We start from the raw sequence: 144,179 nt of genomic DNA on the forward strand, positions 1-144,179 counted from the left end.
AGTAATCCTGAACCAGAAGAGAAGAAAGGTGCAAGGTGGGAAAGGGACTCCAAGGTGGTTAGATAGGATAGAGGCAAAAAAAAAAAAAAAAAAAAAAAAAAAAAAAAAAAAAAAAAAAAAGAAAAGAAAGAAAGAAAAAGAAAGATGGACAGGTGTTGAAGTACAACCATGGAGGAAAAGGAAACTTTGTCTTGTGCCCTCCCCTGCAACCAGTTTTACTGAGATATAATTCATACTCCATATAATTTACCCATCTAAAGTGTACAATTCAATGGTTTTTGATATATTAATTTTTAAAATTGTGGTAACAAAATTTTCCATTTTAACCATTTTAAGAGTACCATTATCTATTTTCAAAACTTTTTCATCACTCTAAATAGAAACTCTTTCTCTTTAAGCAATAACTCCTCATGGACTCCTCTTCCCAGCCCCTGGTAAATTCTAATCTACTTTCTGCCTCTATGAATTAACCTATCCTAGATATTCTATAGGTGGAACCATACAATATTTGTCCCTTTATATCTGTCTTATTTCACTTAGCATAATATTACAATAATATTGTAGCATGTATCAAAACTTAATGTATTTTTATGGGCTGAATAATATTCCATTATACATATGTGTGTGTGTGTATATATATATAGTATATGTGTATATATACACATACATATACACACTACATGTAGCTTATCTATTTATCTGTTCATGGACACTTGGATGGAAGCTTTGTTTTAATATAATTTTCAAATAACCAAAGTTACCAAAAAAGAAATAATAAATGACATCATGTAATTTGGTCAGGTTTCCTTTTTTTTTTCCTCCTTAGGAAGTTGGGAATGTAGTGCCCCACTTCCCTTCTCTCCAAGCTATTTGTATGCTACCACACTACTACAGAATAAAGTGAACAAGAAAATCTCACAAGGGCGCCTGCATGATCTGGACTCTGAAGACATCTCCAGCCTCTTTAATTTCACCAGATTAATCTTCTGGTTCTCATAATAGGTATTTGTTCTTTTGCGTCTTCTTTTTTTTCTTTTTTTCTTTTTTTAAACGTTTATTTTTGAGAGAGAGAGAGAGAGAGAGAGAGAGAGACAGAGCACAAGCCAGGGAGGGGTAGAGAGAGGGGGAAACACAGAATCCCAAGCAGCCTCCAGGCTCTGAGCTGCCAGCACAGAGCCCGAGGTGGGGCTTGAACTCGTGAACCGTGAGATCATGACCTGAGTTGAAGTCGGACACCTAACCGACTGAGCCATCCGGGCGCCCCTTTTGCGCCTTCTTTTTGCACATGCTGTTCCTTCTGCCTGGAATACCCCCACTGCTTTCCCCAGCTAAGCGAGGAGCTTTTGCTGGCTGCTTCTAGCTTTTTCCTCATAAAACATTTACTATTATGCTTGCCAATCCTGTTTCCCCACCAGTCTGTAGCTTCCTAAAGGAAGGGGCTGTCTTGGTCACCACTGTAACCTCAGCATCTATTATACTGCCCGCCTCTTAGTAGGTTATATAAATATTTAATGATTTCATTTCCCCGGATGGCTTGGTTCTGTAACCGACGGTGTGCCTAGTCATTACGCAAAAGATTGTTAGAATCATTGAGCGTGGGAGTAAAAGTGAATCTTGGGCTGAACCTTCGGGATTACCAGGGCATCCTGGTAACGCCTCCTCACCATCTCCTCATCAGAGGAGAGGAAACTGCTGATGCCATGGTAAGGTGTAGTTATAGCGAGGTTCTTGGGGGTGGGGTGGGCGTGGGGCGGCGTTTGTTGCTGCGTCGCTACAGCGGACTTTACGGTGACGGAGGTAGGGTGGTCCTACAGGCAGCAGCCGGGACAGCCCGGGAGCTGTTGCTGGAGTCTGATCATGTGACTTTCATCATGGCTACGGCCCTGGTTCATTCCAGGAAGGGGTGGAGCCTGATCTCAGAGCAGGTTCCAGTTCAGTTTAAAGTGCGGACTGTGCTTGCAGTCGCTGACAGCTTATCATGGAGGCTAACGGGTTGGGGTGAGTTTCCTGCACCACGAGGTGTGGCCAGTGTGGCTTCTGACCTGAGTCTTCCAACTCAGAAATCTGCCGCTATACCCCTCTTCCTCCGCCCTGGAGAGCTCCCAAACCGAACTCCAGTCGCTGGAATCCCGAATCCTCCACCCATGGATTCCCGAGACTTTCATTTAGGGGATGTCCCCAGGACTTTCTAATCCTCAATTAAGATCCGTATTTCGGCACCGTCTACTCTGATTTCTCCTTGACTGTCCCTCAGCCTGGGGATCTATAAGCTCCGGAACCAGCCCATAGGTACCCCAGTTCCTGAGATTTTTCTGGTCCAGAGACCCTAATCAATCCTTACTGGGCTTTCCTTCCCCCTCTCCCCAGTCTTTCTAGTGGCTTTGGCTTTGAGCTGGGGCAAGTTGGGACTGTGTAAAATAGAGGCCCCAGCGCGGGCCCTTCTAGTCTTGTGCGCCATCTGATAGGCAAAGAAGAGGCGGAATGGGTGGGGAGCCACAGCTTAGGAACTGGCCTGGAGAAGGCAGATAGTGGTGTTGGAATGAATTCGCCTTAAGAACCCAGGCCTTTCCCAACCTCCAATCTAGTTTACTGACACCTACCCCCACCCCCTCCTGATCTCCAGATCCCAGGGTTTTCCAGAGCTGAAGAATGACACGTTCCTGCGAGCAGCATGGGGAGAAGACACAGATTACACTCCCGTTTGGTGCATGCGGCAGGCAGGCCGCTACTTACCAGGTCAGGGTCAGAGCTTGGGAGTCTAGGTGAAACTCTGGAGGGTGAAGTTTTTTGAGGGGTAGGGGAGGGGTTCAGAGGTTCCTCAAGGTCGAGCCCTGCTTCCCTCTTCTGTTTGCAGAGTTTAGGGAAACTAGGGCTGCCCAGGACTTTTTCAGCACCTGTCGCTCCCCAGAGGCCTGCTGTGAATTGACTTTGCAGGTGAGACTTCCACAAGAAAGGGAGGAATTTATGCCCTCCGCTTGCCTCCTAGTAACCTGTCATCTATTTCCTACAGCCACTGCGTCGCTTCCCTTTGGATGCTGCCATCATCTTCTCTGACATCCTTGTTGTACCCCAGGTACCTGCTCAAACCTGATGAGTAAGAAAGGGTAAAGATAGGCAAGGCTCAAGATAAGCACTTATCTTCACCTAACGGAAAAATTTGGGCCGAAAGAGATGGAGTGTGGCTGAGTTTCATTCTCCTTTTCCTCCTTCTTGGCATGGGCTAAACAGCCTTTCCTTCTAGAGTTACAGGTTGGGAATCCAGATATTTTCTCCCCCTCCAGGCACTGGGCATGGAGGTGACTATGGTGCCTGGCAAAGGGCCTAGCTTCCCAGAGCCATTAAGAGAAGAGCGGGACTTAGAACGCCTCAGGGATCCAGCAACAGTGGCCTCTGAGCTGGGCTATGTGTTCCAGGCCATCACCCTCACTCGACAACGGCTAGCTGGGCGTGTGCCGCTGATTGGCTTTGCTGGTGCCCCGGTAATGTGGAACATGGCAGGGACTTGGGCATGGGAAAATCACTCTGGAGGGTCTAGTGTACACAAGGGAAGGAAGTATCAGTCTGGCTTTTACACCTGTGACATTCTCTTTGTATCCTTTTGCAGTGGACTTTGATGACATACATGGTTGAGGGTGGCAGCTCAAGCACCATGGCTCAGGCCAAGCGCTGGCTTTATCAGAGACCACAGGCTAGTCACCAGTTGCTTCGCATCCTCACTGATGCTCTGGTCCCATATCTGGTAGGACAAGTGGCTGCTGGTGCCCAGGTGGGTCCTGAGGGAGAGAAATAGGCTGGGGTCTAGAAGGAAAAGAAGCAGCAGAGTTTCCTACATCTGAGAGGATAAGTGTCTTAATGCCAGGCATGAAAGAAGCTTGGCCTGCAGTGATTTGGCTGGCGCAGCTAAGCCCACCTTGACGTTGATATTGGCAATGCTGTATGTGTTAAAAAACCAAAGTTAGCACTGGGATCTAAAGAAGGCAAAACTTTTTGAATGGATCTGGGTTTATAGGCTTAAGCAGTATGAGGGTTTGAAGTCACTAGGGAAAAATTGAGATACTTTCTGTGTGTGAGGCCTGAGATTCTTCCTCTTTGTGTGTTATATATTTCTCTTTACTACCTCCCAACTGTAGGCATTGCAGCTCTTTGAGTCCCATGCAGGGCATCTTGGCCCACAACTCTTCAATAAATTTGCACTGCCCTATATCCGTGATGTGGCTAAGCGTGTGAAGGCCAGGCTGCAGGAGTCAGGCCTGGCACCAGTGCCCATGGTAAGGATGGGGAAAGAGTAAGTGAAGGTGGGCCCGTGGAACTTTCAGGGTATTTCCTGCATGGACTGAAGTGACCACTAGAGGGCAGCAGAGGTGCAGCCAAGATAGGTTAGTGGGCATAGCAAGGTCCTTTTGTAGCCTCAGAGGTCTGCCCTTTTCCAGATCATCTTTGCTAAAGATGGACATTTTGCCCTGGAAGAGCTGGCCCAAGCTGGCTACGAGGTGGTTGGGCTTGACTGGACAGTGGCCCCAGAGAAAGCCCGGTGAGTGATGGGGGGTGAGGTGGAGAGGGTGCAGCTGCCATGTGTGCAATCACCAGAACGTGGCACTGACTCTGCTTTCAGGGAATGTGTGGGGAAGACGGTGACCTTGCAGGGCAACCTGGACCCCTGTGCCCTGTATGCATCTGAGGTATCAATCCGAGTTCCTGTGTATGTCTGTGAGTTTGTGTACTCCCATGGTTGTGGATATGGTTGTGTGTATTACTGTGTGTTTGTGTCTTTATTATATCTGTTTGTCCCTCTAAGTGAGCTCTAGTAGAGCAGGATTTTTTTTTTTTATAATTGTTCATTTGTGTTGTCTTAGGGCCTGGCCCATATTAAGCATCCAGTAAACTTTTTTGAGTGAATGATTGAATGAATAACACTTAGTAGAAGCATGTCTACATGTGTATGTGTCACTATTATGTATAGTGAGTGTAGGGTTTGCTGGCCCCCCTGTAGCCAGTGCCCTGTTGGTCCCCCAGGAGGAGATTGGACGGCTGGTGCAGCAGATGCTGAATGACTTCGGGCCACAGCGCTACATTGCCAACCTGGGCCATGGACTTTACCCTGACATGGACCCAGAACATGTGGGGGCCTTTGTGGATGCCGTGCACAGATACTCACGTCTGCTTCGACAGAACTGAGCATACATGTTTTCCCTCAACTGCCACTAACAAAGATGATTGATTGTTTCCAGGAGAATAAAAGTTCAGAGTTGGGAGTCTAGCGTATACTTTCATTTGTGAAAGATCTTTGCCCTTATCCTCAGTTCCTTCTTAGCCTCTGCTCCTTCCTGGATGCCCCTTTCTGCATCCTCTCCACAAGTCATAGGAACTTAGATGTCAGTGAACATGTACTGTAGGACTTAATGTCAGTGCTCTCACCACCATCGTGCTCTCAGCTCTCCAAGCATGAAAGCTAAACGGGGTTGGGTAAAGCTTCCTGGCAGCTGAAGCTGTGACATTTGCAGAGAAATGGGGTCCCACAGCATACACAGCCAGATTTATAGGGATTTGTGTCTGAAAGGGAGGGGAGTGTATATCAGAGAGGAGCATAAAATTGGCTAGAATATTTCAGAGAGGCCTGTTGAGGAAGATGGAATTTAGGTAAGCAGGTAGAAACTGAGAGACCTTCAGCTTTGACACCAAAATATGGGGGAGGACATAAAGACTCAAAACTAGGATGCTTAGGATTAAAGATTTAGACTTGCATCTTTAAGGTGAGAAGGTCTCTGAAGCCAAAAGGCCCTATGGTGCTCAGGGTTGCTCTGCATTCTTTTCTGAGCATACAATCTAATTTTCTCAGGACCTTGGTGTTTCTTTCTTTTTTTTTTTTAATTTTTTTTTTTAACGTTTATTTATTTTTGAGACAGAGAGAGACAGAGCATGAACGGGGGAGGGTCAGAGAGAGAGGGAGACACAGAATCTGAAACAGGCTCCAGGCTCTGAGTGGTCAGCACAGAGCCCGACGCGGGGCTCGAACTCATGGACGCGAGATCGTGACCTGAGCCGAAGTTGGACGCTTAACTGACTGAGCCACCCAGGCGCCCCAGGACCTTGGTGTTTCTACCCATCATGGTGGTACCTACCTCATGGGACAAGGTCTGAGGTACCTGTGGACACTGGAGAGGGGTGTGGTATGGCAGGAAACTCTTCATTTGTCATTCTCCCTCACCTTAAACTACTAGGAACCCACTGCACTATCAGCCCAACCACTATCAGCCCAACCAATTCCTTGTCCCAGCCTGGGGCAATGCAGAAGAGAGAAAAGGGCCCATTTATTGAGAGAACACAATTTATGATTTTAGAAAAATGATATTTTCTGTGATCCATGATTTATTCATAGAAAAGCACTGTGAGTTCACACACTTGCTAAAAAAATGGCAATCGTGATACGTGATACAGAAATGGGAGTGTCTTCTTTTTTGAAACCAACCTATTGGGGCTGAGAGGTTGTAGGGGCCCATGGCTGGACAGTAAGACTTAAGTAGCCACAAACAGTGAAAACAACTTACTGGTTAGTGTGGAGAAAAAAGAGACACAGTTTGTCAAAGAAGAACATAAAGCAGACAGGTCCTTAGTTCACATTCTACCTATACCACCCCTTTCCTATCATCCCCCCACCCCCTACTCGGGAACTAAAACGTGAAACAGTAAACACCAAGACACTGGCATCCAAATGACTCTTCTGAAAGCCCTTGCTACCTCCTATAACAATTCCAGGCTGAGCACAGGGGTCAGGAAGGTAGTAGGAACATGGTACACTGTGGACGTCAGCTAGGGCTAAGACAGGCATTGCCCACTAGGGGTAGAAACTACTCAGAAAGGGAAAGGCCAAATGCATTCCAGCCCCAGCCTCCAAAACAGTGACCAATGGGCAGGCAGAGGAAGCTTGAGGTAGAAAGGCAAGGGAAGAAAGCAAGTATAGGGCAAGAAGAGAACTGGAGCTAAAGGAGCCCCTCTTGGGGTAGAAGGAGACTAGTGCTTAGAAGCTTGTTTGGAGAGAGAATGGTGAGTAAGGGAGGCAAAGAGATGGGGAACGTGTTTAGCTGGTGGGAGAGATGACGAGGAATGGGGAAGAGAGATCTGGCAAAAAGAAAAGGAACACATTCATGCAGATCCTCCAACAAATTCACAGACATACTTGCATGTCAAAATACACATAGGTACACGTATAAAGACACACCAATGGAGAGCAAGCATACAAACATGTTTTTACACATGCATCTGTGTATGCACCCCCCACTAAACGTGCACTGACAAACATGAACACACAGGTATGTATTCTTACATGTTGACAAATGTGTATACCCTCACACAGAAACCTACAGTCCAGCACACAGATTATGTACTCACATGTACACACACAACTGACATACACATAAATATATATGCACAGACAGGTATGCACAGATCTATCTACGCACACAGATACATGTACTTAGCCATACAGAGACATACACACGCATACATAACTAGAGATAAAACCAGATACTCTCTAACACAAAGATGACCAGAGTAGATAAATATGAGTATGAGCTCAGTGGCCTCCCAGACCTTCACTCTCCCCTTGAACTTGTTTCTCAGGAGCTCAACAGGCTCCTAGAGAACCTGTGTGTAGCAGGAGCAAGAGCTTCACTGTTCTCATGGCTTCATGAGGCAAGAGTCTAAGTCCAGTCCTGGCCCTGCCCCTCTCCCACCACTGGGCTATAGATGACCCGTGTCTGCAGGCTGGGTTTCTGCATAGACTGGACCTGGGATTTATTATAACTGGCCGTTGTTCTCCCTGCCACCCCTACTCTTCCTCTGCAAACAGTATATACTCTGCAAGGGAAACCTGAGAAATGGTTGTGAGTCTCCTCAGAAAACAAGCCTATCTTCCCACCCACAGCTACTTCAAGTACCCATCAAATTAGAACCAGAATTATAAATAGTTACAACTTTACAATGTAATTGGCAACACATATACTATAGTATTTACAGTACCATAAATGCTTCTGTTTCTCTGGTTAAGCAATCCCTGAGACGGAACAGTGTTCTGTATTTGCCAAGGGAGAGTGGGCCAATGCCCAGGACACGCAGGATATAGGGGCGTGAGGTGGCATGTTGTGGGGTTTCTGATTGATCTGCAGGGCCCAGTTCCTTCAGGAACAGTGGGCTGTAGTGAGAACCTTGCCAAGGAAGGCATATTGGCTAGAGTTGGACTTTCCCATGCTTAGCCCTGTGGTCCTTTGGCTTCAGCCACAGGTGCTCAGAGTCCTCTCAGGGTGGACAAATGTTTTGGTGTCCTTGGCCTGACCTGTGGTACTTGGGAGCCCAGGCTGCCCTGGCAGTGAGCTGTCTGCTTTCTCAGCCAAAGCGCTCTCGTACCAGCAGCATCAGCTTCTTCTTGCCTTTGTAGATTTGTTTGAGGTTGTCGATGAATTGGGCAAACTGCAGGTGGCCATCCTGGGGCAGCAGGAAGGTCTCCCGAGCTTTGCTCAGAAACTCAATGAACTCTCCGTAGTGGCGAGGGCTGATGTGTGTCAGGCGTGAGTGTGTAGTGTTGATATAGGCATTGATGGTGGCGTCCAGCAGCTGGCGGAGTGGAGCTTTGTCAGTGGACATGAGCTTTCCAGAGCTGCGGCGGCCTGGGATACCAGCCAGGCCAGGTGCAGTCACTGTGCAACGCCGCAAGATGTCTGAAAGCACTGTGGCACAGTGCACACTCTTCACCACAAGGGGAATGAGGGCTGCCAGCTCATTCTTGCCCAGAGAGTGGCTGAGGGCACACGCCCAGAGCACATCATTGATGGCCGGATGGGTATCCTGGTTGTAGGCCAGGTTGAGATGGCTCATGGCCAGAGAGGCCAATTTGAAGGCACGTAGCGGGTAGCCACGGAGCTCCATGTAGCGGGCAATGGTGAATAGTTGTGAATGCGTCATGCCACCAGTGGCAGCATCAATGGCGATCTGGTAGGCTGCCTCAAAGGCGATGTGGTCTTTCTCACAGAGTGTAAGGGCTGACAGGGCACAGCTCTGTGGATCCTTCATGGCACACTGTAGAGCCAGCGTGCGAGCACAGCTAGCTAGCTCCTCCCGCTGTGGATAGTCAAGACTGAGGCGCAGGATAGTGGTGTGGGATACAGCTGTGGCAGCCACAATGCTAGTAGCCTCAGTGGGAGTGAAGAGTGTGTACCAGCTCTGCAAAATGCTCACCAAGGCCCGCACACCTGTCAGGGAGAGCCTGAGCTCAGCCGTGGCCATCCGGGTCTCCATCCAGGTCTGCCCAGATTACCATCTGGGGTCAGAACTTGGCCTGCAGAGATGAGTTCTCCCTTTTCCTCAGTAGCCTTGAGATGATCTGAGGCAAACTAGGGAGCATCCCAGATGGCCAGACCCTGTTTGGGGTCTCTTCCCATCCCTTCCTTCCCCAAGTCAGAGGGTTGAAGATTTCTGCAGGTGCTCTTAGTGCCTCACAAGGATGGAACAACAGAGCCTGTAGTCTACCTGCCCCAATGCAGGGGTTGCAGATCTGCCTGGGGGCTCTGGCTGCAGAGGGGCCTCTCAGGGTATAGTCTTATGCTGGGACATTGGGCTCTAAATGGGGGCCTGAGCCTCCAAGTTGCCTGAGGTTTTTCAGAGGCATAGACAGGGACTGGGACCAAACCACTGGGCCAACTACCGCCCAAGGGTGCACTTACATACTGGTGGCTGAAAATTCAATCTCTCATACATGTCTCTGATCAGAGGGTCAAAGTGCTGCTGACATCAGGGTATGTCTAAGCAGTGAGGGCAGAGCTTGGGCTAGCTAAACAAAGGCCATCTTTCCTACCACCAGTCCCATCAGTAATAGGAATATGAGAGCTCTAAGTATGTGCTGTCTTGTCCCAAGAGTAGGGCCTAGGAGCTCCTGTCCCCTGGGGGTAGAGGGAGGTGGGAGACTCACCCACTTCTGTAGCACATGTTACCAACCACCGCACCATCTCCCGGCGCCTCCAGTTAAGAGTTGATAAGGTCATCCTCATCACCTGGGCAAAAAAGAGGCATTTCCAGTGGGCTAAGCTTAACTGTTAGGCCCTCTACATCCCCACATCCCCTTGCCATTCATTTATGCAACAAGTATTTATTAGTGCTTTAAGCAGCCATCTCTCTCCTAATAAGTAGACAGGTTTAATTTCTGCCCCACCCCTCCCACCAATCAGATAGAAGTCTTCTCTGATGACCTATAACAAATAAAGTCCTTATTATCACACCTTGCTTGATTTGACTTGGAGGGATAAGGAGGGGGTGGGGAGAAGATGGGGACCCTATGGAGCCTAAAGCTACATTTCTTCTGGCCTCAACTTCAAAATGGAGCCCAATTTAGAGAGTCTTCACCTAGAGGTCTAGCCTAAAAGTTGTGCTCTGGGGACACAGAAAGAACCAGACTTGGCCCATGCCCAGTGCCTCTGGGATCTTATCTTTACCATTTATCACAAGGCCAGAAGCCTAAAGTGAGGATGACCCACTCCTCCTCCATACCTGTAACCCCAGCTCCAGAGCCACGTTGAGCAGGGTGCTGTCAGTACTACTGTCTGTGGGAGTAGCAATCTTGAATGCATCTTGGGCCAGTTTGAAGATGAGGGAGGAAGAATGGATGTGCTTCTGTATTGCTTCCAGAATTGTCCGGAGCCTCAGAGTGTCCCCTATAGGTGCCGAGAGATGGGACAGTGACAGGTCTTCTTTAAAGTCTCCCTGAGTCTACTGATCACATAGGTACTGGCTGAATTGGCTACTATCAATTCACTGAATGCTTCTGAATACTACCGTCTCTTTTGGGTAGACATGCTGTGTCTCCACTAAACCCACTGGAGACTGCTTCCTTCACCAGGCCCCTGCATGAATTCACTTCTCTCTACCTTTTCATCTGCCTCTATCCCTCACCTTTTCCCCTCAGTCTCCTTAGGTCCCAGAAATAATTTTTACGAACACCTGACTTTTGAGAGCTGCTTATATAGGAGATAGGAAGCCGCATTATTGTCAGAAAAGTATGCTAGTTCCATTGTTTGCTTCCCACTGCAGCTCCCTGGAGCAAAAAGGAGCCGGGCCACCACTTATTCAGCAGGCAAGGATTCTATACAAAGTACTAGTGCAGAGACTTAAGAAATATACCACAGGAAGGGCATGTATACCATATGAAGTGAAAGTCACTGAATGAAGGTAGTATAGTATATGAAAGATCGGTGTATCTTATGAAGGAGTAAAATGTGAAGTAAAGATAGAACAAAAAGTAGGTCTTATGTCTGACAAAGAGGTGTAGTGGTAAGAGCATATAGGCTTTGGAATGAAATACATTGGGAATTGAACCTAGTTCAGCCACTTACTAGCTCAGTTTCTTTATCCATAAAACAGAAATAATAACCTTTAGGGTTGTTGTGAGAATTATAAGCAACCTGCATATAGTTAATATTCTATGATCCTACTTTTGTAAAAAAAAAAAAGTAGTAGTAGTAGTAGTGTATGTGTGCGCATATATATGATTAGAAAATCTCCAGGAATATTTATACCAATGTCTTAGTAGTAGTTATCTTTCGATGTCAGAATTATGGGAGAGAGTACTTTTTTTCCTTCTGTCATCTTTAAAAGCGATTTTTAAAATTAATAGACTTCATGTTTAGGCAGTTTTAGGTTTGCAGAAAATTGAGCAGATAGTACAGTAAAGTACACTTCTTACATACTCCTATCCCCATTTCCCATTTCCCCTATTATTAATGTCTTACATTAGTGTGGTACATTTGATGAACCTACATTGACATATTGTTATCATTTGAAGACCATGGTTTATATTAGGCTTCACTGAGATATACAGTTCTCTGGGTTTTAACAAAGGCATGGCATCATGGGCCCATCATTACTGTACAGAATAGATTCATTGCTCTAAAAATCTCCTGTGCTCTACCTTTTCATCCCTCTCCTCATTCCCCCTAAGGATACTGATCTTTTTTTTTTAATTGTCTCTATAATTTAACTTTTTTCACAATGTCATATACTTGGAACCACAGTATGTAACCTTTGAGACTGGGTTCCACCAACCAACACACACTTAAGGTTCCTCCATTTCTTTTTGTGTCTTGATAGCTAACTTCTTTTTATTGGTAAATAATATTGCATTGTATGAGATGTAGGTTTATCCATTCACCTTTTGAAGGACATTTTGGTTGCTTCTAGTTTCTGGCAATTACAAATATAGCTGCTACAAACATTTGTATGCAAGTTTTTATGTGGACAGAAGTTTCCAATTCATTTGGTAAAATACCTAGGAGCATGATTGCTGGATCAGATGGCAAGACTATGTTTAGCTTTGTAAAAAACTGTCAAACTGTCTTCCACAGTGGCTGCACCTTTTGCATTCCCACAAGCAATGAGAGTTCCTGTTGCTCCACATCCTTACTAGTATTTGGTATTGTCAATGTTTTGGATTTTAGCCATTCTAATAGGTATGCAGTGGTATCTCCTTTTTGTTTTAATTTTCATTTTCCCAATGACATGTGATACTGAGCATCTTTGCATATGCTTGTCATCTCTGTATCTTCTTTCATGAGGCACCTGTTCAGGTCTTTAGCCCTTTTTTTTTTTTTAAAGTGTTTTTAATGTTTATTTTTGAGAGACAGAGAGACAGAGGACAAGCTGGGGAAGGACAGAGAGAGATGTAGACACAGAATCTGGAGTAGGCTTTAGGTTCCAAGCTGTCAGCACAGAGCCTGAGGCGGGGCTCCAACTCATGAGCCATGAGATCATGACCTGAGCTGAAGTTGGACACTTAACCAGCTGAGCCCGTCTTTTGCCCATTTTTAAATTCAGTTGTTTGTCTTCTTATTATTGAGTTTTAAGAGTTATGTATTTGGAATACGAGTTCTTTTTTTTTTTTTATGTTTATTTTGAGAAAGAAAGAGAGTTAGCAAGTGTGTGGAAGCTGGGGAGAGGCAAGAGAAAGGGAGAGAGATTCCCAAGCAGGCTCCATGTTCAGTGCTCAGCTCTCCACAGGGCTTGACCTCACGACCATGAGATCATCTTCTGAGCCTAAATCAAGAGTCGGACACTCAACCGACTGAGCCACCCAGGTGCCCCTGGGATACAAGTTCTTTATCGGATAAATGTTTTACAAATATTGTCTCCCAGTCTGTGACTTGTCTTTTCAGTTTCTTAACAGTGTTATTCACTCAGAAGTTCTTCCTTTTTTTTTATTAAAAATCTTTAATGGTTATTTTTGAGACACACACACACACACACACACACAGTGAGCGAGGGAAGGCCAGAGAGACAGGGAGACACAGAATCCGAAGCAGGCTCCAAGCTCTGAGCTGTCAGCCCTGAGCCGGACGTGGGGCTTGAACTCACAAACTGTGAAATCATAATCTCATCCAAAGTCACATGCTTAACCGACTGTCCTACAAGTTCTTCCTTTTAATGAAGTCCTACTTTTCAATTTTTTCTTTCATGCATTATATTTTTGGTATTGTATCTAAAAAGTCATTGCTAAACCCAAGGTCTCTAGATTTTCTATGTTATCCTAGGTTTATAGTTTTATGTATTACCTTTATGCCTTTGATCTATTTTAATTTTTATGAAAGGTGTAAGGTAAGGTCAGTGTCTATACATATTTTTTTTCTGCAGGTGGAGGCAGTTTTTCCAGTACCAGTTGTTGAAAGGACTATCTTTTACTTCTTTGTCAAAGATCAGTTTGCTATATTTGTGTCAGTTTATTTCTGAGCTCTCTATTCTGTTCCATTCATCTAGTTGTCTACTCTTTTGCCAATTCCATACTGCCTTGATTACTGTAGCTTTACAGCAAGTCTTGAGGTTGGGTAGTGTTAGTTCTCCAGTTTTGTTCTTCAATACTGTGTTGGCTATACTAGGTCTTTAGCTTTTAGAAAGAGTTTTTCAGTATCACAAAATAACTTTCTGGGATTTTGGTTGAGACTATATTGAATCTATAGATCAACCTAGGAAGAACTAACATAATAATGATTCTTCCGATCTATGGATACGGAATATCTATTTATTCAGATCTTTGATTTCTTTCATCAAAAATTTATAGTTTTCCTCATATAGATCTTACACATATTTTGTTAGATTCACTAAGTACTTTTGGGGGGGTGCTAATGTAAATATATTGTTTTTATTTTTATTCATTTATTTTTTTAAAAATGTTTATTTATTTATTTTTGGAGAGAGAGAAAGTGAGCAGATGAAGGGCAGAGAGAGAGGGAAAGAGAGAATCCCAAGAAGGCTCTGTGCTGTCAGTGCAGAGCCTGATGCAGGGCTCCATCTCACAACTGTGAGATCATGACCTGAGCCAAAATCAAGAGTTAGACACTTAGTGACTGAGCCACTCAGGTGCCCCAATATATATTTTTTCATTTCAAAAATATTTTATAAAATTAAGTTGATTCTCTTTAACTTTTAAATAATTTTAAAATCATTTTTTATTTTTTAATTAAAAAAATTTTAATGTTTATTTTTGAGAGAGAGAGAGAGAGACAGAGAGACAGAGCATAAGTAGGGGAAGGGTAGAGAGAGAGAGAGGGAGATACAGAATCTGTAGCAGGCTCCAGGCTCTGAGCTGAGGGCACAGAGCCTGTTGTGGGGCTTGAACTTGTAAACTGCGAAATCATGACCTGAGCTGAAGTTGGATGCGCTATCAACTGAGCCACCCAGGCACTCCAATTTTTAAAAATTTTTATTTTAAGTAGGCTCCATGCCCAACATGGGGCTTTAACTCACAACCCTGAGATCACGAGTTGCATGCTCTAGCAACTGAACCAGTGAGGCACCCCAAGTTGGTTCTCTTCTATTCCTGGTTTGCTGAGTTGTTGTTTTTTTATCATGAATAGGTGTTGGATTTGGTCAAATATTTTTCTTGCATCAATTGATATAATTCTATAATCTTCTTTAGTCTGTGGATGTGATAGGTTACATTAATTGACTTTCAAGTGCTGAACCAGCCTTGCATATCTGGGATAAATCCCACTTTGTAATGATATATAATTCTTTTTATACTTCATTGGATTCAATTTGCTAATACTTTGTTGAGGATTTTGGTACTTATATTCATGAGTAATACTGATCTGCAGTTTTCCTTTCTTGTATTGTCTTTATCTGGTTTTGGTATTAGAGGAGTAATGCTGTTCTCATAAGAAGAGTTAGGAGGTGTTCTCTCTGCTTCTATTTTCTAGAACAGATTTTAGAGAATTTGTATCATTTATTCCTTAATAACTCACAAGTGAAATCACCTGGGCCAAGTGCTGTCTGAAAGATTACTGATGCAATTTCTTTAATAGATACACGCTTATTCAGATTATTTATTTCTCCATATGTGAGTTTTGATAGATTGTGTTTTCCAAGGAATTGGTCCATTTCATCATTGAAGATAACAAATTTGTGGAAATATAATTTCATAATTTTTCTTTATCATCTTTTTAATATATAGGGGACTCCTGTTTCATTTATGATATTAGTAATATATATTCTCTCTCTCTTTTTTTGGTTAGCTTGGCTAGAAGTTGGATCAATTTTATTGATCTTTTTATTTTATTAAAAATTTTTAAAAATTTGGGGGGCACCTGGGTGGCTTAGTTGGTTAAGTGTCTGACTTCGGCTCAGGTCATGATCTCATGGTTCATGGGTTCGAGCCCCACGTCGGGCTCTGTACTGACATCTTGGAGCCTGGAGCCTGTTTCAGATTCTGTGTCTCCCTCTCTCTCTGCCCCTCTCCTGTTCACGCTCTGTCTCTGTCTCAAGAATAAATAAACATTAAAAAATTTTTTTTTAATTAAAAAAAATTTAATGTTTATTTTTGAGAGAGAAAGAGAGAGACAAAGAGAGAGAGAGAGAGAGTGTGAGCATGGAAGGGGTGAGAGAGAAGGAGACACAGAATTCAAAGCAGGCTCCAGGCTCTGAGCTATCAGCACAGAGCCTGACGCAGGGCTCAAACTCACAAACTGTGAGATCATGGCCCCCTGAGCCAAAGTCAGATGCTTTACCGACTGAGCCACCCAGGTGCCCCTTTTTTTTTTTTCTTTTTTTTTTTAACTTTTTAAAAAGTTTATTTATTTATTTTGAGAGATGGAGGGAGGGAGAGAAAGTGAGGGAGAGAGAGAGAGGCAGAGAGATAGGGAGAGAGAGAGAGAATTCTAAGCAGGTTCTGCACTGTCAGCACAGAGCCCTATGTGGGGCTCAGACTCATGAACCGTGAGATCATGACCTAAGCCGAAATCAAAAGTTAAACACTCAACTGACTGAGGCACTCAGGCGCCCCTTTTCTTTAAACTTTTATTAACAGTTTATTTTGAGAGCGAGCAATTTGATGGATCTATTCAAAGAAGTGCCTTTTGCTTTGAGTTTCCTCTATTTTTTTTATTTTCAATTTCAATGATTTTTTTCTGTAATTTTTATAATTTATTTTCTTCTGCTAGCTTTAAGTTAATGTTGCTCTTCTTTCTTTAGTTTGCTAAAGTGTAAGCTTAGATTATTGATTTTATTTTCCCTTCAGCTTGAGATATAATTGACATATAACTTTGTGTAAGTTTAAAGTATATAGTGTGATTTCATAAACATATTGCAAACGATTACCACGATTAGATTAATTAACACATTCATTATTGTGTGTGTGTGTGTGTGTGTGTGTGGTTAGAACATTTAAAACCTATACTCTTAGCAGATTTCAAGTATACAGCACAGTATTGTTAGTTATAGTCACCATACTGTATGTTAGATTCCAAGAACTTATTTAATTATAACAGAAAATCTGTACTCTTTGACCATGATCTTCCCATTTCTCCCACTCCTCAGGCCCTGGAAACCACCAATCTACTCTGTTTCTATGAATTTGGCACTTTTAGATTCCACATATAAGTGTAATCATACTGTATTTGTCTTTTTTTTGACATAACAACATGGGTGAACCTTGAGGGCATCCTGTTTAGTTTTCACTATATACAATGCCTTTCAGGTTCATTCATGTTGTTATAAGTGACTGGATTTTCTTCCTTTTTTATGGCTGAATAATATTCCTCTGTGTGTGTGTGTGTGTGTGTGTGTGTGTGTGTGTGTGTATTACTATACATTCTTTATCTATCTATTTATCCATTGGTGGACACTTAGGTTTTTTCCAAATCGTGGCTATTGTGAATAATGCTGCAATGCAGTAAATACAGGGGTGTACATAACTCTTTAAGAGTGATTCCATTTCCTTTGGATATATATACTTGGAAGTGGGACTGCTGGACCACATATGGTAGTTCTATTTTAAAATTAAAAAAAAATTTTAATGTTTATGATTTATGAGAGGCAGGGTGCAGGTGGGAGAGGGGCAGAGAGAGAGGGAGACATAGAATCTGAAGCAGGCTCAAGAATCTGAGCTGTCAGCACAGATCCCGACTCAGGGCCCAAACCCATGGACTGCAAGGTCATGACCTGAGCTGAAGTTGGATGCTTAACTGACTGAGCCAACTAGGTGCCCCTCTACTTTAAATTTTTGAGAAAGCTCCATACTGTCTTCCAAAGTAGCTGTACCAATCTGCATTTCTACCAATACTGCATGAGGGTACCTTTTTCTGCACATCCTTGCCAGTACTTGTTATCTCTTGTTTTCTGATAATAACCATTCTGAGAGGGTAAGGTCATAGATTATTGATTTTAAATTCTCTTTCTTTTCTGGGGTGCCTGGTGGCTCAGTTGTTTAGGCCACTAACTCTTGATTTTGGCTCAGGTCATGATCTCACAGTTCATGGGAACAAGCAGCACAAAGCCTGTTTGGGATTCTCTCTCTCTCCATCTCTGCCCCTCCCCTGCTTGTGCTTGTTCTCTCTCAAAATAAATAAACAAGCAAAAAAATTGGGCAAAGCCTTCAGTAGCTGTTGCCTTTAAATTTTTTTTCTTTTCTAACATATGCATTTTAATGCTATAAATTTCCCTCCAAGCACTGCTTTTGCTGCGTCTCACACATTTTGATCATTTGTATTTTAACTTTCATTTAGTTCAAAATATTAAAAAATTCCTCGACATTTTTTCTTTGACCTATGTGCAACTTAGAGGTGTGTTGTTTAATCTCTATGTATTCTGGGATTTTCCAGTAATCCTTCTGTTATTGATTTCTAGTTTAATTCCCCTGTTGTCTGAGAATATACTTTGTATGATTTCTTTTATTAAATTATTTAGGTGTGTTTTACAGTACAGAATGTGGTCTATCTTGGTGAATGTTCCATGTGAGCTTGAGAAGAATGTGCATTTTGTTGTTGTCTGATGAAGTATTCTATAAATGTTAATTGGATCCAGTTCATTGATATTGCTATTCAGTTCAAGTATATCCTTACTGATTTTCTGCCTACTGGATTTGTCAATTGCTGATAGAAATATGTTGAGTTCTCCAACTATAATAGTGGATTTGTTTATTTCTTCTCGTTCTATCAGTTTTTGCCTCACGTATTTTGATGTTCTGTTACTAAGTACATATATATTAAGGATTATTATGTCTTCTTGGAGAACTGGCCCCTTTTATAACTGTGGAATGCCTCTCTTTATCCCTGTAATTTTCATGTTTTGAAGCCTGTTTTGTCTAAAATTTATATAGGCACTCCAGCTTTCTTTTGATTTGTGTTAGCATAGTAGACCTTTCTCTGTATTTTGTTGTTGAAGAAATCTGTTTTTAAGAAATATTTTTATTTGTTTGTTTTAGAACTATTTTTAGTATTTCTACTATGTATGCTTTCCTGGAAGAGTACCTTTTCCAGACTCTTCCTGCTTTCAGTGCAACTAGTCTGGCAGTGAGGCTATAGGGTGTGGAAAGTGAGGGCCAGAGTGTTGACAACACCTCCTTGTTTTTTTGTTTTTGTTTTTGTTTTTTTTTGTTTTAAAGTCCTGGCCTCTGTTTTTAGTAGAAAATATTTGGAAAGGTAAAACATATAAACTCAGTCATAGAGAAGTTAAATGACTGCCTAAAGTCATTTAAGTACTGGGAAAAAAAATGAAGCCCAGTGCTGTTCAGTGTCTGTACTCAGGGTCTATTTGCTTGTTCTAGCACTGATTCTTTATCAGTTCATTCATCTATTTATCTATCTATCCTATGTATATATATACATATGTATATGTATATATATACATATACACATATATATGTATATATATGCTAATTACATTCAAAATGTTGTGTAAATATTATCAATACTTATAAACTTTTAAATCACCCCAAACAGAGGCTCTGTACCTGTTAAACAATAATTTACATTGCCTCTCCCCTCAGGTCCTGGTAGCCTTGAATTTACTTTCTGTCTTTATTAATTTGCCTATTATAGATATTTCATATAAATGTAATCATACAATATTTATCCTTTTGTATCTGGATTCTTTCACTTAGCATGTCTTCAAGGTTCCCCCAGGTTTTAGCATGTATCAGAATGTCATTTCTCTTTATGACTTAATGATATTCCATTCTATGTATATACCACATTTTGTTTGTTTATTCATATGTTGACAGACACTGGGTTGTTTCCAAGTTTTGGCTATTATGAATAATGCCGCAATGAACACTGATGTTCTGTATCTGAGTTCTTTTTTCCTTCCTTCCTTCCTTCCTTCCTTCCTTCCTTCCTTCCTTCCTTTCTTTCTTAATGTTTATTTTGAGAAAGAGAGAGTGAGCAGGGAGGGGCAGAGAGGCAGAGAGAGAATCCCAAACAGGCTCCACACTGTCAGCACAGAGCACAATGCAGGGTTTGATCCTACGAACTGAACTGTGAGATCATGACTTGAGCTGAAATCAAGAGTCAGATGCTTAACCAGCTGAGCCACCCAGGTGCCCTGTTCCTCTTTTCTATTCTTCTGGTTATATACCTAGGAGTGGAATAGCTGGGTTATATTGTACTTCTATTTAAAATTTTTAGGAACAGGGGTCATGGCCAGCTCATGGCATGTGACTCTTGATCTTGGGATTGTGAGTTTGGGCCCTACATTGGGTATAGAGCTTATATTAAAAAAAATAAAAAATAAAAATTTCAAGAACAAACTATTTTCCACAGCAGCTGTCCCATTTTACATTCCCACCAGCAATATACAACATTCCAATTTCTCCACATCCTTGCCAACTTTCTTTATTATTTTTTATAATAGCCATTCTAATGGGTGTGAGGTAGTATCTCATTGTGGTTTTGATTTGCATTTCCCTAATGACTAATAATTAATGATGTTGAGTATCTTTTCATGAGCTTATTATTTATATATGTTCTTTGGAGAAATGTCTTTTCAAGTCTTTTGCCCATTTTTAAATTGGATTGGTTGTTTTTTTCTTGTTGAGTTGTAGTTCTTTATATATTTGTATATTAAGCCCTTTCAGATATATGCTTTACAAATATTCCATCCTATAGGTTGTCTTTTTACTTTCTTAACAATATTCTTGGATGAACAAAAGCTTTTAAGTTAAAAAAATTTTTTTTTTAATGTTTATTCTTGAGAGAAAGAGAGAGAGACAGAGAGAGACAGAGAGAAAGCATGAACAGGGTAGGGACAGAGCGAGAGAGGGATACCAAGCAAGAGAAGGTCACAAAATCTGAAGCAGGCTCCAGGCTCTGAGTTGTCAACACAGAGCCCGATGCAGGACTTGAACTCACAAGCCGTGAGATCATGACCCAAGCCAAAGTCAGACACTTAACTGACTGAGCCACCCAGGTGCCCCAAAAGCTTTTAAGTTTTTAAAGAAGATTTTAGTTTTAAGTAATCTCTATACACAATATGGGGCTTGAACTTACAACCCCAAGATCAAGAGTAACATGCTCCACTGACCAAGCCGGCCAGGCACCCCCCAAAGTTTTTAATTTTGATAAGGTCCAATTTACTTTTTCTTTTGTTGTTCATGCTATTGGTGTCATATCTAAGAATCCATTGACAAGTCAAGGTCATAAAGATTTATCCCTACATTTTCTTCTATGAAGTTTATGGCTTTAGCTTTTATATTTAGGTCATTGGTGTATCCCTTTACTTTTACTCCATCTGTATCTTTATATTTAAACTGGGTTTCTTGTAGACCACATATAATTAGGCTTTGGTGTTTTTGTTTCAAATGTGCTCTGCCAGTCTCTGCCTTTTGATTGGCATATTTAGACCATTAACATTTAAAGTGATTACTGATATAGTTGGATTAACATCTACCATATTTGTAACTGTTTTCTCTTTATTACACTTGTTCTTTGTTTCTTTTTAAAAAAATCTTCCCCCTTTTTTGGCCATCTCTGGCTTACAGTGAGCATTATTTTATAATTTAATTTTCTTTTCTCTCTTGTTAATTATACTTCCTTTGAAAGTTATTTTAGTGTTTACCCTAGAGTTGCAGTATATGTTTACAATGAGTCTAAGTTCATTTTCAAATAACTATACCACTTCATAAGGTGCCTTATAACAGTATTCTCAATTTTTCCTTTCCTTCTGTAATTTCATTGCTGCCATTCATTTCACTTATCTTTAAGCTATAATCACCCAATATATTGCTACTATACATTGCTAGTATTATTTTAAAATTTTTAAAAATATTTTATTTTTAAATCTCTATATTCAATGTGGGGCTCGAACTTATAATCCTGAGATCAAGAGTTACATGTTCTACTACTGAGCCAGCCAGGCACCCCTGATATTATTTTAAACAAGCAGTTATCTATTAATTCATTTAAGAATTAAAAAAAAAAGGTTTTATTTCACCTTCAGTTATTCCTTCTCTAACACTCTTCCTTTCTTTATGTAGATCTGAGTTTCACATTTATGTATTTTTCCTTTTCTCTGAAGGACTTCTTGCAAAGCAGATCTATTGGCAGTAAATTCCCTCAGTTTGTCTAAGAAAGTATTTCTCCTGTACTATTGGAGGGTAATTTATTTGGATACCAAATTCTAGGTTGGTGATTATTCTTTCAACATTTTACATATTCACTTCACTCTCTCTTGCTTGCGTGGTTTGTGAAAGTGATGTAATTTTTATCCTTGTTTCTCAATAGGTAAGGTCTGGTTTTGTTGTATGGTTTCTTTAAAAATTTCTCTGTCTTTGGTATTCTGCAGTTTGAATATATGTTTAGGAGAAAATATTTTGGTGTTCATATTTCTTGGTCTTCTTTGAGCTTCCTGGAGCTGCATTCTAGTATCTGTCACTAATTTTGGAAAATTCTCAGCCATTATTACTTCAAATATTTGTTCTGCTCCTTTCTTCTCCTTCTGGTATTCCCATGATGTACATGTTAGATATCTTTTCTAATTGTCCCACAGTTCTCAGATATTCTGTTCTAGGTACCTCCCCACCATTAATTTTTTTCTCTCTGCATTTCAATTTAAGCAGTTTCAATTACATTTATAATTTAAAATTTTGGAAATATTCACATGGTTCAATATTGAAAAGATACAAAAAGGTTAATAATTAAAAGTTCTTTCTCTCCCTCACCCCTGACTCTCATTCACCCACTTCTAACCTATATGCAACCAATAGTATCAATTTTTGGATTACATAACAGGATATTCTATGGTTAATAAGGAAATACATTATGTAGTTCGTCTCCTTAAAAACAACAACAAGAAGAACAATGACAACAACAAAAACCTTAAAGAGTAGGCTAGTATATACATATTTGCATGTTATACCCCCCCCCCACATCAGCATATCTTGGAGATTCTTCCATATCAGTACATAAAGAGCTTCTTTTCCTTTAAATGGCTGCATAGTATTCCATTTATGGATGTACAGATCCACGACTCCTTATTCAAAATCCTTGGGTTTTGAATGTGTTTTGGAATTCAGATTTTTTTAAGTTACAGAGATACAATTTATGCATACATTATACATAATTTTTGCAGTGGGCTTGGAGCAAGATCACATAATTAAACACATTACTATTTGTGCAGGGAATGAATAAATATTCACACTAGTTGGGATGAAGAGCAAAATCAGTATTGTAATTTATCAATACAGAAATGAAATAGGGTGATATAGACCATAAATACTTGGTACTCTTTATTTCTAAGAAAACATTCAATAAACAAAAACCAAGCTAAATATCTCTACATACATATGCAGAGAATATTTGCTACATCTGGGTTCTTGAGGATATTGGATAAAAGGTTTCATCAGGTTTGCTATTAGAACTGAATATTTAATGATGGGGCAAGAATGGGATTCTTTAAAACTAAAATAGATGACCTTTAAAAATGTGTAGTTCTAGGGTAACATAACTCATTAATATGGTTTTCTAGATAAGCAGTGTCTTCAATTAAGCAAGAGCCATAACCTCTTCACTGATAAACACATGTTATTCAAGACCAATTAAGTGCTCATACATTTCCCCCATATTGTCTATGGAGATTTTTTCCATCTGTTATATTTCACCATAGCCATCAATACTAGTCTCATGCTTATTTGGGTTACACCATTTTAGCAATTTTTCTATCTTGCAAGGAATGTACAACAGGTACATAACATATTCAGTATTTTTTTTTATATGAGAGTGCTCTACTTCAGCGCTTTACAACCTTAGTGCACATAAAAGTCATCTTGAGAATTTGTTTAACATATAGATTCTTGGGCTACACCCAGAGATTCTGATTCAGTGGATCTGGGAATTTGTATTTTTAACAAGCTTCCAAGCAATGTTGATGCTACTTGTCCACTGACCACACTTTTTGAGTAGCAAGGCTCTGACTTATTTAGACTTTTAGTCAATAAAATTTTAGGGTAAGTAGTAAGACTATATATCTTTTCAGTAGTGACAAAATCCTTCAAAGTCTTTATCTACAGGTTTACTTTCAAACGTTATTGTAAGCCAAAGTGTCTGCCAAATATTTATCAATCATTCCAACCACCAGCAACTGTGTAAATGGCATCGTTAAGGTAGGCCTGATCAAGCTTCCACAATAACTTTTTAAGGAAGTATTAGACGTTAGCTGCTGCCAAGTATAGAGTATAAAAATTAAAAAATAAATATTACATTTGCTCTTCATTAGGAGTAAAATTTCTTGGTCACAAGAAGTTTAGGAGGGGTATGTGTGGAATGGTGTTCCAGGAATAGTATAATCAATATGGTTTTCTTCCATTCCTGTTTGTGTGCAATGAGTTCATATCATTGGTACAGATTATTAAGTCAGTTAGAAAATATCTCTTCGATTACTTACTCTTTTTTGTTTACACACTAACAATGAAATTGTGAACAACTTCTGAAACATCCTGGATGTTGGCTTTTTCTAACTTTACCTGTCCCCTGCATTGGCACATCCCAGAACTTTCAATCTGTGTTTAAAGTCCTTAAAATCTTGTTTGCTCATTAATCATTGCTATTTATTTATTTTTTAAAAAGAATATCAGCACTGCATACATGTTTAGGACTAAGATTTTCATTAAAAATGATCTTAACAAATTTGTCAATATAACTTTCATCTACTTCATGGTAAGTAGAAGCTTCTTCATCATAGATATTCAGATATTTTATACCATGATGCTTCTTAACTTTCTGCAATCAATTCTGGTATTTTATACTCACCTTAAATATGTTCAGTCCTTCATGGCATATTCTAGCTTGTTTCATGACCAAAAATCATTCAGTGGCATAGTCACACTGCTTCATTGTTGAAACTATTCAATCATGCTCATGTCAACATCTTCATTTTTTGCCCTCTGAAAAATATTCTATTCTTCATTAGTTCTGGTCATTGTTGTCTGGTAAAACTTCAATACTTTGTCTATTTTTTTTTTCAAGTCATGTCATGTTAATTGCCACACCCTATTCTTTAGTAAGATGCCTTACAGACATACCTGGATCAAGTTTCTACACTATCTCTATTTTCTGTGCTACTAAAAATGATAGATGCTTCCATTTTTTCTTATTCTCATCTTCAATTTTCTGGACATTTTTATAGGACAATTAAACTCAAACGGACAAAACAACAACAACATAAACAAAGAAGGCAACACAGTATTAGTGAACAGCAAAGATGTATATGACTAAGAGTGATGAGACCAATGCCTAATGTCAGTTGGGGTCAGGTTTTGCTGTGGAACTTAACAAAAAAAGTTTGGATTTACAAAGCTTTTCAGATTTTGGAATTCCACATAAGAGATTTTGGATATATTTAATCAGTCTCCTATTGATGAATACTTAGAATGTTTTGAATATTTTGCAATCACAAACAATGTTGGACTGAAAAACCTAGTACAAACATCATTTCACATTTGTACAAATATATTTGTAAGATAAAATCTTGGAAATGAAATTGCTGGGTCAAAGGATATGTGCACTATAATTTTCATAGATATGCCAAATTGCCCTTCACAAAGGGTTACCAATCTATACTCCCACTCCACATCTTTGCAAACACAATGTTTTATCAAAATGTTTTCTTTTATTTTGAAATAATTTCAAAATTACAGAAATGTTCCAAGAATAGTACAGAGAAATCTTTTCTTACCCTTGAAGCATTCAAAAGTATGTGACTTGACAGCCCATCACTCCTGAACACTGTAGTCTATACTTCTGGCAAAGAAGGACAATTTTCTACATACCCACAATACAACCGTCAAAATAAGGAAATTAATATTGATATATTACTACCATCTGCCAGATCCTATTCAAGTTTCACCAATTGTTTCAATTAAGTACTTTATAACAAACAGATTTCATACAAGATCATATTTGTCATGTCTCTTTAGTCTTCATCATTTTGGGAAAACTCCTCAATCTTCCCTTGACATTTATGATCTTGACACTTTGTAGATTAGACCAGTTATTTTGTTAAGTATGTCCTTCTTTCTGGGTATGCCTGATGTTTCCTCAAGTTCTTATAGCTTCCTAACAGGTGATATATATAAATATGATTTGACCCATTTCTGATGGTATTAACTGTGATCATTTGATTAAAGTGATGTCTGCCAAATTTCTCTAATGTAAAGTTACACATTTTCCCTTTGTGATTGACAAGTATTTTATGGAAAGATAATTTGAGACTATGTAAATATCCCTTATCAAATGTTCACCCACAGTTTTATTATCCATTGATGTTTCTAGGCTGAACTAAGTATTATATGGTTGCCAAATGGTATATTCTTTTTTTCCCAAATGTTATATTCTCATTTCATCATTCCTTTCACAATCACCAGTTGGCATTCCACTCTATTCATTTATTTGTTTATACCATATAAAATTCATGGATATTTATTTTATTCAATGAGTTATAATCAGTTGCCATCATTACTTATCTATACATTTATGTACAGCTTTAAAATTGAGGTATAACTGACATACAATAATCAGTGCATATTTTAAAATGTAAAATTTGATAAATTTTGACATATGTATACCTCCAAGAAACTATCACCACAATCAAGACACTGAACACATACATCATTTCCAAAGTTTCCTTGTGACCTCTGGTAATCCCTTCTTCCCCTTCCATCATAGCTTGCCCCAGCTCCCATTCCCAGGAGACTGCTGATCTTCTTTCTGTCACTATAGTGTGCATTTTCTAGAATTTTATATAAGCAGAATAATACAATATACGGCTTTTCCTTTGGTCTGGCTTCTTTCACTTAGCAATAATTATTTTGAGATTCATTCACATTGCAGTATATATCAATAGTTCGTTCCTTTTCATTGTTGAGTAGTATTCCACTGTATGGTTATATCACAGTTTGTTTATCCCTTCACATATGGATAGATATTTGGATTGTTTCCAGTTGCTGGTATTAAAAACAAAGCTGGTGTGAACATTCATGCTGAAGATTTTTTATAGATACATACTTCCCTTTCTTTTGGGTGTTATCTAGGAGTGCAATGGCTGAATCATGTCTATTCAACTTTTTAAGAAATTGTAAAATGGTTTCTCAAAGTGGTCTTGCCACTTATGTTCTGCCTATGGTGTATGAAAGCTCCACCTGCTCCATGTCCTTGCCAGTCCTTGCTATAGTTTTTTGTTGTTTTTTTTTTTTTTAACTTTAGCCATTTTCTTACCGTGATTCTATTGTATTTCCCTAGGGACTAATGATATGGAACATTTTTTCATGTGGTTATTTTCCATCAGAATATCTTTTTTGGTGAAATGTCTCTTCATAGCTTTGCTCATTTTTAAAAAATAGGTTGTTCATTTTCTTATTGAGTTTTGAGACTTCTTTACATATTCTGGATGCAAGTCGTTTATGAGATATGTGATTTGCAAATATTTCTCTCAATCTGTTGCTTTTCATTCTCAACAGAGACTTCATAAAGCAAAAGTTCTTAATTTTGGTAAGACAATTTATCAATTTTTTCTTTTACAGATTGTACTTAAAAAATTTTTTTTAATGTGTATTTATTTTTGAGACAGAGAGAGACAGAGCATGAGCATGGGAGGGGCAGAGAGAGAGGGAGACACAGAATCTGAAGCAGGCTCCAGACCCTGAGCTGTTAGCACAGAGCCCGATGCGGGGCTCAAACTCATGAACCACGAGATCATGACCTAAGCCGAAGTTGGACGCTTAACTGACTGAGCCATGCAGGCGCCCCTGGATTGTACTTTTAATGTTGTATCTACAAAATCTTTGCTTAATATAAAATGAAAATGATTTTTCTAATGTTTTCTTTTAAAAGTTTTATAGTTTTAGCTTTTACTTCTAGGTCCTCAATCCCTCATAAATTAATTTTTGTGTATGTTGTAACATTTGTTGAAAAGACCATCTTTTTCTCAACAGAATTGACTTTGCCCTTTATTGAAATAAACTGACCACATATATATAAGTGTACTTGGGACTTTCTTTTTCATTGATTTATTTGTCTATCTTACCCCAATAATCCTATACTGGATACTATAGCTTTATAATATGTCTTGAAATTGGGTAGTGTTAGTCTTACCACTTTTGTTTTTCTTTTGCAAAGATGTTTTTGGCTACTGTAGGTCCTTTGCATTTTCATACAAATGTTAGAATCAGATAATCAATTTCTATTCCAAAGCCTGTTGAGATTTTGTTTGGAATTGCACTGAATCTATACATCAATTTGTAGAAAATCAACATTCAACAATATTGAGTTTTCTAATTCATAAGTGCAAGATATCTTTCAATTTATTTAGGTCTTCTTTCATTTCTCTCAACAGTGTTTTATGATTTTCATCATATAGGCCTTGAATCTTTTGTTAAATTTATTCTAAAGTATTTCATACCTTCTTGATACTATTACAATAATTTTTAAATTTCAATTTCTGATTGTTCATTGCTGGTATATTGATTTTTGTATACTGATCTTGTATCCTGCAACCTTGCTAAACTCATTATTAATTTTAATAGCTACTTGTAGATTTCATAGGATTTTCTACATAGATGAGCATGTCATCTGAGAATAAAGATAGTTTTATTTATTCCTTTTTTTTTTTTAAGATTTTATTTTCAAGTAATCTCTACACCCAATTTGGGGCTTGAGCCCACAACCCTGAGATCAAGAGTCTCATGCTCCACCAAATGAGCTAGCCAGGCACTCTTACTTCTTCCTTTCTAATGAGGCTATCTTTTATTTCTTTGTACTAACTCTATTGGTTAGAACCACTGGTATGATGTTGAATGAAGAGCTGAAGGCAAACATCGTTACCTTGTTCCTGATGTTAGGAAGAAAGGATTCAATCTTTTACCATTAAGTTTAAGGGTAGCTGTATATTAGATACCCTTTATCATACCCTTTATCATGTTGAGAAAGTTTACTTCTTTTCCTAGTTTGTTGGGAGTTTTTACTGTTCTTATTAGGGATTAGTACTAGATTTTATTAAATGTTTTTTCTGTAGTTTTTTAAAGTTTATTTATTTTTTGAGAGTGAGCGAGAGAGAGCGCACATGAGGAGAGCAGGGCAGGGCAAAGACGGAGAGACAGAATCCCAAGCAGGCTCTGCGCTATAAGTGCTGAGCTTGACACAAGGCTCGAACTCACGAACTGTAAAATCACGACCTGAGCCAAAATCAAGAGTCAGAAGCTTAACTGACTGAACCACCTAGGTGCCCCACTTTTTCTGTATTATTAAGATGATGAAATAACCCAGGTGTTTTCTTTTTTACTCTATTATTATGGTGAATCACAGTGATTGCTTATTGAATGTTAAACTAAACTTACATTCCTGGGATAAACCCTACTTTGTCATGATGTTTTATCTTTTTACAATATATTATTGGATTCAATCTGTTAACATTTTTATTAAAAATTTTTGCACCTATACTCATAAGGATATTAGTCTGTAGTTTTCTAACATTTATTCATTTTTGAGAAACAGAGCGTGAGCAGGGGAGGGGCAGAGAGAGAGAGAGAGAGAGGGAGACACAGAATTCGAAGCAGGCTCCAGGCTCTGAGCTATCAGCACAGAGCCTGATGCGGGGCTCAAACTCACAGACCATGAGATCATGACCTGAGCCGAAGTCGGACGCTTAACCGACTGAGCCACCCAGGAGCCCCTGTAGTTTTCTTTTCTTATAATGATTTTTGACTGGTTTTGGTATCAGAGTAATGTTGGCTTCATAGACTGAGGTGGGAAATATTTCTTCCTCTTCAATTTTCTGGAAGAGTTTGTATAGAATTGCTATGTTTTCCTTAAATGTTTGGTAGAAGTGAAGCCAACTAGGCCTGGATTTTTCTTTGTGGAAAGGTTTTTAACTACAAATTCAACTTTTTTGAAATTCATTTCTATATATTATTTATTTTTATTGTGGTAAAACATATGTAACATAAATTTTACCATTCTAATCACTTAAGGGTACAATTCAATGACATTAAGTCCATTCACAATGTTGTGTAACTATCGCCACTATATATTTCCAGAACTTTTTCATCATTTCAAATAGAAACTCTATACTCATTAAATAATAACTAATTTCCCCAAGCTCTGTATTCTACTTTCTGTCTCTATGAATTTCTACTCTATTTTGCTTTCTGTCTCTTTGAATTTATGATATTAACTGTGGCCACTTTACTCAAGTGATGTCTGCAAGGTTACTCAATGGCAGAATTACACTTTTTACCTTTATGATTGATAAGTATTTTGTGGAGAGATACTTTGATACCACACAAATATCCCATTGCTAATAAAATGCCCACTAGTTTAGCATCCACTGATGTTTCTTTGCTGTGGCTATTCTAGGTACCTCACATAAATAGAATCATACAATATTTCTCCTTTTGTGTCTGGTTTATTTTACTTAGTATGTATCAGGATTTCATTCCTTTTTACAACTAAATTAATATTCCAAAGAGTGTATATGTCATATTTTGTTTATTCATCTGTTTGATACATATTTCCAACTTTTTGTTATTGTGAATAATGTTGCTATGAACAGTGATATACAAGTATCTGTCTGAGTCCACGCTTTTAATTCTTTTGGGGTATGCCTAGTTCATTTTTATTTATTCTTGAATGAGCTTTGGTAGTTTATATCTTTCAAGGAATTAATCCATTTATGTTGTTTGTTTTATTGACATAAAATTCTTCATAATATTCTTTTATTATTATTTTTATGTCTTTAGAGTTTGTTTTGATGTCACCTTTCTCAATCTTGGGATTGGTGATTTTTTTTTAAATTTTTTTTTTAATGTTTATTTTTGAGACAGGGAGAGAAAGAGCATGAACGGGGGAGGGTCAGAGAGAGGGAGACACAGAATATGAAGCAGGCTCCAGGCTCTGAGCTGTCAGCACAGAGCCCGACGCAGGGCTAGAACTCACGGACCGCGAGATCATGACCCGAGCCGAAGTCGGCCGCCTAACCGACTGAGCCACCCAGGCACCCCATGGGATTGGTGATTTTTATCTTCTTTTTGACTTGATCAGTCTGGACAGAGATTTCAATTTTATTTTTCTTTTCAAACAAACAGTGTTTGGTTTCGTTAATTTTATGTACTGTTTTTCTATATTCTATTTATTGATTTAGGCTCTGATCTTTATTATTTCCTTTCTTCTGCTTACTTTGAGTTTCATTTGATCTTTTTTTAAAATTTAAATTCAAGTTAGTTAACATACAGTGTAGTCTAGGCTTCAGGAGTAGAACCCAGTGATTCATCTCTTACATGTGACACCCAGTGCTCATCCCAAAAAGTGCCCTTCTTAATGCCCATCACTTATTTAATCCTTCCCCTGCCACCTCTCCTCCAGCAGCCCTCAGTTTGTTCTCTGTATTTAAGAGTCTCTCAGGGTTTACCTTACTATTTTTATCTTCTTTTTCCTTCCCTTCCCCTATGTTCTGTTGAGTTTCTTAAATGCCACGTATGAGTGAAATCATATGATATCTGTCTTTTGCTTAGCATAATATCCTCTAGTTCCATCCACGTTGTTGCAAATGGCAAGATTTCATTCTTTTTCATCACCAAGTAATATTCCTGTGTGTATGTGTGTGTGTGTGTGTGTGTGTGTGTGTGTGTGTGTGTAAGTGTGTGTGTGTACCTTCTTTACCCATTCATCAGTCAATGGACATTGGGCTCATTCCATAATTTGGGTATTGTTGATAGTGCTGCTAATAACATTGGGGTGCATGTGCCCATTTGAATCAGCATTTTTGTATCCTTTTGTATACCTAGCAGTACAATTGCTGGGTCATAGGGTAGTTCTACTTTTAATTTTTTGAGAAACCTCCATACGGTTTTCCAGAATGGCTGCACCAGTTTGCATTCCTACCAACAATGCAAAGGGGTTCCCCTTTCTCCGCATCCTCACCAACATCTGTTGTTTCCTAAGTTGTTAATTTTAGCCATTCTGACAGGTGTGAGGTGGTATCTCCTTTTTCTAGTTTCTGGTTAAGGTGGAAACTGAGATCACTGATTTGAAAACTTTCTTCTTTTTAGGTACAGGCATTTGGTGTCAAAAACTTCCTTCTGAGTAAGCTTTAGCTATATTCCAAAAATTTTGATATGCTGTTCTTTTAATTCTCATTCAGTTTAAACATTTTCAAATTTTTTGTTTTTTATCCCCTTTGTCCAGTGAGTTATATGGAAGTGTGTGATTTAATTTCTCCAAATTTGGTGGATTTTCCACATATCTTTTTATTATTGATTTTTAATTCAATTGAGGTTGTCTGAAAAGTTTTTTATTTCACCTTTGTTTCTGAAAGATATTTTCACTGATCTAGAATTCTTTAAAAGTACTTTAAAGAATTTTCTCCACTTTCTTCTAGTTTACACTGCTTCTAGTGAGAAACATGCTCTCATGTTTATCTTTTGTACATAATGTCTTTTTTCTCTAGTTACTTTTAAATAATATTTTCTCTTTAAATACTGGTTTTAAGCAATTTGATTATAGTGTGCCTTGGTATAGTTTTCTTTGTGTTTCTTATGCTTGAGATTAATTGAACATTTTGGATCTGTACTTATTCTATCCTGCTTGGAATCTGACATTCTATGCCATACCACTGCCATTCCCACCCCCACAGAGATGTCTATTATCAAATTTATTGATTTTTGCCTGTAAGAGTGAAAATATTATGTCAGGGTAATTCTAATTCATATTTCTCAAGGGGGGACAAGGATTTTAATTGTTTAAAAGTTACTTGTATCTTTTCTACAACTGTCTGATCATATCCTTTGTTCAGTTTTTGTATTGGTGTATTGCTCATTTACATATTGATTTATCTGTATCTTTTACCTTTTCCATAATGAGTATGTATTTTGGGGGGCAACAAGATACAGTTATTTTTTAAAAAATGCTTTAAAATAGCCATAGTTTCCTGTTATCAGAAAAATACTCACAACCCATGCTAGCTAGTATTTCATTATAGCTTCTCAGGGGCTTATTTTCATCTTCTTTGTAATTAAACCTACCTAGATAACAGGGAGGTATGTGAGCTTAAAAACTTGAGAGTTACTCTGGGCTGCCTATCTTCTGACAAGGAGCCCTGGAAATATCACAAACTCTCATAACCATAAAGAGATTTATAGCACTATCTTAGTCATGACTTTACTGGATCTTCCAAAGGCCCCGAAAGGCTGACAGGATCACTGACAATGACCCCCATTTTATAGACTTTGAACCTAGGATTGCAAAGGTGAAGTGACTATCATACAGAAGGCTAGACTTAGAAGTTATCTTGAAGATGATTTCATACTATGTACTCAGCATCCCACAATTAGTAACAAAGGCAAAACTCTGGCTTGGACCCAGGTGCTCATTCTAATGGCAGCAATCAAAGTAACCATCTATTCTAAGTTGTCAAGTATATCACTTGAGTAGTCACTCTAAGTAGTCAAGAATAGCTTTTCTTCTTCAGGAGACTGCAGACCAAGCCCTTGATAGGCCATGACTGGGCCAGCATAATGGGGGTGTTGGAGCCTAAAGTCTATCTATGCTCACCTTTGGCAGCGGTCAGCATGGTGGAGGCCAGTTCACACTGCTGTGATTCCAAGTGTCCAAGCGTGAACCAGCGAGGATAACGGCTGGGCACCACAGACACCATATGGTGAGGGTGAGAAGTGTCTCCTGTAGAAGTTGAGCTTTCTAGAACAGGTAACCTAGAAGACCCAGGGAGAGTCATCAGCCACCATCCAGAACCTTACTGTTCTGAGCTACCTTAGAGAAATTTGTTCTTTGCTGGGGAGGAACTGGGCAGGAAAGGGTTAACTATGAGTTTTAAAGGTTTTAAAACTTAGGGGCACTTGGGTGGCTCAGTTGGTTAAGCATCCAACTTTGGCACAGGTCACGGTCTCATGGTTCGTGAGTCTGAGCCCCACATTGGGCTCTGCACTGACAGTGTGGAGCCTGCTTGGGATTCTCTCTCTCTCTCTGCCACTCCCCATTCCCTCCTCCCCCCTCTCAAAATAAATAAATAAACTTAAAAAAAAGGCTTTAAAACTTCAGAGTACTATACTGTAAATGAGGTGAGTGTCTGGGTACAAGTAGAACTCAAGCTGAATACTCCTTACTGCAAATGGATTTGAAAAGCAGTTCAAAAGCCCTAAGATTATTTTATAAAGTATAAGAAATATATGCCAAGGAATCCTCAGCAGTCCTTTTCTGGTTCAAGTGAAGAGCTGTCACAGCCTTCTGATCTAACTAAAATTCTTCTGTATGGTCTGCTGCATCCTAAAGGTCCACCTGCCTAATCCAAGGATCCTGTTCTAGTTTGAAAATGAGATACCCATGCTCACTGTTCTAAAGTCTCGGTGTAGAAACACTTACTTTTACTTCCTTCAGATGTATCTGGTGACCTATGCCTGGGAACCATGATTCATTTGAGCTATGGAAGGGCTTCAATTTCTTCTCAGTCTGCCTAATGGGCCTCAGAATCAGAACAAAGATACTCAGGTCTTGGGTGCTCCCTATCTATTAAAAACTCAGGGGGTTCCTCGGACAACCCACCAAGAGTACAGGTAGCCAAATGGGTCACCAGCAAGGCATTCCAAATAGGAACCCTACATCATATGAAAATCCTTGAGCCATTTTGGGGTAGGCTTGGTCCAATATTGTTAGGTCCAACAGAATAGACAGAGGGTGAGAGAAGAAAGTGAGATACACAAAACGCAATAGAGACTTCTGCTTTGATGGAGGCAACTGGGCTGGGAAAGGGCTACCTACCTCATGGCACGTAAGGCTAATTTATAGGACAGGTCTGGATCATGAGGCAGTAGAGCTGAGAACAAATACTTGGCAAAGGTATGCATGGGAACACTCTCTCGGTGAATGACTTCTCCTAAACCACTGAAGGGGCCCCCTGCAGGAAGAAGATAAGATAGCCAGTTATTTATCTGTATGCTTCTAATTTGCCCACCTGGACTAGGGTCTTGCACATGTTTGCTGGCCATGGGAACTTTCACTACACTTTCATGTAAAAAAATATTTCTGTACAGTGCTCTGTTGGAGGGGAACCCAGAATCATGGGCCTAAGACACTGTGACAAAACTCCTCTCTACTTACCTTCCAGTAGTAAGATACATTGTTTCTGCAGTGTTTGCACTAGCTCATCGTCCAGCTGTAGCTCCTGAAGTCGACTTAGGAGCTGCTCCTCATTACGGCACACCTTGTCCTGTGCGTAGAGGCCTTCAGGCATCACCCTCTGTTGACCCATCCCCATCAGAGCAACTTCCAGGGCCAATGACAGGTAGGACTCATGGCTGTTTGGGCAGCCTGTAGCCATAGGTACATGCTGGTACACAGGGGGTCTGCTTTCATTCATATCTGAGGGCAACAGGGGACCAGATTCTTTAGGTCAGCTCTGTGGATTTTTCTGCTCCTCTCTCCCTCCCACTCTGGAATAGTGACAGTTAAGTCATCAGATAGCACTGGGAAGCTGAATCAGAACCCCAGAGCAGTAAGGAAAATATACTGAAAAAAAGCTTATACAGAGCCACAAAGATTCCCAATTCCTTCCCAGTATGTGAAGTGGCTAGACCAGTTAGGGAAGAAGAAGATCTTGTATTAATTGCTAACACATTATGTAATACCATGATTATCTGATTTTGTATCTGTCTCTTTCAGGACAGTGCAAGCATCTTAAAGAGAAGAGACTTTAACTCATTGCCCTATGCATCTCCAGGGTGTAGCATATGGAAGGAGCTAAGTGTATATCAGTGGTGAATAAATCCCAAGTACAATCTCAGGTTTTCAAGATGTAAATGTCATTATGTAGATGAAACAGACCAAAGATTATGATTTCCTTTCATGGAATTAGAGGGAAGATAAGGGCAGCTCTAGCTTGGGCCACCCCTTGTATCTTTACCCAGAGAAATCCAAATCCATCCAGTTAAACTATTACTTTTGTAACATTGACAACTTCTATGTTATTATTATTTCATATGTTCTACTTCTAGGTTCAAAGTTTCAGAAAAAGAGCACAGGTTTAAAGTCTTACACAGGTTTAGAGTCTTGGTTCCTTTTCTTTATCCCGCCACTCATCTGGTAAGTATTTATGGAAAATTATTAAATGAGACGTATTGCACTAAGTGCTGGGATCACAAAGATAAGTAAGTCATAAGTTCTGCTTTCGAGAAGCTAAAGTCTAGTATGATAATCACCTGTAAACAAACTGTAATGCAGTGAGCTAAATACTATAACAGACGTATGTATATAATATAGTGATGGCATAAAGGAAAGAAGAACCAATTCTGTCTCTGGTCCTTGCTACTTTGAGACTGCTAAGTTCCTTTCCTTCTAGTTCTCATTGGTAAAGTTGGTATATAACCATCATGAGGGAAAAAGTTAAAAGGAAATATGAGTACTATGAAATCACAAGGGTTACACACACTCTTCTTGTTGGAAGTTCTTTTCTACTTCAAGACTGCTCTGAGGCTTGGCCTCAGCCTCGGCCTCCTGAAATCCCTCTCACTCTTCTTATTCCCTTTGGATCACACTCTTTAGGCATTTATAGTATAGAAGTGAGGGGAACAAAGGGAGGCTGGCAAGGTAAAATGGGAGAATAGGACAGGGTTAGTCTACAGAGTGGGAAAGGAAGATGGCAAAGAAAGGAAGGCCAAGGCAGCCAGTCAGGGCAGGTCCAATTTGGATAAGAGAAAAAAGGCTGCATGAAATGTAGAATAGAGTCTGGCAGGGAGGAGAGGGCTACCAAGGGCAGTTCCAGCTCTCCTCAGGCTGACCCCTGTACCTGACACTTCCAGATAGCCATCATCGTTCAAACGGCAGGCCTCAGTCAAAGTGAGAAACAGGCAGCCAATGGGATCCAGTGGGTGGCCCACCCAACCTTCCAGGTTTGTGATGGTTGTGGTTCCTCTCTGTAACAGTTCTGGAAATAAGCAGACCCAAATTTTAGAAAGTGATGGAGACACACTGCTCTCTGTCCCTGCCTGGGTCTCCTCATTAGTCTCTTTCGGGCACTAGCCTCAAGACTTAAAGAAAATCTTCCCTCTTTGTCTTGCCTTGGATTCATAGGACTGGTCACAAGTTTATCAGTCAGATGTAAGGTCTTGAGGTCTGCATTTAGGCTTCTCACTGGCAGCACAAATATGTAAATATAATTTTACAGTTTCAAAAAGGTCACCTTATACTAGATCTAGTGGGCCTTCCAACTACCCTGTGAGGGAGGCAGACCAGCATTATTATTCCCATTTTGCAGATAAAAAACCCTGAGATTCATAGAGATAAAGTCAGGCATTCCACACAGCAAGTAGAAAAACCTGAAATTCTCAGGGTGCCTGGATGGGTCAGTGGGTTAAGCGTCCGACTTCAGCTCAGGTCATGATCTTATGGTCTGTGAGTTCGAGCCCTTCGTCGGGCTATGTGCTGTCAGTTCAGAGCCTAGAGCCTTCTTCGGATTCTGTGTCTCCCTCTCTCTCTGCCCCTCCCCCCCCCAACTCTGTCTCTCAAAATATGAATAAATATTAAAAAAAAAAAGAAAAGAAAAACCTGAAATTCTCTAGCTCCTGCCACTCCATGAAATTTTATGAAAATAAAATAGTAGGCCTTGTAGCCCCTAAGGATCCTCATCAGCCCCAGCCTAAGGAGTTAAGATGGCTCCTTTTCACTATACCTTTCTTCTGATGCTTGTAGATTTCCAGCTGCCGTTGCTGCTGCAGCCTCAGAGTATTGATAATGGCCACCGTGAGTCTGAGGGCCTCTTTTGGATAACCATGGGAACGCAGGGCATCAACCCGAGCACAGGCTGTAGGCACATGCTCTACCAGATGAAGAAAATATTTTGGTTGGGTTAGATTTTCCAATCAGGAAAATTCATATTTGACAAAGGGAGTTTGTGTTTTGCTCAGTTCCTAAAATTCAACTGCTATCTACTCTGTACCAAGACCAATGTTTTATTTTTTAAGAATATAACTGAGTAAGTCACAGGCACTACCTTCAAAGAGCTACCATGCAGCCTCAGTATGGCATAGAAAGGAATACACAGCTAGGATAATAAAATGTAAGTACCTCTTTGTGAACTTGTACTATGGGAACCCAATGGAAGTAGCAACTAACTGCCTAAAGGGAAAGGCCTCATTCATTCATTAATCCTACATTTCCTGAGAACCTATTATATGTCAACTCATTTGCCAGCAAAAGGAAGTAAAAATGTGCAAGACAGGTTGCAAGCATTTACATTCCTACCAGTAGTAAATGAGAGTAACTATCTCCACGCAACCTTTCCCACACCATAAACTAATTATCTTTATTTTAAAAATCTCTGGGGCACCTGGGTGGCTCAGTCAGTTAAGCATCAGACAGTTGGTTTCAGCTTAGGTCATGATCTCACAGTTTGTGAGTTTGAGCCCCACATTGGGCTCTGCACTGACTGCGGAGCATGCCTGGGATTCTCTCTCTGCCCTTCCCCTGCTTGCCCTCTCTGTCTCTCTCAAAATAAGTAAATAAATAAACTTAAAAAAAAACTCTCTGACAATTTGACAATCAAAAAATGATAATTCAGTTTTGTTTTGATTTTCATCTTTGTTTACTGATGAGATGTATACATTTTCACATTCTTATTAGATTCATGTTTTAGAAGTATTGGATCAAAGAGGAAAGATGACCAAAGAAGACTTCAGGTACTGGCCCACAGTGAGTCTGGCCAAGGCTTTCAAAAGAGAGATAGGGACATACATGCATATTCAGAAAGATCTTGAGAAAGACAAGGATAAGAGGTGAAGGATAGAACTAGGGAATTGGGAGAAGATATAAAAATATATGTCATTGTTGTAAGACTCAGAAAATGAGTATTTTTTAAAAAAATACTGTCTGTTTTGGAACGGGCATCCTGTGATAAAGTCAAGAAGAGACTGACAGTCAGCCAGAGGAAGGTTTAAACCCACAGTAGAACAGCTCTGTTCCTTTATGATGAAGTGGGTTAGGAAAGGTGGAAAGGAGGAAAGGAAGACAGCTTGGTGACAAATGCAGATAATGCCCTAGTTACTAGCACAGTGTAACTGAAGTTTCAAAATTAGTGCATTTTTAGCAAAACATATTAATTTCAGAGTAGATTATACTGTTGCTCAGCAAATGTTGACTAAGAGCTTATGAACTGATGTTTAATGGTTTTATTAGTACTCTTTGAGATTTACTGACTCCTTTCCTTTCCTAAAACTCAGGAAACAGAACACAAATTCCAATGTTTGAGGTCATTGTACCTCAGCTAAGTACACATGCAAATGGCTGAGGCTTCACATAAATACCCTGAGTCACTAGTTAAGGCCCCAAAAGATCTGTCCAAATTGTAGTTGTGTTGCCAGCACCTATGCAGATCTGGCCTGGCACAAGTTAAGACTGGGCTTTGAAATTCTTAGAGTAGAGGAGAGGTACACTTACCAAGCCACAGTGGCTGGCCTTGGGAATTAAACAGTAGTCTCTCGCTTTCCTGCTGGCAGGCAGGAGCTGTATATATATCGCTGCTTATTATTCGCTGTAAATGGCTGTCCTGCCAATGTAATTCACGGCCCTCAATGGCTCTAGTGAACACTGTTCGTCTTGGTCTGGATAAGGAGTCTGGGGAAAGAAAGAAATGCAGCAGTTCAATGACAGATAATCTGAAGTTCTAACTCTTATATGTCTTCTTCAGAGTAGGAGGAAGAGAAGAAGAATAGTTTGTGGTTAGTGAGAGCAGCCATTCTACCATCTGTCTAGGTGCTGTCTCTTTATTGGATAGCCCTTAATGTATCTGTGCCCTGTATGGGAACAACCTTTCTCCAGAGATCTATGGCTGCCTTTTTACTTCTACAGAAGACCAATTTCTCCTAGGACCAAGAGCCACATGAAAGAGAAGAGGGACTGTGGTGCCCAGCTGCTCAATTATGAGGATACAAATTGCTTCTATAGAAGTCAGAATAAGAGAGAAGCAGTTAGGTAATTTCCCTGGCCTATTTATAACCTGTCTAATTTACAGCATGACCCTTATCAGACTAAGGACTTCAATATAATTGATATTAAAAGTTGAAAAAGAGCTGAAGCCCTATGTATTCTGGTCCCTTTATCATACTGATACCTATAGGCTTACAGGCTTGTTCTCTAATGTGAAAAACTGATGCTGACAAGACTAATTAACACGGAGTCTTACCATGCCATATCTCTTCAGGAAAAAGGCTGCAAGGAAACCAAAACAGCTTAGGGTGGTATATAGGAAGGCCACGTGAAAGATACATTGTCACAAACTGTATATATAAAAGGACTCATAGAAATTACACTTAAGGAAATAAAAAAACCATAAAGGATTATTTAATTGACTCTCTGCCAGATTAAGGGCAGCTGTAACTATTTTGGGATCAAGGGCTAAAGTACTATGCAGATGTTTCCAGAGATGCCCAAATGAGGGGGTGTATCCACTGAGCCTATGCAAAAAAAATGGGAGGGAAAGCCAGAGGATTCAGAATGAACATGAAAGAAATGAACATATTTATTCATTAAGCAAAAGTCCTTAGAATACAGTCATCTCTTCAGAATTTGATATATCCCATAGTGTATGGGCTTGGATGATTAAGTTAGAAAAGCACTGACCATATCTACTGAAATGTCTTCTCCTTCATATTGTCCCTCAGTAGAAGCACAATGTACCTTCTGCTGGCTACAGTCTAAGCACCTCTCTTCCTGAACTGAGACTCTACCTTGGGTCTGCTCAGCCCACAGTGGGGATTAGGCTCCCAATATTCATTAAGTCTGCAAACAGTGCCTACTACATAGCAGGTACTTGTTCCAGGTGCTGAGGGTATATAAAGTCCCTGCCTTTATGGGACTTGATTTTTTTAAGTTTATTTATTTATTTTGAGAGAGAGAGAGAGAGAGAGAGCATGAACAAGGGAAGGGCAGAGAGAGAGGGAGAGAGTGAATCCCAAGTAGGTTTTGCATTGTCAGTGCAGAGCCCGATGCAGGGCTTGATCCCAAGAACCGTGAGATCATAACCTGCACCAAAATCAAGAGTCAGATGCTTAACTGACTGAGCCACCCGGGAACTGTGAGCCTTTACAGTTAAATGGGCAGAGATAGTTGAATAAATATATAGTATATCAGATATATCAGATGGTTATGAATACTATGGAAAAGACTAAAGCAGGATTAAGGAGAAAGGCAAGCTGGTATTGGGTGGGGGTTGTTTTAAATTGAAAAAAAAATTTAATGTTTATTTTTGAGAGAAAGAGAGAAAGAGAGAGACATAGTGCAAGCGAGGGAGAGGCAGAGAGAGGGAGAATCTGAAGCAGGCTCCAGGCTCTGAGCTGTCAGCACAGAGCCCGATGTGGGGCTCAAACCCACAAACTGTGAGATCATGACCTGAGTCAAAGTCATACGCTTAACCAACTGAGCCACCCGGGCACCCCTATTGTTTTATATAGAATGGTCTCTAATAAGGTAACATTTGAACAGAAAGCTCAAGGAACTGAAGAGCAAGCCTTAGGCATAACTAAGGGAAGAGTATTTCAGGCAAAAGTAATAGCAAATGCTAAATCCTGAGGTGGGAGCATATTTGGAGTGTTTGAGAGCAGTGAGGAGGCCAGTGTACTTAGGATGGAATGAGCAAGCAGGAAAATCATAGGAGATGAGGTAAGAGAGATACTAGCAATCCCTGGAGGCTTGCTCCAAGGGCCTTACAGGCCATGAGTGAAAGATGAGAAGTCACTAGAGGGCTTTGAGCTGCTGAAGGTATATGGTGTGATCCACTTTTTAAAAGGATAACTGGCAGCAGTATTGAGAACACACCATAAGATGGAAGGGGAGAAGCAGGAGGAGCAGTTAGGAAGTCAGTGCAATAATTTGAGAAGGATGATGGCAACTTGGCCAGAGTAATAAGCAGTAGAGATAAGAATATACAGATTCTGGATATATTCTGAAGGTAAAGGCAATAATATTTGCTCATGGAATAGATCTGGAGTAAGAGAGAAAAAGAATCAAGAATGGCTCCATGGTTTTTAAGACAGATTTGCCATATGTGGAGATAGGGAAGACTATAGGAGAGCAGGTTTGGGTGGGGTTTAATAGGTAAGAAATCCTACTGAGATGCCTATTAATATCAAAGTGGAGATATTGAAAAGGCAGCTGAACATACAAGTCTGAAGTTGTTGAGAGGAAAATTCTGGTCAAGGAGATATAAATCTTGGAGTTGTTGGTATACAGATGATTATTAAAACAATGCAATCACCAAAGGAGTATGTATATAGAGAGCAGTGGTTTGATGACTGAACCCTAGGCACTCTAACATTTTAGGTTAGGAAGCGGGGAGGAGACAGTAAAGGAGACTGAGAAGGAGGAACCAATGAAGTAAGAGCAGAACTAAGAGAGTAGTGTCTTAGAAATAAGATGAAAAACGTGTTTGAAGGAGAAAGTAAACAATTGTAACAAATACTACTGTCAGGTCAAGTAAGATTATGACCAAGAATCAACCACTAGATTTGGCCATATTTAGCAACAGTGACCCATACAAGAGCAGTTTCAGTAGTGGAGGGATGAAAGCTGACTAGAGTGAGTTCAAGGGAGAATATGAGCAGGAGAGATAATAAATATATACTATTCTTTTAAATTATTTTTCTTAGTTCTACCACTTATTTCTACTACCTCAGAGAAACAGGATGGTAGTTAGAGAAGCATGTGGGAACACCATGAGTGTGTACTGTGTTTTGTTTTGTCTTGTTCTGTTTTGTTTTGTGATGAGAGAGAAAGCAATGTATTTGTATACTCTCATAGGAATAATCCACAAAAATTTGTGAAGCAGGTGAGAGAGGAGATAATTCCTGGAGTGATGTCCTGGATAAAAAAGAAGGAATAGGATTTTGAGAATAAGTAGAGGGCTTAGACTTACAAGCACGAATAAAAACAGGGAAGAGGAAGAAGATGGGCACAGACAGAAGCAGATGAGAGACTCTTGGAAATTCTCTTGTGATTGCTCCTATACTCTCAGTGAACAGGAAGCAAGGCTATCAGCTGAAAGTGAGGAAGCAGAGGGAAGGGGAATAAAGTTTTCAGGCGAAGGTGGTATGAAATAGTAATTCAGAAGAGTGAAATAAGGCATAGATTAGGGAAATGTGGATGTCTGGACAGTACTATGGTCCCATTCAAAATCAGTAGTCATAAACTTAAAGTAAGACCAGTTACTTACACTTATGTTTCTCTTCATCATGTTCAGCTCTGTGGGTGTGAGCACTAAGAAATTAGAGTTGGACTTAGCTACTAAAGTTAGTGTTAAAGTTGCTCTATGAGTGAAATAAAGGGAAAAAGGAGGTTGAGTATGTAGGTGTTGAGAGTAATTATAATGATGCACCAAGGAATCTAACCTGGATGAGGAAAATGAGGCTACCAGGAAAATGAAAATGTGGCAGGATCAAAATTCCTAGTGGGTTAAAGAATTATTGGAATTGGCATACTAGAGAAAATAAACTAGCAAGACTGATGATGGTTATTAGAGCTGCCTGAAATTTAGATTATGAAGAAGGTATTGCTAGTGGTAATGACAAGGCTTAGAGTATGATCTTGGGATTGCATGGCTCAATTATGGTGGTAGACAAGACTACTAAAAGATAGGAGGTCAAAGAATTAAGAGACTAGAATATTGGAAGGATCATCTGTGTGGCTACTGAAATCAAGAATTCCAATATAAGTAGTGATAGCAGAGAACAAAAATCTTCAAGGGATGGGGAGAGGGCGGGGGCGGGTGTGGGGATTGACCCAGAGGTCTAAAATGACCCAAATCAGAAGGGTAGCAGATAGTATATTTTGATGGCATTAACTTTAAAGCTGCGGGGTATTTTGGGAAGGAGGAAAAGACAATGATACAGAAATGGCAATGAAGAGTAAGTGGGATGCCTATTGCCCCATTAGGTAAAGAGACGTTAAGAGCTAAATCAGCCACAACTTGAGAAGACTGCAGAAGAAGCAATATTCTCAAATGAGAATCAGTAACAACAAATAACCAATTTGATAAGGAAGAAACTGCCAAAATAGAAGCATGTCTTTACATGCATTTGATTCTCTATGCCAATCTAAAGCCAATACTAAAGGGATGGTGTGTTGTGGAGGTTAGATGAGTGTGAGTAAAGGGTAGCTTAAAGAAATGGCAAAACTATAGTCTTTTCACTTCTTGTTACCTTAGTTGCCTTGAATATACTGACAATCAATTATGAGACACTAGATGAAAACCTGGCAAAAACAATTTAAATTATTTTCTCCTTGGGATTAAAAACATCAGATTTATCACTTAAAATAGAAGGGACTGACATGTAAAATCAATGTGTGAAAAAAATCCCCTACCAATAAAGGTTTCCAATGGGCTAAAGAGCAATCAGTTGCCAACAGCAAATAGCCTGAGTTAGATGAACTAAAAACTGATGTGAATGCTGATGCTCAGTGATATTCGTAGGTCACTGGGCTCAAAAGGCAGAGAGTACAGTATTGTTGGATTTATCTTAAAATGGGGCAAGAGTCCTAGCAGTAATTTGGGAAGATAATCCATCCTAGCTATCTGCTATATAAAAACATTTGAGGAAAACAGGAAAGTAAGAAAAGCAATTGTCGAGCCATTTTAAAAGCTGTGTTTTGCAGGCCTTCCATTCTTCTCTTCAGGTAAGTCTTCTGAGCTAAAACCAACCCCAACCGAGGCCAAGATCCATTAGTCATGATGAACTTGAAAGGTAAAGAGGATTCATGCAGAGGACCCTAGGAATTTATGCTGGGCACTGTAAGGACACTCTAGATACAGAAAAAGACAGCATCCATAATGTCAAAGATAAAAGCTTACCCTTACTTAAGGCTTGGTATTTCAAGACAAACAAAGGACAGGCTTTTCTTACTGAGGGTGACAATACTGACAGCCAACTGTCCAGCCACCTTTGTTTTAGCACTTTACCCTCCCACCTTTGGAGTTCCAGGCACAAAGACATTAGAAGGATTTATGGCTCACCTGGGCTGTGACTGGCATTCTGGGGAAGTGCATTGGTGATGTTGGGTAGCTCATGCCCATAGTTCCCATCCTCCAGGGGACAGACATCCAGGTCACTCCACCTCTGCAGTTGCTGCAGCCAACAGGATTTTTCTTCCAGTTTGCAATGTGGATTTAAAATGATGCATACCCATAAGGCCCCTGGAAAATAAAGCAACCAACATTCTTGATATCTCTCCTCTGATGTATGTTAAGCTTTAATTTTTCAGTCTTTTCTTCTCTTCTATTTTTAGTGGTAGGAAAAGTTTCCAAAACATCAGCTTTTCTCAATATAAAAAAATCAAATCTGTTGGGGCGCCTGGGTGGTTCAGTTGGTTGAGCATCTAACCTTTCTTACTTATATTTTTCTTAAAGTTTATTTACTTCTTTTGTGAGAGACAGAGACAGCACAAGTGGGGGATGGGGGGGGGGGGGAGAGAGAGAGAATCCCAAGCAGGCTCCATGCTGGTAGGAGTGTCTGACTCTTGATTTCGGCACCGGTTGTGATCTCATAGTCGTGAGATCTCTCTCCCACTCCCTCTGCTGCTCCCCAGCTCTCTCACACACACACACTCTCTCTCTCTCAAAAAATAAAGAAAGAAATAAAATCTGCTAAAGTTTTCAGAAATGGCTTATTTTTCCTTCTCAGAGCTTCCTTAAATATCCTTCCTGGATATCTGGATATGTGCCTGTAATGATGAACAAGACCGATTTGGGCTTGAATTCTGAGCTCAGATTTGTAGTCCAACATATATTTATTGAGAACTTTCTATGTTCAAGGCCTATTCTCCTACTGGAGAATAAGACATTGTTCCAACCCTTGAGGAGCTGACTAATGGGGGAGATAGATAGATACATATAATGTTACTTGAATATGATGAGTGTTAAGGTAAAGATATGGGGACAACAGCAAGATAGAGGAAGGGCACTTAGCATAAGGGCAGGGGTCAGAAGGGAGGTGCTCAGAAAAGGTTTCAATTTTTGGTTAGTAGACTTTAGGCTTTCTGAAATTCATATTCCTCAACTGTAAAACTGAGAGCACATAAATAACTACTTTGTTTTTGATGCTTATTTATTTTTGAGAGAGAGAGAGAAAGAGAGCATAGGTGGGGGAAGGGCAGAGAGAGAAAGAGGAAACAGGATCATACAGGGAAGGGGCAGAGACAGAGGGAGATAGAGGATCCTAAGCAGGTTCTGTGCTGACAGCAGAGAGCCCGACTTGGGGTTTGAACCCATGAACTGTGAGATTATGACCTGAGCCAAAATCAGATGCTCAACCAGCTGAGTCACCCAGATGTCCCCCAAACAACTACTTTGTAGGGATGTTGTGAGAATTAAATGAAATAACATTTGTAAAAGGCCTAGCATATTACTTGGCACATAGCAGAATTTTAGTATTTCCTTTTTCCAAGAAAAATGGTTTATTTCAGTTTGGATTTTGATACAGTTGATCTATTAGGATGTCTTAAAACTATCACATTCTTGGATCTTCTCTGTCACTGTAGCAGAGTATCACATATTCTATACAATATATGAGTACTGTCTCTCCAACCATATTACCCTTCTTTTCAAGCAAACCTGCTTCTTTTCAAGGTTGGCTATAACTGAACTAGATATATTCTCAATCTCAGACCAGCAGTAAGCCTGGCTGCAAAGTATCTTAAGTTAAACATCTTTTGGGATGAAGCTACATCTGTGGACGGAGGTACTTTGAAACACTATTTCAAGGTCCTTCAAACTCAAATAGGAATGGTTTAAAGGCCATTTTAGCCCTAATTTCAGATACTACCTGAAGATAGTGAAAACTCATTTCTACTGGCTCAGTTTTAAAAATCTACCATGAAATAAAAACTACACTGTGTAATATAATAGTATTATATTATGATGCTCTGAAGGGAATCATAGTTAGGATTCACTCAAATAATTATAATAATAAAGTATGGCAAATGCTATCATAGACATACATAAAATCCTATGAGAATATACATGATGGAACAATGAATTCTGCATGTGGGGTCAGAAGTTATAGAAAGGAAATGGCATTTCAGTTCGAAGAATAAACATGAATTAATTCCCGTTAAAGATAGCTAACCACTGTTTCCTTTTGAAACCTCACTAAAATGAAAGTAAAAGGATAAAAACAGGTGTAAACACATACAGACACAGAGAATGGGAGAGATAAAAGAGAATAGCCACAAAATTTTGCATTGTGGAAAGCTTGTGGATGAGTGATAGCTGACCTAGCAGAACAGAAAAGTGGAAACCTCCATCAGTGGTTAGAAAGCCCAGAAGGAGACTGATTCACGCTTCAGAACCCTGCTGAAACTGGGGCTGAAACTAGTAAAATTGGTTAGAAGTTTGTCAAAGGTCTCAGGATCCCAAAGTTCCTACTCTATTCAAGGCAACTGAGTGCCTGCTCCTCCCCTCTCCTGGAAGAAGACCAGAACTTTACTCACTGGGAAGGTTGATTCAGAGAGGTTCTGGATTGGAAATATTACTCACAGCCAAGGATGGGGTTTCCATACTAAAAACTGAGGGATGAAATCAATACATGTTGAACAAATGGATACCCTCCAACCCAACCCTAACCCTCAACCCTAACCCTCTTTCCCCCCCTGGTTCTAAGAAGACTATGACAGGCTTATAACCCAGAAACAAGAGACTGGAGGATTCAAATTAGCCCAAGGACAGAAAACATAGCAGATAACTGAAAAAACCCAGCCAGATCATCCTCAGTTAAACTGACTAACAAGGCCACACACACACATACATACATGCACACACATACGTGCGTGCACACACATGCAAAGAACTTCCTTTTAGTTTTTAACTGTTACTCTTAAATAGAAATGGACAGCTAAGAAATGTTAGGTATATGAGGAAAGCATCTGACATAAAGGACAGAGAACACAAGTAAACAGAAAGAAGAAAAACTTGGGAGGAAATACAAAAAAGGCAGAGAAGAAAGAAAACTTAAATAAAAAAAACCTGCAATTGTTATCAGCAAAATGAGAAGATACTGCATCTATGAAAAAAGTGCAGGATGCAACAACAAAAATGGGCTCTTGGAAATTAAACCTATGGTGACAAAAAATACATTAAAAATTAGTAAGATGTTTGAAAGATAAAACGGAGGAAACCACCTGGAAGATAAAAGACAAAAACAAAAACAAAAACACACCAAAACAATGAGAGAAAAAAATAAAACTAGAGAATCAATCTCCATTTAGTATATTTAGTCATAAGAAATAACCTAGCAATTTTACTATTTTTTGAGACATCCCTTCTGGAACTCTCTATTTTCTTATCCCTAATCTAGACTGTTTGTCTTCTAAGCCTGTTGCATAGTAACCTAGAAGCTAATATCCAAATAACAGAAGTAGTTCCAGACAAAAAGAGAAAAAAAAGGGTGAGGAAATGAAAAAAATTTTTTTTCAAGAAAACATCTTAAACTAAAAGATGCAAGTTTCCCAGTTGAGAAGGTTTAGTGAGGATTAAGCAGATTAGATTTTTTATTTTTTAAATTTTATTTATTTATTTTTAAGTAGGCTTCATGCCCAGCGCAGAGCGCAACATAGGGTTTGAACTCACGACCCTGAGGTCAAGACCTGAGCTGAGATCAAGAGTCGGGAGCTTAACCGACTGAGGCCCCCAGGTGTCCCCAGATTAGATTTTTTTTAAGTTTATTTATTTATATTTTTAGTAATCTCTACACCCAACGTGAGGCTCAAACACACAACACTGAGACTAAGAGTCGCATGCTCTACTGACTGAGCCAGCCAGGCACCCAAGGAAATCAGATTTTTTAAAAATTTAGGGGGCGCCTGGGTGGCTCAGTCATTTGGGTATCTGATTCTTGATTCTAGCTCAGGTCATGATCTCATGGTCGTGAGATGGAGCCCTGCATCGGGCTCCGTGCTGAGTATGGAGCCTGCTTGGAATTCTCTCTCTCTCCCTCTGTCTCTCTCTTTCTTTCAAATTAAAAAAAAAATTTAGAAGAAGACCAACAGAAAAAACAAAACTTTCCTGAACGAGAATGGCCTGGTACTTCACAACAGCAAGTGGAAGCTAGAGGACAATGGAGATAGGTCTTCAAAATTCTAAGGGAAAAAGATAAGATTTCCAACCTAGAATTATGCACCCAATCAAAGTATCAATCAAAAGTGAGGGTAAAATCCAGATACTCAGCAATACAAAATTTATCAACTATGAAAAATTCATCTCCCACCCTATCTGAGGAAGCTACTGGAAAATGTACTCTACCAAAACAAGAAAGTAAATCCATAGAGAAGAAGGTGTTGGATCCAGAAAACAGGGGGTTCAACATAGGGGAAAGGAAAAGGAAAGTCCTAGAATGATAGTAAAGAGCAGTATCTACATGATTATCCTGCAGCAGGTTTGGAGAGCACACAATCTAAACCAGGAATAGGAAAATAAATGGTTCCAGAAGAAATGTCTCTAACAAGATAATAACATTGATAGATTATTTGATGTGACCAAATATACTGTATGAAGATTTTAAATTACTGGTAAATAATTGGGGGGTAAATTAATGATAACAACAGAAAAATCTGCAACCTAATAGTCAAACAACAAACAAACAAAAATAATTTTTAATTCCTGAAGGGGAAAAAAAAGTTGTTTAAGAAAGTAAATGTAGTGGGGCGCCTGGGTGGCTTGGTCGGTTAAGCGTCCGACTTCGGCTCAGGTCATGATCTCACGGTCCGTGAGTTCCAGCCCCGCGTCGGGCTCTGTGCTGACAGCTCAGAGCCTGGAGCCTGTTTCAGATTCTGTGTCTCCCTCTCTCTCTGCCCCTCCCCTGTTCATGCTTTGTCTCTCTCTGTCTCAAAAATAAAAATAACGTTAAAAAAAAAAGTAATGTAGTATTAGTATACTACATGACTGTGCTACAGATATGTATTTAGTCATAATAATGCAAACATTTAATGTTGATCTAACCTCAAATTATAATGTCACTATTTTGCTCTCATTCTAGGACTTTCCTTTTCCTTTCTCCTGTGTTGAACCCCCTGTTTTCTGGATCCAACACCTTCCTCTCTATGGATTTACTTTCTTGTTTTGGTAGAGTACATTTTCCAGTAGCTTCCTCAGATAGGGTGGGAGATGAATTTTCCATAGTTGATATATTTTGCATTGCTGAATGTCTGGATTTTACCCTCACTTTTGATTGATACTTTGATTGGGTGTGTAATTCTAGGTTGGAAATCTTATTTTCTTCCCTTAGAATTTTGAAGACCTATCTCCATGTGCATATCTGGCATGTGCATAGGTATGTATATATTGGGGGCTATAGAGTCATTGAGAATGAGATCTCTCATGAAAACCCCTGTTCCTTCTGCCATGGGAGAACACAGTGAAAAGATGACTACCTATAAGCCTGAAGTAGGCCCTCACTTGACACCAAATCTACCAGTCATTTGATCTTGGACTTCCTAGCCTCTAGAACTATAAGAAATAAATTTCTGTTGTTTGTAAGTCACTTAGTCTTTGGTATTCTGTTGTGGCACCCTAAACAGACTAAGGCATAGTCTAGCCCCATAAGAAGTGGGGTCCCACCATAACAAATACCTAAAAGTGTGAAAGCAATTTTGGAACTGGGTAAAGGGTAGAGGCTGAAAGAATTGAGTTGCATGCTAGAAAAAGCCTATGCTGCTGTGAACAGACCTTTAAAGATGATTCTGGTGAGGTCCCAGAAAGAAAAGAGGAGACCTGTAGAGAAAGTCTGAACCTCCTTAATAGTCCTGAACAGAGTGTTGGTAGAAAAATGGAGGGTTAAGGCCATTCTGATGAGATCTCAGATGGAAATGAGGAACATGTCAGTGGAAATCAGAGGAAAGGCAATCCTTGTCATACAGTGGCAAAGAACTTGGCTAAATTGTGTTCATGTCCTAGTGTTTTGTGGAATGTAGAACTTGTGAGTGATGAAATTAGCTGAGGAAAGAGTAGCCTGGTTCCTCTTGACTGCTTACAGTAAAATGTGAGAAGAAAGATACGATTTAAGGATGGGATTGTTAATCAAAAAAGAAGCAGAACTTAAAGATCTGCAACACTGTCAGCCTGTCCATATTGAAAAGAGTAAGAGGGGTGCCTGGGTGGCTCAGGGTAAGCATTCAACTCTTGACGTCGGCTCAGGTCATGATCTCATAGTTCTTGAGATTGAGCTCTGCTTGGGATTCTATCACTCCCTCTTATGGTAACAGCCCAAATGTCCATCCATTGACTAATGAATGGATAAAGATGTAGTGTGCATATATGTATGTATGTGTGTACACACACACACACACACACACACACACACACACACTGGAATATTACTCGGAAATCAAAAAGAATGAAATCTTGCGATTTGCAACAATGTGGATGGAACTAGAGTGTATTATGCTAAGCAAAATAAGTCAGAGGAAGACAAATATCATATGATTTCACTCATATATGGAATTTAAGATACATAACAGATGAACACAGGGGAAGGGAAGGAAAAATAAGATAAAAACAGAGAGAGAGGAAACCATAAGCAACTCTTAAACACAGAAAACAAACTGAAGATTGCTGGAGGGGAGGTGGGTGGGGGGATGGGCTACATGGGGTGAGGGGAGGTGGGGGGTGGTGGGTATTAAGGATGGCACTTGCTGGGATAAGCACTGGGTGTTATTATTTTTTTATTTATTAAAAATTTTAAAAATGTTTATTTATTTTTGAAAGAGAGGGAGCACGAGTGGGAGAAGGGGCAGACAGAGAGGGAGACACAGAATCCAAAGCAGGCTCTAGGCTCTGAGCAGTCAGCACAGAGCCCAGTGTGGAGCTTGAACCCACGTACTGTGAGATCATGACCTGAGCTGAAGTCGGATGTTTAATTGACTGAGCCAACCAGGCACCCTGAGCACTGGGTATTATATGAAAGTGATGAACTACTGGGTTCTACTTCTGAAACCAATACTACACTCTATGTTAACTAATGTGAATTAAAAAAACAAACAACTATGAGGAGATATCACCTCACACCTGTTAGAATGGCTAAAATTAAAAACAAGAAACAACAGATGTTGGCGAGCATGCAGAGAAAGGGGAACCCTCTTGCACTGTTGGTGGGAATGCAAACTGGTGCAGCCACTGTGGAAAACAGTATGGACGTTCCTCAGAAAGTTACAAATAGAACTACTCTATGATCCAGCAATCGCACTATTAGATATTTACCCAAAGAATACAAGAATACTAATTCAAAAGCATACATGCACTCCAATGTTTACAGCATCAACAATAGTCAAATTATGGAAACAGCCTAAGTGTCAAAGATGTGGTAATATATACACATGGAATATTACTTAGCACAAAAAAGAATGAAATCTTGTCATTTTCAATGACATGGATAAAGCTAGAGAATATAATCCTTAGTGAAATAAGTCAGAGAAAGACAAATACCATATGATTTCACTCAGATGCAGAATTTAGTAACAGAACAAACAAACAAAAGGGAAAAAAGAGAGAGGCAAACCAAGAAACAGACTCTTCTTTTTTAAAGTTTATTTATTTATTTTGAGAGAGAGAGAGTGTGCACACAGGAGGGGCAGAGAGAATCTCAACCAGGCTCTGCACTGTTAACACGGAGTCCGATGTGGGGTTCAAACCCACAAACCAGGAGATCATGACCTGACCCGAAACCAAGAGTTGGATGCGTAACCAACAGAGCCACCCAGGTGCTCCCAAGAAACAGACTCTTTTCTTTTTTTTAATTTTTTTTAACGTTTATTTATTTATTTTTTTGACAGAGAAACAGAGAGTGAGTGGGGGAGGGGAAGAGAGAGAAACAGAGAGTGAGCGGGGGAGAGGAAGAGAGAAAGAGGGAGACACAGAATCTGAAGCAGGCTCCAGGCTCTGAGCTGTCAGCACAGAGCCTGACATGGGGCTCGAACCCACAAGCTGGGAGACCATGACCTGAGCAGAAGTCAGAAGCCCAAATGACTGAGTCACCCAGGTGCCCCCCAAGAAACAGACTCTTAGCTATAGAGAACAAAATGTTGGTTACCAGAATCGTTGGTTGGGGGGATGAGTTACATAGGTAATGGGGATTAAGGAATATATTGTGATGAGCACTGGGTGCTGTATGGAAGTGCTGAATCATTACACTGTACACCTGAAACTAATACACTGTATGTTAACTAACTAGAATTCAAATAAAAACTTAAAAATAAGAAATACTGCTTTGAAGGGAAGAAGAGAAATGGGGTAATAATTGGAAGGGGATGAAAACATCAAAGGCACTTTTTTTGAGACTGAAGATATCAGAGCATTTTTGTATGCTGATGGGATGAGTCTAGTAGAGAGGGAGAAATTAATAATGACAGAGGGGTGCCTGAGTGGCTCAGGTGGTTAGGTGTCTGACTCTTGATTTCAGCTCAGGTCATGATACGGTTTGTGGATTTGAGCCCCAAGTCAGGCTTTGCACTGACAGTGTGGAGCCTGTTTGAGATTTTCTCTCTCTCCCTCTTTCTCTACTCCTCCCCTACTTGCATGCATGTTCTCTCTCTTACTCTCAAAATAAGTTAATTAAAAGAAACCTTTAAAAAAATGCCAGAGAGGGGCGCCTGGGTAACTCAGTTGGTTAAGTGTCCAACTTCAGCTCAGGTCATGATCTCATGGCTTGTGAGTTCAAGACTCGTGTCGGACTCTGTGCTGACAGCTCAGAGCCTGGAGCCTGCTTCGGATTCTGTGTCTCCGTCTCTCTCTGCCCTTCCCCCCCTCAGACTCTGTCTTTCTTTCTCAAAAATAAATAAACATTAAAAAAAATAAAAAACAAATAATGCCACAGGGAGGAGATAATTGCAGGAGCAGAATTCTTGAGAAAAGGAGATGGCATAGGACCCAGAACAAATATGTAAGACTTGCCCTTTTATGGGAGCAAAGATATTTCATAGATTTTTAAAAAAACTTTTTAATCTTGCGGTTCGAACTCATGAACCTCAAACTCAAGATCATGACCTGAGCCGAAGTCAGACGCTTAGCCAACTGAGACATCCAGGCGCCCCGAGATATTTCATAGATTTTAACAGAATATAAAGTAAAGTATATATGTACAGATATGGGGAGATGAGAAAACTTCATGTCTGACTGTTTCTATTTTCTCTGGTTCAGGGACTGAAAGTAGTGAGTCCATTCCTTTAAATTACTACAAACCCTACTTAGGTCTTCCCAGGTGAGCAGGCTGTGTGAACACTAAGGAACCCTCAGAGTAGTTAGGGGAGGCATGAATGCACCACACTCTGGTGTCTGACCCGATAAGGTTTTCCTTAGTGCAGTGGTTCTCAAATTGTGATCTCTGGAACAGCAGCAACAGCATTCTTTTTTCTTTTTATTAAAAAAAATTTTTTTAATATAACTTATTGTCAAATTGGCTTACATACAACACCCAGTGCTCACCCCAACAAGTGCTCTCCTCAATTCCCATCACCCACTTTCCCCTCTCCCCAACACCCCATCAACCCTTAGTTTGTTCTCTGTATTTAAGAGTCTCTCCTGGTTTGCCTCCCTCCCTCTTTATTTTTTAAAATTTAAATCCAAGTTATTTAACATATAGTGTAATAATGATTTCAGGAATGTAATTTATTGACTCATCACTTACATATAACACCCAGTGCTCATCCCAACAAGTATCCTCCTTAATGCCCCTTGCCCATTTAGCCCATCCTTCCACCCAACACCCTACCAGCAACCCTCAGTTGTAGCAACAGCATTCTTTAAAAAAAATTTGTTAGAAATTCAAATTATCAGGCCCTATTCCAAACTACGGAATCAAAAACTGAGGACAGGGCCCAGAAACCTTTTTAAATAAGTACTCTTGGTGATTTTGAGAAGTTTGAGAATCACTGTCTTTGCAGGATGCTGAGAGTTTCTTGGAAGATTGTTATAGCAATTTCTTAGGTATAAAGCTGTCAGAAGCAAGAGCTTTTCATAATGAACCTAAGTATATGACAAGTGCTTTAAAAACACTGGAGACCAGCTGTGTTTACTTCTTCTCACCTACCTTTGTCTCAAAGGCAAAGCCCAAGTCCACAACACAATCCCATGAGTATGCCAGAAATTAATCTATGAGATTCAGGCCTCAGATAAAACCAACTCACTGAAGAAGGCTGAGTTTAAATTAAAAAAACATGCACTTTGGAGAAAAAAGTAAATAACAAGATAGAATTGAGGGAGATGTTGCAGAAGGATGTTTGATTTGGAATCAAACAGATTGCGGTTCCATAGGTAGAACTATCACTTACTGGTATGTGACCTTGAATAAAATACTTAACTTTTCTGAGTTCAGTTTTCCCATCTAAAAACATGAAGATGCCAAAATCTTACCTTGGAAGGGAGTCCATGACTGCAATCCTTTCTGAGTAAAGAGTCTAGAAGTAGTCCCAAGTTGCCATGCATTGTATCACGTGACCTTGGTCACAACAGGTTGGACCAGTAGCTTTGGAATAATAATGCAATATTTCTACACCTCAGAAAGTGTAACTATGTCCTGGCAGAGACAGTCTCCTATAATTTTATTCTGTATGGAGAAGTAACCAGAATGGTCTCTGTTTCTTTGCAATAAACACACGATTACCTTATAGGGTTGTTATGAGAATTACATGAAAAAAATGTGAGTATAATCTTCAACAGATAATGGCATATAACACTCAATAATGTAGCTATTCATTGGTAATGAGTGCCTCAAAGCCGTTAATGCCACAGCCGTTAATGCCACAGATGAAAAAGCCTCAGTACCCAAAACCAAAAACTCATACTTACCAGCCCCAAAGTAACTAAGTATAGTTACAGAGTCATTAAGCCTCATACTCTGAGGCTTTTAGCCCTGAGGATATGAAATGTATGTTTTAGGGGCTTCAGCCCAGAAGAGCACACTAAACTCCTAACCTGCAGTTTTCTCTTGTATTATTTTGTATGAGTGCCCAAGTTTGTTGTTGCTTTCTGGCATGGAGGAAGTATGGAGGAGTTGTATCAGAACTTGCAGAGTATGCTACACAGAGAGCTTTTCCAGTATAACTAAAAAGTGGGGCCATGCTTGGATTCAGGGTATGGAAGATTCTGAAAATAGGGAGAGTTGTGAGTATTAGCACTGCAAAACTGGCCTTGGAGCAGCGGACTCATACAGAGAAATGATGACCAAAGAAGATGGCCTTGAATAGAAAAATCTAGAACAGAGAGGTCATTCAGGAGGCCACAGGTCTAATTTAATCTAAACATTTCCAAGGCCCTCAACCAGACCAGTGGTGATGGGAAATAAAAGGTGTGAATGGACACTGAATTGCAGTTTGAAGGTCAAGGCATCAAATGAAGTTGGTGACTGAATGTTGGGAATGAAAGAAGAATGAGTGCTTGACATTAAGTTTGGTAGAGTGAGGAATGGTGGTGCCAATGCCAGAGTCAGGGGACCCTTTTTTGGTAGAAGGCCTGAGTTCATCTTTGGATTTCTCAAGCTTGAGGTAATCAGGGGATTTTTCAGTGGAAATGGTCACAAGCAGTGCTAATATGGGACTGGAACTCAGATAAGTGGAAAGAAGATAAGGCTGAGATCAACATAGAGGTAAGCTCTGAAGATATGACATTAAAAAAAAAAAGTTCTCAAGGGAGTATAGTGGAAGAAGAATAGAAGTCCAAGGCCCAAGTCTTAGAAACTGCCCTATGTCTAGAGGTCCATCTAGTAGTGATAAAGAAGAGAAAACTCAGGAAAAGCAAGAAAAGTGAGGTTGATAAGTATTTGGAGAGCCAGGCTAGTGCCATGCAGTAGAAGCCAAGGGAAGAGGTTTTCCCTCAGCAAAGACTTCTATGTGGTAACATCTGGAACAGATGTCAATAGCAAAGCACAATGCTGTGGAAGCAACACAAGTGAGTTCAGAATACTCTGGATAGCCTGTGTAAAGCCTGTATCTTCCACAGCTAGGCTAAAGTTCATTTAGCAAGACCTATGTAATGACTGATGGCAAGTGTTCACTAACACTGTTGCCAGGGGGAAAACTGGTAGGACAGACATAGTACTTCTCTGAGATAGGGGAACTTACCTAGCTCATCCCAGAGCTGCCTGCACTTATCTGTCATGCTTGTTCCTTGCTGCCTCCAGAGTGTGAGTCGTGGGTCAGCCATAAACTGCTCAGTTATCAGCGTCAGCATCCTGGCTCCATTGGAATCTCTCATCCGCAGCATCTCTCGAACCTGACACATAAGGAGGGGCCAGGGGTTGGTGACTGCACATCATGAAAAAGCAGGAGAAGGAAGGGGAGGAGAAGATGAAGTATCTAAGCACAACATATCCAAAGAGCCAAAAAGAAGCCTTCTTGTTCTAGAAGCAAGTTCTCTGCATATATCAAGAAAGCCTGCTGTACACAATGAGATACCACTTCATATCCACTAGGATGGCTAGAATCAAAAAATCAGATAACAACAAGTATTGGTGATAATATAGAGAAATCAGATCCCTGACACACCATTGGTGGGAATGTAAAATGGTGCAGCCACTTTAGAAATCAGTCTAGCAGTTCCTCAAATGATTAACGTAGAGTTATATGACCTATCAATTTCAATCCTAGAGAGAAATGAAAACACATGTCCACAAAGAAACTTGTATAAGAATGTTTATAAAAGTATTTGTAATAGCCAAAAGATGGAAATAATACAAATATCCACTAACAGAGAATGCATAAACCAAAGTGGCATATCCATACATTAGGATATTATTCAACTAAAAAAGGAATTAAGTACACAGATACATGTTACAACATGGATGACCCTTGAAAATACTCTGCTAGGTGAAAGAAGCCAAGCACAAAAGACTACATACTATATGATTCCTTCCCTATGAAAGTCCAGAATAGGGAAATATATAGAGACAGAAAGTAGATTAGTGGTTGTTTAGAGCTGGGAGAGGAGAAATGGAGGATAGGGAAGTGACAGGTAAAGGGTATGGGATTTCTTTCTAGGGTGATGAAAAAGTTCTAAAGTTGACTGTGGTGATGGCTGCACATATCTGCGAATATATTAAAAACCACTGAATTGCACACTTTAAGTGGGTGACTTTTACAGTATGTGAATTATCTTTTACTGAAGGTGTTAAAAAAAAAAAAAGAAAGACCGCCGTGAGAGCCCCCAGTTCCAAAAGACTAAATCTCTTCAAGGCCTCATCCAGCAGCCTTGGGTTCAAGGCAGAGGGATGATGGCTTCCTTACTAAAACCCACAGCAATGCTAACTTATTTAGAGTGGAGCAGAAGGAAGAGGACTACCAGGGTGAGTTTGTAGGGGTCTCTGGATGCCACCTGCTCGGGATCAGGTCTGCTCTGTTCAGCATCTCCCAATAGTTTTCAAGCTTTCAGGACAGATAGGTCTAGTGAGCTAGCTAAAATGCATGAAGCCAGAAGTGTGGTGAGGCCCGTTTAATTAAAGTAAACAAACAAACAAAACAAAACAAAACAAAACAAAAAACCCAATACCTTTCATATCTTACCTTAGCAAACATTGAATTGAGTTGCTTTCCAGAGCCATAGTAACCACCCTGGGAGAGAAAGAGTTTCACTTGTTCTTTCACCTGTTCTTCATCCAAATGCCAACAGTTCTCATCATCAATGCTGGCCCCAGCTGTGGGGTCAGGGGCACCTGTGAGGAATGGGAATGGTGACATGAATCCCCTGAATTCATATGCTACACATTTGGCAGAAGGGGTACTCTTTGAGGATATTAAAAAACAGACGGCTTACTCTGCCTTATTCTGGGCTTTGTCAACTGTGTGGTCCTATAAATAAATGTAAGAGGGCTAAGGCTAGTTTCACACTCACTTATGTTCCAGTTGTATTCCCTTACAAGGTCTACAAATACCATTCTAGGGGGAGAAATCCCAGAAGGAAATGCACAAACATGAAAAAAATGATATATTTTTTTCCTAGGAAGGTGACATTTCTTTCTTCTTCTTTTTGCCTTCCTATGAAGTTCAAAATAAGCCTTAAAGTATAGATATTATTGTAAAATAAAAAATACTTCCTTAGAAAATAAAAAAAAATTGTTTTTAAAGTTCACTATAAAATTTAGCTTTTTTTAAATTTTTTTTTTAACGTTTATTTATTTTTGAGACAGAGAGAGACAGAGCATGAATGGGGGAGGGTCACCGAGAGAGGGAGACACAGAATCCGAAACAGGCTCCAGGCTCTGAGCTGTCAGCTCAGAGCCTGACGCGGGGCTCGAACCCACGGACCGTGAGATCATGACCTGAGCTGAAGTTGGACACTTAACCAACCGAGCCACCCAGGCGCCCCTAAAATTTAGCTTCTTAAGCAGAGTCAACACTTACGAATTTCTAGAAACTTGCCCCTTAAAGCACAGGCAGAGGTGCACATAAGGTGATATGTTTTATAAATTTATACTCAAAATATCTTTCATATCTGGTTCTCACTACAACACATTAAAACAGTTTTAGTTATTTACACATTCTTCTCCCCTAGTGCCCTGCTAGCCACTTGCTCACAGTTGAATCCCAAGTTGAATCCACAGCTGAATTGCCTATACCACAGTACTGGTAATGCGGTAGGCACCTAGGAAATATTTGTGGAATGAAAACGGAATCTTCTCTCACTTTCTCAAAGCCAGAGTCTTACGTTAAGTTTTTAGCAACCTGCCTCCAAGTTACAAAAGACTATTAATCAAATGCTCTATAGGTGTGGTCATGTAATAGAATATAAATTCACGTCATGTTTGGGGCACCTGGGTGGCTCAGTCTGATTCTTGATCTTGGCTCGGGTCATGATCTCGTGGTTCCTGAGATCAAGCCTTGTGCAGGGCTCTGTGCTGACAGCGTGGAGTCTGTTTGGGATTCTCTGTCTCTCTCACTCTGCCTCTCTCTCTCTCTCTCTCAAAATAAATAAATAAAACATTAAATAAATTCATGTCATGTTTAATTAGTCTACCTTTCCTCTTGTCTTCCTAGTTCAAAGTCCTGCTCAAATGAAATCCAGGTCTACACAGAAAAGTTGCTTTTCAGCTAAGCTTTTTTAGAGCATCTTATTCTCCATGAAATCAGGAGGGTTCACACATTCATTTATTCTACAAGTACTAATTAACACATATGATTGTCCAGTTTATGGTATCTACTATATGCTTTCTTCAAATGTATTATACTGAACACAGTTCTGACTATATCACTTGCCCACTCAGAAGTCTTCAGTGATGCACCATTTTTATTAAATTAAGTCCAAATGCTTTAGATTGGCATTCAAGGATCTCTCTGCTCAGGCCTTGTCTTTCATTTCTAGCCTTGTCTACCCTATATTTATGTCATGGTTCAGCTAGAAACTTAGCGTTCCCAGAAGTCAACCACATTTCCTTATGACGTTACTTCTGCTTTTTCTTTTACTTCTCTCCCACTCCTGTACCCCATTCTTTAGCCAAAAAAGTGAAACTTCTCATTGTCAATATTGCCTCAGTCAGGGCTACAATGAGCAGTGGAAACCATAAAGTAAGTATAGAGAAAGGCCAACACTGCTTAGCTCATTTGGCAAGAGAAGCTCTTTTTTATCCCCTAACTGAATTAACCATACAACCCACTGCTCCCTCCCTGTCAAAAGTATGTCCATCTTATGCTCACATGGATATAAAAGGAGTAATACTCTTCTTAGCACTTTATTATTGCTTTTCCTAAAGACTTGTGGCATTTTGCTGTACATCAGAATTGTGCATTTCTCATATATTCCCAAATAAATTGAAATTTTTTAAGAGTAGGTGTTCATTTTTTGTACCTTATAGTTCCTGGCTCATTATAGCACTGAGTTAATATTTATAGAATAAACAAATGCATGTCTCATTGGCCATCTAGATTTAAGCTCCAGGTGGGTAAATAATATATCCTACACTTCTTTTGTATCCCTAAAGTGGCAAAGCAAAACAAACATACTCCTTATCCTTAAATACTTGTTAATAAGAGCCATTTTTTTAGTGCTTCCTACATGCCAAAGTCTAAGCACTTTTTGTACATATCCTCACTAGAACATACTCTCCTTGAGGGCATAAACTGTTTTGTTTGTGGGCATATTTGCAACATGTAGAACAGTACCTGGCACACAGTAGGTGCTCAGTGCTTATCTGGTGAGTAAATTCCAATGAACCCTCATAACAAGTCTAGAAGGTAGTATTATTATCCTAATTTTAAAATGAAAAAACTAAAGCTTATACAGGTAAGTAATGTAACAGATGGGAAGTATATTAGCTAGGATTTGTATTTGGTTTCTCTTCAAAGGCTGTTGTTCACTATGACACTGAACTTTGGCCTCCAGCCTCATCTAGAGGCTGTGACCCACTAGCTGGTTTCAGGACCTTGAATGGAAAGCTGGATGGTGTGTCTAAAGATAGTCAAATCTTTCTTGGCCTATTTCACTATACAGAATATAGGACTAGTCAGAATAATGCATTTTCCCCATAGTGAGGATAAAAGAGTTCTCACCAATACACTAATTCTCAAATGTTAATACACAGAATAATCACCTGGGTTTGTGTTCAAAATGCAGATTATAGAGTCTCACCTCCAATGATTCTAGTTTTCAGTAGCTCTATACAGACAGAACTGAGATTAAATGAGATACACTTTGTATAAACCAAAGACTGGGCATCTGAGTACCTTGTTGCCAAGAACAGGGATGAGGGAAGAACAGAAACAGTGCTCCAAAAAACAAGCATAGATGGTTTGAATACCAATTCTGACCCTTGGGTGGTTCAATTAGGATATGAAAAAGTAGGAGCAGAACCTAGTCTCCCAAAGGAGATGGTCTAAACTGGTTGGAAGTGTGGAGTGACATCCCCTCTAAAAATTCAAAGAGGTATAGAGAAAACTGGGGAATCTTCTGGGCCCAGGTGGTAGTAATGGCAGCAGCAGTTCTGGAAGAAATAAGGCAAAGCTTATAAATACGTAGTGTACAGAGACGCTTCTGGGAAGATGGTGGCGTAGGAGGACGCTGGACTCACCGCATCCTGCTGATCACTTAGATTCCACCCACACCTGCCTAAATAACCCAGAAAACCACCAGAACACTAGCAGAATGGATTCTCCAGAGCCAAGCATAGATGAGAGGCCCATGGAAGAGGGTAGGAAGGGCGGAGAGGCGGTGCGCGCTACATGGATTGGCGGGAGGGAGGGGGGCGGGGGGAGGGGCAGCCCACTGGCAAAGCAGAGCCCCCAAGTCTGGCTTACAAAAGCGGAGGGGCCAGACGGAGGGTGTTCTGATAGAAAGCGGGACTTAACATCTGGAAGGTTATAAGTTAACAGCTCTGCTCGGAGAGCGGGAGGGCCGGAGGACAACGGGAGGGAGAGTTGTTGAGCCCCAGACGACAGAGCGCAGCTTGGCGGGGAACAAAGGCGCTTGCCAGCGGCATCTCCCTTGCCCACCCCCCAGCCAAAATCCCAAAGGGAACCAGTTCCTGTCAGGGAACTTGCTTGCACCGCGCAAATACCCAACGCTGTGCTTCTGCGGATCCATCTCTCTGGCAGGTCTGACTCCCTACCGGTGCTGCAGGGCCCCTCCCGAAGCAGATCTCCGAAGGAAAAGCGAACTGAGCCAGACCCTCCCGCCCCTGTGCACCTTGCCGATCCACCCCAGCTAATACGCCAGGTCCCCAGCACCACAAGCCTGGCAGTGTGCAAGCAGCCCAGACAGGCCACGCCACCCCACAGTGAATCCCGCCCCTAGGAGAGGGGAAGAGAAGGTACACACCAGTCTGACTGTGGCCCCAGCAGTGGGCTGGGGGCAGACATCAGGTCTGACTGTGGCCCTGCCCACCAACGCAAGTTATTCAAGACAGCACAGGGGAAGTGCCCTAGAGTTCCACACCACTCCAGGGACCATACAAAATGACAGAACAGAAGAATTCCCCTGAAAAAAACCTCCAGGAAATAACAACAGTTAACGAACTGATCGAAAAAGATTTAAACAATATAACAGAAAGTGAATTTAGAATAATATTCATAAAATTAATCGCTGGGCTTGAAAGCAGCATACAGGACAGCAGAGAATCTATTGCTACAGAGATCAAGGGACTAAGGAACAGCCAGGAGGAGCTAAAAAATGCTATAAAATAGCTGCAAAATAAAATGGAGACAACCACAGCTCGGACTGAAGAGGCAGAGAAGAGAATAGGTGAACTGGAAGATAAAATTATGGAAAAAGAAGAAGCTGAAAAGAAGAGAGATAAAAAAAATCCAGGAGTATGAGGGGAAAATTAGAGAACTAAGTGATGCACTAAAGAGAAATAATCTACGCATAATTGGTATTCCAGAGGAGGAAGAAGAGGGAAAGGTGCTGAAGGTGTACTTGAAGAAATAATAGCTGAGAACTTCCCTGATCTGGGGAAGGAAAAAGGCACTGAAATCCAAGAGGCACAGAGAACTCCCTTCAGACGTAACTTGAATCGATCTTCTGCACGACATATCATAGTGAAACTGGCAAAATACAAGGATAAAGAGAAAATTCTGAAAGCAGCTAGGGATAAACGTGCTCTAACATATAAAGGGAGACCGATAAGACTCGTGACGGATCTCTCTACCGAAACTTGGCAGGCCAGAAAGGAATGGCAGGAAATCTTCAATGTGATGAACAGAAAAAAATATGCAGCCGAGAATTCTCTATCCAGCAAATCTGTCATTTAGAATAGAAGGAGAGATAAAGGTCTTCCCAAACAAACAAAAACTGAAGAATTCATCACCACTAAACCAGCCCTACAGGAGATCCTAAGGGGGATCCTGTGAGACAAAGTACCAGAGACATTGCTACAAGCATGAAACCTACAGACATCACAATGACTCTAAACTCATATCTTTCTATAATAGCACTGAATGTAAATGGACTAAATGCACCAACCAAAAGACATAGGGTATCAGAATGGATAAAAAAACAAGACCCATCTATTTGCTGTCTACAAGAGACTCATTTTAGACCTGAGGACACTTTCAGATTGAAAGTGAGGGGATGGAGAACTATTTACCATGCTACTGGAAGTCAAAAGAAAGCTGGAGTAGCCATACTTATCTCAGACAAACCAGACTTTAAATTAAAGGCTGTAACAAGAGATGAAGAAGGGCATTATATAATAATTACAGGGTCTATCCATCAAGAAGAACTAACAATTATAAATGTCTATGCGCCTAATACGGGAGCCCCCAAATATATAAAACAATTACTCACAAACATAAGCAACCTTATTGACAAGAATGTGGTAATTGCAGGGGACTTTAACAGCCCACTCACAACAATGGATAGATCATCTAGATACATGGTCAATAAAGAAACAAGGGCCCTGAATGATACATTGGATTAGATGGACTTGACAGATATATTTAGAACTCTCCACCCCAAAGCAACAGAATATACTTTCTTCTCGAGTGCACATGGAACATTCTCCAAGATAGATCACATACTGGGTCACAAAACAGCCCTTCATAACTATACAAGAATTCAGATCATACCATGCATACTTTCAGACCACAATGCTATGAAGCTTGAAATTAACCACAGGAAAAAGTCTGGAAAACCTCCAAAAGCAAGGAGGTTAAAGAACACCCTACTAAAGAATGAGTGGGTCAACCAGGTAATTAGAGAAGAAATTAAAAAATATATGGAAACAAATGAAAATACAAGAATCCAAATGCTTTGGGATGCAGCAAAGGCAGTCCTGAGAGGAAAATACATCGCAATCCAGGCCTATCTCAAGAAACAAGAAAAATCCCAAATACAAAATCTAACAGCACACCTAAATGAAATAGAAGCAGAACAGCAAAGACACCCCAAACCCAGCAGAAGAAGAGAAATAGTAAAGATCAGAGCAGAAATAAACAATATAGAATCTAAAAAAACTGTAGAGCAGATCAATGAAACCAAGAGTTGGTTTTTTGGAAAAAAATAAACAAAATTGATAAACCTCTAACCAGGCTTCTCAAAAAGAAAAGGGAGATGACCCAAATAGATAAAATCATGAATGAAAATGGAATCATTACAACCAATTCCTCAGAAATACAAGCAATTATCAGGGAATACTATGAAAAATTATATGCCAACAAACTGGACAACCTGGAAGAAATGGACAAATTCCTAAACACCCACACACTTCTCAAACTCAAATAGGAAGAAATAGAAAACTTGAACAGACCCATAACCAGCGAAGAAATTGAATCAGTTATCAAAAATCTCCCAACAAATAAGAGTCCAGGACCAGATGGCTTCCCAGGGGAATTCTACCAGATGTTTAAAGCAGAGATAATACCTATCCTTCTCAAGCTGTTCCAAAAAATAGAAAGGGAAGGAAAACTTCCAGACTCATTCTATGAAGCCAGCATTACTTTGATTCCTAAACCAGACAGAGACCCAGTAAAAAAAGAGAACTACAGGCCAATATCCCTGATGAATATCGATGCAAAAATTCTCAATAAGATACTAGCAAATCGAATTCAACAGGTTATAAAAAGAATTATTCACCATGATCAAGTGGGATTCATTCCTGGGATGCAGGGCTGGTTCAACATTTGCAAATCATTCAACATGGTACATCACATTAATAAAAGAAAAGATAAGAACCATATGATCCTGTCAATAGATGCAGAAAAAGCATTTGACAAAATTCAGAATCCTTTCTTAATAAAAACCCTCAAGAAAGTCGGGATAGAAGGAACATACTTAAACATCATAAAAGCCATTTATGAAAAGCCCATAGCTAACATCATCCTCAATGGGGGAAAACTGAGAGCTTTTTCCCTGAGATCAGGAACACGACAGGGATGTCCACTCTCACTGCTGTTGTTTCACATAGTGTTGGAAGTGCTAGCATCAGCAATCAGACAACAAAAGGAAATCACAGCCATCAAAATTGGCAACGATGCAGTCAAGCTTTCACTTTTTGCAGATGACATGATATTATACATGGAAAATCTGATAGACTCCACCAAAAGTCTGCTAGAACTGATACATGAATTCAGCAAAGTTACAGGATACAAAATCAATGTACAGAAATCAGTTGCATTCTTACACACTAATAATGAAGCAACAGAAAGACAAATAAAGAAACTGATCCCATTCACAATTGCACCAAGAAGCATAAAATACCTAGGGATAAATCTAACCAAAGATGTGCAAGATCTGTATGCTGAAAACTATAGAAAGCTTATGAAGGAAATTGAAGAAGATATAAAGAAATGGAAAAACATTCCGTGCTCATGGGTTGGAAGAATAAATATTGTTAAAATGTCAATACTCCCCAAAGCTATCTACACATTCAATGCAATCCCAATCAAAATTGTACCAGCATTCTTCTCAGAGCTAGAACAAGCAATCCTAAAATTCATATGGAACCACAAAAGACCCCGAATAGCCAAAGTAATTTTGAAGAAGACCATAGCAGGAGGCATCACAATCCCAGACTTTAGCCTCTCCTACAAAGCTGTAATCATCAAGACAGCATGGTATTGGCACAAAAACAGACACATAGACCAATGGAATAGAATAGAAACCCCAGAACTAGACCCACAAAAGTATGGCCAACTAATCTTTGACAAAGCAGGAAAGAATATCCAATGGAAAAAAGACAGTCTCTATAACAAATGGTGCTGGGAGAACTGGACAGCAACAGGCAGAAGGATGAAACTAGACCACTTTCTCACACCATTCACAAAAATTAACTCAAAATGGATAACGGATCTGAATGTGAGACAGGAAACCATCAAAACCCTAGAAGAGAAAGCAGGAAAAGACCTCTCTGACCTCAGCCGTAGCAATTTCTTACTTGACACATCCCCAAAGGCAAGGGAATTAAAAGCAAAAATGAACTATTGGGACTTCATGAAAATAAAAAGCTTCTGCACAGCAAAGGAAACAACCAACAAAACTAAAAGGCAACCAACGGAATGGGAAAAGACATTTGCAAATGACATATCGGACAAAGGGCTAGTATCCGAAATCTATAAAGAGCTCACCAACCTCCACACCCGAAAAACAAATAACCCAGTGAAGAAATGGGCAGAAAACATGAATAGACACTTCTCTAAAGAAGACATCCGGATGGCCAATAGGCACATGAAAAGATGCTCAACGTCGCTCCTTATCAGGGAAATACAAATCAAAACCACACTCAGATATCACCTCACGCCAGTCAGAGTGGCCAAAATGAACAAATGAGGAGACTATAGATGCTGGAGAGGATGTGGAGAAACAGGAACCCTCTTGCACTGTTGGTGGGAATGCAAACTGTTGCAGCCACTCTGGAAAACAGTGTGGAGGTTCCTCAAAAAATTAAAAATAGACCTACCCTATGACGCAGCAATAGCACTGCTAGGAATTTACCCAAGGGATACAGGAGTATTGATGCATAGGTCCACTTGTACCCCATTGTTTATAGCAGCATTCTCAACAATAGCCAAATTGTGGAAAAAGCCTAAATGTCCATAACTGATGAATGGATAAAGAAATTGTAGTTTATATACACAATGGGGTACTACGTGCCAGTGAGAAAGAATGAAATATGGCTCTTTGTAGCAATGTGGATGGAACTGGAGAGTGTTATGCTAAGTGAAGTAAGCCATACAGAGAAAGACAGATACCATATGTTTTGACTCTTATGTGGATCCTGAGAAACTTAACAGAAACCCATGGGGGAGGGGAAGGAAAAAAAAAAAGAGGTTAGAGTGGGAGAGAGAGCCAAAGCATAAGAGACTTAAAAACTGAGAACAAACTGAGGGTTGATGGTAGGTGGGAGGGAGGGAAGGGTGGGTGATGGGTATTTGGGAGGGCACCTTTTGGGATGAGCACTGGGTGTTGTATGGAAACCAATTTGACAATAAATTTCGTATATTGAAAAAAAAAGAAAACATGAAAAAAACCTGAGAACAAACAGGGTTGATGGGGGGTGGGAGGGAGGGGAGGGTGATGGGCATTGAAGAGGGCATCTTTTGGGATGAGCACTGGGTGTTGTATGGAAACTAATTTGACAATAAATTTCATATATTAAAAATAAATAAATACATAAATATTTTTAAAATTTTAATAAGGAAAACAAGTACATTGGAAATTATAAAAATAATATAAAGGTAAGGTATTATCATTCTTGTAATAAGATAATAATGTATTAAACTTGCAAACCCAGATATTAAAATATTCTACTGTCAAAAAAATAAAATAAAATAAAATAAAATAAAATAAAATAAAATAACCCCTTAAAAAAATACGTAGTGTACAGACTATAGAGAACTGCTGGGATAGGACTAGGATAACGCAAACCCTTGAGAGTTACTATCAGTAAAATTTCAACTAGAACTTCAGAAGGGTTTGTTTATTTGATAGGAAATAAAGGAAGGTAAACTATGTAAATGTTTGCTGATCTACAAGGAACCCAGGAGATGAGAAGCAGAGCTGCCAAAATGGGTGGCTGCAGCAAAAAAGGGAGTGAGTCAATATTTGAGGCATCTAGGTAAAACTACTACAAGGAGTTGGTGTGACTGTTGAAGGAATAAAAGTCATCTGGGAAAGCATGAATCGGCAAAAGGCCCTAAGGAGGATTTTCCAAGACATTTTCATTTACTCAATCAATATTAAATGAGAGCCTACTATGTGCCAGGATCTGTGCCAAACACTGGATATATGGTGATAAACAAAGTAGATATATAGTGCCTATGCCTGTGGATTTGATAGACTGGTTGGGGAAAGGGACATTAAACAAATAATTACACATGTACATATTTGTGTGAGAAGAAAGACAGGTTAAAGAAGTTTTCCCTGAGAAAGTGACATTTAAGTGAACACCTGAGGAAATGAATTAGGAGTTGCCTAACAAAGAGTGGAGGAAATACTGTATTTTTTGCTCAAAAAAGCATAAAGTCATAAATTATTGTGATAATCATGTACATTTATACTAAGGGAGAGAGGATAGGAAGAGTATTCCAAGAAGAGGGAAAATCACATGAAAATCCAAGCAAAAGCCAGACCAGGCAAGGTTTTGTAGGCCATATGAAATGTAGACTTTATCCATGACAAAATCTATAGTTATAGAAAAGTTACTTTGTGTGGAGAATGGAATAGAAGGGAACAATAGTGAATATGGAAAGATAAGTTTGAATACTATGGTAGCAATCAAGATGGGAGATTATAGGAGTTTTGACTTAGGGTTATGGCAATATCAATAGAGAGAAGTGGAAAAGGATGAAATATACTTTGGAGGTAAAATTAACAGGTCTTGCAATGGAATGCACAAGGATTATAAGTAAAAAGTATTAGAGATGACTAGAAGATTTCTATCATAATCCACTGGCTAGATGGTGGTGCTATTTGGTATCTGAGTAAGTTTGGGGAGGAAGATAAACTCACGTTTGGATATGTTGATTTGGGGATGTCTCCATTGTATGGAGACATGTATAGTCAGTTGGATATAGGAGAAGTGATCTGTGAGCCATAGTACATAGATGACATTTAAAGTCAAGGATGTAGCTGAGATTGCCTATAGAGATCATGTAGAATAAGAATAGGAGAAAACTTGGGGCACCTGGGTGGCTCAGTCAGGTTGGGTGTCCAACTTTGTCTCAGGTCATTATCTCATGGTTCGTGGGTTCGAGCCCCATGTCGGGCTCTGTGCTGACAGCTTGGAGCCTGGGGGCCTGCTTCGGATTCTGTGTCTCCCTCTCTCTCTGCCCCTCCCCTGCTAGCACTCTGTCTCTCTCTCTCTCAAAAAAATTAATAAACATTAAAAAATATTAAAAATATATATAAAAAGAAGAGGAGAAAACTTAAGATTAATCTGTATGAAATGTCAAAATTAAGGGTCAGAGAATACAGGAGGGTAGAGCATGTAGGAATGCGTGAACAAGAACACAGATAGTCTTAATTAGATAAACTAGGCCTGGAGTTCATAAGCAGCCTCTCCAGCTGTCTCTCACTAACTTCTAGGCAAAATCTTTTTTAAAAATCCTTTGGTTAAAAAAACAAGATAAAAATGTCTCTACATATGTTCATATTTGTCTTGAGTATGAAACTAATTGACCTCAATAGTGGTAAAGTAAACCCAGTCAGTGTAAATGTTATAGTGTAAAATTTTCCACAGGACTGTACGAGAAATGGTAACAAATGAAGATAAAATAGAAAGGATGTCTTTTATAAATAATTATGAAACAAACCATCATGTGGATTAAGGCTCCAAGTTAGCACTTAGGCTTCAACAATGAGACCTGTCCTGAGGGAACTATTAAGTCTGTGGAACCAATTTTTCTTTCATTCTTAAACATCCTTTTTAAAATTATAAAAATAATACATGCTTTTATATAAAATATACTATTCATAAAGAAAATAAAATACACCTATAATGCCACCAGCCATAGATTACTATTATTAATATTATGGTGTATTTCCTTCCAGTCTTTTTGTCCTATACACATATGTGTGTGTGTAGACATGTGCATATACACACACTTTTTAAATTAAATTAATATTTTATTTTTTTAAATGTTTACTTTTGAGAGAGAAAGAGTGTGAGCACGGGAAGGGCAGAGAGAAAGGGGGACAGAGGATCCAAAGTGGCTCTGTTTTGACAGCAGTGAGCCCAATGTGGGGTTCAAACTCACAAACTGTGAGATCATGACGTGAACTGAAGTCGGACACTCAACCAACCGAGCCATTCAGGTGCTCCGGACTAAATCAGTATTTTATTTTATTAAAAAATTTTTAATGCTTATTTATTTTTGAGAGAGAGAGAGAGAGAGAGAGAGAGAGAGAGAGAGAGAGAGAGAAAGTGGGGGAGGGGCAGAGAGGGAGGGAGACAGAATCTGAAGTAGGCTCCAGGCTCTGAGCTGTCAGCACACAGCCTGATGTGAGACTCAAACTCATGAACCATGAGATCATGACCTGAGCTGAAGTCAGACGCTTAACTGACTGAGTCCCCCAGGTGCCCCTTAAATTAGTATTTTAAAATTAAAATATAAATTATTAAAAGTGTACAAATCTTAAGCAAACAGCTTGTTGAATTATTACATAGCCATTATAACAGTGTAACTATCATTGAAGTCAAGAAATAGAATACTAACAGCATTCTAAAAGCCCCCTCACAAACATTATCTCCTTTCTTCTTCCCCCAAATTAACCACTATCCTAACTTCTAAACAGGGACTTGTTTTTGAACTTTATAAAAGTAGAATCACACAAGAGTTATTCTTTTGTGTCTGGCTTCTTTCATTCAACATCATGTTTGTAAGATTCCCCCATACTTTGGGGCACAGCAATAGTGCTTAATTTATTTTCACTGATGTACAATATTCCATTATGTGAATGTATCAATTTATTTAGTCATTCTGTTGATGGACATTCAGATTGTTTCTATTTTAGGCTGTTACAAATTATGCTACTCATTTCCATTGAGTAGACATCTAGAAGAGTTTCTGGGTCACGGCATATACATATGCTCAACTTTAGTTAGATGATGCTAAACAGTTCACAAAGTGACTGAAACAATTTATACCTGCAATATATTAGTTCCTACCTACAATAGTTCCAGCTGCTCAGTATCTTCACCAATAGCTGCTAATGACAGGTTTTTTTTAAATTTTTTTTTTAACGTTTATTTATTTTTGAGACAGAGAGAGACAGAGCATGAACTGGGTAGGGTCAGAGAGAGAGGGAGACACAGAATCTGAAACAGGCTCCAGGCTCTGAGCGGTCAGCACAGAGCCCGACGCGGGGCTTGAACTCACAGACCGCGAGATCGTGACCTGAGCCGAAGTCGGACGCTTAACCGACTGAGCCACCCAGGCACCCCTGCTAATGACAGTTTTAAAACTTTAGCTATTCTGGTGGATAGGTAATGGTATCTCACTGTGGTTTTAATTTGCATTTCCATGATTACTAATTAAAGTAACTTTTAATATGTTTATTAAATATCTGGATATCCTTTTTGTCTAGTGCCTTTCTGTGTCTCTTGTCAATTTTACTATTTGTAAGAATTTTTCTTATTATTAATGTTTATTTTTGAGAGAGAGAGAGAGAGAGAGCAAGCAGGGAGGGGCAGAGAGAGAGGGAGATGGAGGATTTGAAGCAGGCTCTGCACTGACAGCAGAGAGCCTGATGCAGGGCTTGATCTCACCAACCATGAGATGGTGACCTGAGCTGAAATCAGGAGTTGGACACTTACCTGGCTAAGCCACCCAGGTGCCCTGGGGTTCGTTATGTAATTAGGATATAAGCTCTTTGTCAGTTATATATACTATAAATACCTTCTCCTATTACCTACCTTTTTAGTCTTTGAGTGGTACCTTTTGATAAAAAGAAGTTTAAAATTTTAATGTAGCCCAATTTTTAAATCTTTTCCTACTTAAGAAAAATTTTCCTACTCCAAGCACATGAAGATATTTTCTCATGTTATCTTCTATATACTTTATTGTTTTACCCTTCACATTTATATCTCCCATCTATCTGCAATTGATTGTTCCGTACGGCATGAGATAGGAATTGAGGGTTTTTTTTCCCCCACATGAATATATCTAACTGATCCAGCTCCATTTGTTGAAAAGACTCTTCTTTTTCCCCTGCTGAGCATTTTTTTAATGTTTATTTATTTATATTGAGAGAGAGAGCATGAGTGAGGAAGAGGCAGAGAGAGAGAGAGAGAGAGAGAAAATCCCAAGCAGGCTCCACACTCAGCACGGAACCTGAGGTGGGGTTCAATCTCACAACTGAGATCATGCATGACCTGAGCTGAAATCAAGAGCTGGATGCTTAACCAACTGAGCCACCCAGGTGCCCCTCCACTGCTGAGCATATAGTTAAATCCTTTACTTTGGAAACTCACATGCTTTTGTTCTAGAAAATTTACTTATTTCATTGATGAATTCCTTACCTCTGTTTTCCATTTTTGGAAACCCTATTATTCAAACAATGGAATTTCTAGGACTTGTTTTCTTACTTTTTGACAATTTTTTTTCTCCTGTTTTTCATCTTTTTGTCTTTTTGCTCTACTCTGTGGGAGCTTTCCTTACCTTTATTTTCCATCACTTAGTTTTAGAAGATTTTGCCATTATATTTGTAATTTCATTAGTTCTTTCTGTTGTGTGAACTCATTTCTACAGTATCCAGTTCTTATTTCATGGTTGCAATATCTTCTTTTACTCCAATGATAATATTATTAATACTTTTTCAAAGTTTTCTTCTCTCTGTATAGTTTCTATTTCCCCTAAATTGTCTTTCTACCTTTGTTAGCTTTGGTCTGTATCTTCCATGATATTCAACATTGTTGACTATTCACTTCTTGAAACTCAGTTCTATGCTGACTTTGATAATTACTAGCTTTTTCTCATTTCTCATTCTACTTTGCTAATTTCTTTTTTTTTTAATATATGAAATTTATTGTCAAATTGGTTTCCATACAACACCCAGTGCTCATCCCAAAAGGTGCCCTCCTCAATACCCATCACCCACCCTCCCCTCCCTCCCACCCCCCATCAACCCTCAGTTTGTTCTCAGTTTTTAACAGTCTCTTATGCTTTGGCTCTCTCCCACTCTAACCTCTTTTTTTTTTTTCTACTTTGCTAATTTCTATACTGACTCCTGCTTGCATCACCTGTATATGCATGGCTGTATTCATTTAATAAACCCTTATTATTTCCCAGGTACCATGCTAGGTGACAGAGACTCAGAAATTAATAAAACATGGTTCCTAACCCTGCTCCTCAAGTCACCTTACTTTTCTCAATGTATCAAATCTCTCTTCATGGATAAGCAGCAACTGAAGCCCTGACCAAGATGCTGTATGCCAGAGAATTTTACGGTATGGAGTTACCAAATCAAATCACAGAGCATAGAGCAGTGGTAGATGTAGAAAGACAGTCTACCAAAGGGGACAAGGCAAAGTCTAGGTAAAACCACACATAGGGGCTTAAGAAAAAAAAAAGGTTTTAAGGATGTGAGGAGCACAGCAATGCCTGGATCCATTCTTGGGATTAAAAGCAGGCAGCTAGCAGTTTTAGAAATCTTATTCCTGCTTTTTAATTTTGTTTTGGTGAGGAGCAGAGTTTGGGAAAGAGGAGAGGGAAGATGTTCTAAGTGTTTCAAGATTTAGCAGGGAAGAGAAACAAGACTCCAAATATCCCTATGCTAATCACTCCAAAATTGTGAGTTTTGCCCACAGTTCTAGATCCATATATCCAACTGCCCAACAGAAATCTTTTCCTATAAGAGTGAAAACATATGGTATCTTATGTGGATCCTGAGAAACTTAACAGAAGTCCATGGGGAGGGGAAGAAAAAAAAAGGTTAGAGAGGGAGAGAGCCAAAGCATAAGAGACTCTTAAAAAACTGAGAACAAACTTAGGGTTGATGGGGGGTGGGAGGGAGGGGAGGGTGGGTGATGGGTATTGAGGAGGGCACCTTTTGGGATGAGCACTGGGTGTTGTATGGAAACCAATTTGACAATAAATTTCATATTAAAAAAATCTTTTCCTAAATGTTCTACAAGTATCTCAAACTTATATTGAATTCATTTTCCTCCTTTTCTTTTAAGTTTATTTATTTTGAGAGAGAGAGGGAAAGAGAGAGAGAGAGAAAGCATGAACAGGGGAGGGGCAGAGAGAGAGAATCCCAAGCAGGGCTCTGATAGCACAGAGCCTAATGCAGGGCTCAGCTGGTTGGATGCTTAACAGACTGAGCCACCCACACACCCCAAATTCATCTTCCTCCTAAATTCACCCCTCCTCTTATGTTCCCTCAGTGAATGACAACATTATCATCAAGTCCATCAACATCATCCTAGCTAGACATTCTGGAATTCAGTTTTGTCTAATCTTTCTTTTCTTCCTCTTCTTCACCCTCCTCACTCATCCTATACAGCAGATATTGAATCCAGTCCATGTTACCTCTAAGATATCTCCATTCTCTGTCCCCTTTTTCATTATCATTGCCAATATCAACATTGGTTAGTAGAAATAGATTAGGAAAGGCCTTGTGGAATACTAGGGAAGCTGGGAGTAGAAAGCTAGTATTAGTATGGAATAGACACAGGTACAGAAGTAGTAGTTCCTGGGAAAGGTTGAGGATCACACTCAAGTTCAGTGTGGCAACCTAAACCTAACTTCAGAAAATAAGATGGGTGGTGTAACAAAAGATAAAAATTGCTTTAGCACAGTGGTAAAGAGGGAAGAGGATGGTTTTGGTGACAGCAGTGGTATGAATAAGACAGGTGCAATAAGGTCCTCAACCAAGATGGTCACATGAAGAAAAGGCAAGAGAGCTTGGAAATAGGCAAAAATTCTGAGAAAGAGTCAATGGGAATAAAGCATGAAAACAGGGGACAACCTAGTCATAGGGGTACAGAGCAGTATTTCTCTTTGGTGCTACAGACCTTGGGATGAGGCAGAACTCAGGTTTCTAAGAGCTCTAGAGTTAAGGAGGCCAGAGAAGTAGAACAGCCTTACTATGTGGGATGAGAGATATTTGAAGCTACTCTTTAAGAGTATCACTTAGAGAGGGCTCAGTTATTATATATATACCACAGCTTTCTGTATAAAGCAATAGAAGATTATTTCTGCTAGTTAGCAAGAGTTCCTGGAAGCCTGTCGGTCTGACTACCCTTGTTTCTGAGGAGTGGTGAGGTTGTGTATAGGACTTGATTAGTTCTATTGAACAACTGGGAGAGGCAGAACCTTTGGCACATGGATTACAATATCATACAGACCATCCACCTGGTCTCATTGCCTCTTTTACATTAGTACCAAAATTATCTGCTAAAAATAGATAGTATAGAGAAGCATAAAAACCTTGAGTTTTGAAGTCAAGTGTGTATGGGTTATAATTTTCTTATTTAAAAAATGGAAGTAGTTAAAACACCTATTTCACAGAGTAGTTTTGAAAGCTAAATGAATCAACATATGTGGAGTCCTTTGTATCATACCTGGAACATAGGATCTAACAAACAAAACGCCTTCTCAAAATTCTTCAGTGATTTCCTGTGATAAAGTCTTTACAACCTGGCTTTATTACAAAAACAACTATTTGTTTCAAACTTAGCTGTCTTTTCTTTCTTCCCCCACACCCCTTTTCTTCCTTTTAGAGAGAGATGGAGAGAGCATGCAAGCATGGGAGATGGGCAGAGGGAGAGAAAGAGAATACCAAGCAGGCTCCATGCTCAGCACAGAGCCTGACACGGGGCTTGATCCCACAACTCAGGGATCATTACCTGAGCTAATATCAAGAGTGGGACGCTCAATCAACTGAGCCACGCAGGTGCCCCAAACGTATCTGTCTTTTCTACTAGATTATAAGCTACCTGAAGGCAGGAATCATGTCTGTTTTATGCTCTCAACAATCAGCACTATTGCTTGCACAGAGCAGGTTCTCAATATATACTTGTTGAATGAGTAAGTGAGCACAATACTAAAAGATGCTCTTTAGAATGACCCTGATGCTATGTAGGATCCTAAAATGTTAAGAGAATTCTTATATATATCTAATTTCACTGAATGACACAAATTATTTTTTGCTTTCTCTCACTCCTGAATATTCCAGGCTCCTGGGGCAGGTATTATATGGACAAACAAAGTCCAAAAAACTAGATCACTACATAACTCTAACATTCTCTGTCCTTTTTTTGCAAAGAGTTTTATAAGACAGACAACTGGACTGCTTCAAAAAACTAAGAGTTGAATAGTTGATTTGATGGAATGAACTGATTTCAGGTTAAGTGATCACAATTGCAAAAATATTAACAAAAAATCCCAACCTCTAAACACGCAATAAAGCAACAAAGTAGATTTTTAGCAACAAAAATGTTGTATAATTACCATTCACTTGGTTGATTTCTGAGTTGGAGGATAGAATCTCATCTGCCAGTTTCTGCGCAGTAGGAAGAACTTCAGTGTGGTGTGCCGTGATTAAATATTGAATAAACTTCTGTAGCTGGTCCCTATTCATCTGGAAAAGGGTTTCTGAGATAGGAAGACGCAATTTGACTTGCTCTGGTTTACGGATCCTGTAGAGTGAGAGTGCCACCACATGAGCACAGTAGAATATATCTTTGTTCCCACAGCCACATGTCACTGAGGTGATTTTGCATCTGTCAAAACTGATTGCAACTTTGTAAGTCACTGCTGGTTCAGAAGTGGTAGCTGGCTCAGTTACTGTACCACTGAGATGGAAGCCTAAGGAAACAAAGAAAGTGCGTTTAGAGATTCTGCAATAAGAAACTTGGAAGATTTTCATTTTGCATTTCAATTAATCGATTCAGAAACTTTTTGCTAAGTTATCTCCTGTATATGTGGTAGGCTCTGCCATAGCACAAAGGTCAATGAAACTCAGGTACAGCTCTAAAGGAACACAATATCTAGAAAAAGAATCCTTACCCTGGAGTCCACAAACCTCGTGAACTAATAATATGAAAACCTGTTGTGTATACATGTACATTTGCTAGGGGGGCAGGGATAGTTCATAGCTTTCATCATAGTCTAAAAAGGTTAACAAGGAACCCCAAATAAGTTAAAAACCTCTAAGGTACACTGTAAACTCTTTGGGAGAAAAGACAAGGCTACAAATGAAATAAGTACAATCTAGATTAAGGCAAGTGCCATAAATCCAAGAGAAACCAAAGGAATGCCACAAGAAAGGACAGGAGAAAGAACAAGGAGAATACTGACATTTCTTCCTTAAAACATACAATTCCAAAATGGTGGCCATGTGGGATACCAAAAAGGTAAGAAACCTCATAAAATATGGAAAGCACAGCTTGGTGCAGTGAGACTATGCAGTGTTACACCTCGACTTACTAGCACATAGCACTAATAATTTTGTAATGTAGGGAGAATAATTCAGTCATTTAAACCAATTAATGAGATCTTAAGTGTCAGACTGCTAGGCCTCGGGATATTAACAAAAAAAGGAGAAAGGATATCAAATATTTGTAAAGCACCTATCACATAGCACAACTGTATCTGGTGTTTTTAATAATTTATCACAACATTATGAGGTTGCTATTATTTTCCTTATTTTATTTTTTATTTTATTTAAGTTTACTTATTTTGAGAGAGAGAGAGAGTGCACACACGAGTGGGTGAGGGGCAGAGAGAGGGAGAGAGAGAGAATCCTAAGCAGGCTCCACACTCAGCATAGAGCCCAAGACAAAGCTCTGTCCCACGAACTATAAGATCAGGATCCGAGCCGAAATCAAGTGTCAGATGCTTAACCGACTGAGCTACCCAGACTCCCCTATTTTTCTTATTTTTAAAGTTGTGTAAACTGGGGTTCAGAAAGGTTAAGTAATTTGCTTAAAACCTCTCAGGTAGTAAATGACAGACCTGAGTTTTGGAACCAGGTCTGAATGACTCCAAAGTTCATTTTCTTTCATTTATATTACACTACCTCTAAAAGATGCCATGACAAAGTCCTTATTCTCAAAAATCAGACAAATAAATAAATAAATGATTACAATATGATGTGTCAAATGGTATATCAGGGACAGGAGACTTTCCTGTCCTTGGAGACTTTCCTGCTTAACTGCACTGCACACTGTGAACAGGGAAGCAATTTTATATAAACTTTTATCTGTTGGAGAATAGTTGACAAATAATAAAGATGTATATATAAGTTTCAGAGCTACCACTGTGACCCAGCAGAATTTAAAAATGCAGACAGAAAACTTTCCAAAGTTCAAGTTTCAGATAATCATGGTTAATTAAAATAAGACCCAAATTTAAAAACATACAATCTGGCAAAATTAACACTACTAAAAGGCACATTTATGTCCAATCCAAAGAAAGGTGCACACTACTAAAAAAGTTAAGATTAATTTCCAGAGCAAGAAAAATATCCAAGACTTATTTGCTAAAACTTTATTAGCTTCCAGGTATATTTTTAAAACTTCACAGAAATTTTTTCTCAGCTAAACTTAGCTTCAGATTTAAAAATATTTATTGTCATATTTTAAAGGCAAAGTAAACAAGTTACATCCAAATATGATTAAGTGTGGATAAAGACTGCCTTCACTTTATATTATTTATTTTTATATAGTGATTCACAATTCCATATATCACCTAGTTGCCCTGCCCATCACAAGTGAACACATTAATCCTCATCACATATTTACCCATCCTCCACCCCCCACCCTCTGGTAACCAAGTTTGTTCTCCACAATTGAAAGTCTGTTTCTTGATTTGTCTCTCTCTATCTCTCTTTGACCCTCCTTTGCCCTTTTGTTTCATTTCTTAAATTTCACATTTGAGTGAAATCATATGGTATTTGTGTTTCTCTGACTCATTTCATTTAGCATTATACTCTTTAGCTCTATCCATGTCATTGCAAATGGTAAGATTTCATTCTTTTTTATGGCTGAATAATATTCTTTTGTATGTATAACACAACTTCTTTACCCATTCATCTATTGACAAACACTTGGGCTGCTTTCATATCTTGGCTATTGTAAGAAATGCTGCTTTAACATAGGGGTGCATGTATCCCTTTGAATTAGTGTTTATGTATTCTTTGAGTAAATGCCCACTAGTGAGATTACTGGATCATAGGGTAGTTCTATTTTTAACCCTTTAAGAAACCTCCATACTGTTTTCCACAGTGGCTGCACCAGTTTGCATTCCCACCAACAGCATACAATGTTGCTCTTTTTCCACATCGTCACCAACATCCCTTGTTTCTTGTTTTTGATTTTAGCCATTCTGAAAGGTGTGAAGGGATATTTCATTGTAGTTTTGATTTGCATTTCTCTGATGATGAGTGATGTGGAGCATCTTTTCATGTGTCTGTTTGCCATCTGTCCTCTTTGGAGAAATGTCTGTTTACGTCTTCTGCCCATTTTTAAATTGGATTATTACCTTTTTGGGTGTTGAGTTTTATATGTTCTTTATATATTTTGGCTGCTAACCCTTTATTGGATATATCATTTGCAAATATCTTTTCCCATTGCATAGGTTGTTTTTTGTTTTATTGTTTCCTTTGCTTCGCAAAAGCTTTTTAATGTTTTTTAATGTTTATTTTTGAGAGAGAGAGAGAGAGTGAGCAGGGGAGGGGCAGAGAGAGAGGGAGACAGAATCTGAAGCAGGCTCCAGGCTCTGACCTTTCAGCACAGAGCCCAATGCAGGTTCAAACTCATGAACCGTGAGATCATGACCTGAGCTGAAGCCGGACACTTAACCAACTGAACCACCCAGGCACCCCAAAAGCTTTTTATTTTAATGTAGTCCCAATAGTCTATTTTTTATTTTGTTTCCCTTGCCTCAGGCAACATATCTAGAAAAGTATTGCTACTACCAATGTCAAAGAGATTACAACCTGTGTTCTCTTCAAGGATTTTTATGGTTTCAGGTCTCCCATTTGGTCCTTAACCCATTTTTATTTTATTTTTATGTATGGTGTAAGAAAGTGGTCTAGTTTCATTCTTTTGCATGCTGCTGTCTGCTTTTCCCAACACCATTTGTTGAAGAGACTCTTTCCCACTGGATATTCTTTTCTGCTTTGTTGAAGATTAACTGATCATATACTTGTGGGTTTATTTCTGGGTTTTCTATTCTGTTCCATTAATCTATGCATCTGTTTGAAAGTTCCAGTACCACACTGTTCTGATTACTGCAGCTTTGTAGTAGAATTTGAAGTCTGGAATTGTGATGCCTCCAGCTTCTTTTTCAAGGTTGCTTTGGCTATGGGGGTCTTCTGCGGTTCCACAGAAATTTTAGAATTTTTTGCTCTAGTTCTGTGAAAAATGCTATTGGTATTTTGATCGAGATTACATTAAATGTATAGACTGCTTTGGGCAATACAGACATTTTAACAAAATTTGTTCTTCCAATCCATGAGCATGACTGTCTTTCCACTTCTTTGTGTCATTTTCAGTTTCTTTTATCAGTGTTTTCTCGTTTTCAGAGTACAGGTCTCTCACCTCTTTGGTCAGGTCTATTCCTAGGTACCTTATTATTTTTGTGCAATTGTAAATGGGATTGTTTTCTTAATTTCTCTTTCTCCTCCTTCATTATTGGTGTATAGAAATGAAACAGATTTCTGTACACTGATTTTGTATCCTGCAACTCTTCTGAATTCCTTTATTAGTTCCAGTAGTGTTTTTTTTTTTTTTTCCTTTTTTGGTGGAGTCTTTCAGGTATCCTATGTAGAGTATCATGTCATCTACAAACAGTGGAAGTTTTACTTCTTCCTTACTGATTTGGGTGCATTTTATTCTTTTTGTTTTCTGATTGCTATGGCTAGGACTTCCAGTACGATGTTGAATAAAAATGGTGAGAGTGGACGTCCTTGTCCTGTTCCTGACCTTAGGGAAAAAGCTCTAAGTTTTTCACCATTAAAGATGATGTTAGCTGTGGGTTTTTCATATATGGCCTTTATTATGTTGCGGTATATACCCTGTAAACATACATTGTTGAAGGTTTTAACCATGAATGGATGTTGTACTTTGCCAAATACTTTTTCTACATCTACTGAAATGATCACGTGGTACATATCCTTTTCCTTGTTGATGTGATGCATCATGTTGATTGACTTGTGAATACTGAACCAACCTTGCAACCCACTTGATGTGATGAATGATTAAAAAAAATTTTTTTAACGTTTTTATTTATTATTTTTGAGACAGAGAGAGACAGAGCATGAGCAGGGGAAGGGCAGAGAGAGAGAGGGAGACACAGAATCCAAAGCAGGCTCCAGGCTCTGAGCTGTCAGCATAGAGCCCAATGCAGGGCTCGAACTCACTGACTGTGAGATCATGACCTGAGCGGAAGTCGGAAGGAAGCCCAACTGACTGAGCCACCCAGGAGCCCTGATGAATGATTTTTTAAATGCATTGTTGGATTCGGTTTGCTAGTATTTTGATGAGGGTTTTTGCATCTATGTTCATCAGACATATTGCCCTGTAGTTCTCTTTTCTAGTGATGTCTTTATCTGGTTTTTGTACCAGGATAATGCTGGCCTCATAGGATAAATTTGGAAGTTTTTCCTTCCTTTTCTGTTTTTTGGAATAGTTTGAGAATAGGTTTTAACTCTTTAAATACTTGGTAGAATTCACCCGTGAAGCCATCTGATCCTGGACTTTTGTCTGTTGGGTTTTTTGATTACTGATTCGAATTCTTTGCAGGTAATTATCTGCTGAAATTTTCTATTTCTTCCTGGTTCAGTTTTGTTGTATGTTTCTGGAATTCATCCATTTCTTCTAGGTTGTCTGATTTCTGGCATGTGGTTTTTCATAATATTCTCTTAATAATTTTATTTCTGTGGTATTTGTTGTTATTTCTCCTCTCTCATTTGTGCTTTTATTTATTTGGGTCCTTTCTCTGTTTTCTTGTTAAGTGTGGCTAGGTTTATCAGTTTTATTGCTTTTTTCCAAGAACTAGCTCCTCATTTCATTGATCTGTTGTATTTTTTTTTTTTTTTAGTTTCAGTATCATTTATTTGTGGTCTAATCTTTACAAATTTTTTTTTCAACGTTTTTTATTTATTTTTGGGACAGAGAGAGACAGAGCATGAACGGGGGAGGGGCAGAGAGAGAGGGAGACACAGAATCGGAAACAGGCTCCAGGCTCCGAGCCATCAGCCCAGAGCCTGACGCGGGGCTCGAACTCACGGACTGGACCGCGAGATCGTGACCTGGCTGAAGTCGGACGCTCAACTGACTGCGCCACCCAGGCGCCCCTAATCTTTATAAATTTTAAATGTTTTATTTTTTTGTTTTGGGGGGGGGAGGAGCAGAAAGAGAGGGATAGAGGATCCAAAGCAGGCCCTGCACTGAAAGTAGCAAGCCTGATACAGGGCTCAAATTCATGAGCTGTGAGATCATGCCCTGAGCCAAAGACAGATGGCTCAACCAACTGAGCCACCCAGGTGCCCCAATTTCTGCTCTAATCTTTATTATTTCCTTTCTTTGGCTGGTTTTAGTTTTTGTTGGTGTTCTTTTTCTAGCTCCTTTAGGTGTAGGTTAAATTGTTTACTTGAAATTCCTCTTGCTTCTTGAGGAAGGCCTGTATTGCTATAAACTTCCTTCTCAGAACTGCTTTTGCTCTGTCTCAACAGTTTTAAACTGTTCTGTATTCATTTTCATTTGCTTCCATGTGCTTTTTAATTTCTTCTTTTATTTCCTGGTTGATCCATCCATTGTTAGTAGCATGGTATTTAATCTCTATGCATTTGTGATCTTTCCAAATTTTTCTTGTGGTTGACTTCTAGTTTCATAGCATTGTGGTCAGAAAATATGCATGGTATAACTTTGATCTTTTTGAATTTGTTGAGGCTTGTCTTGTGGCTTAATATGTGATCTATTCTAGAGAATGTTCCATGTGCACTTGAAAAGAATGTGTATTCTGCTGTTTTAGGATGGAATGTTCTAAATATATCTGTTAAATCCATCTGTTTCACTATGTCATTCAAAGACATTGTTTCCTAGGTGATTTTCTGTTTAGATGATCTGTCCATTGATGTAAGTGGGGTGTTAAAGTCCTCTAGTGCTATTGTATTATTATTGATTAGTTCCTCTGTGTTTGTTATTACCTGTTTTATGTATTTGAGTGCTTCCATATTGGGTCCATAAATATTTACAATTGTTATATCTTCTTGTTGGATTGTCCCCCTTATTATTATGTAGTGTCCTTCTTTGCCTCTTGTTACAGTCTTTGCTTTAAAGTCTATTTCGTCCGATGTAAGTACTGCCACTCTGGCTTGCTTTTGACATCTATTTGGATGATAGATGTTTCTCTTTCTCTATTCCCTCACTTTCAATCTCCAGGCGTCTTTTGGTCTAAAATTAGTCTTTGTAGGCAGTATATAGATGAGTCTTGTTTTTTTTTGTTTTATTTAAAAAAATTTTTTTTAATGTTTATTTATTATTGAGAGACAGAGAGAGACAGAGCATGAGCAGGGGAGGGGCAGAGACAGGAGGAGACACAGAATCCAAAGCAGGCTCCAGGCTCTGAGCTGTCAGCACAGAGCCTGACACGGGGCTCAAACTCACAAACCGCGAGATCATGACCTAAGCCGAAGTTGGACGCTCAACTGACTGAGCCACCCAGGCGCCCCAAGATGAGTCTTGTTTTTATATCCATTTTGTCACCCCATGTCTTTGATTGGAGTGTTTAGGCCATTTACATTCAAAACAATTATTGATACATACGTATTTATTGGCATTTTATTAGTTTCCAAAAAAATTTTTTTCATGTTTATTTTTGAGAGAGAGAGAGAAAGAGAGTGAGAGTGAGCAGGGAAGGGGCAGAGAGAGAGGAAGACATAGAATTTGAAGCAGGCTCCAGACTCTGAGCTGTCAGCACAGAGCCCGACGTGGGGCCCAAACTCACAAACTGTGAGATCATGACCTGAGCCGATGTTGGCCACTTAACTGACTGAGCCACCCAGGCGCCCCAATTTATTATTTTTGTTTCTGAAGATTTTCTCTGATCCTTTGTTGTCTTTCTCTCTTTCATGGGTTGCTCATTTTCTTTAGCGATTTGAACTCTCTTTATTCTTTGCATATTTAATAGTGGTTTTTGATATATGGTACCATTAGGTTTGTATATAACTCTTCTGCATATAACAGTCTATATTATATTGATGGTCATTTAAGTTTGAATCCATTTTTTACTCCTCTCCTCCCATGTTTTAGGTATATGGTGTCATATTTTACAACTTTTTCTTCTGTGAGTTCCTTGACTGTTTTATACAGAAATATTCATTTTTAGTGCTTTTTTGTTTTCTACCTTCACACTGTCATTTGTGGTCTTTCCTTTCCACTCAAAGAGTCCCCTTTAATATTTCTTGCAGAGGGACGCCTGGGTGGCTCAGCAGTTAAGTGTCCAACTCTTGGTTTCGGGTCAAGTCATGATCTCAAGGTTCGTGGGTTCATGTCCTGCATTAGGCTCTGTGCTGACGGTGCAGAGCCTGCTTGAGATACTCTCCCTCCCTCTCTCTCTGCCCCTCCCTCACTTGCTCTCTTTGTCTCTCTCTCAAAAATAAATAAACTTAAATTTTTTTTCCTTTAAAAATATTTCTTTCAGGGCTGGTTTAGCGGTCATGAACTCCTTTAGTTTTTGTCAAGGAAACTATATATCTCTCTCTATTCTGAATGACACCCTTGCTATATAGACTATTCTTGGCTGCAGGTTTTTCCCATTCAGCACTTTGAATATATCATGCCACTGCTTTCTGGCTTGGAAATTTTCTGCTGAAAAGTCCACAGATAGTTTTGTGGGGTTTCCTTTGTATGTAACTGTCTTCTTTTATTTTGCTGGTTTTTAATATTTTTTTCTTCATCATTATATTTTGCCAACTTAATTACAATATGTCTTAGTGTGGATCTGCTATCGTTGATTTTGATGGGTGTTCTCTGTGCCTCTGGGATCTAGATATCTGTTTCCTGTTTCCTTTCCCACGTTAGGGAAGTTTTCAGCTATTCTTTCTTCAAATTAAATTTTCTGCTCTCCTTTCTCTCTGTTCTTCTTCTGGGACTCCTATAATATGAATGTTATTATGTTTGGTAAAGTTCCTTAAGGAAACTCGGTCACCTTATCAAACATAATAATTCTTATTTTGCATAATTCTTTTTTCTCTCCCCTGTTCAGCTTGATTACTTTCCATTACTCTGGAAATGGAAGTTGGAATTAATGGGTCATCAATTCATCCCTTTGCTTCTTTCAGCTTGCTGTTCATTCGATCAAGTGTGTTTCTCTCTGCTATGTTATTCCTTATCTCTGTGTTAAGGGTCTCACTGATGTCCTCCACTCTTTTCTCAAGTCCAGTATCTTGATGATCATTACTTTAAATTCTCTATCAGGCATATTACCTATATCTGTTTTGCTTATATCTCTGGCCATGGCCTTCTCCTGTCTTTCATTTGGGATAAATTTCTCTTTTAATTTTGTCTAAGTCTCTGTGTCTGTCTCTGTGTGTTAGGAAAGTCAGCGATGTCTCCTGTTCTTGAGGGTAATGGCTTTATAAGGAAGAGTCCTGCTATGTAGTGCCCCCTGTGCCCCAGGGCCTGACTCTTCCAGGAGTGTCTCCAAGACTGTCTTCACATTAGAACTAAGGAAGAGAACTGCAGGGTTGAAAAGCAGCTCTTTTCTAGAACTATATTGACCAAACGTGGCCAGTAGAGTTATACAGCAGAGAGCATATTATACTGGGATTAGGCAGTCAGGATCTGCTATTAAGTATGTAGTCTTGGGAGACTCACTTCACAACTCTGAATTTCAGCTTCCTCCTCAGTAAAGTGGGGATAATTATACCTGCCCTATTTCTCAGAAGTGGTTTATAAAACTGTAAAGTGTCCCATAGATTTATTATTCATGCTTTTATGCAATTTTTGTTAATGAGTCTCCATGTCAAGGAATCAGAGAGAACTTCCCCAATGGCCAAGTTTCCCAGTGGTTGAAAACAAGGTGCTAAGAAAGTACATTATTAATTTCACTTAGGCCACTCAGGAGCATTTAGCACATTCTTGAGAAATGACCTAAGTCTTAATGAAAAGAGACACCCCATAGAAGGGTAACTTTAAAATTTCAAATATGCCAGTGATGTCAATGTAGGAAGAGCTTAGGTTCTAAGCTTCTGAATCTAAAAGTTGAATATAAACATTTCTACTTGAACAGTTCAATGTTTTGGGGCACCTGTGTTTTGAGGCAGCACAGTCTCTGAACCCAAATCTCTAATTCCTTTTCTGAATGCAAATGAGTAAGAATATTGGTAAGATTTGGGCAGAAACAATGGTTATCTTATTAAGATAGAAGCCCCACTAGGGCAGGGCTTTCTCTCTGTGTGTTCATCACTACAAAAACCAAAATATCTTTGCCTACATGAAAAAGAGACTGGACCTCAGCTTCCATGTTTTTTAAAATGAGAGGCTGGTCTAGAAGACATCTAAGGTTCATTCTCGCTAGAATATTAATTGATTTTATAGTGACTATCACTGAATTTATTATTATATCTTTCCTAGAACAAGGGTACTTTTGGGATTTAAAGAGTATGTAATAATAGTTAACCTTTATGATTTAAAGAATGTGTAATAATAGCTAATCTTTATGAGTGCCTCCCAATTGTTAGGCTCTATTCTAAATGCTTTACATGCATTTAACTCATTAAATTTTCACAATTTTTATGAATCTTTTAGTAAGTGTGATCTAAGTTTTATGTGTCAATATGACTAAGCTATAGGACCCCATTATTGAAACACTAATCTAGGTATTGCTGTAGAAGTATTTTGTAGCTGTGGTTAACATATAAAATCAGTTGACTTTAACTAAAGGTAATTAACCTCAATAATGTGGGTAGATCTCATCCAATCAGTAAAAGGCTTTAAAAGCAAAACTAAGGTTTCTCTGAGAAAGAAGAAATTCTGCCTCAAGACTGTAGAATCAGATCCTGCTCAAGGATTTCCAGCTTGCTGGCCTGCCATACAGATTTCAGACTTGCCAGCTCCCATAATTGCATAGACCCATTCCTCAAAATAAATCATACATACATACATATAATATGAAATAAAACATATATACATGTTGTGTGCGTATACATATATCCTACTGCTTTTGTTCTGGAAAACCCTGATTACTATTATTCCCACTGTATGTATAAGGAAACAAGCACAGAGAGGTTAAGTAACTTGCTCAGGGTCATTCTGCTACTAAGTGGCAATGTCAAGATTTACATCCAGGCAGTCTGGCTCAAAAGCCCATACTCTACATGCTATGCTATGCTATGCTATGCTATGCTATGCTATGCTATAGTATACATACTATGTAATACATACTATTACACTATACTGCTTCTGTGTATAATATTGTGTTGCATGGCAATCAATACCACATTTATAGAAACTATAAAATAATACTATCAGAAACATTATTAGAAAATAACTGTCAGGTTTACTGAAATTCTTATATTTGTTTTTATAGCATTGGTAATGGTTTGAACCCTCTATATTAATCTGGAATTAGAGACAAAATGCTGAGTATCAATTTAGATTCCAGTGATCTCCACAGTAGGTCACTATTAAATAATTCAGACATTTCTACAAAATATTTTTCAAAGCAAGTCAGACATAGCCCCCTAGAAGCTTCAGTTAAGGCCCAGGATGCTCTTGGGAACATGTTCATTTGAGCTTGGTAAATCTTTGGGCTCCACTGGCATAGCTCATGCTCCAGGACTAGGCCCATTTGAAAGGCAGAAGGCTCTGAGTGGCTCTGTGGAAGTTTCCTTGCTGTGAGTTCCTTTTTCCCTTCATAGCTTTTAGAATGTAAACTGAAAGTCAGTTTAAAATATTTGTACTTCTTTCCTTATTTTAACCTAATAACATTTTTTTTTGTAAAAGTCTAATTACTCCTAAGAATAAAGCTACATAGAATAGGTTCAATTAGTGTTTCTTTCCCCTTGCAAACCTAACTGCCATAAACATGTCCATCAATAATTTGCTGATTTAAGCAAATGTATAGAAGCCTATAAATCTCTATTGAATCCAGCATGCACTTACTGAATACCCACTGTGTGCTCTTTTTTAATTTTTAACTCTCTTATTTGGACATTTCCAAACAAAGAAGTAAAGAGGGCTCAGTATAATGAGACCCCATGTTTCCATCACTCAGCTTCAATAATTTTCAACAGAGACATAAACTGGCTTAGTCTTTACCCTTTCCCAACTCTCTCTATCCTCTCCAAGGGATTATACTGAAGTAAACCCCAGAAATATAATTTCATTGCTAAATACTTCTACATACATTTCTAAAAGATATGAGTTTAAAATTAGTAGTAGTTCCTTAAAATCAAATATCCAGTATTCACACCACCACAACCGACTTTTTAAAAAGATCTCAAAACAACAATCAAACAAACACAGGATGTTTGTTCAAATCAGGATACAAATAAGGTCCAGCCATTTCATTTGATTGATTCATCTCTTAAGCTATAAGTTCCTCTCCTCCCCGCCCCCCACCAGTTATTTACTGGAAAATAATAAGTTAGTGCTAGAGAGACTTGACCAGATTCAGGTTTTTTGGGAAAATTACCTCATAGGTTGTGTTGCATACTTTCTAATACATCACATCAGCAGATAAATAATGACTCATGGTTTTTCTTTTTGTGCTCTTAGGATTGATCAATGTTTTCAGGTGTTGTGAGCCTGATCCAACCATTATAAAGTTCCCTGTTAACTTTCTACCTAATAGTTTTTTTTTTAATTTTTTTTAATGTTTAATCATTTTTGCCAGAGAGAGAGAGACAGAGCATGAGTGGGGGAGGGGCAGAGAGCGAGGGAGACACAGAATCTGAAACAGGCTCCAAGTTCTGAGCTGTCAACACAGAGCCTGATGCGGGGCTTGAACTCACAGACCACAAGATCATGACCTGAGCCGAAGTGGGCCGCTCAACCGACTGAGCCACCCAGGTGCCCCTACCTAATAGTTTTAATAGTCATTAATGATCACTGCCTCAATCAGTCATTGCCTTAGAGTGGCTTTATTTTTTACTTAAAATTTGACTCACCTTCTCTGACTCTTAACACCCTCATATGTAGAATGAAAACACATGTAAAGTGCCTAATTCAGTGTTTGAAACATTGTAGGCTTTTAACAAAAAAAGTGACAGAAATGACAGTTGTGAAAACTGCTTAGAATTCATAGGCAAAACAAGTACTTTATAGACAAACTTTTCCTGACCATCATCATAGTGATGATCCTTCAATCACATTTTCTAACATACAAAACAACAAAACAAAACAAAACAAAACACCCAAAAAACAACAAAAAAACCCTCCAAACCAAAAGGCATATATTATGAAATCATCTTGCTTACCAAATATTCAAATGCTCAAGAACTACTGGCTTTAAAAACAGTCTATTATCAACTGCAGGTCTTGGAATGATTAAGATAATGGGTGGACTGGTAGGAGAAGGAGTAGGCAGGCATAAAGGGAAGGAATCAACATATGTTTGCTTCACTAGGGGCTCCAGCCAGCCATAATGGTCAAGCATCCAATATTTCCTTCCTTGGCACAGCATTACCTTTTTGGAGCAAAGCAGTCAGGGATGGTGGGTCTGGTAGAGACCTGGGTTTTGGAAGAAAATAGTCAATTTGTATCTCCCTGATGAGGAGCAACATTGAGCATCTTTTCATGTGCCTGTTGGCCATCCGGATGTCTTCTTTAGAGAAGTGTCTATTCATGTTTTCTGCCCATTTCTTCACTGGGTTATTTGTTTTTCGGGTGTGGAGTTTGGTGAGCTCTTTATAGATTTTGGATACTAGCCCTTTGTCCGATATGTCATTTGCAAATATCTTTTCCCATTCCGTTGGTTGCCTTTTAGTTTTGGTGATTGTTTCCTTTGCTGTGCAGAAGCTTTTTGTCTTCATAAGGTCCCAATAGTTCATTTTTGCTTTTAATTCCCTTGCCTTTGGGGATGTGTCGAGTAAGAAATTGCTGCGGCTTAGGTCAGAGAGGTTTTTTCCTGCTTTCTCCTCTAGGGTTCGGATGATTTCCTGTCTCACATTTAGGTCCTTTATCCATTTTGAGTTTATTCTTGTGAATGGTGTGAGAAAGTGGTCTAGTTTCAACCTTCTGCATGTTGCTGTCCAGTTCTCCCAGCACCATTTGTTAAAGAGACTGTCTTTTTTCCATTGGATGTTCTTTCCTGCTTTGTTAAAGATTAGTTGGCCATACTTTTGTGGGTCTAGTTCTGGGGTTTCTATTCTATTCCATTGGTCTATGTGTCTGTTTTTGTGCCAATACCATGCTGTCTTGATGATTACAGCTTTGTAGTAGAGGCTAAAGTCTGGGATTGTGATGCCTCCTGCTTTGGTCTTCTTCTTCAAAATTACTTTGGCTATTCGGGGTCTTTTGTGGTTCCATATGAATTTTAGGATTGCTTGTTCTAGCTCTGAGAAGAATGCTGGTGCAATTTTGATTGGGATTGCATTGAATGTGTAGATAGCTTTGGGGAGTATTGACATTTTAACAATAGACATTTTATTCTTCCAACCCATGAGCACAGAATGTTTTTCCATTTCTTTATATCTTCTTCAATTTCCTTCATAAGCTTTCTATAGTTTTCAGCATACAGATCTTTTACATCTTTGGTTAGGTTTATCCCTAGGTAGTTTATGCTTCTTGGTGCAATTGTGAATGGGATCAGTTTCTTTATTTGTCTTTCTGTTGCTTCATTATTAGTGTGTAAGAATGCAACTGATTTCTGTACATTGATTTTGTATCCTGCGACTTTGCTGAACTCATGTATCAGTTCTAGCAGACTTTTGGTGGAGTCTATCAGATTTTCCATGTATAATATCATGTCATCTGCAAAAAGCGAAAGCTTGACTGCATCGTTGCCAATTTTGATGCCTTTGATTTCCTTTTGTTGTCTGATTGCTGATGCTAAGCACTTCCAACACTATGTGAAACAACAGCAGTGAGAGTGGACATCCCTGTCGTGTTCCTGATCTCAGGGAAAAAGCTCTCAGTTTTCCCCCATTGAGGATGATGTTAGCTATGGGCTTTTCATAAATGGCTTTTATGATATTTAAGTATGTTCCTTCTATCCCGACTTTCTTGAGGGTTTTTATTAAGAAAGGATGCTGAATTTTGTCAAATGCTTTTTCTGCATCTATTGACAGGATCATATGGTTCTTATCTTTTTTTTTTATTAATGTGTTGTATCACATTGATTGATTTGCAAATGTTGAACCAGCCCTGCAGCCCAGGAATGAATCCCACTTGATCATGGTGTATAATTCTTTTTATATGCTGTTGAATTCGATTTGCTAGTATTTTATTGAGAATTTTTGCATCCATATTCATCAGGGATATTGGTCTGTAGTTCTCTTTTTTTATTGGGTCTCTGTCTGGTTTAGGAATCAAAGTAATGCTGGCTTCATAAAATGAGTCTGGAAGTTTTCCTTCCCTTTCTATATTTTGGAACAGCTTGAGAAGGATAGGTATTATCTCTGCTTTAAACATCTGGTAGAATTCCCCTGGGAAGCCATCTGGTCCTGGACTCTTATTTGTTGGGAGATTTTTGATAACTGATTCAATTTCTTCGCTGGTTTTCTATTTCTATTTCTTCCTGTTTGCGTTTTGGAAGTGTGTGGGTGCTTAGGAATTTGTCCATTTCTTCCAGGTTGTCCAGTTTGTTGGCATATGGTTTTTCATAGTATTCCCTGATAATTGCTTGTATTTCTGAGGAAATGGTTGTAATGATTCCATTTTCATTCATGATTTTATCTATTTGGGTCATCTCCCTTTTCTTTTTGAGAAGCCTGGTTAGAGGTTTATCAATTTTGTTTATTTTTTTTCAAAAAACCAACTCTTGGTTTCATTGATCTGCTCTACAGTTTTTTTAGATTCTATATTGTTTATTTCTGCTCTGATCTTTACTATTTCTCTTCTTCTGCTGGGTTTGGGGTGTCTTTGCTGTTCTGCTTCTATTTCATTTAGGTGTGCTGTTAGATTTTGTATTTGGGATTTTTCTTGTTTCTTGAGATAGGCCTGGATTGCAATGAATTTTCCTCTCAGGACTGCCTTTGCTGCATCCCAAAGCGTTTGGATTCTTGTATTTTCATTTTCGTTTGTTTCCATATATTTTTTAATTTCTTCTCTAATTACCTGGTTGACCCACTCATTCTTTAGTAGGGTGTTCTTTAACCTCCATGCTTTTGGAGGTTTTCCAGACTTTTTTCTGTGATTGATTTCAAGCTTCGTAGCATTGTGGTCTGAAAGTACGCGTGGTATGATCTGAATTCTTGTATAGTTATGAAGGGCTGTTTTGTGACCCAGAATGTGATCTATCTTGGAGAATGTTCCATGTGCACTCGAGAAGAAAGTATATTCTGTTGCTTTGGGATGCAGAGTTCTAAATATGTCTGTCAAGTCCATGTGATCCAATATATCATTCAGGGCCCTTGTTTCTTTATTTACCGTGTGTCTAGATGATCTATCCATTTCTGTAAGTGGGCTGTTAAAGTCCCCTGCAATTACCACATCCTTATCAATAAGGTTGCTTATGTTTGTGAGTAATTGTTTTATATATTTGGGGGCTCCCATATTTGGCGCATAGACATTTATAATTGTTAGCTCTTCCTGATGGATAGACCCTGTAATTATTATATAATGCCCTTCTTCATCTCTTCTTACAGCCTTTAATTTAAAGTCTAGTTTGTCTGATATAAGTATGGTTACTCCAGCTCTGAGTTCCAGTAGCATGATAGATAGTTCTCCATCCCCTCACTCTCAATCTGAAGGTGTCCTCAGGTCTAAAATGAGTCTCTTGTAGACAGCAAATAGATGGGTCTTGTTTTTTTATCCATTCTGATACCCTATGTCTTTTGGTTGGCGCATTTAGTCCATTTATATTCAGTGTTATTATAGAAAGATATGAGTTTAGAGTCATTGTGATGTCTGTAGGTTTCATGCTTGTAGCGATGTCTCTGGTACTTTGTCTCACAGGATCCCCCTTAGGATCTCTTGTAGGCCTGGTTCAGTGGTGATGAATTCTTCAGTTTTTGTGTGTTTGGGAAGACCTTTATCTCTCCTTCTATTCTAAATGACAGACTTGGGGGATAAAGGATTCTCGGCTGCATATTTTTTTCTGTTCATCACATTGAAGATTCCTGCCATTCCTTTCTGGCCTGCCAAGTTTCGGTAGAGAGATCCGTCACGAGTCTTATCGGTCTCCCTTTATATGTTAGAGCATGTTTATCCCTAGCTGCTTTCAGAATTTTCTCTTTATCCTTGTATTTTGCCAGTTTCACTATGATATGTCATGCAGAAGATCGATTCAAGTTACGTCTGAAGGGAGTTCTCTGTGCCTCTTGGATTTCAATGCCTTTTTCCTTCCCCAGATCAGGGAAGTTCTCAGCTATGATCAAGTACACCTTCAGCCCCTTTCTCTCTCTCTTCCTCCTCTGGAATCCCTATTATATGGATATTGTTGCATTTCATTGCATCACTTAGTTCTCTAATTCTCGCCTCATACTCCTGGATTTTTTTTATCTTATTCTCAGCTTCCTCTTTTCCATTAATTTTATCTTCTAATTCACCTATTATCTCCTCAGCCTCTTCAATCCAAGCTGTGGTCGCCTCTATTTTATTTTGCACCTCATTTATAGCATTTTTTAGCTCCTCATGAATGTTTCTTAGTCCCTTGATCTCTGTAGCAATAGATTCTCTGCTGTCCTCTATACTTTTTTCTAACCCAGCGATTAATTTTATGAGTATTATTTGAAATTCACGTTTGTTATATTGCTTAAATCGTTTTTGATCAATTCGTTAGCTGTCGCTACTCCTGGAGTTTCTTTTGAGGAGAATTCTTCCATTTCATCCTTTTGGATAGTCCCTGGAGTGGTGAGAAACTGCAGGGCACTTCCCCTGTGCTATCTGGAGTAACTTGTGTTGGTGGCTGGGGCGGCAGTCAGACCTGATTGTCTGCCCACACTGCTGATGTGCCCCACTGCTGGGGCCACAGTCAGACTGGTGTGTACCTTATCTTTCCCTCTCCCAGGGGCAGGACTCACTGTGGAGTGGTGTGGCCCCTGTCTGGGCTACTTGCACACTGCCAGGTTTGTGGTGCTGCTTCTATGGGATCTGGCGTATTAGCTGGGGTGGATCCGCAAGGTGCACAGGGGCAGGAGGGGCAGGCTTAGCTCACTTTGCTGTCGGTGGTCCCCTGCAGGAGGGGCCCTGCAGCACCAGGAGGGAGGCAGGCAGACCCGTCGAAGGGATGGATCCACAGAAGCACAGCGTTGGGTGTTTGCGTGGTGCAAGCAAGTTCAGTGACGGGAACTGGTTCCCTTTGGGATTTGGCTGGGGGATGGGTGAGGGAGATGGCAGTGCCCAGCGCCTTTGTTCCCCACTGAGCTGAGCTCTGTCTTCCGGGGCTCAACACCTCTCCCTCACATTGTCCTCTCACCCTCCCGCTCTCCGAGCAGAGCTGTTGACTTATAACATTCCAGATGTTAAGTCCCACTGGCTGTCAGAACTCACCCAGTCCGGCCCCTCCACTTTTGCAGGCCAGACGTGGGGGCTCTGCCTTGCCAGGCGGGCTGCCCCTCCACCGCCCCGGCTCCCTCCCGCCAGTCCGTGTAGCGAGCACCGCCTCTATGCCCTTCCTACCCTCCTCCGTGGGTTTCTCCTCCAAGCTTGGCTCCAGAGAGTCCGTTCTGCTAGATTTCTGGTGGTTATCAGGGTAAATTAGGCAGATGTGGGTGGAATCTAAGTGATCAGCAGGATGTGGTAAAGCCCAGCGTCCTCCTATGCCGCCATCTTCCTGTTTTTTGTTTTAAAATTTTTAACATTTATTTATTATTTTTGAGAGGCAGAGACACAGCATGAGTGGGGGAGGGGCAGAGAGAGAGAAAAGGAGACACAGAATCCAAAGCAGGCTCTAGGCTCTGAGCAGTCAGCACGGAGCCTGATGCGGAGTTAGAACTCATGAACTGAGAGATCATGACCTGAGCTGAAGTCGGACATTTAACCGACCAAGCCACCCAGGCGCCCCTGGTATTGCTTCTTAAAATTTTTTTTTTGTGGGGACACTTGGGTGGCTCAGTTGGTTAAGCTTCCAACTCTTGATTTCAGTTCAGGTCATGATCTCACAGTCATGAGATAGAGCCCACATTGCTCCCCACCCCCCACTGCCCCATGCTGGGCATGGAGCCTGCTTAAGATTCTCTGCCCCTTCCATGCTGACACATGCGCACGCACTCTCGAAAAAACAAAACAAAGCAAAACAACAAATTTTAAACTAAGACATTGCAAAATAATCCTAATTCAGTTTTCATCCTTTGTTTACATATAGTCAACTACCAAGATAATTACCAAACTGATAGAAAAATGGAATCCTAATAGAGACAAATGGCAGAGAATATGCAGTGTTCAGTCTCTCTGGTCAGATTTAATTTGGTAACCTATGCACACATCTTTCCCTTAGAGACTATAAGAAATTGAAAGAGCTAAAACACATAAAGATGTTAATCCCTCTCTCTCTTTTGAAAAGTATCTTAAGGGGCGCCTAGGTGGCTTGGTCGGTTAAGCATCCGACTTCGTCTCAGGTCATGATCTCACGGTCCATGAGTTCGAGCCCCGCATCAGGCTCTGTGCTGACAGCTCAGAGCCTGGAGCCTGTTTCAGATTCTGTGTCTCCCTCTCTCTCTGCCCCTCCCCTGTTCATGCTCTGTCTATCTCTGTCTCAAAAATAAATAAACGTTAAAAAAAAAGTATCTTAAATTAAGGTCAATTCATCCATTCAATTAATGATTATTTAACATCTACTATGTGTTAGGTTCCAAAAATAAATTCAGGAAAAGATCAAATAATCACTGACTTTATGGCCTTTATATTCTAGCTGGAGAGACAGATATTACACAATCAAATGCACAGGTAATTATTTAATTCTAATTGTGATAAGTGGTATGAAAGAGAAATACAGGATGATAGATTAGCATATAATATGAAAACCTGACCTGGTTTAGGACAAGGGATTTCTTTGAGGAAATAACATTGTGAGCAAAATTTTATAGAATAAGTAAGAATTACAAGGATGGGAAGGACAGAATAGTGGTAAAGAGTACTCAAGGTGACAAACAAACAAACTAACATATATGCAGAGGTGCTGAGGCAGGAGGGAAAAAAAGGCTATATATAAGGCTTAGAGATACAAAAGCTGAGGGGAACATGGGATATTCAAAGAACAGAAAGACCAGTAAATGGAGAGCCAAGAGGAAGAGGTAAAGTGGCATGGTTGAGGCTGAGAGAAGCAGGCAGGAGTCATGGATCTGGGATGCATCCTAGCTCCTCCCTCTGTCTATACCCAAGAGGTCACTTAATCCTGTGGATTCTGCTTCCTGAATATCTCTCCATTCTATCTTCTCCCCTTTAACTCTCCTAACACTGCCTCAGCTCAAGATCATAACAATCTCCTGCCTATATTAACTAATCTTCCTCCCTCCACATCTTATTCCTTCTATCCATCTTCTACAACATGAGCAGAATTATCTTTCTAAAAGAGAAATAAAAATCATGTCATTCCTGGCAAACTGTGATCTATTCATTTTATATTCTTGGTACCTAATACAGAGTCCAGCATAGAATAAAAATTTATAAAAATGTTTGCTGAAATGAGTTGCTTAAAATCTTTCAAATGGTTCGGGGAGCCTGGGTGGGTCAGTCGGCTAAGTGTCCAACTTCGGCTCAGGTCATGATCTCGAGGTTTGTGAGTTTGAGCCCCGTGTCAGGCTCTCTACTGACAGTTCGGAGCCTGGAGCCTGCTTTGGATTCTGTGTCTCCTTCTCTCTCTGCCCCTCCCCCACTTGTGCTGTCTCTCTCTATCAAAAATAAATAAATGTAAAAAAAATTTTTTTTTAATTTTTCAAATGGTTCCTAATTGATTACAGAATAAAGTTCAAACTTCTTATGATGTGGCCTCTTTCTATCTCTTCAGACTTCCTTCCTACCACCTCTTAACACACTAAACTATTTGCATATTCTTGACTATGCTATGTCTTATTAGCCTCTATGCCTTTGTATATGAAGTTCCCCATACCCTGTGTGACCTTCTCACCTTCTCATCCTCAGTTCTCCACTCAAATGGTATCTACTCTGGGATGTCTTCATTGATCCCTGATATCTCTGGAGAATTAAATGCTTCTTCCTGAGTTCTCATTTGTTAATCAGTGATATCTCTTTTATAGCTCTTGACATCAGTATAATTAATAGATTTTATATTTGTCTTTTTCTTTTAGACTGTGAGCTCCTTGAAAGCAGAGATTGTGTCTTTTTCATCTCTATAATTTTTTTAAACATTTAACTTATTTTTGAGAGAGAGAGAGACAGAGCACGAGTGGGGGAGGGGCAGAGAGAGAGGGAAACACAGAATCCGAAGCAGGCTCCAGGCCCTGAGCTGTCAGCACAGAGCCCAATGTGGGGCTCGAACCCACAAACCACGTGATCATGACCTGGGCCGAAGTTGGACGCTCAACCATGTGAGCCACCCAGGCGCCCCTCATCTCCATATTTTCATTTCAGGTGCAATAAGTGTTTGTTGATAGGTGAATGGATAAATAAGCACTACACTGAATCTTTGATTTACATATTCACATCCATGATTCACAGAGAATTAAGCATATTTATAAAATTCCCAATTTTATGATTAAAATGAAACCAGACAATAAACAATTTTACTGGGATGCTGAGCATAGTAACAATAATTTGTACATAATGCTAAAAATAGTGAAGTACCAAGATTGTTTTCCATAATTCATATTTATGCCTCAAAGGAATAGCTGTTATGTTTCTGCCAATTTTTAACTCATTTTTAAAAATATAAAATGTGAGCAGTTTTATTAGCTAACAATTACTGGATACTTACTGTGTACCAGACAGTTCTAACTGCTTTCCATGTATTAATTAAATAAATCCTCAAAACAAGCCTATAAGATAGGTTCACTTATTATCCCCATTTCAGGTGAAGAGACTGAGGCTTAGAGTGGTAAAGAAACTTTCTAAGATCATACAACCTGTAAGAGGTAGGGTTGGGATTTGACACAGGTAATCTGGCTTTAGAGTCTGGGCTCTTAACTACTATGATATATTGAGTATGACTATGCAGTTTACATTATATACAGAAAACTTTATAAAAGTAATTAGCAAGTACAATTCTACAAAGATGCTAATGACAAGTCAGTAAACTCTGATGTTTGCCTGGTTTCCTGGGCAATTGTACAAGGCAAGTAAAACTGACAAGTGATCTGTGATGCTCTCATAGTTGGAATGAAGATGGACTCATGAACTCATGTGCACAAGACAATGTTTCTGCACAGTGAGTGAATCAATCATCTGCTGAGAGTTCTAAAGGAAAGCACTTCTCAGTACAACCCTCTAACACCATTCAAAGGCTTTGTGTTTCTGAGTGCAAGAAAAGCTCTAGTAAATCTCGGGCAATTAAAACCACTTTGCTCATTGCTCTTTTGATTCATCAGACCCATGAGCAGGTGCTAACGCATGAAAATGAACGTAGTTTCAGCCAATGGCAGAAAAAAAGAGAGCTGTGGTTTACAAAAAGAATAATTTTTCTTATGGTCATTTTAAATGTGTGTGTATGTGTGTACACACACACATATATAAACTAGGTACCTCCTTTGAATGAGAATGCTTTCTTCTTGAATAAACTTGGTTTTGATGAAACTGCATAGTGTAAATTAGACCTTCTCACTTAATTCCTGTCTCCTGGAAGGCTACAGCAGTATATCAGCAGCCACTTTCTCTCCTTTCTGCCACCTAACAAAACAGTAGCCACAAGAAGGCTTAAAACAGTGAAAACGACATCCCCAAAGTAACTAATTTCCTTCCCAGAAAGCCTTATTCAAAAGCTGGATAACTACTACCCAACCAAGAGCACTAGAATGGCTCTGTGGACTCATACTGTGATATAAAGAGCTCAGGAATCAGGGTACTTGAGTTCTAATTCCAGTATACCTCAATTCCTCTTTGCCTCAGTTTCTTAATTATGCTAATAGACATAATACTCATATGCCTATCAGACTCTTGTGAAAGTAATTTGTAAAGAACACATTTCTCAGAGATATCATTCAATAGCCATCCCAACTGGCCAGAGCCAGTGCCTATATAAGTTCACAAGAAGCAGATGGCGCCCACACACTGGGTGAGGGTGCAAGAGATTGCAAAGTGAGGAGCAGTATTGTTATTCGGGAATACAAATGATGATGCTCCATTACCCTGAGAGCTACTTGGTTTGTTTGTATTAGAGAGGTCACTCTAAGCTTCTTGGAGCAGCTGAGTAAGCTGGGGGGCCCTTCTTGTGGCCATCTGCTCCCCTCCCAGACTCCTCTGGCAAATCAAGAGGTCTTCCTTGTATTAACCTCTGAAGAGCAGCCACAGGCCCTTGTCAGCACCAGCTTCAGCAGGCAATGGTCTCTACTCTCCATCTGTGCCAGCAACTACAGTTAAAGAACAATGAGGCTTCCCAAACCCAAGCATTCACTAACAGAGATAGCCTTGCATTACCTAGTTTTCCAGTAAGGATCTCTATAAGGAGATTAGGTATCTATTTTAGAAGATTGAGTTATTTTTCTTTTGTAATTTTAGAAATATTTTATTTAGAAAAAAAGCGGGGGGGGATAATCTGTCTGGAAAATTCACTTAAAAACCTAACATGCAAAAACAAAAACAAACAAAAAAACCTAACATGCATAAAATATAATCACTTCAAAAATAGTAATTTCATCCCCCCACCCCAACCACTCTGTGGAGTCTAAGACTTAGAGCACAAGTTGTCTTGCGCATTGATGGATAACACATCTATTCAGAACTGCAGATCTGATGCCTGCTTCTCAGCTTCTCAGTTCACATTGAACACAGACTAGCAAAAACAAAAAACAAAAAACAAACAAAAAAACCCTCCATACTCCTTAAGTAGTTATCTGCAGAAATAATGTGCATACATAAAAGAAACAATGTGCATACAGTTGCCAAAATGGATGTTGTAGCTAATAACTACCACTTGGGTTATTGACTTGAACAAAGAAAAGGGCAACATATAATTGTAAAATGATTTCAGTTACCCTATTCTAATCAGTAGGCAACATCAATGATGGAAAATAAGAACTAAAAAAAACTGCTTTTCAAAAGGAAAAGGATACACATAGCTATTTTTGGTCAACCACAATATTGAGTGATCAAATGTTTATTTTCAAGAATCTTCAAAATAGCATCCAGATTTACTTTAAAACATTAAAAAATTGCCCAGATACCTTTTTCCTAGAGGAAAAAAATTTTCCTGGCTACTTTTCCAAGACTGTGTACACTGAATCAAATCATCAGAATACATTGAAATTATACTTAAATGAGTGTGTGTGTGTGTGTGTGTGTCTATGCCAGACACTAACGTTAGTGTCTGGCATACACACACTAATATATGTTAGTGTATGGCATACCATGTTATTAGTGTTCTGACTATAACTATAGCTAGCTCCCTTATTCCAATATCTAAAGACCCCTCATTTAAGGCTAAATGTAATCAAATTCTTATAGCAATCAAAAGACTCATTTTCAGGCAGTCTTAATCCTCATCTTTTCTAAATTCCATGACATTTTATTTCTAACATGGCCTTTTTAATATGGAGATAAATGCATATCCCACATAAAATTCTTTATTTAAAGGTTTCATACACTACTAAGAACACCATTCCTAACATTTATAGCATTTTGGACAAGGCCTCATATTACCCTCTAGCTTTATTCTTTTGTTCCATCTTGCAACTTGACCTGTGTGGGGCAGCAAGAATGTCAAAACAAATTCAATTAGGACAATGCTTTTCATTTTGTTTAGAAACCGGAGCAAAACCATTTTTCTACATTCTAGAGTAACCTGATTCCATACAAACACCAATCAAATAAAAGACATTCTCATTGAGTCTTCACTCAGGGTTCTAAATGCATTCACATCATCCATTGGATCTAAGTTGCAGTTCTTCATAGGAAAAATCTTGTGTCAGCAGCTCTTCTGAATCAAAATTATATTCTTACTGTACAATCCCATTAATTGGCCAGCTACTTGCACCTACTGTTCTTATATGGCTTTTAACTTCTTTGCTGCTCTAACCCCAAAGGCAGGGAATAAATTTGCTAAACAGAATATTTCTCCCCATGTATACTACTTCTTTAGAAAGACTCCCTGAAAACCTATAGAATATCTAAACTATGAATTATGCATTTATGGATTCTCACCCTGTGTGATATAATTTATTTTTCTCTTCTTTAAACTGGCTTAAGGTTGTTTATAAAACAAAACAGTTGTGATCTGAGCTAAAGCTCAATTTATTCTGGCCTGGTCTCAGAATAACATCAGACTAGAACTCAGAAGGTATATATACCAAGGAAACAAAAGCTTTCTTCTGTGAATCATAAAAAGCAGACTTGCTTTTTGAGTATCCTGTAAGAGAAACAAAACAGCTAGATGAAGCTTTCTCCCCTATAATCCAGATCTAGAGCCAAGAGTTCCTCTGTGGTCCTGTAGGGATTCTCAAGACCAGGAATGCTGGTGAAGAACAGGGCTATTTTCGTAGGCAAGGAAGTGCAGAGTCCCAAAGGGGAAACGGAAATACTCTTACCCGAGAGGTAGCAAAAAATAAAAATCTACAAAGTCCATGTAGACCAGAGAAAGAAGTTTCTTTCTCTCAAAGATCTAGGACCACATTGTGGAATCCCAGTCTCTGCACCAAACATTATGCCATATAAAATACTGTTTTCTCATTTAAAACTGGAAGGAAAAAGAAAAATAATCAGGCTATTACCTAGGCAAATAGTGCTAAAATTTAATCACTTGAGAGAATGAATGCTGGAAGGGATACACCTCAGATCAGCAGGGTTACCATATTATTGGTAGCAGCCACAGTGAGTTCTTTTTCTTATTTTTTGTACTCTTGATGGAAGAAAAAAAGTGATTTTCAACCTCAGAATGAATACAATATTCAAACTCCAATTCTAAGTGATAAAATAATTGATTCATTCATTCATCATACATAATTTAAGCCCTTACTGTATGTTAGATACTAAGCTGAGTACTAAGGATACTAAGTTGAGAAGGAACAGTGTCTACTGGTAAACATAGCTTAGAGAATAAATGTTATTGACAAAGATTAGCAGAAAATACAGCAGGCACATCTAGTTTTGGTTGAGTGTCTGTGGCTGGTCTGCAGTTCAGGAAATACTTCCAGAAAGTAGTGATATTTGAGTTAAATCTTGAAAGGGGAGTGGGAGGTGAACAAAAAATTTACATTATTTGACATGCATATGAGAAATGCTATAGAGTGAGATGGAAAGACACAGGTGAAACAACCAATCTAGACTGAAGAGGAAGCCAGGAAAGGGACTCCAGAAGTAGGGAAAGGGGGCAGAATGTCACATGCAAAATAAAAGCCTGGCAGCAAAAATATAGTACAATATGAGATGCAATATAGTATAGTGATTGTGTTAGTTTCCTATTGCTGATGTAACAAATTACCACAAACCTGGTGGTTTAAAACAACATAAATATATTATGTGACAGTTCTGGAAGTTAGAAGTCCAAAAAGGGTCTCACTGGGCTGAGATCAAAGGGTTGGCAAGACTGCATTCATCCAAGAGGCTTTAGGGGAAAATCCATTTCCTTGCTTTATCCAGCTTAAAAAAAAATTGTTTTTAAATGTTTATTTTTGAGAGACAGAGAGTGAGCAGGGGAGGGGCAGAGGGAGACACAGATCTGAAGCAGGCTCCAGGCTCTGAGCTGTCAGCACAGAGCCCGACGTGGGGCTCGAACCCACTAACCGTGAGATCATGACCTGAGCCAAGGTTGGACACTTAACTGATTGCGCCACTCAGGTGCCCTGCTTTGTCCAGCTTTTAGAGTTCACCTGTATTCCTTGGCTTGTGGCCCATTCCTCCATCTTCATCATTACTAATGGCTAAATCTCCACTGTATCAATCTGGCACTGAATCACTTTTCTCTCTTTCATTTATAAGGACCCTTGTGGTTGATCAGGACCATCTGGATAATCCAGGATAATCTCCCCATCTCAAGGTCAACTGATTAATAAATTTAATTTCCACAGCAACCTTAATTTCTCCTTGCCATTGTTAACAGAACATAGTCACAGGTTCCAGAGATTAGGATGTGGACATCTCTGGAGAGTTATAATTCTGACTAACACAGTGACTGAGAGTGCACATGCTAGAGTCATACTGCCTGGGTTCATGTTTATCATCTTTATTAATAGTTGTGTGACCTTGAGGAAGTTATGTAACTTCTCTGTACCTCAGTCTCCTTATCTGTAAAATGGGATAATAATAACAGTAACTACCTCATTTTCTACTAGTGAGGAATAAATGGGTTAACATATGTGTAGGGAAAGGGAACAAAACTCTCTTCATGAGACTTCGGCCTTTGATTAAATTTTTAACTATGTTTCCTTGAAAACCTGATAAAGGTATAATGTCAACTATGTTCCTAAGCAATGTTATAGTTAAAAATGACATCTGATTAGGGCCACCTCGGTGTCTCAGTCAGTTAAGCAGCCACTTCTTGATCTCAGCTCAGGTCTTGATTTCAGGGTGGGGAGTTCAAACCCTGAGTTGGGCTCTGCCCTGGGTATGAAGCCTACTTAAAAAAAAAAAAAAAAAGACACCTGATTGGTAATGATAGGAAGTGTAAATATGTAGTTTTAAGTCAAAACCCAGGGCTACTATGCCTATGTAATTGCCTTAAGAGATATTGGTTCCTGTGGGATATGAGCCTGTTAAGTCAGGGCAACTCTTAGACCTGTCTAATGTGGATCTCATTTCTTTATACATGATTATCACCTAAGAGAATGGGGGCAAAGAATAGCTCCTGAACAGTTGTGTAGACAGCTCTATGAACTTCTATAAAGTTCTCACTGAAGAACAATGCCTGATGCTATCTTGCTAAAGAAGTTTTGGTTCCTGCCCTGTATACTTGGTTATCTTTTTTTTTATTGTGTTAAAATATACATAACATTAAACCATCACATCCATTTTTAAGTGTGCAGTTCAGCGGTATTAAACACACTTGTACAATTGTGCAGACATCACCACCATCCATCCCCAAAACTCATTTCATATTGTAAAACTGAAACTTTATACCTATTAAACAGTAACTCCCCATTCTTCCCTCCTCTAGCTCCTGGCAACCACCATTCTACTTTCTGTTTCTATGATTTTAACTACTCTACGTACCTCATATAAGTAGAATCATACAGCATTTGTCTTTTTGTCATTGGTTTACTTCATTTAGCATAATGTCCTTAAAGTTCATCCATGTTGTAGCATATTACAGAATTTCCTTCCTTTTAAAGGCTGAATAATATTCCATTGTATATATGCACCACATCTTGCTTATCCATTCATCTATCAGTGGACACTTGGGTTACTTCTGTATCTTAGTTTTGTGAGTAATGCCGCTATAAACACGGATGTACAATCTCTTTGAGACTTTTTCAGTTCATTATGGCATATACCCAGAAGTGGAACTGCTGGGTCCTATGGTAATTTCTATTTTAATTTTTTGAGGAAACCCCATACTGTTTTCCACAGTGGCTGTACCATTTTACATTTCTACAAACAGTGCACGGGCTTCCAATTTCTCCACATCCTTGTCAACACCTGTCGTTTTCTCTCTTTTTCTTTTTTTTTTTTTAATTTTTTTAACGTTTATTTATTTTTGAGACAGAGAGAGAGAGAGAGAGACAGAGCATGAACAGGGGAGGGGCAGAGAGAGGGGGAGACACAGAATCTGAAACAAGCTCCAGGCTCTGAGCTGTCAGCACAGAGCCGGACTCGGGGCTCGAACTCACGGAACGCGAGTGGCCGTGAAGTCGGCCACTTAACCGACTGAGCCACCCAGGCGCCCCTTCTCTCTCTTTTTCTTATGGTAGCCATTCTAATTAGTATGACATGGGATCTCATTATAGTTTTGATATGCATTTCCGTAATTATTAGTGAGGTTGAGTATCTTTTTCATGTACTTATTGGCCATTTGCTTATTTTTTTTGGAAGAAATGTCTATTCAAGTCCTTAACCCATTTTTGAATCAAGGTGTTTGGTCTTTTATAGTTGACATGCAGGAGTCTTTTATATAGTTTTCATATTAATCTCTTACTAGATTTATGATTTGCAAATATTTTCTGTCATTCTGTGGGTTAACTTCTTACTCTGTAGATAGTGTCCTTTGATGAGTGAAAATTTTTGCTTTTCATGAAATCCAATTTCTTTTGTTACCTCTGCCTTCAGCATCATACCCAAGAAATCTTTGTCAAATCTAATCTCATTAAGATTTGTCCCATGCTTTCTTCTAATAGATTTATTGTTTTAGGTCTTATATTTAGGTTCTTGAAACTTTTGAGGTAATTTTTATATATGGTGTTAAGTAAGGGTCTAACTTCATTCTTTTACATGGGGATATCCAGTTTTCCCAGCACCAACTGTTGAAAAGACTGTCCTTTCCCCATTGAATGGTCTTGGTACCTTTACCCAAAATCATTTAAATAAATAAATAAATAAATAAATAAATAAATAAATAAATAAGTATATGAGGGCTTATTTCTGGGTTCTCTATTCTACTCCACTGTTCTACATGTCTGTCTTTATAATATAAACAGTACACAGTTTTGATTACTGCAGTTTTGTAGTAAAATGTAAAATGTCCTATATAGTTTTAAACAGACTGATGTCAAGTGTGGCCTATTATATAGTCCTGTGAGTCTAAATGTTTAACTGAACCTAAGAAGACACCTGCTAGGTAGAGCAAAGTGTGAAGCTCTTAGAAAGGTGCTGTTACGCGGTATGTGCTATATTAACTGCTAGCTATTACTGTTACATATAAATTGCAAAAAAGAAGGGCTGAAATAATCCTAACATTTACTGAAAAAATATTGGTATTAATAGTAGTATCACCACTACCTCCACCACCAGTACTACTATAATGGAGGCCTGTAAACAGCACTTCAAGCAGTCCTGTATGGATGAAGGGTACAGTGTAAAGAAGAGAATGGTAGAGACGTGCCTGAAGAGGCAGGGAGGGTTGAGACAAAGACAAACAGACAAAGAGTTTTAATTCTCTTCTGAAACCAAGGAAGAACCATTAAAAGATTATTTTAAATAAGGCAATATCATGATCAGATCTCTATTGTAGAAACATCATCCTTATAAAAATGAGGAAAATGGATTGAAAGAGAGAGGCTGGAACAGAAGCAGAGAGATTAGTTAGGAAGTTGTTACAGCTATTTATAGGAAATAAATGATGGTGAAAACTAGGATAGTTTCAAATAATTTCAAAGATTACTTTTTGTTGGTAATACCTACCTCCCCACCCCATCTCTAAAATCTTCGAGGCTGCAGATCTACATTTCCAACTACTTCCTGGACATCTCTTATGGAAGTCACTTAAACTCAACATGTTCTAAACTGAATTCATCATTCTTCCCCTAGAAAGTATGCTCCTCCTGATTTCCCAGATCCTATTACGGAAAACATCTTGGTCAAACCAAAAGAAAGCCAGAGTAGTCATACTTATATCAGACAAACTAGATTTTATTTATTTTTTTTATATATGAAATTTATTGTCAAATTGGTTTCCATACAACACCCAGTGCTCATCCCAAAAGGTACCCTCCTCAATACCCATCACCCACCCTCCCCTCCCTCCCACCCCCCATCAACCCTCAGTTTGTTCTCAGTTTTTAACAGTCTCGTATGCTTTGGCTCTCTCCCACTCTAACCTCTTTTTTTTTTTTTTCCCTTCCCTTCCCCCATGGGTTTCTGTTAAGTTTCTCAGGATCTACATAAGAGTGAAACCATATGGTATCAGACAAACTAGATTTTAAACCAAAGACTGTAACAAGAGATGAAGAAGGGCACCATATCATAATTAAGGTGTCTATCCATCAAGAAGTTGTAACAATTGTAAATATTTATGCCCCCAAATTGGAGTTCCCAAATATATAAATCAATTAATAAAAAACATAAAGAAATGCAATGATAATAATATAATAATAGTAGGGGACTTTAACACCACGCTTGTAGCAATGAACAGATCATCTAAGCAGAAAACCAACAAGTAAATAATGGTTTTGAATGACACACTGGACCAGATAGACATAACATATATATCCAGAACATTTCATCCTAAAGCAGCAGAGTACACACTCTTTTCAAGTGTACATGGAACATTCTCCAGAATAGATCACATAGTGGGTCACAATCAGCCTTCAATAAGTACAAAAAGATTGAGATCATCCCATGCATATTTTCTTTCTTTTTTTTTAATATGACATTTATTGTCAAATTGATTTCCATACGACACCCAGTGCTCATCCCAACAGGTGCCCTCCTCAATGCCCATCACCCACTTTCCCCTTCCCCCCACCCCCCATCAACCCTCAGTTTGTTCTCAGTATTTAAGAGTCTCTTATGGTTTGCCTCCTTCCTTCTCTGTAACTCTTTCCCCCCTTCCCCTCTCCCCTGGTCTTCTGTTGAGTTTCTTAGGATCCACATATGAGTGAAAACATATGGTATCTGTCTTTCTCTGCCTGACTTATTTCACATAGCATAACACTCTCCAGTTTCATCCATGTTGCTACAAATGGCCAGATTTCATTCTTTCTCATTGCCAAGTAGTATTCCATGTATGTATAAACCACATCTTCTTTATCCATGTGTCAGTTGATGAACATTTAGGCTCTTTCCATAATTTGGCTATTGTTGAAAGTGCTGCTATAAACATTGGGGTACAAGTGCCCCTATGCATCAGCACTCCTGTATCCCTTGGGTAAATTCCTAGCAGTGCTATTGCTGGGTCATAGGGTAGATCTATTTTTAATTTTTTGAGGAACCTCCACACTGTTTTCCAGAGCAGCTGCACCAGTTTGCATTCCCACCAACAGTGCAAGAGGGTTCCCGTTTCTCCATATCCTCTCCAGCATCTATAGTCTCCTGATTTGTTCATTTTAGCCACTCTAACCGGCGTGAGGTGGTATCTCAGTGTAGTTTTGGTTTGTATTTCCCTGATGAGGAGTGACGTTGAGCATCTTTTCATGTGCCTGTTTACCATCTGGATGTCTTCTTTAGAAAAGTGTCTATTCGTGTCTTCTGCCCATTTCTTCACTGGATTATTTATTTTTCGGGTGTGGAGTTTGGTGAGTTCTTTATAGATTTTGGATACTAGCCCTTTATCTGATATGTCATTTGGAAATATCTTTTCCCATTCCGTTGGTTGCCTTTTAGTTTTGGTGATTGTTTCCTTTGCAGTGCAGAAGATTTTTATCTTCATGAGGTCCCAATAGTTCATTTTTGCTTTTAATTCCCTTGTCTTTGGAGATGTGTCAAGTAAGAAATTGCTGCAGCTGAGCTCAGAGAGGTTTTTTCCTGCTTTCTCCTCTAGGGTTTGATGGTTTCCTGTCTCACATTTAGGTCCTTTATCCATTTTGAGTTTATTTTTGTGAATGGTGTAAGAAAGTGGTCTAGTTTCATTCTTCTGCATATTGCCGTCCAGTTCTCTGTACCATTTGTTAAAGAGACTGTCTTTTTTCCATTGGATATTCTTTCCTGCTTTGTCAAAGATTAGTTGGCCATACTTTTGTGGGTCTAATTCTGGAGTCTCTATTTTATTCCACTGGTCTATGTGTCTGTTTTTGTGCCAGTACCATGCTGTCTTGATGATTACAGCTTTGTAGTAGAGGCTAAAGTCTGGAATTGTGATGCCTCCTGCTTTGGTTTTCTTCTTCAATATTACTGTGGCTATTCAGGGTCTTTTGTAGTTCTATATAAATTTTAGGATTGCTTGTTCTGGCTTCGAGAAGAATGCTGGTGCAATTTTGATTGCGATTGCATTAAATGTGTAGATTGCTTTGGGTAGTATTGACATTTTAACAATATTTATTCTTCCAATCCATGAGCATAGAATGTTTTTCCATTTCTTTGTATCTTCTTCAATTTCCTTCATAAGCTTTCTATAGTTTTCAACATACAGATCTTTTACATCTTTGGTTAGGTTTATTCCTAGGTATTTTATGCTTCTTGGTGCAATTGTGAATGGGATCAGTTTCTTTATTTGTCTTTCTGTTGCTTAATTATTAGTGTGTAAGAATGCAACTGATTTCTGTACATTGGTTTTGTATCCTGTGACTTTGCTGAACTCATGTATCAGTTCTAGCAGACTTTTGGTGGAGTCTATCAGATTTTCCATGTATAATATCATGTCATCTGCAAAAAGTGAAAGCTTGACTGCATCGTTGCCAATTTTGATGCCTTTGATTTCCTTTTGTTGTCTGATTGCTGATGCTAGCACTTCCAAAACTATGTGAAACAACAGCGGTGAGAGTGGACATCCCTGTCGTGTTCCTGATCTCAGGGAGAAAGCTCTCAGTTTTTCCCCATTGAAGATGATATTAGCTATGGGCTTTTTATAAATGCCTTTTATGATGTTTAAGTATGTTTCTTCTATCCCAACTTTCTCGAGAGTTTTTATTAAGAAAGGATTCTGAATTTTGTCAAATGCTTTTTCTGTATCAATTGACAGGATCATATGGTTCTTATCTTTTTTTATTATTATTAATGTGATGTATCACATTGATTGATTTGCGAATGTTGACCAGCCCTGCAGCCCAGGAATAAATCCCACTTGATCATGGTGAATAATTCTTTTTATATGCTGTTGAATTCGATTTGCAAGTATCTTGTTGAGAATTTTTGCATCCATATTCATCAGGGATATTGGTCTGTAGTTCTCTTTTCTTGCTGGGTCTCTGTCTGGTTTAGGAATCAAAGTAATACTGGCTTCATAGAATGAGTCTGGAAGTTTTCCTTCCCTTTCTATTTTTTGGAACAGCTTGAGAAGGATAGGTATTATCTCTGATTTAAATGTCTGGTAGAATTCCCCTGGGAAGTTATCTGGTCCTGGACTCTTATTTGTTGGGAGATTTTTGATAACTGATTCAATTTTTTTGCTGGTTATGGGTCTGTTCAAGTTTTCTATTTCTTCCTGTTTGAGTTTTGGAAGTGTGTGCGTGCTTAGGAATTTGTCCATTTCTTCCAGGTTGTCCAGTTCGTTGGCATATAATTTTTCATAGTATTCCCTGATAGTTGCTTGTATTTCTGAGGGATTGGTTGTAATAATTCCATTTTCATTCATGATTTTATCTATTTGGGTCATCTCCCTTTTCTTTTTGAGAAGCCTGGCTAGAGGCTTATCAATTTTGTTTATTTTTTCAAAAAACCAACTCTTGGTTTCATTGATCTGCTCTACTGTTTTTTTTAGATTCTATATTGTTTATTTCTGTTCTGATCTTTATTATTTCTCTTCTTCTGCTGGGTTTGGGGTGTCTTTGCTGTTCTGCTTTTATTTCCTTTAGGTGTGCTGTTAGATTTTGTATTTGTGATTTTTCTTGTTTCTTGAAATAGGCCTGGATTGCAATGTATTTTCCTCTCAGGACTGCCTTTGCTGCATCCCAAAGCGTTTGGATTGTTGTATTTTCATTTTCATTTGTTTCCACATTTTAAAAATTTCTTCTCTAGTTGCCTGGTTGACCCATTCATTCTTTAGTAGGATGTTCTTTCACCTCCTCCATGCTTTTGGAGGTTTTCCAGACTTTTTCCTGTGGTTGATTTCAAGTTTCATAGCATTGTGGTCTGAAAGTGTGTATGGTATGATCTCAATTCTTTTATTTTTTTATTAAAAAAATTTGTTTAATGTTTATTTATTTTTGTGAGAGAGACAGAGCACGAGTGGGGGAGGAGCAGAGAGAGAGGGGGACACAGAATCCGAAACAGGCTCCAGGCTCTGAGCTGTCAGCACAGAGACCGACATGGGGCTCGAACTCACAAACTGTGAGATCATGACCTGAGCTGAAGCCAGACACTCAACCAACTGAGCCACCCAGGCGCCTCTGATCTCAATTCTTTATACTTATAAAGGGCTGTTTTGTGACCGAGTATGTGATCTATTTTGGAGAATGTTCCATGTGCACTCGAGAAGAAAGTATATTTTGTTGCTTTGGGAGGTAGAGTTCTAAATATATCTGTTAAGTCCATGTGATCCAATATATCATGCAGGGCTCTTGTTTCTTTATTTATCTCTGTCTAGATGTTCTATCCATTACTCTAAGTGGAGTATTAAAGTCTCCTGCAATGACCACATTCTTATCAATAAGGTTGCTTATGTTTGTGAGTAATTGTTTTATATATTTGGGGGCTCCTGAATTCGGTGCATAGACATTTATATTTGTTAGCCCTTCCTGATGGATAGACCCTGTAATTATTATATAATGCCCTTCTTCATCTCTTGTTACAGCCTTTAATTTAAAGTCTAGTTTGTCTGATATAAGTATGGCTACTCCAGCTTTCTTTTGACTTCCAGTAGCATGATAGGTAGTTCTCCATCCCCTCATTTTCAATCTGAAGGTGTCCTCAGGTCTAAAATGAGTCTCTTGTAGACAGCAAATAGATGGGTCTTGTTTTTTTATCCATTCTGATACCCTATGTCTTTTGTTTGGAGCATTTAGTCCATTTACATTCAGTGTTATTACTGAAAGATATGGGTTTAGAGGCATTGTGGTATCTGTAGGTTTTGTGCTTGTAGTAGTGTCTCTGGTACTTTGTGGTCCTTGCAACATTTCACTCACAGAGTCCCCCTTAGGATCTCTTGTACAGCTGGTTTAGTGGTGATGAATTCTTTCAGTTTTTGTTTGTTTGGGAAAACCTTTATCTCTCCTTCTGTTCTGAATGACAGACTTGCTGGGTAAAAGATTGTTGGCTGCATATTTTTTCTGTTCATCACATTGAAGATTTCCTGCCATTCCTTTCTGGTCTGCCAAGTTTCAGTAGATAGGTCTGCTACTGCCCTTATGTGTCTACCTTTGTATGTTAAGGCCTGTTTTCCCTAGCTGCTTTCAGAATTCTCTCTTTATCCTTGTATTTTGCCAGTTTCACTATGATATGTCGTGTAGAAGATTGATTCAAGTTACGTCGGAAGGGAGCTCTCTGTGCCTCTTGGATTTCAATGCCTATTTCCTTTCCCAAATCAGGGAAGTTCTCAGCTATAATTTGTTTAAGTGCACCTTCAGCCCCTTTCTCTCTCTCTTCTTCTTCTGGAATTCCTATGATACAGATATTGTTCCATTTGATTGCATCACTTAGTTCTCTAATTCTCCCCTTGTACTCCTGGATTTTTTTATTTCCCTTTTTCTCAGCTTCCTCTTTTTCCATAATTTTATCTTCTAATTTACCTATTCTCTCCTTTGCCTCTTCAATCCATGCTGTGGCCACCCCCATTTTATTTTGCACCCCATTTATAGCATTTTTTAATTCATCATGACTTTTTTCTTAGTCCCTTGATCTCTGTAGCAATAGATTCCCTGCTGTCCTCTATGCTTTTTTCAAGCCCAGCGATTAATTTTATGACTATTCCTTTAAATTCTTGTTCTGTTATATTGCTTAAATCGGTTTTAATCAATTCGTTAGCTGTCACTACTTCCTGGAATTTCTTTTGAGGAGAATTCTTCCGTTTCATCATTTTGGCTAATTTTCTGTCCCTTACGCATTTTAAAAGCTTGTTGTGTTCTCTGCACCCGCGAGCACTGCTATATTAAAGGAGAGTCATATGCTGTCCAGGGCCTGGCCCTTCAGGAGATGTTTTTTTGGAGATTGTTACTTGCTCTCTGTTGTTGTGACTTTGGTTATTTTATTACCCTACTCGTAGTAATATTTTGGACCCTCCACCAGGTGTGCTTTGATTTGTTCCTTGGAGTAGCCCTATTTTTTTTTCCAGCTTTCCCATTTTCTTCCTAGTAGATTCAGTCTCTTTTCCTCCCAGGCCTGGTGTTCAAAGTCCTTTGGCTTCTATACTTCTTTGTTTGAGAGACACAGGAAGTATGGATTCCCCCTACTTCTCCACCATGTTGGCCCCTCCTCCCCCCATGCATATTTTCAGACCACAATGCTATGAAACTTGAAGTCAATCACAAGAAAAAATTTGGAAAGACCACAAATACATAGAGGTTAAAGAACATCCTACTAAAGAATGAATATGTTAACCAGGAAATTAAAGAAGAAATTAAAATACATGGAAGCAAATAAAAATGAAAACAAGACAGTCCAAAATCTTTGGGATGCAGGAGGGGTCCGGAAGATGGCAGCGTAGGAGGACGCGGGGCTCACCGCGCGTCCTGCTGATCACTTAGATTCCACCTACACCTGCCTAAAGAACCCAGAAAACCGCCAGAGGATTAGCAGAACGGAGTCTCCGGAGCCAAGCGCAGACGAGAGGCCCACGGAAGAGGGTAGGAAGAGCGGCGAGGCGGTGCGCGCTCCACGGACTGGCGGGAGGGAGCCGGGGCGGAGGGGCGGCTCGCTGGCCAAGCAGAGCCCCCGAGTCTGGCTGGCAAAAGCGGAGGGGCCGGACGGACTGTGTTCCGACAGCAAGCGCGACTTAGCGTCTGGGAGGTCATAAGTTAACAGCTCCGCTCGGAAAGCGGGAAGGCTGGAGGACAAAGGGAGGGAGAGCTGCTGAGCCCCCGGACGGCAGAGCTCAGCTTGGCGGGGAACAAAGGCGCTCGCCAGCGCCATCTCCCCCGCCCATCCCCCAGCCAAAATCCCAAAGGGAACCAGTTCCTGCCAGGGAGCTTCCTCGCGCAGCGCAAACACCCAACTCTGTGCTTCTGCGGAGCCAAACCTCCGGCAGCGGATCTGACTCCCTCCCGCTGCCACAGGGCCCCTCCTGAAGTGGATCACCTAAGGAGAAGCGAGCTAAGCCTGCCCCTCCAGCCCCCGTGCACCTTGCCTACCCACCCCAGCTAATACAAGCCTGGCAGTGTACAAGTAGCCCAGACGGGCCACGCCACTCCACAGTGAATCCCGCCCCTAGGAGAGGGGAAGAGAAGGCACACACCAGTCTGACTGTGGCCCCAGCGGTGGGCTGGGGGCAGACATCAGGTCGGACTGCGGCCCCGCCCACCAACTCCAGTTATACACCACAGCACAGGGGAAGTGCCCTGCAGGTCCTCACCACTCCAGGGACTATCCAAAATGACCAAACGGAAGAATTCCCCTCAGAAGAATCTCCAGGAAATAACAACAGCTAATGAACTGATCAAAAAGGATTTAAATAATATAACAGAAAGTGAATTTAGAATAATAGTCATAAAGTTAATTGCTGGGCTTGAAAACAGTATACAGGACAGCAGAGAATCTCTTGCCACAGAGATCAAGGGACTAAGGACCAGTCACGAGGAGCTGAAAAACGCTTTAAACGAAATGCAAAACAAAATGGAAACCACGACGGCTCGGCTTGAAGAGGCAGAGGAGAGAATAGGTGAACTAGAAGATAAAGTTATGGAGAAAGAGGAAGCTGAAAGAAAGAGAGATAAAAAAATCCAGGAGTATGAGGGGAAAATCAGAGAACTAAGTGATACACTAAAAAGAAATAATATACGCATAATTGGTATCCCAGAGGAGGAAGAGAGAGGGAAAGGTGCTGAAGGGGTACTTGAAGAAATTATAGCTGAGAACTTCCCTGAACTGGGGAAGGAAAAAGGCATTGAAATCCAAGAGGCACAGAGAACTCCCTTCAGACGTAACTTGAATCGATCTTCTGCACGACATATCATAGTGAAACTGGCAAAATACAAGGATAAAGAGAAAATTCTGAAAGCAGCAAGGGATAAACGTGCCCTCACATATAAAGGGAGACCTATAAGACTCGTGACTGATCTCTCCTTTGAAACTTGGCAGGCCAGAAAGGCTTGGCACGATATCTACAGTGTGCTAAACAGAAAAAATATGCAGCCGAGAATCCTTTATCCAGCAAGTCTGTCATTTAGAATAGAAGGAGAGATAAAGGTCTTCCCAAACAAACAAAAACTGAAGGAATTTGTCACCACGAAACCAGCCCTACAAGAGATCCTAAGGGGGATCCTGTGAGACAAAGTACCAGAGACATCACTACAAGCATAAAACATACAGACATCACAATGACTCTAAACCCGTATCTTTCTATAATAACACTGAATGTAAATGGATTAAATGCGCCAACTAAAAGACATAGGGTATCAGAATGGATAAAAAAACAAGACCCATCTATTTGCTGTCTACAAGAGACTCATTTTAGATCTGAGGACACCTTTAGATTGAGAGTGAGGGGATGGAGAACTATTTATCATGCTACTGGAAGCCAAAAGAAAGCTGGAGTAGCCATACTTCTATCAGACAAACTAGACTTTAAATTAAAGGCTGTAACAAGAGATGAAGAAGGGCATTATATAATAATCACAGGGTCTATCCATCAGGAAGAGCTAACTATTATAAATGTCTATGCGCCAAATACCGGAGCCCCCAGATATATAAAACAATTACTCATAAACATAAGCAACCTTATTGATAAGAATGTGGTCATTGCAGGGGACTTTAACACCCCACTTACAGAAATGGATAGATCATCTAGACACACAGTCAATAAAGAAACAAGGGCCCTGAATGATACATTGGATCAGATGGACTTGACAGATATATTTAGAACTCTGCATCCCAAAGCAACAGAATATACTTTCTTCTCGAGTGCACATGGAACATTCTCCAAGATAGATCATATACTGGGTCACAAAACAGCCCTTCATAAGTTTACAAGAATTGAAATTATATCATGCATACTTTCAGACCACAATGCTATGAAGCTTGAAATCAACCACAGGAAAAAGTCTGGAAAACCTCCAAAAGCATGGAGGTTAAAGAACACCCTACTAACGAATGAGTGGGTCAACCAGGCAATTAGAGAAGAAATTAAAATATACATGGAAACAAACGAAAATGAAAATACAACAATCCAAACGCTTTGGGACGCAGCGAAGGCAGTCCTGAGAGGAAAATACATTGCAATCCAGGCCTATCTCAAGAAACAAGAAAAATCCCAAATACAAAATCTAACAGCACACCTAAAGGAAATAGAAGCAGAACAGCAAAGACACCCCAAACCCAGCAGAAGAAGAGAAATAATAAAGATCAGAGCAGAAATAAACAATATAGAATCTAAAAAACTTGTAGAGCAGATGAGCGAAACCAAGAGTTGGTTTTTTGAAAAAATAAACAAAATTGACAAACCTCTAGCCAGGCTTCTCAAAAAGAAAAGGGAGATGACCCAAATAGATAAAATCATGAATGAAAATGGAATTATTACAACCAATCCCTCAGAGATACAAACAATTATCAGGGAATACTATGAAAAATTATATGCCAACAAATTGGACAACCTGGAAGAAATGGACAAATTCCTAAACACCCACACTCTTCCAAAACTCAATCAGGAGGAAATAGAAAGCTTGAACAGACCCATAACCAGCGAAGAAATTGAAACGGTTATCAAAAATCTCCCAACAAATAAGAGTCCAGGACCAGATGGCTTCCCAGGGGAGTTCTACCAGACGTTTAAAGCAGAGATAATACCTATCCTTCTCAAGCTATTCCAAGAAATAGAAAGGGAAGGAAAATTTCCAGACTCATTCTATGAAGCCAGTATTACTTTGATTCCTAAACCAGACAGAGACCCAGTAAAAAAAGAGAACTACAGGCCAATATCCCTGATGAATATGGATGCAAAAATTCTCAATAAGATACTAGCAAATCGAATTCAACAACATATAAAAACAATTATTCACCATGATCAAGTGGGATTCATTCCTGGGATGCAGGGCTGGTTCAACATTCGCAAATCGATCAACGTGATACATCACATTGACAAAAAAAATGAGAAGAACCATATGATCCTGTCAATCGATGCAGAAAAGGCCTTTGACAAAATCCAGCACCCTTTCTTAATAAAAACCCTTGAGAAAGTCGGGATAGAAGGAACATACTTAAAGATCATAAAGGCCATTTATGAAAAGCCCACAGCTAACATCATCCTCAACGGGGAAAAACTGAGAGCTTTTTCCCTGAGATCAGGAACACGACAGGGATGCCCACTCTCACCGCTGTTGTTTAACATAGTGCTGGAAGTTCTAGCATCAGCAATCAGACAACAAAAGGAAATCAAAGGCATCAAAATTGGCAAAGATGAAGTCAAGCTTTCGCTTTTTGCAGATGACATGATATTATACATGGAAAATCCGATAGACTCCACCAAAAGTCTGCTAGAACTGATACATGAATTCAGCAAAGTTGCAGGATACAAAATCAATGTGCAGAAATCAGTTGCATTCTTATACACTAACAATGAAGCAACAGAAAGACAAATGAAGAAACTGATCCCATTCACAGTGGCACCAAGAAGCATAAAATACCTAGGAATAAATCTAACCAAAGATGTAAAAGATCTGTATGCTGAAAACTATAGAAAGCTTATGCAGGTAATTGAAGAAGATATAAAGAAATGGAAAGACATTCCCTGCTCATGGATTGGAAGAATAAATATTGTCAAAATGTCAATACTACCCAAAGCTATCTACACATTCAATGCAATCCCAATCAAAATTGCACCAGCATTCTTCTCGAAACTAGAACAAGCAATCCTAAAATTCATATGGAACCACAAAAGGCCCCAAATAGCCAAAGTAATTTTGAAGAAGAAGACCAAAGCAGGAGGCATCACAATCCCAGACTTCAGCCTCTACTACAAAGCTGTCATCATCAAGACAGCATGGTATTGGCATAAAAACAGACACATAGACCAATGGAATAGAATAGAAACCCCAGAACTAGACCCACAAATGTATGGCCAACTCATCTTTGACAAAGCAGGAAAGAACATCCGATGGAAAAAAGACAGTCTCTTTAACAAATGGTGCTGGGAGAACTGGACAGCAACATGCAGAAGGTTGAAACTAGACCACTTTCTCACACCATTCACAAAAATAAACTCAAAATGGATAAAGGACCTGAATGTGAGACAGGAAACCATCAAAACCTTAGAGGAGAAAGCAGGAAAAGACCTCTCTGACCTCAGCCGTAGCAATCTCTTACTCGGCACATCCCCAAAGGCAAGGGAATTAAAAGCAAAAGTGAATTACTGGGACCTTATGAAGATAAAAAGCTTCTGCACAGCAAAGGAAACAACCAACAAAACTAAAAGGCAACCAACGGAATGGGAAAAGATATTTGCAAATGACACATCGGACAAAGGGCTAGTATCCAAAATCTATAAAGAGCTCACCAAACTCCACACCCGAAAAACAAATAACCCAGTGAAGAAATGGGCAGAAAACATGAATAGACACTTCTCTAAAGAAGACATCCGGATGGCCAACAGGCACATGAAAAGATGTTCAACGTCGCTCCTTATCAGGGAAATACAAATCAAAACCACACTCAGATACCACCTCACGCCAGTCAGAGTGGCCAAAATGAAGAAATCAGGAGACTATAGATGCTGGAGAGGATGTGGAGAAACAGGAACCCTCTTGCACTGTTGGTGGGAATGCAAATTGGTGCAGCCGCTCTGGAAAGCAGTGTGGAGGTTCCTCAGAAAATTAAAAATAGACCTACCCTATGACCCAGCAATAGCACTGCTAGGAATTTATCCAAGGGATACAGGAGTACTGATGCAGAGGGGCACTTGTACCCCAATGTTTATAGCAGCACTCTCAACAATAGCCAAATTATGGAAAGAGCCGAAATGTCCATCAACTGATGAATGGATAAAGAAATTGTGGTTTATATACACAATGGAATACTACGTGGCAATGAGAAAAAATGAAATATGGCCTTTAGTAGCAACGTGGATGGAACTGGAGAGTGTGATGCTAAGTGAAATAAGCCATACAGAGAAAGACAGATACCATATGGTTTCACTCTTATGTGGATCCTGAGAAACGTAACAGAAACCTATGGGGGAGGGGAAGGAAAAAAAAAAAAAAGAGGTTAGAGTGGGAGAGAGCCAAAGCATAAGAGACTGTTAAAAACTGAGAACAAACTGAGGGTTGATGGGGGGTGGGAGGGAGGGCAGGGTGGGTGATGGGTATTGAGGAGGGCACCTTTGGGGATGAGCACTGGGTGTTGTATGGAAACCAATTTGACAGTAAATTTCATATATTAAAAAATAAAAAAAAAATAAAAAAAAAAAAACAACAAAATCTTTGGGATGCAGCAAAGGCGGCCCTAAAAGGGAAGTATATTGCAATATAGGCCTACTTCAAGAAGCAAGAAAAGTCTCAAATACACAACTTAATCTTACATCTAAAGGAGCTAGAAAAGGAGCAGCAAATAAAGCCTGAAGGCAGAAGAAGGGAAATAATACAGATTAGAGAAAAAAATAAATGATATAGAAACAACAAAAAAGTAGGACAAATCAACAAAACTAAGAGCTTGTTCTTTAAAAGAATTAATAAAATTGATAACGCCCTAGCCAGACTACCAAAAAGAAAGGAGAAAGGACCCAAATAAATAAAATCATTAATTAAAGAGGAGAGATCACAACCAATGCCACAGAAATACAAATAAATACAAGAGAATATTATGAAAAATTATATGCCAACAAATGGGGAAATCTGGAAGAAATCGATAAATTCCTAGAAACATACAAACTACCAAAACTGAAACAGAAGAAATACAAAATTTGAACAGATCCATAAACAGCAAAGAAATTGAATCGGTAATCAAAAATCTCCCAACAAACAAAAGTCCAGGCCAGGGGAATTCTACCAAACATTTATTTATTTAAAAAATTTTTAAAAACATTTGTTTATTTTTGAGAGAGAAACAGAGAGCATGAATGGGGTAGGGGCAGAGACAGAGGGAGACACAGAATCCGAAGTAGGCTGCAGGCTCTGAGCTGTCAGCATAGAGCCTGACGCAGGGCTCGAACTCACAAACCACGAGATCATGACCTGAGCTGAAGTCGGATGCTTAACTGACTGAGCCACCCAAGAGCCCTGATTCTACCAGACATTTAAGAAGAGTTAATACCTAGTCTTCTCAAACTGTTCATAAAAATGCAAATGGAAGGAAACTCCAAACTCATTCTATGAGGCCAGCATTACCTTGATTCCAAAACCAGACAAAGACCCTGCTAGAAAGGAGAATTACAGGCCAATATCCTTGATGAACAGGGATGCAAAAACTCTCAACAAGATACTAGCAAATTGAATCCAACAGTACATTAGAAGAATTACTCACCATGATCAGTGGGATTTATTCCTGGGCTGCAGGGCTGGTTCAATATTTGCAAATCAATCAACATGTTATATGACATTAGTAAAAGAAAGGATAAGAACCATATAATCCTCTCAATTGATGCAGAAAGAGCATTTGACAAAACACAGCATCCATTCTTGATAAAAACCCTCAACAAAGTGGGTATGTATGGAATATACTTCAACATTATAAAGGCTATATATGAAAGACCCACAGCTAATATCATCCTCAACAGGGAAAAATTGAAGAGTTTTTCCTCTATGGTCAGGAACAAGACAGGAATATCAACTCTCAGCATTGTTACTTAACATAGTATGGAAGTCTTAGCCTCAGCAATCAGATAACAAAGAGAAATAAAAGGCATCCAAATTGGCAAGGAAGAAGTCAAACTTTCACTGTTTGCAGACAAATGAAATTCTCTGTAGAAACCCTGAAAGACTCCACCAAAAAATTGCTATAACTAATACATGAATTCAGCAAAGTCACAGAATATAAAATCAATGTATAGAAATCTGTTGTATTTCTATATGCCAATAATAAAGCAATAGAAAAAGAAATCAAGGAATCAATCTCATTTACAATTGCACCAAAACCAGTAAGTTACCTAGGAATAAACCTAACCAAAGAGGTAAAAGATATGTATTCTGAAAACTCTAGAGCACTTATGGAAAAAATTGAAGAGGATACAAAGAAATGAAAAGACATTCCATGCTCATGGATTGGAAGAACAAACACTGTTAAAATGTCTATACTACCCTAAGCAATGTATACATTTAATGCAATCCCTATCAAAATACCACCAGCATTTTTCACAGAGCTAGAACAAACAATCCTAAAATTTGTATGAAATCACAAAATACCTTAAATAGCCAAAGCAATTCTGAAAAAGAAAAGCAAAGTGGGAGGCATCACAATTTCGGACTTCAAACTATACTACAAAGCTGTAGTCATCAAGACAGTGTGGTACTAGCATAAAAATAAACACATAGATCAATGAACAGCACAGAAAACCCAGAAATGGACCCACAACTATATGATCAACTAATCTTCGACACAGTAGAAAGAATATCCAGTGGAAAAAGTCTCTTCAACAAATGGTGTTGGGAAAACGGGCCAGCAACATGCAGAAGAATGAAACTGGACCACTTTCTTATGCTATACACAAAAATAAATTCAAAACTGATGAAAGCTTTAAGTTTATTTATTTTGAGAGAGAGAGCACATGCACAAGCAGGGTAAGGGCAGAAAGAAGGAGAGAAAAAATCCCAAGCAGGCTCCACTCCACCAGCACAGAGACCAACATGGGGCTCAAACTCACAAACTGTGAGATCATGGGCTGAGCTGAGATCAAGAGTTGGATGCTCAACCGACTGAGTCACCCAGGCACCCCAAAAGTTTTTTTTCCTGTTCTCTCTCTTCTTGCTGCTCGTTGTGCCAGCTATGCACTTCCCTGTGCCCCTCCTCGCCATGTCTCGCAAAATTGAAGAAATCAAGGACTTTCTATTCATGTCCAGGCAAAAGGATGCAAATCCATCAAGATCAAGAAAAATAAGGATAATGTGAAGTTTAAAGTTCAATGAAGCAGACACTGTTGTAACTTGGTCATTACAAAGAGAAGGCAGAGAAACTGAAACAGTCCTTACCCCCAGGTTTGGCAGGGAAGGAGCTGAAATGAACGTGGCACATCGATTTGAACTGTATTAAAAATTTTTAAATAAAAAAAATGGATGCAAGATCTAAAGGTGAGACAAGAAATCTTCAAAATCCTAGAGAAGAACACAGGCAGCAACTTATTTGACTTCAGCCAGTGCAACTTACTAGACACATTGCCAGAGGCAAGGGAAACAAAAGCAAACATGAACTATTGGGACTTCAACAAGATAAAAAGCTTCTGCACAGTGAATCAAACAATCAACAAAACTAAAAGGCAGCCTATGGAATGGCAGAAGATACTTGCAAATGACATTGCTAATAAAGGGTTAGCATCCAAAATCTATAAACAACTTATCAAGCTCAAATAATCCAGTTAAGAAATAGGCAGAAGACATATACGGACACTGTTCTAAGGAAGACATCCAGATGGCTAACAGGCATGTGAAAAGATGCTCAACATCATTCGTCATCAGGGAAATACAAACCAAAACCATGATGAGATACCACCTCACACCTGTCAGAATGGCTAAAACTAACAACACAGGAAACAACAGATGTTGGCGAGGATGTGGAGAAAGAGGAGCCCTCTTGCATTATTGGTAGGAATGCAAACTGGTGTAGCCACTCTGGAAAACAGTATGGAGGTTCCTCAAAAAGCAAAATATAGAACTACCCTATGATCCAGCAATTGCACTACTCGGTATTTACCTAAAGGATACAAAAATACAGATTTGGGGGGCACATACACCCCTGTGTTTATAGCATCAGTATCAACAATAGCCAAACTATGGGAAGAGCCCAAATGTCCATCAATGATGAATGCATAAAGAGGAGGTGGTATACATATACAATGGAGTATTACTCAACCATCAAAAAGAATGAAGTCTTGCTGTTTGTAATGACGTGGATGGAACTAGAGTGTATCATGCTAAGTCAGTCAGTCAGAGAAAGACAGATACCATATGATTTCACTCATAGGTGGGATTTAAGAAACAAAACAGATGAACATAGGGGAAATGGGAAAAAGAGAGAGAGAGAGGGAAGCAAACCATAAGAGACTCCTAACAAAACAAACTGAGGGTTGATGGAGGGAGGTGGGTGGGGGATAGGCTAAATGGGTCATGGGTATTATGGAGGCACTTGTGATGAACACTGGGTATTCTATGCAAGTGATGAATCACTAAATTCTACACTTGACACCAATGTTAAACTATATGTTAACTAACTAGAATTTAATTAAAAATTTGAAACAACAGAAAAAAAAAAAAAAAGGAAAATATCCTGGCCATTCAATGTTGAACACTGGTCTTATATTCCTTGCCTCCCATATACAAAATTTACAAGCTTTCCAAAAATGGTTCTATAATCCATCTATTCATTCACTTAGCTAAGCAAGCAAATAATCAAGTAACATTTTTTGAACAATGTGCTAATATCAAGCAGTGAAGATATATAAATAAGGCACAGTCTTTGCCTGTTTTATAATCTAAAGAGAGAGAGAGGCATGAAGACAAATAGTTATGATACATGGTGGGCAAACAAACAAACAAAAACCCCAAACCCTCCTATGATAGAATTGAGTAAAAATTACAGAAAAATAGCAAAGAGAATGGCAAAAATACCATTTGCATGCTATGTCCTTTTTCATTCTCACCACTATTCTTTACTTCAGACTCTCATTTCTGCTTATCTAGATTACTATCTCCAATGGTCTATAAGCTAGCCACTCAGGCAGCTATTTAGAAGTAGCTGTCAGTATAATAAAGAGTACAGTACACTTTAAATCAAAATTTGTAAGTCTGCGTCCTGCCACTCACTAGTTGGGTTATCTTAGGCAAGTCCTAATCAGAAAGATAGTCTTTACATCCCACCATCCTTATCTTTAATTATTAATCTGTTTACTTCTAGTCTATTTACTGGGTTACAATGAAGTTTAAATAGAGTGAAAGTGTAAGTAACATGAAGTATATCTGGTTAAAAATACGCTGCAATAGAATAACATCCTAGAAGAAGCAGAACTCCAGACACCAAAATCTCAAATGCAAGAATCACAGGCTTCAGTCCATTCTAGGTATCTACTTATATTAATACCTAGAGGAACAGTTTAAATAAATATTTTATGAGGACAACTTAAAACTAGTTAAGTAAATTCTTCAATACAGAAAATTAAATGTCCAGATGAAATCTCTTTTTTTTAGAATAACATGGTAAAATTTGATCTGTAATCATAATAAAAACTACCAGCAAATAGAAAAACAAGGAGACCTCTTTAAACCTATAAAGGTTATCTATAAAAACTTAAGCAAACATCAAACTAAATGTTGAAACTTTGTTGTTGTTGTTGTTGTTATTTTTAAAGATAACTGAACAAGAAAGGGATGTTACTGTCACCTTTTTATTTGACTTCCTACTGGAGGTCCAAATGAGTACAAAAGACAAGGAAAAGAAAATAAGGATTAGAAAGGAAAAAAAAAACCCCCACCATAATGCCAATTATTTGTAGAGGATTTGATTATGGAGTTAGAAAATTCTAAAGAATCTATAGGTAAATTATTAAAATCAGTGAATTTAGCAAGCCTGCTGAATAACAATGTACAAAAAAAAAGCTGTATTTTAATAGGCCAGCAGTTAGAAAATACAATTTAAAAATGGTACCATTTACAATAGCATAAAATTTTAAATACTTTGAAATAATGTAACTAAAGATATATATGAGCCTGCCAGAAAAAAACTATAAAAACATTATTGAGAAAGCAATAACCATTAAAAAGCTGATAAATTAGACTGCATCAAATTTTTTGTTCTTCAAAAGACACTCAGAAAATGAGTAGACAAGTGAAAAACAAGGAGAAAATATCTGACAAATATATCTGCTTAAAGGACTTGTATTCAGGATATATAAAGAACTTCTATAACGCAATAAAAAACTCAACCCATTTTTTTTTCAAATAGGCAAAAAAATTGAACATACTTCACAAAGGAAGATATACAAGTGATTAATGAACACTGAAAAAGTGTTCAACATCTTTAGTCATTGCAGAAATGTAAATTAAAACTGTAGTGAGATAACACGACATATGCACTAAAATGGCTAAACTGAAAAGAATGACACCACCAAATGTTGGCCAAGAAGTGGAGCAATGAACTCTCATATACTGCTAGTGAGAACTGCCATAAATAAACTAATGAATTCCAAAATTACATAATCATTTATATACATGTGCACTTCGACACAAGAATTCTACCCATAGGTATTTAGCTGAGAGACATGAAAAAAAAAATGCCCACACAAAGTCTTATATAAGAGTATTTATAATGGGGTACCTGAGTGGCTCAGTAGGTTAAGTGTCTGACTTCAGCTCAGGTCATGATCTCGTGGTTTGTGCACTGGAGCCCCACATCAGGCTCTGTGCAGACAGCTCAGAGCCTGGAGCCTGCTTCGGGTTCTGTGTCTCCCTCTCTCTGCCCTTCCCCCACTCACGCTCTGTCTGTCTGTCTCTCTCAAAAACAAATAGACACTTTAAAATTTTATAAAAAGAATATTTATAGCAGTTGCAGTTGCAATAGCAAAAAAAAAAAATGGAAAAACTCAAATACTGTTCAAAGAAGAGTGGGCAAATTGTGGTATATTTATACAATCAAACACTACTTAAGCATTAAAAAGAAATGAACTACTGATACACATAATAATACACTGAATCTTATAACCATAATGCCCAATACAAACATTTATATATACTATATAATCTCATTTATATGATGTTCTAGAACAGGAAAATTAATCTAAGGTGGAAAATATTAAGAGTGGTTACTTATTAGCAAGTGGGGGGATTCCCACAAGAAGCCACCTGAGATAAAATTTTGGAGACATGAAAATGTTCTATATCATGTAACTGTGGATTACACTACAATATTACAGTATTACAGCATTTAACAATATAGATGAATGTCATAAATGTAATGCTGAGTAAAATAAGTCATATAAAAAGTGTACTTATTGCATGATTACATTTAAATAAAGTTTAAAAACATGCAACTTTAAATTGCAGTATTTAGAGATACATGCTTAAGTGGAACAATAAAGAAAGGCAAGGAATTGATTACCATTAAATCAGGGCAGTGGTTATATTTGTAAGGAGGGCGGACACAGTGATTGGGATGCATCATGAATAAGTGTTAAAGGGTACTGGCAATATTCTATTTCCTGCTCTGGAAATGGTTAAATGAGTGGTTTGTGTTGTAATAAAACATTGAGTTATACAAAATAAAACCATGATAAAATAGCATGTCCTAACTGAAGACAGCAGCTAATTTTCCAGGTTTCCCTATTATAATTTCATTTTCAATTTGTAAAACTGCAAAATATTATTAATAAGAAGATAAGTGCATGTATATAAATGTATAATAATTAATATATTCATAAATTATATTAGAAACCCAGTGAAAGTTAACCCTGAAAATGGCATGAAGACCATCTTGAAGACAGGAAGAAAACGTAGTGTAGGACTCTTCACTGAAAGTGGCATTTGACTTAAACTACTTAACAAGAAAGGGAATGTCTTGGCTCATTTATCCTGGAAGTTCAAGTGGATGACTCCAACTTCAGGCATGGCTAGATGCAGTGATTCAAGTAGTGTCATGGAAAATCTGTCTTGGCTTTGGTTTCATGATAGGCAAAGATGAGTCATTCCTACCAACATAAAAACAATGTAATTTTTCCCATCTTTAAAAACAAAAGCTCCACTTTTCCTGCCCCACTATTTCATTTCTTTGTTCCCTTTAGAGCAAGACTAGAGTTGTTCATAGTTTCTAATTCTTTTCCTTCCAGTCTTTCTGAACCCATTCCAAACAGATGCACCTACCTTTCCAATGAAAATGATTTCAGGGGTGCACAGGAGTCTCAGTCAGTTGAGAGTCCGACTCTTGATTTCGGCTCAGGTCATACATGATCCCAGGATCGTGGGTTCAAACCCCAAGTTGGGCTCTGCACTCAATGTGGAGCCTGCTTAAGATTCTCTTTCTTTCTCTCTCTCTCTCCCACCGCCCTTCTCCCCTGCTTTTTCTCTCTCTAAAATTAAATTCATTCATTCATTCATAAATTAAAAAAAAAAGTTTTCCAAAAAAAAAGGACTTCATCCAAGTCACCAATGACCTCCATATTGCTAAATTCAATCAGTATTTCTCAGTCCTTAGTTTACCTTTGACACAATTAACAACTCCCACATCTTTGATTATTTTCTTCATTGGATTCCAGGACAACACACTGTCTTGGTTTTCCTTTTATCTTATTGGATTCCCCCATTTTTAGTTTTCTTTGCTGGTTCCTCCTCCTTCTTTCTCCAATTCTCAATGTCAGAATGCCCTAGGGCTCTCAGTCCTTGACCTTTTTTCTCTAATTATACTTACTCCCTTGGTTATTTCAATTAGTGCCTTTGCTTTAAATAGTATCTGTATGCCAATGACTCGCAAATTTTTATCTCAGATAAGGATCTCTCTTCCAAAATCCAGATTCATACATCCAACTCCCTACTTAGAGGTCTCCATAAAACCCTTGGAGGTCTTGATAAGCATCTCAAACTTAACAAGTCCAAAACCTAATTCACCTACACCCTTCCCCATCTCGATGGCAAACTTCACTCCTCCAATTGCTCAGACCCAAAAGCTTGGAGTTATCCTTGATTCCACATCCTATATCCAATCCATCAGGAAATTATACTTGTTCCACTTATAAAATAGTTCCAAAACAATTTCTCAACATTTCCACTATTTCAACTCTGGTCCAAGCCTGGATTATTTCACTAGCCTCCTAACAGGCGCAGGTACCTGCTCTACCTTTCTACTCCTTCTTGAAATTTATTCTCCACATAGCATTCAGAATGATCTTTTAAAAGTCTATCAGATCCTGACACTCCTCTACTCAGATACTTCCAGTGGTTTCCCATTTCATTCAAAGCTGAGAGTCTTACAATGGTCTACATAGGCTTATATCTCTGACTTCTTTTTATTACTCTGCCCCTTACAGTCCTTGCTGCTCTTCAAACATACTAGGCACAGCCATACCACAAAGCCTCTGGTCTAGCTGTTCCTTCCAAATATCTGCTTGGTACACCCCTCCCTTCTTTCAGTAAGTCTCCTCAGATGTTACCTTCTCAGTGAGGTCTGCCCAGATCATCCCATTAAATACTTAAACTGTCCTATCTCCCTGCCACCATTCCTATACTCTGAATTCCTTCAAACGCTATTCTCCCATTCCCTTTTTCTTTTTAAAATTTTTTAAATGTTTGTTTATTTTTGACAGAGAGAGAGAGAGAGAGAGAGAGAGAGTGAGCAGGGGAGGGGCAGAGAGAGAGGGAGACACAGAATCTGAAGCAGGCTCCAGGCTCTGAGCTGTCAGCATAGAGCCCAACACGGGGCTCGAACTCACAGACTGAGAGATCATGACCCGAGGCGAAGTCGGACGCTCAACCGACTGAGCCACCCAGGCGCCCCTCCCATTCCCTTTTTCTACAGCACTACTTTCTGATATACTATTGTAATGTACTTGCTTACTATGTTTATCATTGCTTTCCTCTGCTACAATGTAAGCCACCACAAGGGCAGGGATCTTTGATTTATTCATTAATATATCTCATGTGCCTAGAATGCTTGGCATTCAGTTAATACTTGTTAAATGTTAAATTATTGCTATTGGTTATTTTAGGCTCATGGAACCCTTATGACTAATACCACCAGCCAAAAAGCACAAGCATTTGACTGAATCCTGAATCAATCATCCTAGTGAAGAGGTGGTGTATTCAATCAGCCAGGCCTCTCATGTACCTTCATGTGGAGTTAAGAAGAGAAGTGTTAACTCTATCTGAACGACATGAAATTATTTCCTCACAAGAATGAAGGACAGCATTACCAAAAGAGATAAGGGGAAGTATACTGGACAGGCAAAACAGCACAACTGGAGGTAACTGTAGAGTAGTAAGTAGTTAAGGGTGGTTAACAGACAGACTCTGGAATAAGGAAGCATGAATTATATTCCAGCCATGCCTCTTGCTAGCTCTGAGGCCCCAAGCAAATTATTTATGCTTTTGTTGCCTCAGTTTCTTCACCTGTAAAACAAGGATAAAACTAGTAACTAACTCATAGAGTTGTAATAAGTATTAAATTGGTTTTAATGCATATAAAAACACTTAGAGAAGGGCCTGGCATATAGTAAGCATTATAGAAATGTTAGCTATTGTTGTTGTTGCTACTGTTATTATTACTATTAATTGAGGTGAAGTATTCCTCATCACAGCAATTTTATCATAACACTTAAGGTCTGGTGAGACAAAACAATAAAGAACTGCAGGGTGGCTTGCTTAATTCATCATCTTAGGATGGTTTGCTTAATCATCTACACATCCACTAAATGCTTATGCTGTGCCTGGCATTTGGCCAGTCCAGGCTTTAAGGAGGGCACAGTCTACTATGGGGAGATATTTAACAAATAAAAGCAATCAAGATTTATAGGTGCTATTTTAGTTCCATTCTTCCTAGAATCTCTCATCTTTCTATTCTAAGACCCAATTTAGATACTAAGCCCTTAAAAGTCAGAGATTTCTTCTGCTCTATACTTAAAATTTTTAGAAAATTTTAAGTAGGCTCTATACCCAATGTGGAGTTCAAATTCATGACTCCAAGATCAAGAATTGCATGCTCTACCAACTAGGCCAGCCAGGCACCCCAAGCATTCTCTAAATGATTCTCTAAAGATTTTTAAAAATCTTAATTCTAGGTCTAGCAGCAGCTCTTGACCCCAAGTCTTAATGTCATAGTACAATGAATTATTTCCAGTTCTGCGGCAGCAGAAGACTTGTTGGCCTATTCAGTGTTTGGCTTATGATCAACTGCTACACAGATTTTTTATTTACTTCAAATTGTCTTCTACATAACCTATGGAACTTTCCATGATCACCTCTGGGGTACAAGGAGATGACTGGGAGTCTTGAAATTGTAAGAAGATCTCATAATATTTCACTCAGACACTCACAGATCACTGCATCACCATTTGAAATGTTAGACTAAATGAATGAAGTAGTTGGTTGTCTTTTATCTGATTACCTTTAAAGATAAAAAGTTCCCCGTCATTGGAGATATTAAAGAAAATATGACCACCTATTTTATTCATTTTAATCATTATTTTCATGCAAGATCCCATGGAAAGTGTTAAAAATCTAGTGATGAATAAGGTATAGTCCCTAACATTAGCCAATGAGACCTGTGTAATTTCTGAACCACAGAACTGCAAGATAATAAATTTGTATTGTTCTAAGTTTGTGGTATTAAGTTTGTGGTAATTTGTTACAGCCATTAAGCCATTAAAGTTTACAGTAATCTGTTACAGCAACAACAGAAAACTAATACAAATATCAAAAGATGTTAATCAGCAGGCAGCACAGGGGAAAAGTATGATGCTAGGCAAGGTAGGAGTCCCAAATTAAAGAAAGGTTTTTGGGAAACAGATTCTTTTCTTTTTCCAAGTTTTTATTCAAATTATAGTTTTCAACATATATGGTAAAATTGGTTTCAGTTGTAGAATTTGGTGATTCATCACTTACATACAACACCCAGTGCTCATCATAACAAATGCCCTCCTTAATACCCGACACCCACTTAGTCTATCCCCCACCCACCTCCCTCCATCAACCCTCAGTTTGTTCTCTATAGCTAAGAGTCTCTTATGGTTTGCTTCCCTCTCTCTCTTTTTTTCTTTCCCCTATGTTCATTTGGTTTTTTCCTTAAGTTCCACCTATGAATGAAATCATGTGGATTTTGTCTTTCTATCACTGATTTATTTCACTTAGCATGATACACTCTAGTTCTATCCACGTCATTACAAACAGCAAGACTTCATTCTTTTTGATGGTTGAGTAATATTCCATTGTATATGTATACTACTTCCTCTTTATGCATTCATCATTGATGGACATTTGGGCTCTTTCCATAGTTTGCCTATTGTTGATAACGATCCTATGAACATGGGGTGTATATGCCCCTTTGAATCTATATTTTTGTATCCTTTGGGTTAATACCTAGTAGTGCAATTGCTGGGTCATAGGGTAGTTCTTTTGTCAGGAACCCCCATACTGTTTTCCAGAGTGGCTACACCAGTTTGCATTCCCACCAAGAGGGTTCTTGCAAGAGGGTTCCCCTCCTTGCAAGAGGGTTCTCCTTTCTCCACATCCTCACCAAGATCTGTTGTTTCCTGAGTTGTTAGTTTTAGCCATTCTGACAGGTGTGAGGTGGTATCTCATCATGGTTTCGATTTGTATTTCCTTGATAATGAATGATGCTGAACATCTTTTCATGTGTCTGTTGGTCATCTGGATGGCTTGGTTGGAAAAATGTCTGTGTATATCTTCTGCCCAGTTCTTAAATGGATTATTTGTGTTTTGGGTTTTGAGTTTGATTAAGTTCTTTATAGATTTTGGATGCTAACTCTTTATTAGCTATGTCATTTGCAAATATCTTTTCCCATTCTGTAAGCTGCCTTTTAGTTTTGTTGATTGCTTGCTTTGCTGTGCAGAAGTTTCTTATTTTGATGAAGTCCCAATAGTTCATGTTTGCTTTTGTTTCCCTTACCTTTGGTGATGTGTCTAGTAAGAAGGGGCCCTGGGCAAAGTCAAAGAGGTTGCTGCTCGTGTTCTTCTCTAGGATTTTGAAGGTTTCTTGTCTTACATTTAGGTCTTTCAAGAAACAGATTCTTTCAGAGTGGCCAAAATGAACAAATGAGGAGACTATAGATGCTGGAGAGGATGTGGAGAAACGGGAACCCTCTTGCACTGTTGGTGGGAATGCAAATTGGTGCAGCCACTCTGAAAAGCAGTGTGGAGGTTCCTCAGAAAATTAAAAATAGACCTACCCTATGACCCAGCAATAGCACTGCTAGGAATTTACCCAAGGGATACAGGAGTACTGATGCATAGGGGCACTTGTGCCCCAATGTTTATAGCAGCACTCTCAACAATAGCCAAATTGTGGAAAGAGCCGAAATGTCCATCAACTGATGAATGGATAAAGAAATTGTGGTTTATATACACAATGGAGTACTACGTGGCAATGAGAAAGAATGAAATATGGCCTTTTGTAGCAACGTGGATGGAACTGGAGAGTGTGATGCTAAGTGAAATAAGCCATACAGAGAAAGACAGATACCATATGGTTTCACTCTTATGTGGATCCTGAGAAACGTAACAGAAACCCATGGGGGAGGGGAAGGAAAAAAAAAAAAAAAGAGGTTAGAGTGGGAGAGAGCCAAAGCATAAGAGACTGTTAAAAACTGAGAACAAACTGAGGGTTGATGGGGGGTGGGAGGGAGGGCAGGGTGGGTGATGGGTATTGAGGAGGGCACCTTTTGGGATGAGCACTGGGTGTTGTATGGAAACCAATTTGACAATAAACTTCATATATTGAAAAAATAAAAAAAATAAAAAAAGAAACAGATTCTTAACCATGGAGAGCAAACTGATGGTTACCAGAGGGGAGGTGGGTGTTGTGATGGGTTAAATTGGTGGTGGGAGTTAAGAAGGAGTACGTTTGTTGTGATGAGCATAGGGTGAGGTATGGAAGTATTTAATTACTATCTTATATACCTGAAACTAATATAACAGTATATGTTAACTAACTGGAATTAAAATAAAAAGCAAGGTTTTACTGAGGATAGGAGAAATGATCTAGAAGTACAATTAAGAAGTGGAAGAATGCCGACTCTATCTTCCTGTACCTTGTGATAAATACTGGAAGAATAAACACTATTGGCCCACCGGATATTACTATTCTTGGAAATAATCTGATCTGGGATAGAAGAGCAGCAGACCTGTAGTCAGGGTAATAACTAAAGGCATTAAAAATGAAAGGCATGGTGAGATTAGTTGGTCTACCTCTGATTCTCTGCTAATGCAGCCAGAGACCTGATGATGCTAGGAGCCAGTGGCCTGAATGTTGATTTGCTTCAGAGGAAAAAACATTTATAGGGATTCAAGTCTGAAGTGATCAATCAACCAAAAGGAAGCCTGATGTGGTACATAAAGAATCTTGTATTCAGAAGTGGAACATGTCTGAGTATTGGGCGAGTTACCTTACCTCATCATCTTTTTCTCAACTCACTTTTTATAAACTGCCTTCTTTTTTGCTAAGAGAGTCCAATTTGTAGATTAGTCTTTTGGTGTTATATACATTTATTTGAATCTAATATATTTTAACAGTATTTTATTTTATTAAAAAAATTTTAATGTTTACTTATTTTTGAGAGAGAGACACACAGAGTGGGAGGAGGGGAGAGGTAGACAGAGAGGGAGATATAGAATCTGAGGTAGGCTCCAGGCTCTGAGCTGTCAGCACGGAGCCCAATGGAGGGCTCGAACTCACAAACCATGAGATCATGACCTGAACCAAAGTCAGATGCTTAACCAACTGAACCACCCAGGCACCCTCCTTTTTTTATTATTATTTTTTAAATGTTTATTTTTGAGAGAGACAGAGAGCAAATGGGGGAGGGGCAGAAAGTGAGGGAGACACAGAATCCAAAGCAGGTTCTAGGCTCTGACCTGTCAGGCCAGATGCAGGGCTCGAATCCACGAACTGCAAGATCATGACCTGAGCTGAAGTCAGACACTTAACCAACTGAGTCATCCAAGTGCCCCAATGCCCCCTTTTTAAAATGAAAAAAAAAAATGTTTTAACAATATCTTATACTAGCTATTCTCTTCTAATCTCAACAGTGAATTATAAAAACATTTAAAGATGGAGTACCTGGGTGGCTCAGTTGGTTAAGCATCCAACTTCAGCTCAGGTCATGATCTCACCCTTGTGGGTTCAAGCCCTGCATCGGGCTCTATGCTGACAGCTTGGAGCCTGGAGCCTGCTTTGGATTCTATGTCTCCCTCTCTCTCTGCCCCTCCCCTGCTCACACTATCTCTCTCTCTCAAATATAAATAAACATAAAGAATTTAAAAATTATATAACTAGGCATCTTCTGTTTCTCCCCAAATTATAACACCTCTAAGGTGCACTGAGCAAATATTTAATCTAATATTAAACTCCTCCCTTGTATTTCTCACATAGACTAAAGTCAACATGAAAATGGATTACTTTCACAAACATTAGAAAACTAGTATTTGACTTTAATGTTACAAGTTCATTTTAAAAAAATGAACTTGAGGGGTGCTTGGGTGGCTCAGTTGGGTATCCTACTCTTGATCTCAGCTCAGGTCTTGATCTCAGGGTCGTGAGTTCAAGCCCTGCATTGGGCTCCATGCTGAGTGTGGAGCCTACTTAAAAAAAAAAAGTCGGGGCGCCTGGGTGGCTCAGTTGGTTAAGTGTCTGACTTCGGCTCAGGTCATGATCTCGTGGTCCATTAGTTCGAGCCCTGCGTCGGGCTCTGTGCTGACAGCTCAGAGCCTGAAGCCTGTTTCAGATTCTGTGTCTCCCTCTCTTTCTGATTCTCCCCCATTCATGCTCTGTCCCTCTCTGTCTCAAAAATAAATAAACGTTAAAAATTTTTTTAAAAAAAGTCAACTTGATTAAAAAAAATCCCATATCTCTAGTATGACAGGTTTGCATTTTATAAATCATTGATTTATGTTTCCTTTTTCTATAAAATAAAACTTAAATATAATTGACAAAGAAAGGGTTTGCCCAAGGCAATACGACTTACACAGAGAAGACTGGCTATCAATTAATGCCAAATTATTCACACAGAGGACTGTTTTTCTACGTTGTGTGATTTTCATAACACTAAAGAATTGTTTTGGCTCTTAAGCTACTGCAGAACAAGGGAACAAGAAAGACTTTTTCACATTAAGCAATAAGCCAAGTGACAATTACCTAAAAATATTTAGGAGACTGTCTGAAGTTATTACTACCCCAAAGTGAATTTTAAACTATCATGAGCAAATTTCAGGCGATCTGACTTCTTGTTCTAGCTTTGCCGGTAATTAACTTAGTGACCTCAGAAAAAGTTACTATCAAGTTCCCTCATCAGTAAGACTAAGTTTCAGAGTAGTTTTATTTGATTTTCTCTCTTTACATTTTCAACTCTGTAGTGGAAGAAAATTATACTAACCTGTTGATCCTGGTCAACTATCATCTTTAAGTAATTTTTGATTAATTGAAGGACAGTGACTGGCTTAGAATTAGTAGGTAAGTATTCATTTAGTATTTACTACTTTCTCTAAAGTATTACTACTTTTCTCTAAAGTTCCATAGGAATTGCTTCAAAAGCTGCCAAGGGAGGCAGCAGCAGAGGTCCCAGAGCAGCTCCAATTTTACTGATCTATATAAAGTGCTATCTTTTAAAAAAGGGTTTTACTACTAGGGGTGCCTGGGTGGCTCAGTCAGTTAAGCGTCTGATTTTGGCTGAGGTAATGATCTCACAGTTAGTGAATTTGAGCCCCACATCAGGCTCTGCACTCTCAGCTAGGAGCCTTCTTCAGATCCTCTGTCTCCCTCTCTCTGCCCCTCCCTTGCTTGCTCTCTCTGTCAAAAATAAATAAGCATTTTTCTTTAAAGGGTTTTACTACTACTTAAAAAAATATTTGGTGTAATGAAAAAAATCATGGATTCTGAAAAAGTGGCCAGGGTTTGGATGCTGACTCCTCCAGTTCTGGTTGGGTGAATATGGGTAATTTTCCCCTGAAATTTTAGGACTGCTCTACTGCACAGGACTGAACGTTGTAATTGAGCCTTTATTCTCAGTGTTCTCATCTAAAATGGAGATAAGAATCACCTCACTCACCTCACAAGGTTACTGTGAGGATTAAGTGGGATAAATAAATAGTGCATGTACACAGGGAGTACAAGATATCATTCACTCAAAAAGCATTAGTTAATAACATTCCTAGTTTGTAAAGTTTATTTTTAGTAGGTTTACCAAGACATACCATACAATAAAAGCTCACATTTAAAGAATATAATTAGGTAAGTTTTGGCATATGTTTACAGCTGTGAAATCATCACCACAATCAAGATATGAACCTATCCATCATCCCCCAAAGTTTTTCACACCTCTTTGTAGTACCGCCTCATGTTTCTTCTTGCTCCCTTGAACCCCAGGCAAGCATTGCTCTATTTTTTGTCACTATAAATTAGCTGTATTTTCCAGAATTTTACATAAACGGAATCATTACAATATGTACCCTTTTTGTCTGGTTTAACTTGCTTAGCATAATTACTTTGAGATTCATGTATCAACAGCAAATCATCATAAATGTACTTTTTAATCCCAACACTTACTTCACCCATTCTTCCCACCCCACCTCCCCTCCTGTAACCACCAGTCTGTTCTCTAACCAAGAGTTTGTTTCTTAGTTTGTCTCTTATTTTTTTCTTTGTTTCTTAAATTCCACATGAGTGAAATCATACAGTATTGGTCTTTTTTTGACTTATTTTGCTTAGCACTATACTCTCTAGCTCCAACCATGTTGATATATATGTATATATATGGTTATATATATATATCAACCATATATATACATATATATCAAATATATATATCAACATGGTTGGAGCTAGAGAGTATAGTAGGTGATGAATGGATAAAAAAGATGTGTGATATATATATATATATATCTCACATCTTTTTTATCCATTTTTACCTACTATATATATATATATATATATATATATATATATATATATATTTCACATCTTTTTTATCCATTCATCTATCAATGGACACTTGGACTGCATCCACATTTTGGCTATTGTAAATAATGCTGCCATAAACATAAGGGGTGCATATAGTCTTTTGAATTCATGTTTTTGTATTCTTTTGGTAAATATCTAGTAGTGTGATTACTGGATCATAGGGTAGTTCTATTTTTAACCCTTTGAGGAACCTCCATACTATTTTCCACAGTGGCTGCACCAGTTTGCATTCCCACCAACAGCACACAAAGTGTTCCTCTTCTTCCACATCCTTACCAACACCTGTTGTTGGTGTTTTTGATTTTAGCCATTCTGACAGGTGTGAAGGGATATGTCATTGTAGTTTTGATTTGCATTTCCCTAGTGATGAGTGATGTGGAGCATCTTTTCATGTGTCTGTTGGCCATCTGTATGTCTTCCTTGGAGAAATGTTTGTTCATCTTCTGCCCATTTTTTAATTGGACTATTTCCTTGTTGGGCATTGAGTTTTTATAAGTTCTTTTTGTTTAATGTTTATTTATTTATTTTGAGATAGAGTGAGAAAGAGCAGGGGAGGGGCAGAGAGGGAGAGAGAGAATCCCAAGCAGGTTCTGCACTGTCAGTGTAGAGCCCGATGTGGGGCTTGACCTCATGAACCGTAAGATCATGACCTGAGCTGAAACCAAGAATCAGATGTTTAACCAACTGAGCCACCCAGGTGCCCCCGTAAGTTCTTTATATATTTTAGATACTAACCCTTTATTGGATATGTCATTTGAAAATGTCTTCTCCTATTCTGTAGATTGCCTTTTAGTTTTATTGATTGTTTCCTTTGTTGTGCAGAAGCTTTTTATTTTGATGTAGTCCCAATAGTTTGTTTTTGCTTTGGCTTCACTTGCCTCAGGAAACCTATCTAGAAAAATGTTGCTATGGCTGATGTTAGAGAAATTACTGCCTCTTCAAGGATTTTTATGGTTTCTGGTCTCACATTTAGGTCTTTAATCCACTTTGAGTTTATTTTTGTGCATAGTCTGAGAAAATAGTCCAGTTTCATTCTTTTGCACATAGCTATCTAATTTTCCCAGCACCATTTGTTTAACAGACTTTTTCCTATAGCATATACTTGCCTTCTTTGTTGAAGATTTTTTTTTTTTGAAATTTTCCCTTTATTTCTATTACATTTTTATTTTATTATTATTATTTTTTTAATATATGAAATTTACTGTCAAATTGGTTTCCATACAACACCCAGTGCTCATCCCAAAAGGTGCCCTCCTCAATACCCATCACCCACCCTGCCCTCCCTCCCACCCCCCATCAACCCTCAGTTTGTTCTCAGTTTTTAACAGTCTCTAATGCTTTGGCTCTCTCCCACTCTAACCTCTTTTTTTTTTTTTTTTTTTCCCTTCCCCTCCCCCATGGGTTTCTGTTATGTTTCTCAGGATCCACATAAGAGTGAAACCATATGGTATCTGTCTTTCTCTGTATGGCTTATTTCACTTAGCATCACACTCTCCAGTTCCATCCATGTTGCTACAAAAGGCCATATTTCATTTTTTCTCATTGCCACGTAGTATTCCATTGTGTATATAAACCACAATTTTTTTTTCAATATATGAAATTTATTGTCAAATTGGTTTCCATACAACACCCAGTGCTCATCCCAAAAGGTGCCCTCCTCAATACCCATCACCCACCCTCCCCTCCCTCCCACCCCCCATCAACCCTCAGTTTGTTCTCAGTTTTTAACAGTCTCTTATGTTTTGGCTCTCTCCCACTCTAACCTCTTTTTTTTTTTCCTTCCCCTCCCCCATGGGTTTCTGTTAAGTTTCTCAGGATCCACAAAAGAGTGAAACCATATGGTATCTGTCTTTCTCTGTATGGCTTATTTCACTTAGCATCACACTCTCCAGTTCCATCCACGTTGCTACAAAGGGCCATATTTCGTTCTTTCTCATTGCCATGTAGTACTCCATTGTGTATATAAACCACAATTTCTTTATCCATTCATCAGTTGATGGACATTTCGGCTCTTTCCACAATTTGGCTATTGTTGAGAGTGCTGCTATAAACATTGGGGCACAAGTGCCCCTATGCATCAGTACTCCTGTATCCCTTGGGTAAATTCCTAGCAATGCTATTGCTGGGTCATAGGGTAGGTCTATTTTTAATTTTTTGAGGAACCTCCACACTGTTTTCCAGAGTGGCTGCAACAGTTTGCATTCCCACCAACAGTGCAAGAGGGTTTCCGTTTCTCCACATCCTCTCCAGCATCTATAGTCTCCTGATTTGTTCATTTTGGCCACTCTGACTGGCGTGAGGTGATATCTGAGTGTGGTTTTGATTTGTATTTCCCTGATGAGGAGCGACATTGAGCATCTTTTCATGTGCCTGTTGGCCATCCGGATGTCTTCTTTTTTTTTTTTTTTTTTTTTTAATACAGAATTTACAAAATTATTTTTATTTTTATTTATTTATTTTTTTTTTGGAAATGTAAAAGTACACTTTATTTATTTTTTTTTATTTTTTAATATATGAAATTTGCTGTCAAATTGGTTTCCATACAACACCCAGTGCTCATCCCAAAAGGTGCCCTCCTCAATACCCATCACCCACCCTGCCCTCCCTCCCACCCTGCCCTCCCTCCCACCCCCCATCAACCCTCAGTTTGTTCTCAGTTTTTAACAGTCTCTTATGCTTTGGCTCTCTCCCACTCTAACCTCTTTTTTTTTTTTTTTTTTTTCCTTCCCCTCCCCCATGGGTTTCTGTTATGTTTCTCAGGATCCACATAAGAGTGAAACCATATGGTATCTGTCTTTCTCTGTATGGCTTATTTCACTTAGCATCACACTCTCCAGTTCCATCCATGTTGCTACAAAAGGCCATATTTCATTTTTTCTCATTGCCACGTAGTATTCCATTGTGTATATAAACCACAATTTCTTTATCCATTCATCAGTTGATGGACATTTAGGCTCTTTCCATAATTTGGCTATTGTTGAGAGTGCCACTATAAACATTGGGGTACAGGTGCCCCTCTGCATCAGTACTCCTGTATCCCTTGGATAAATTCCTAGCAGTGCTATTGCTGGGTCATAGGGTAGGTCTATTTTTAATTTTCTGAGGAACCTCCACACTGCTTTCCAGAGCGGCTGCACCAATTTGCATTCCCACCAACAGTGCAAGAGGGTTCCCGTTTCTCCACATCCTCTCCAGCATCTATAGTCTCCTGATTTCTTCATTTTGGCCACTCTGACTGGCGTGAGGTGGTATCTGAGTGTGGTTTTGATTTGTATTTCCCTGATAAGGAGCGACGTTGAACATCTTTTCATGTGCCTGTTGGCCATCCGGATGTCTTCTTTAGAGAAGTGTCTATTCATGTTTTCTGCCCATTTCTTCACTGGGTTATTTGTTTTTCGGGTGTGGAGTTTGGTGAGCTCTTTATAGATTTTGGATACTAGCCCTTTGTCCAATATGTCATTTGCAAATATCTTTTCCCATTCCATTGGTTGCCTTTTAGTTTTGTTGGTTGTTTCCTTTGCTGTGCAGAAGCTTTTTATCGTCATGAGGTCCCAATAGTTCATTTTTGCTTTTAATTCCCTTGCCTTTGGTGATGTGTCGAGTAAGAGATTGCTACGGCTGAGGTCAGAGAGGTCTCTTCCTGCTTTCTCCTCTAGGGTTTTGATGGTTTCCTGTCTCACATTCAGGTCCTTTATCCATTTTGAGTTTATTTTTGTGAATGGTGTGAGAAAGTGGTCTAGTTTCAACCTTCTGCATGTTGCTGTCCAGTTCTCCCAGCACCATTTGTTAAAGAGACTATCTTTTTTCCATTGGATGTTCTTTCCTGCTTTGTCAAAGATTAGTTGGCCATACGTTTGTGGGTCTAGTTCTGGGGTTTCTATTCTCGTCTTTCATTTTTTGATTTTGAGTCCTCTCACTCTTTCTTTCTTTCTTTCTTTCTTTCTTTCTTTCTTTCTTTCTTTCTTTCTTTCTTTTTCGTATGAGTCTGGCTCAAGGTTTATAAATTTTGTTGATCTTGTCAAAGAACCAGCTCCTGGTTTCACTGATCTACTTTGTTTTTTTAGTTTTTATTTCATTTACTTCTGCTTTAATCTTTTTTTCTTTCCTTCCTTCTACTGGTTTGGGGTTTTGTTTGTTATTCTTTTTCTAGCTCCTTCAGGTGTAAGGATAGGTTGTTTATTTGGGATTTTTCCTGCTTCTTGAGGTAGGCCTATAACTGTCCCTCTTAGAACAGATTTGTTGTATCCCAAAGATTTTGAACCATTGTGTTTTCATTTTCATTTGTCTCCATGTATTTTTTTTTAATCTCTTCTTTGATTTCCTGGTTGACCCATTCACTGTTTAGTAGTGTCTTATTTAACCTCCCTGTACTAATGCTCTTTCCAGACTTTTTCTTGTGGTTTATTTCTAGTTTGATAGTAGTCAGAAAAGATGCATAGTATTACTTCAGTCTTCTTAAATCTGTTAAAACTTGTCTTTTGGCCTATCATCTATTTTGGCAAATGTTTCATGTGCATTTGAAAATGTGTACTCTGCTGTTTCAGGATGGAATGTTCTGAACATGTCTGTTAAATCCATCTAGTGTAATGTGTCATTCAAAGCCACTGCTTCCTTGTTGATTTTCTATTTAGATAATCTGTCCATTGATGTAAGTGGGGTGTTAAAGTCTGCTACTATTATTGTATTGCTATTGATTACTTCCTTTATATTTGTTATTAGCTGCTTTACGTATTTGGGTGCTTTCATGTTGGGTACATAAATATTTACAATTGTGATATCTTCTTGTTGGATTGTTTCCTTATCATTATATAGTGTCTACTTTGGTCTCTTGTTACAGTCTTTGTCTTAAAGTCTATTTTGTCTGATATAAGCATTGCTACCCCGGCTTTCTTTTCACCTCCATTTGCAATGATAAATGCTTTTCTCATCTTTTACTTTCAATCTGCATGTGTATTAAGGTCTAAAATGAGTCTCTTGTAGGCAGCATATAAATGGGTCTTGCTTTTTTATCCATTCTGTCACCCTATCTTGATTAGTTTAGTCCACCTATATTCAAAGTGATTATTGATAGTGATATATATTTATTGCCATTATTTGTTTTATGGTTGTTTCTGTAGTTCTTCTCCGTCCCTTTCTTCTCATGCTCTCTTTTCTCACCGTTTGTTGGCTTTCTTTAGAGATACACTGAGATTCTTTTCTCTTTGCTTTTTTTTTTTTTTTTTTTGCGTATCTATTACTGGTTTTTGATTTGTGGTTAGCATTAGATTTGTGCATAACATCTTATGTGTATAGTAGTTATATTAAATTGGTGGCTGCTTAAGTTTGAACCCATTCTTTCTTTTTCTTTCCTTTTTTTCTTTTTTTGAGACAGAGAGGGAGAGAGAGAGAGAGAGAGGGAGGGAGAGAGAGAATCTTCAGCAGGCTCCATGCTCAGTGCAGAGCCTGACATGGGGCTCGATCACACAATCCTTGGATCAACCTGAGCTGAAAACAAGAGTTGGACGCTTAACCAATGAGCCTCCCAGGTGCCCCAAATTTAAACCCATTCTTTACTCTTCTCCCACCTATGTTTTAGGTATACATTGTTGTACTTTACATCCTTTTTATTTTGTGAATCCTTTGACTCATTTTTATAGATATACTTAATTTTACTGCTTTTGTGTTTCCTACTTTTCTTACTCCTACCTATGGCCTTCCCTTCCCAAAGAGTCTCCTTTCACATTTCTTACAGGGCTGATTTAGTGGTCATGAATTCCTTTAACTTTTGTCTGGAAACTCTTTATCTCTTCTATTCTGAAGGACAGCCTTGCTGGATAGAGTATTCTTGGCTGCAGATTTTTTTTCTTTCAGCACTTTAATACATCATGCTACTCCCTAGTGGCCTGCAAAATTTCTGCTGAAAAATCAGCTGATAGCCTTATAGAATTTCCCTTGTATGTTAACTGTTTTCTTTTCTCTTGCTGCTTTGAAAATTGTCTGTCAGTACTTTTTGCCATTTTAATTACTATGTATCTTGGTGTGGACCTCTTTGGGTTGATTTTTTTGAAGGTTCTCTATGAGTCCTAGATCTGGATTTCTGTTTCCTTCCCCAGATTTGGGAAATTTTCAGCTATCATTTGTTCAAATACATTTTCACCCCCTTTTCTCTCTTTTCCTTCTGGGATCCCTATAATTCTAATGTTATTATGCTTTATGATGTTGTTGAGTTCTCTAAGTCTGTTCTCATGTTTAGCTTGATTGCTTTCCATTACTCTGCCCTCCAGCTTGCTGATCCATTCTTCCGCTTCCTCTAGTCTATTTATTCTCTCTAGTGTATTTTTAATTTCATTTATTGAGATCTTCATCTCAGATTGATTTGTTTTTATGTTTTCTATCTCTTTGTTGAGGGTCTCACTGAGGTCCTCCACTCTTTTCTCAAGTCCAGTGAGTATCTTTATGACCATTACTTTAAAGTCTCTATTAGGCATATTCCTCATCTCTGTTTTGTTTAGATCTCTTGCTGTCATTTATGTCCTGATTTTTCACTTGAGACATATTCCTCTCTCTCCTCATTTTGTCTGTGTTTTTTTCTATATGTTAGGTCTTTCCTAACTATGTCTCCTACTCTTGAAAGTAGTGGCCTTATGAAGAAAGGGTCCTATAGTGCCCTGCAGTACAATGTTCCCTGTTCACCAGAATCCAGTGCTTCAGGGGTGTCTCCTATGTGTGTTGCATTTGTCCTGCTGTTGTGGCTGAGCTGCTTTTGCTTTCATTCCAGTTGTCTGAGATGGCTCTTTGCCTGTTGTGGGCAGGGTTTGGTCCCTGAGTTGTAAATGGGCCAGTCTTGTGTTTACAAGAAATGCAGTGGCACTGAACTGCAGAAGATCACAGGGGCAGAGCCTGCGGTGCCAGAAAAATCTGTGCCAGTGGGAGGGGCCCTGAAGCTGCCCAGACCAAGGCAGGCCAGGCTGAAGGGGGAAGATCTACCAAAGCACGGGGGTGGGACACATGATGTTAACAAAGGTTGTGCAGGTCTGCTATAGGAGGGGACCTGCAGCTCAGGCCTGGCTGGAGAGGGCTTGTTCACAGAACTCAGGGGTGGGGCATGCTGTAAGTTGGGTTGGTTCCTGCAGGTGTCCATGGTCAAGGCTGGGGGGCCAGAGAGGGAAGTGGTGCCTGCCAGCTCCTGGAGAAGTTGCCCAAGGATCCCTGCCCCTTCAGCATACACTCTGAGATTAGTAAACAAATCTCCCTCAGGTATACCCCAGACTTTTCAAACTGCTGCTTCTATGCTGTATTGCCATGGGGGCTATTGTCCCAAATCTTTAAAAGCAGGGACTCTAGGGGTGCCTGGGTGGCTCAGTTGGTTAAGTGTCCAATTTCAGCTCAG

At 39.1% G+C, this 144,179-nt stretch overlaps 2 protein-coding genes and 1 pseudogene across 6 annotated transcripts; 2 read left to right on the forward strand and 1 right to left on the reverse strand.

Moving 5' to 3' along the window:
• Positions 1-833: 833 nt before the first annotated feature.
• UROD (uroporphyrinogen decarboxylase) lies at positions 834-5,252 on the forward strand. 5 transcript variants are annotated; one of them, XM_042996928.1, is made up of 10 exons: positions 834-1,002; positions 2,624-2,736; positions 2,855-2,934; positions 3,011-3,073; positions 3,282-3,479; positions 3,605-3,766; positions 4,131-4,268; positions 4,431-4,531; positions 4,613-4,679; positions 5,014-5,252. In XM_042996928.1, the coding sequence occupies exons 2-10, from the start codon at positions 2,709-2,711 to the stop codon at positions 5,173-5,175; spliced, it is 999 nt and encodes a 332-aa protein (XP_042852862.1). In that variant the 5' UTR covers positions 834-1,002; positions 2,624-2,708; the 3' UTR covers positions 5,176-5,252. The 5 variants fall into 5 exon arrangements, with proteins under 5 accessions (XP_042852862.1, XP_042852863.1, XP_042852860.1 ...); XM_042996929.1 differs by lacking the exon at positions 834-1,002 and adding an exon at positions 1,815-1,998 and having other exon boundaries at positions 4,991-5,142; XM_042996926.1 differs by lacking the exon at positions 834-1,002 and adding an exon at positions 1,816-1,998 and having other exon boundaries at positions 3,605-3,739.
• Positions 5,253-6,233: 981 nt separating this feature from the next.
• ZSWIM5 (zinc finger SWIM-type containing 5) lies at positions 6,234-79,462 on the reverse strand. The gene is made up of 14 exons (XM_007077431.3): positions 79,435-79,462; positions 76,629-76,985; positions 58,314-58,462; positions 56,877-57,027; positions 44,791-44,970; positions 39,225-39,401; positions 37,462-37,608; positions 36,580-36,717; positions 34,896-35,156; positions 34,557-34,692; positions 33,336-33,493; positions 10,534-10,697; positions 9,959-10,040; positions 6,234-9,242 (listed from the first exon to the last, which is right to left on the reverse strand). The coding sequence occupies exons 1-14, from the start codon at positions 79,460-79,462 to the stop codon at positions 8,380-8,382; spliced, it is 2,991 nt and encodes a 996-aa protein (XP_007077493.2). The 3' UTR covers positions 6,234-8,379.
• A 42,483-nt stretch (positions 79,463-121,945) lies between these two features.
• On the forward strand, positions 121,946-122,153 carry LOC122241297 (annotated as a pseudogene).
• Positions 122,154-144,179: the final 22,026 nt, after the last annotated feature.

Source organism: Panthera tigris, chromosome C1, assembly GCF_018350195.1.
Source record: "Panthera tigris isolate Pti1 chromosome C1, P.tigris_Pti1_mat1.1, whole genome shotgun sequence".
In the NCBI taxonomy this organism is placed as follows: Eukaryota; Metazoa; Chordata; class Mammalia; order Carnivora; family Felidae; genus Panthera; species Panthera tigris.

Bases quoted from the DNA above. Each gene is read 5' to 3' on its own strand.
- ZSWIM5 (XM_007077431.3), bottom strand. From the start codon at position 79,462: ATGTGGAAAAAGAGCAACATTGTATGCT. The intron at 76,986-79,434 runs GTTGGTGGGAAT...TTGTTTCCTTAG, and splicing joins AAAGAGCAACATTGTATGCT to GCTTCCATCTCAGTGGTACA. The intron at 44,971-56,876 runs GTAAGTTCCCCT...TTTATTTTCCAG, and splicing joins GCAGCTCTGGGATGAGCTAG to GGGCCTTATGGGTATGCATC.
- UROD (XM_007077288.3), top strand. From the start codon at position 1,979: ATGGAGGCTAACGGGTTGGG. The intron at 4,269-4,430 runs GTAAGGATGGGG...GCCCTTTTCCAG, and splicing joins GCCTGGCACCAGTGCCCATG to ATCATCTTTGCTAAAGATGG. The intron at 4,532-4,612 runs GTGAGTGATGGG...CTCTGCTTTCAG, and splicing joins GTGGCCCCAGAGAAAGCCCG to GGAATGTGTGGGGAAGACGG.